Genomic DNA, 140,533 nt, shown 5'->3' with positions numbered 1-140,533 from the left:
CAACCTGCTTCTCTGCCCATCTCACACGCATCCTCTATTCAACACAGCACAGATGACAACATAGCACCAGTAAGCCAGTGGCAGGCGACCCACCTCACTCGCACAAGGAATGCGTCGGAAGGCCTCGACGGCAGCCAGCCGGATTTCTGTGGGGTTGCTCTTAAGCATCGCGCAGGATGTCAAGACAGGAGCAAGAGGGGCTGCAGCTAGTCCTGCGTTTCCAATTGCTTTCAAAACAAGCTCCATCTGGAAATCAAGAGTAAAGCTGAATTAGATGCATTTGAGTGGTACCTTTATCTATCACAAGAATGGGCTTTCCAGAGAGTAGCTCTTTGGCTGGAGATAGGTCTACACAGCATCTTAGAAATAAAACAGTCAGATCAGGGCTGGTTGAACCTAAGAACGTGATCTCTTCTCCACAACCAGATCACTATTCCACAAAAGCTTGAACTGTAGTGATTGTCTTGATTTTAGCAGATTTTGCGGTGATGAATGTAGTTACTCTTCTGCAAATGGAATGTTTCGGTACGAGCCTTTCCATTACCCAGAGATTTTTCCCATAAGGAAATGTAACCAAAGAGGTCAACACCCAAAGAGGTTCCTCACGCTGAACCAGCAGGCAGACTTACCTGTCCAATTCCCCTGGAATCATGCAAGGTACATTTCCTTCCCAGCCGCCCTTCCAGAATCTTCATAATGCCTCTCACGGCCGGTTCCTGGACACAGTCATTCCTCATGGAGCAGAAGTGATTCACCAGGGCTGATATTCCCAAAAATGCACTCTGTCTTTCTCCTGGTAACTTCAGCAGAGTCTGGGGCATGAAGAAAGAAATGCATGGACACATGCAAATCTACGAAGTAGAATGCACGGAGACTGGGTTAGCGGGCACCTCCATCACCTGACTGTGACCTCTCCAAGTTCTGTGATCGCTCCAAGTTCAAGCTTATATTGTTCACCCTAGAAGCCAAAACGATGAAACTGAAGCAGTCCTACTTTGGGCACAGCACGAGAAGGCCAGTCTCAGTGGAGAAACAATCATGTTACGGAAAACTGAAGGCAGATGAAAGGGAAGACCAATTTAGAGATGGATCGACTCCATAAAGGACGGCTCAGCCTTGAGTTGGCAAGAGCTGAGCGGGGCTTTTCATGGAGGGCCTCATCCATACGATTGCCACAAGTTGGAGATGACCTGACCACGTTAAAAGAGATCTAAGCCAGCAGCCACCTCTTGACAGTGAATTTCATAGAGCAGGAGTGTTGGCTAGATTATCCGCATTTATGGATTAAACCTCATATGGCCAATGGCTAATTATTGAAGAGGCATGTCAACTTTTTAGGATGAAGAAAACCAGGAACCCGTAAAATGTTCCATGGTTCGGGGAAGAGAAAGGAGACTTTATTTTGGGGACAACTCCAGTGGCCTGGGAGTTATGGTGTGCATGTGCCCTGGCAGATTCCCAGGTGTGCATGAGAAGCTGACCGTCTTGGTGGAACTGGTAGCTCAGAGTCTGAGGCTGAACCAGATGAGGCTCAGAGCTCAAACGCTGATAGCAGAGTTGTTGTTGCAACGGACAGGCCTGCACCCGCAGGCCCAGGTTCTCAGTACCAGTCTGAGCCCGCTCTGGAAGAAAGTAGCTCAAGGGCACCCACAGGGGCTAGTCTCCCCACCTGTGGGAACAGAGGAGAAGATGGACACAAACATGCAGCGGGAGGAGATTTTGGAACTGGATAGTCTCTTGGAAGAAGAACGCCCGCCTCCTGAGGAATTGGACCCAAGGGCCCATCACGACAGCCTCAGGCTGGCAGAATGCAGCACCCCCTCCCTCCAGAGACGGACCCTGAAGGGTTTATAAGCAAAGCTTTGGGTAAGGGCGTGCAGAGAGGGTTCAGCCTTTCTCCTTGTTTATGCTTAGTCTTCTATGTAGAACAAAGATGCTTACGAGAAGTGCTGGAGAGTCTGTCTTGTTGGGGAGGGAATGCCCAGCTCGCGACAGGTGGGGACCCCCGGCAGAGCCTGGTTTGCTCCACAGAACTGTGGTTTTGCGGCCCAAGATTCTAGCCCGCCACACATGTTGCACCCTGTGTGTACGCAATACGATCTTTCCACCCAAGCCCAATTTCATGCTGGGACGATCAGCTGGTCTGCTTACAGCTAGCGCCTCGATCATGCCTGTGGTGGGTTTGGGCAGGAAGGCGAGTGACCGAAGGAAAGATTCCACTTTGTCCTCTTCTACTTCTTCCGAAACAATGACCTCTTTCATCACAACGACACAGGCTTCGGTGGCGCAGGAGGGGAGAGCATCCGTGAGAGGTTTCCTGAAAGGAGCATGAGGCAGAAAGACCATCCTCTTTGAGCCAGGAGGGTGGCAGGCTGTCAGGAGACAGTCTCCATAAAGCTTGTGTGGCTGGAGAGAAAACAAGCCTCTATGGAACATTTGTCTGGTGCAGATGACCTAAATCCCTGGATCCAGCCTTGTTGCTAATAAAAGCAACCGTTGACCTTTCTCCCCTCTGTGAGTTGTGCAGGCCAAGGACCACTGCCTAATGGAAGCAATTACAGGCAATTCAGTGGCCACTGCAAACGAGGAGTCCCACATCCAGAATCTGTTTGGTTAGCTAACCGCACTGCAAGTGCAGAGTTTCTACGGATGAAAAATCATTCCGATTAGTGCAGGGGCATGGCCAAGGTGGAAAGAAATGCAATGTTTTGGACTCCCTGCTTTTGTTGCAGCCGGTGTTTCTGTCTCCGGCTTCTTCCTGTTTATTCTCTTTCCATGCATTGATTTTTGGATTGTGGATTTCATTAAAACAAAACAAATGTGTAGGAGTCAAAATAAGATAAAACTACAGTTTTCTTATAGGAAATCTGAATAAATCAATTGCAAACGACATGCGTGAAACATGCACCCCTTTATATTCTATATAGAGCAGTATTTATTTCTGTTTGTAAGTCTAGCTATGCAAAGGCCAAATGTTATCATTATATTGCATTTATATCCGAATGTTTTAATCCTTGTGAGGAACCCAAGGAGGGTTAGAAGGCGGGACTTCCTCCCAAGTATGAGTTTTGCCAGAAGGCCTGCAATGCATGGCGGCTTCAAGGGGGTGGAGACAGACCCCTTCCCACCCCTCCTCTCGATCTTCCTCTCCACTGGATTCTGGGCAAGGCAAGGCAGATCGATCTTGCCAAAGGCCTGAAGGGATCACTTGCACAAGACTTCCTGGAATTAAGCTGCAGGGGAGCAGGTTGTCCGCCCAGTGGGCTCTTTTTGACATGTGCAAGAGGGCGGAGAGGACCACGGCGTGGGCCGCCCCTCCTCAGCCACAAAATTCCTCACAACTGCCTTGGAGTGCTCCACGTGTGTGTGCTGCACCAGCCCTCTGGGTTCGCTGCCTTACCAGCCGCCTCGACACGCAGATGAGGCTGTCCTCCATAGGCTCAACAGGGCACCTGCCGAGAGGGACCGGAGCTCGAACACCAGCGCCACGAACAGATCTGCAGACTAGAAGGAACATGGGGAGGTCAAGCCCAGGCGACCCGGTCTGTAATGAAAGCCCAGCAACTCCAGGGACTTGGCTGGTTGTCCTTCAGGGTTTTGAGGATTCTTGGGCAAGGCAACTCCAAGCCCTCTGCCAGCCTGCAAGTGGCTGCCCCGGAGAGGCAGTGGGCCAGGAGAAGTCGAGCAGCTAGTGGCATCTCTCTGGGCCAGGAGAAGTAGCAGCTCCGCCCACTGCCCTGCTGTCCAGGGCACTTCCTGAAAGAAAGGTACAGGGTCCCTAAGCATCTGACCCCCTTGGATGAGCTGGCTTTGTGTCCACAGGGCTGGTTCCCCTGGGCCACCCCTGGAATCTTTCCGCCTGAGGTTTCTTTCTGAATCAAAATCCCCTCTTCTGCCCTGTCCATACACCCCTTTTTATAAATAAGGATGTCCTGCGGAGGAACTCTCCCTTACAGACGCATCCCCACGCTGGGTGCATGAAGACTAACACATGCAAATGTATGCACGTCCTTTCTGAGCAGTGGATCTTTTCGGTCCCTTGCACCGCCCTGTCTCAAAACCTGGGGCTGGCACAGCTTCTGCCTCCCCCTTTTCTTACAAGAACTGTCTGCTCCTCTCCCTCCCTCAGCCCCTTTGCCTCTCTCTCTCTCTCTCTCTCTCTCTTTCTGAAGAAAAACCTTCTTGGCACAGCACTGGCTGCAAATCGCAGCCACATTTTGTTGTTCTTGGAAGCCATTCCTGAGCCCTCCTTTTCCACAAACACTGAACAGTCTGTAAGCAAGCGGGGCATTTTCTGAAGAGGCTGCCTTCAGCAGGAACACGCCTGGCATACACACGGGGTCAAAACAGAATCTGAGAGTTTCTGGCATCAGGAACTCCACACTGCCTTCCCATTCAAATTAGGGCCTCAACATGTTGCTGATCAAGATCAGGCAACTTTTAAAATAAGTTTTAAAATGTATTTACTTATTCTTCTGGCATCTATGCCTCAGTTTTCAAGGATGAAAAGAAAAGCTTGTGAAAACACATCAAGAAAGCGCCTGTGTGGAAACCCATCTGGTGCGCTTTCTCCCACATGCTTCCCATCTCAAGTTCTTCCTGTCCCCAATATGAGGGCATTTTTGAATTTTGGAAGATTGTTTTCAGCAAACAATTGAAACATAGCTCTCTTTTATTCCTAGTGTTATGCGGGCAATCATCCAATCTACCAATGGCCTTTTATGCTCTGAACAATTCTTCTCCCGTACATGGCCTGAACATTTTTGTTAGGTCTGTAGACTAATGTAGTCTAATTTGGGCAATAATTCAGTAGTCGGGGAAGTCGGCTCCTATTGCTTTTTAAAATGGGCATTTTTATTTAAGGTGGTGTTAGCTTTCTGTGGGTTGCAGATCTGAATGTTTTTACCCACCTTGAGCCTGTAAGCATAGGAGCCATTGGCTGGCTTGAGACTTCGTTAAATTAAGAACGCCACCATCCAAACTTGGCCACACAGGGGGATTAATTCTCTGGATCTGTCAGCCCATCAGATAATCCATCCCCAGAAGGGATTCTGCCCACGTCCCGCCCAGCTCCACCCCATCTTTCTTTAGACAGCTCCCCCGCTCCTGCCCTGTCTAACATTTTTGCTCACTTACTGGCCCATTACTTCATCTGCATTTAAATTCAATCTGTCCACACAAAGGCATTTGAGCAGTCTTTAAGCAGCATCCTGGTGAGTGACAAGGTGTTTCCGTCATGCTTTCAATAGGAATCTGGGAGGGCTTCACCCACCCTGTTGATGCTTGTTTTTGTGGCTTGAATGAAGTGCATAATCGGGCACCATTCAAAGGCAAAACAATGCGAAGGAGAGAAATGGAACTATGCATGGCTAGTGAAGAGGCCGTTTCCCAGGCGATGTTGTGGACAGTTCCCATCAGCCTCTTCCTGGACCAGAGGGCGGTTTTGTTGTTTAAGGCTGGGGAGGTGGAGATAGGAAGGAAGGGGTGGGTGGGTGGGTCAGTGCTGAGAATATAACTCGGGTTTAGAAAATGTTGACAGAAAGTATATGGAAAACAGCAGAAAGTCTGTTTGGACCAAAACATGAATATTATGAATAATTAGGGACGGGCAAGTGATGGGCCAAAGGGACAGGATCCTGCGAACGTAGGCACACCTCTTCTCTAGCGTTTCCATTTGCCATCTCTGCTCACTTTGCAATGGGAAGTTTGTGGGAAGTTTGCACAGACTCCTCAGGAGGCTGAAGTGGGGCTGATTCAGTCTGCTGAGGAGAAAGATGCTGCTGATTTGCAAATTGAGAGAGTTGTGCAAGGTGCGCAATCAGGACCAGCACAAGCATGTGTCACATGGAAAAACAAACTTGGCAACCAATAATTTAAATAGAAAAGCAATACAGATCCCACCAATGTTACTAGACGGATTGCATGCCACTTCCCATCAGCCTCATCCAGGTGGGTGAGGATGATGGGAGTTGGAGAACAATATGTCTGGAGGCCTACGCGTTTCCCAGCTCTGATTAAAATGGAAAAAGAATTCATCCTTGTTACATTTATACCTCACCTGGCTTCCTCTTGCAAGGAGCCCAAGGAGGTTTACAAGATTCTCCTCCTCTCCATTTTATCCTCAGAACAACAACCCTGCAAGGTAGGTCAGGCCAAGAGGCAGGGACTGGCTCAAAGTCACTCAAAGAGCTTCATGGCTGAGATGAACCCAGATATTCCGAGTCCCATTCTGAGAATGCCACAGCGGCAATCCGTCTCATCAGAGATGGACTGATGGTGTTTGGTGCTCTTCTCTGTTGCCTGTGCAGGTCTTACCCATGATTAACATAACAACTGGCATTGGAATATCTATCAGCTGTTTCAGGGCATTCATAATAGGCATGGCTCCCCTAGGCTCTAGCTCAATCGAAACGTCTAGCAGCTGTCTCAGAGAATTCCCTCAGAAAATGGAAAAAGCTTACCAAAGCTGTAATGGGCAAAGATTACCTAAAAGGTGTAAATTAAAAGATAAAACTTACTGCTAACCAAATCTGCTTCTGTATATCGCTTGCTCAACTGCTGCTTATGTGATTCTGTAACTCCCCATTGTCGCCATTGTTCTCACTCTTGTCAAAGACTGATTGTATTGTTCCCCATTTTGCCGAAAGCTGATTGTAAAAGTATAAAAATCTCATTCCAACTCTGTTCAGGGCCACATTCCCGTATGAATGTGGCCCCTGCGCAGGTAAGAAACCTCCTCTCCTATTTTACCATCCGGTCTCTGGTCTCATTTGAAAAACCGCGGGGTACAACGTGGACGGGCTGAAGGCCCCATCTGATCTCCTTTCTTACGGCTCCCTGTCTTCAGATGGTTGCACCTGCTAGTTTTGCTTTCTCCCGCATTTGATTAAAAACCCAAGCAAGACCAACTCTGGTCCTTCCCATGCTCTCTTTGAAGAACTTGCATATTTCTGGAAGTTCTTCTAACCCAATAAACGAAACTCCCATCCCTCCCAACTTGAAACCAGACTTACACTGGACAGTATATCAAAGAAAGGACCCTCCCTCGTGAAGCAAAGCACGTGGCCACTCCATGAGCAGCGTGTATCAGGAGTGCTGGAGAGGCATAGGCCGAGTTTATGTTTGTGCTATTTTAGTTCTATCCAGTCATTTTTGCTGCTCTGCAGAACCCACACTGGCTCGTGTGGTCCTCCTCTTTTTTATCCTCACAACAACCCTGTGAGGTAGACTGGGCTGAGAGTCTGTGCCTGGCCCAAAGCCACCCAGTGGGCTTCAGAGCTGAGTGGGAGCTAGAGCCCAGCTCTCCTGCATCCCAGTCCAGCACTCTGACCCCACACCGCAGTGCTCCCCCTTGGGAGTTCTGCTAGAGGACACCAACCTGGTCTGGACTGTACCATTTCTGATGGTCAGGAGGGGAGCTCTCCCTGGTGCAAAACAGTGAATGAACGGTTTTAACAACACCTAAGTGGAAGTACGTCTATAGGAAAAGTTACCTCAGCATCCACAGCCGGTTTCATGCAGAGCTTCTGCAGTGTAGCGGCCACTTCCTCCTCTGTGGACAACACAGTCAGTTTTTCCTTTTCATACAGCAAGCTGCTTTCGTAATTTTCCTTGGGGTCTCCTGGAGAAACCAAACCAGTCCTACATTATAGATCATGGGAAACAGCCAGCAATTTCAGTGGGCCAGAGGTGGCCTTCGGCACAGCACTGTCTCCCAGGGTTGCTGGTTGGATGTGGCCAACAGAGGAAAGCCAGTGTCAAAATGGGAGGACATCAGGATGCATAAATGCGCACGGGTGAATTTGGATACGGAGGGTCACATTTGGATCGAATGATTATTATTTAGATAGAAATGCAGTGTGGAAAGCAGTGACCAGGTGACTCATGGGAATCTACCCCATCTGTTGCCCAGTTATGGGAAACGATCACTGGGTGACATCAGATCAGCTTCTTCAGGTTCTTCATCTCAGAGCTCTCCATCCTTCCTCAAACAGCAGTCTATCCTCTGATAGCTCTGCCACTAAAGGACTGCCCTGTGTAAAGCTGGCCACGGGACCACCCGAGGGTCATGCAGTGGTCTCTCCATGCAGCGTGATGAGAGTTCAGAGGGGTCAACGTGGGCCACAGGACTCTGGGACAACGGGTTGCTGGGCAGCAGGTGTGGGGAAAGATCCTGCGAGTGAAAGATCCTGCGTGTGAGCGAGCACGGCGAGCAGCGACCAAGGCCTGGAATGGTTCTTCCTGGGAATGTTTGTCTGACATGGAGAGAGGACTCTGGGGGCACCTCCAGGAGGAGGAGCTCCAATTGCTCCCTGCAGCAGGACAGTCGATGGGGAATTCTGTCATCCCAGTTGGTGGCAAGTGGTAGACAAGACCTTTTCTCCATGCAACAGCAAGAGAGGAGCTCATATCTCCAGCATAGAAGAGGTTCTCTTCCACACACCGAAAGGCAACTCAAAGGCCCAGAATGGCCCAAGACCATTTGCAACCCGGGCACAGCAGCAGATGCTGCTCCCACCTGTATTCTCCAGACAAAGTCTCCACTGCTCATCAAGTCATGCTTGCACTTGAGGTGGAAAATTCCACACATTCCTCTTCTGGTACAGGAATAAGCAATAGAACGGATGACTGGCTGCTCTTTTCATGCCCCCGGTGCCTGAGGAACCCTCCCCACTGCGCTGAAGGAGAGCGCGGGCCCTGCCAAAGGCGTTCCATGCATCTCTCCCTGCTGGGAGACATCCGCCCACCTCGTTCCCGTGCCAAGATGTCCGCTTCCGTTCGGAACAGCTTCAGTGAAGTCTGCGTCTGGGTCATCACTCCACTGCCTGCCCTTCCAGGAGGTGTGATGAGATGGGAGTCGGTACATTTGGCTTCCAGCAGGATCCCTTCCTCCAGTCTCTGGATGCATTCAAGGCTGGAGGACGGAAGCTGCTCCTGCAGTGAATCACAGAGACAGGGTCTTTTGCAGCAGCCATTTTGCTCGTAGACTTTGGGGGTGGGGGGCGCAGTGCTTGCTGTCACCGTGAGCCTCAAGGGTCGGTGTTGCTGGGTGAGTGCTGAGGCTCACCCCCCGCAGGGGCCCCACTGCCCACCCATGCTGGCTCCGGCTTTTTGAGGCCCCTTGGAGAAGGCACCTCCCATGTTGTCTCCCCAGCCCCAGTTATTGAACGAGCGCCTCCTGAGGCCCACCAGGCCCCACCTTCAGTATCCTATCCTATCGCAGGGCATTCAGCTAGTTGTCTGAGGGCTTTGTTAGCCGCTTAAACAGGCTGATTGATCCATTCATATGGGCTATTGCCATTTTTTTAAATGTGATTTAATTTGCTTTGACATTTCAATGATGTTTTGAACATAGTTTGCATTTTTATATTGCATTTTTCCATGGTTGTAAACCTCCCAGAGAGCTCTGGGCTGCTGGGAGGTACAGAAAAGAAACTAACCCACCCACTGATAGTCCTTCGAGCCACCCTGATCGCCACTGTCCAGGCTCCTCCTCCTCGCCAGGGTTGCCACTGGCTTGCTGGACAGGCAGAGACCCAGGGGTATGGCACCCAGGCATCTCCTCCTAACCTCCATCGTGCTCTGGGCCAGAGCACGAACCAGCGGGAGGAGGAGCTCTTCTCCGGATGTGGGCTGCTGGTGGAGGCCCAGCCATGCCTATCCTTGCTGGCAGCCCTGCCTGGGCCGGCTGTGTGTGGCCACCTGCACTGGCCGTCTGGCTGGACTCGCTGGCCGAGGGCAGAGCAGCCTTTTGCCGAGGGCAGAAGCCAAGTTAACCCACTCTGGGTGTTGGGGCCCATGGCAGGCGCCCTTTGCAGACTCCCCCTTGCGGTGGGGCTGCCTCCGCTGCCAGCTGCTCTTGCCGCTCTCTTCTTACTAACCGTGGTGACCACGTGCTTGTTCGACAGGCAGAGGGCCGGTTCACCCTGTGGCGTGGCTTAGGCAAAAGCTGATGACTGGCCAAGGTCACCCAGGGAGTCAGGATGGGGACCGGAACCCGGATCTCCCAAGTTCACAGCCCAACCTGATCTAGCCATCGCGCCACACTGGCCGGACAGTAGCAACAACCTGTTTACCATGCAGCCGTAGGCCCCCTCCACCAGTAAGTCCCCCCCCCCCGGAAATGGCCATTGGCATCCTTTTAATCTCGCATTTCGCACGGAGGGAGCACGCGGGAGAGAGGAGGAGAGGGACTGGCATACGTACTGCAGCACTTGGCAGGGCTGTGGACCTGAGAGAAGCGGATCCAGAGAAGCGGTGGGAACACAGGTTTAGACGCTTCGTTTTCCAAAGGAGAGCGCCTCTCCGCTGATACTCCGTGGGGCATTTCCCCATGATATCCACCTAGTTGCAGTCACAAGGCAGCACAATGAGGGTTTGGAATACTGAACCAAAAAACAATTGAACACACGAAATGCAAGCCCACAGCCTAGGAGAAATCAAATGTAGCTTTGAGATAACATTGCATACACTGACTCTCTTACCACTACGCTGCACTGCCTAAGCATGAGTCTTCCAATAAGAAGGGGCCCAGTCCAGGCTCCAGGGAACGGACTGCGAACTGTTACAAAACCTACCTGTGTGCTCTGATGAAGGCCACTCACCTCTTCCACACTGCTGTTTACGGCTGCTCCCGGTAACGTCTGGAAAACGCTGAGGATGCCCCGTTTGAGGTTGAGAGCCCAGGTCGGCTCCTGGTCCTGGGGGAAGATCTTCAGAATCTTCCCGTTATGAAAGCAAAACCAGAGTGGATGCCTCTCCAGGATTCCCCTGCGAAGTGGAGGAAAGTGGACCGTTCTTTGATTTTTCTAATTCCCAAGGGAGCGACCTCTCACTCGCTGCGTATGGGGAAGTCGACGCATTACCGCAATGTAAAGAAAGATGCTCTGGAGGGAAAGCCGGCTCCGTGTAGGGTGCCACACTGATTTGAGCGGAGGCACGAGAAAAGCCCTTTCAAAGGCACCTGGAAGGATTTTGTGGCTTCTTGGACTATCGAGCCTAAGCAGTTTGAGAGCGAGTTGCATGTAGGATCATCAGCACCAGTGAGAATCTCCCTAAAGCCTCCTCAAAGTCCATCCCAGAGATGCATCGGGGGGGGGGGGGGACTGCACAGACAGGGCCTACTGGGGGGCATCCCCCCAGTTGTGGCGCCACTTCCCTAGAGAGATCCTGTAGCCTCCACTCCTAAACACCGGCCCTCAAACCTTCCAATTTCAAGCTGCATTATGCTAACATGCGTGCTGGTTCTCTCTGTTATTTTAATGCTCTGTTTGCTTTTAGTTTGGATTGCATTTTATTTGCCATATGATGAATTCTGCAAGATTGTTTGGACATTGTTTTAATTTGAGCTGCCTTGGTGAGGTTTGGCATACAGAGGACAGGAGAAAGTGGAAGGGCAGATCTGGATGACCTTACAGTGGCCCCTCCCCCCATGGTGGTTGCTTACCAGCTTCTTAGGAATTAATGGTGCCGTTAGGTACTATGAGGCTGGGTCAAATACGATCCATTTAGGAAGATGACGCTATGGGAGAAATGGCTGCTAACAGTCACTCCAATGAGGTTGTTGGTTGTTGTGAGCCGAGCTTCCTCCCTGAGCACATTCAAAGCCACAGACCTTTCTTGCGAAACTTAAGTGCTTCCAGATGCGCAAACACCCGGAAGGAATCTCTGCGCATGCACAAAGCGGTTTGTCAGAACCCCATCTTGCATCCACCTCCAGGAACTCTCCTTATGAGCATGCCTGGGCCTCATCCCTTCAGGAAGGGCCTTCTGGAAACGATCACGCCTCCTCGCTGCACTCTGATCCTCCAGTTGGGCCTCCCTCCTCTGCCAACATCATGTCATGGGGTCAAGAGCTGTGCCCATCTTGTCTGTGTCTGAGAAACCCCCCTGCTCCAAGCCCCCTGCCACCAACTGTACGTCTTGGCGATTCCCAGAGGCCACCTGCCCACCGGGGGAGCCTGGCCTTGAGATGAGCAGCTCTGCTTCTTCCATCTCAGTGTCAGGGCATGGTCCTCCTCCTCTTCTCTTCCTCCTGGAGACCAGCCAGCAGCCCTTGGGAATGCACACCCAAAGAAGCCACATTTCTCATTCCCAACACCAGTAACTTTCCAGACTTGGAGGATTATGGGCATCTCCTGTCTGCTCTGCCGGGTAAAGGTAGCCTTCCCGCTCTGCTCACCATGCAGAACACATCGATAGCTGATGTTAGCCATCACAGGGTAGCATCTCAGAGCAAGGAGGGGGGAGGCTCGGGGGCCACTGAGATACCAGTGACTGGACTGGTCAGTTTCAGCTTCTCCCACTTTTTAAAATCTCAGGTTCTCTCCATCCCAGATATGAAGGAATTTCTGACCCTGGCTCAACAACCCAAGCATGGCTGGAGACACAGCGATTCAAAGCTAGGCTTGAAGAGCTAAGCCCTCCAAGCGCTCTGCCTGGATGGACAAATCTATCCATTTCTCTTTCTCCCAGATTCATTTTGTTTTAAATCCTGTTTTTTCTGTTGTGTAGATAAAGGATTTTTCAGATATTGTGAAATTATTTTAAAAGAAGCAAGCAAGAAGCAAGTCAGATCTCAAGAGAATCTTCCACCGTCTTCTTTCTTGCTCCATTTAAAACAAAACAGATCATTGAACTGGGTAAAAAAGTAATGTGAGAAGAGATGCCACTGCCCCATCTATTGTCTTGAGGGGGTCTCAATGAAACACTTCGAAATTCAAGACACTGCATCCAAATCTCTGATACCAACCGTAGGAGAGAAAAACTCCTGTTGCTGCTTATTCTTCCAGACCTTCTGTACTGCTAATGAGCTTTGCTGAAGAGGAGCTGACACAGGCACTGGCTGGGGGCTGGGAATGTGAGCACTGGGGCAGCGCGAGGGGATTTCATCGGGAACAAACAATAGAGACACCATTGAGGAGGTGGAAGAGAGGCTGTTGAGCGACTCTTTGGAGAGAGCAGGTGCTCCTGGAGCTTGGAAGACATTGAAGGAATGGCTGCCTTGAATTGATAGAAAAGGCTGCGTTACTTGAGCTTTTCTTCTCTGGCTTCACAGGCAAGGGGGCAACCCACATGAGATACAGCAGAAAACCCGAAAGAGAAACAGCAGGGGTGGCTTTGAGAACACTTCATGTCAGGGTGATCAGGGCAGCCTTCCCCAACTTGGTGGCCTTCAGATATGTTGGATTACAGCTCCCATCATAGGCAGCCAGCATGGCCAATGCTACTTTGCGAAAACTGGATCTTCCTCCACATTAGGCTCAGCTCAGGCTTTAAGCAAATAAGTTTGACTTGATTTTCACTGGTAAGCTAATTCCAAGAACGGGTACCACTTCACTTGCAAGTTATTTGGCTTCATAAGCAAGGATGTGTTTTGGACTCAAAGGTACATTACCTTAAATGGTTATTTTCCACGTGCGGCCTCTCCCTTGATTCAAAGATTGTCTTGATTTGTACATCCTGCAACTAGGAACAAGGACAACAACAACAACATTGGCCAAAAGGCTTCTTGAAATTATATGGCTCAATACCAAACATAACACAGAGGAAAGTTTAGGGTTTTGGATACAGTCCAGGCAATGTAGACTAGAGACCAGAATTGGTCCATATTCAAACAATCCATTCATCAATCCGCACACCATCCAATATTCAAAACTCTCTGAGTCATTCATAGCATTTCTGTGCTGAAGAGGGATTTTGAACATTCGTAAAGAAAAGATGATTAAGCAAATGAATATGTGAATGAACTATCATTATCAATTAACCATTCCTCCTCTGGATCACAGGAAGATTCAGAGTGGAAAGAAGATTAATCCAGTAATGCATCATTACTATGAGACCTTCCAGGCCTGAGAACATGCCTTTAATCAGACTCCTTGGACTCTGAGGACACTCCTGCAATACAGTCCTCAGTGCTTGACTATTCTTGAACCTCGGCTGTTGGCAGCAGAACAGAAAATGACGCATTAAGAAGGGGACAGATTTTCAGCCTTTCAACTGGCTTCAGGCGGCCTCTACATTGCACTGAGATAACGGCTCTTCCCGAGTTGCAGCCAGGATAGATCTGTTCAGGTCCTCAGAGGGCTTCCTCTCCTACCCTCCATGACTGGCCTTCACTCTGGTTCACCTTTCTAATAAATACAAATGCGACAGGTTCGCTTCCCTGAGAATCTGGAGCTCTGAAAGACAGGATACAAACTCCCTTTCTGTTTGCAGAGAGGTCTTGCAAAGAAAATGTGCAAAATATGAATGGATAAGACACATCCTTTCCCCTACCAACCACCATCACCAGAAACAAAGCAATCTTTGTTGCCTTAGAAAGTATGGCTTACCAGGGACCTTTGCAATCCTCTTTTTAACTGGAAATGAAGTTCCTGAGCATGCTCAGAAATAATATTTCCTGCTAGGAAGTACATCCATTGAGTGCACCTCCTTGGATTTTAGCTGTCTTTCCCTTGGAAGCAGCGGAACAATAATTCCATGTTTCCCGGTAGGCACATAATGAAACTTCTGAGATGCTCATTGCAATGAGACTTGTGATGAACCCTCCCGCCTAAGGCCCCGTCTCCCCAACCTGGCACTTTCCAGATATTCTGGGCTATGATTCCCAGCATTGCTGACCACGGGCCATGCCGGCTGGGGCTCACTGCTAGAGCGAGTGGCCAGCTCTTCTTCCTCCTCAAATGGAAGAACACCTGTCGCGGGGACCAGCCCTATTGCGAGCCAGACCTGCAGGTGACCATCTTCAAACACCTCCCATTCATGCTGGGTTCCTGCCACCAGTGAAGGCATCCAAAGTCACTTCTGCACGCAGCGGCTTTGCGCCTTTACTCACTTTTAAAACCCGGTGGCATTTTGCCAGCACTTCAACAACGACGGTGCTCTCCAGGGAGAGGCTGCTTCGCTTGTAGGCCCTTCCTTGAAGGAAAGTGTCCGTGGAGGTAGAATAGCGATAGCTGAGCCTGGATCCTGATGGGGAAGCCGCCACGCCAGATCCTAGGAAAACACAGGGACATTTTGAGAAGGTGCCCTGGTATCTGGGGACAGTTTTCATACCACTAAGGAGGAGCTCCACCATGGAATATTCATTCATTCATTCATTCATTCATTCAGACAACTTATATGCCGCCCCCTTCGCATAAGCCTCGGGGCAGCTTCCAGTCATAAATAAATTCCATCATACAAATACATAAAATAGTGGAGACATCCTGGCGAAATTTTAAAATCAATAAAATCAATACATAACATTAAGAATTAAAATGACGTTTACATAAAAAGGTCTTGGCCTGGCGCCAAAAAGCAAATAACGACGGCGCCAGGTGGACCTCTCTGGGGAGCGCGTTCCATAAGTTGGGCGCCACCGCAGAGAAAGCCCTCTTTCACGGGGCTAATATCTTTCCCAGAGGGTTCCCGGAGAAGGGCTTCTGCCACCGATCTCAAGGGGTGGGAGGGCAGATATGGACGCAGTATGGAAGCAAAGAGGCCGCAGCTCCGCACACAATTTGTATATGTTGCTGTATGTGTACAGATACACATTTGAAAATCATGGCCATCATTTAAATGGACACGAATCTAGGGAGCTGGAAGAATCCACTGGATTCCTGGGGCTTCTCTCCTTGGACTCTGGCCTGCTTTGCAGAGGCTCCAAGGCTGACATCCTGGCAAGCGTCCAGTGGGTGTGGAAGGCTTGCCAGCAATCGAGCGGCACAAGCTGTGCCGGCAGCTTCCCTCTTCCAGGCTGGGGAGACCTCCTAGCACCCGTGAATGGACGCTGCAGTGGAGAAGCTGCTGCATCAACGGAGGGGGCCAGGTCTTCCTTATAGGAACTTGGCTGGTACATAATGGGGGCTGCACCCACTTTGGAAGTATACTCCCTGCGGTACGTTCCAATGCACAACCATCTTCTTCAGGCCAAGACCAGAGGAAACCAAATTTTCCTGGCCGTGGCCACGTGCAGCTGATCCATTGGCTCCCACCCCAGCCCTAACCTGCCTTCTTCTCCAGAGCAGTTTTTCACCTTGTTAGAACTTGACTGTGTGTGAGTTTTCAAACACTGGTTTGATCAAACTTTAAAAAAAATAATACTTAAAAAAAAGATTATGGAATGCGCTTCCTGGAGAGGTGCGCCTGGTGCCGAGTTTATATTCTTTTCAGCGCCAGGTTAAAACCTTTTTATTTAACCGCTATTTTAAAAACTAAAATTTTGTCGTTAACAGTCGCTCTTTTTGTTTTCGGTTTTTTGCTTTTATATAATCTTTTATTGAATTTGTTATTTATCAAGATTATTTATTTGTTATTTATAAAGATCATTTGGTGGTTTTTGACCAAAAATGGGCTGCATGGATCCAGATTTTGGCATGTGGGTCCATTGAAATCGATGGGGCTTAAGCTAGCAATGGCCAGCATAAACCCCACTGATTTCTATGGCTCGAAGAATAACAGAGGGCACAGCCTAATGCCTTGGACTCTTCCTTCCGTCTGAGGCTCATTTCTCATCTTGAAGAGGCAGCTAGTTTTGTTCTTTCCATGCTTGGCAGTCAGAGTTCCATCTCTATAGCCACAGGAGCTCAGAGAGGGGGCTCTGAATAAACCTACCCCCCCCCCCAACAATGGTCGGCACCCATAGAGTGTGCCTAAATTTGTATCCAAGCCAAATAACCACACACTTTAAGACATTTCAAAACTCCCAAGAACGGTGTTCCAATTTTTGGAAAAGGCTAAAATCCAGAGGATAACAAAGTCAGGAGTTTTACAGTAGATCGGCCTAGGATGAGAGTTTCGTCTCGTAAACTAGGCTGCTGAAAAGATCACTCAATGAAAAGCCAGGGACTCTACTCAAGGTTTGCCTGCCTTTGGTTCCTTTAATTGCAATGGATCTTCTTCAGGTAGGATTCCTAGTGGATACGACTCCAGGTATGGATGTTTGCATGAAAGGACTTGTGTGGCTCTGGAACTGATCTAAACTTTATAGGCAGGGCATATGCTTCAAACATGCCACTGCTTATTCTGAGCATATGTCCACCCCCTGCCCCCCCCCCCACACCTTAAGCCACAATGTCCCGACTTCAGCTCAGAGTTCCACCAGGGCTTGTGAGACACTTAGAAGATTTGGGGCCCAGTCCAACAGGACACAGATCCACTTAAAATTTGTACCTGTCAGTTTATATTTGTATATGCACATGCAGAACTAATTACTGGAGTTTAAATCTTGCAGCAGGCGCATCTAGTTCATTGCTTTCTCACTGAAATAATCACAGACAAGACCCTGTTCCAAGCATCCCAATCAGTGGCAAATGTGTCGCTTCCCAAGCTTACTTAATATGAGGAGGTGGGAGGGGTCCAAAATGAGAAGAGTGAGCCCTTCCATTTCTACCTGCAGTCCTCTATGTAAATTGCTCTCTTTGCAGCAATTAAAGGAATGCCTTTCCATTGGTATTAATGGACACTCAGGTCTCTGGGTGTCTAGGCCCAGCGATACTTCTGGTTCGTTCATTCGTTCTGATTTTTTATCCTTTAAGACTAATGTCTCATCCTTCCAGTATTTACAAGCATATCTGAATCCATCCTAAAACTCATTCAGCAAATTCACTGTATTTCGTCTAAACCTTTTGCAGCCGAGATGAAGAATCCAAGGTTTTTGTCACTGTTTTGTCACAGTTCCAAGAGGTTCGTGTGACTAACCCTGGGGTATGGGCAGACTATTTTGTCATGGCTAGGAAGAACATTTCCTAGTTCTAGCTCTCAAATTTACAAAATTTACAAATATCCAGAGGTATTTGTAAATTTCTAAACTGTATTTAAAATGTGCACAGCTAGCAAATATGCCAGAGACAGAAAAACTACAGGTTTGAAAAGCATGAGTTTCCAATCCCAGCGCTCACCCGCACGGATTTATATGTTTTAGCCCCTAGAGACTATGGGGCTAGTTGTCTAATGGAAATTATTTTGACTGTTAGAAGACCCTGCCTGAAGTCTGCCCTTTCCTGAGCTGACTAATGCATCCACCCGAAGAGACATTGCAGAAATCCCCAAAGATAAGACCCCTCGGGCAGTTTGCACAACGGAGGGTGGGCAACCCAGTGCTGACTCAGCTGGTGCATCTTTCGAGTCGAGCGAGTCGGCTGGCATGAGAGCAGCCACTGCCTGCCTGCCTTATCACTCAGAGAATAAAAAAGGGCACCTTGAAAATAAGTTAAAGATGAACTCTTGAGTAGCCTCAACATAAGCGGATGCCTGGCAAGTGAGGTCATACCATGTGAGACAGACTTGACAGAAAAGGGGTCGGGGGGAGACAGACCCACAGAGACAGAAAAGAAGAAAGAGTCGCACAGTTTCTGAGAGATGCAGCACGATTGTTTGGTCCTACTTACGCTGCGCGATGCTGCCTGCAAGAGCGGAAAAGAAAATGACCCTGCGTAGCAGTTCCATGGCCTTGTGGTGCGAATCAGTTTTCGCAAAAATCACACCCGACGCTCCCCTGCAGGGCCGCTCCGGAGGACGGTGGTGAGAGAGAGCTTGCCTTCACAAAGCAGGTCTTGAGTGTTTCGGCTCTTCTCCCGAAGCTGGAGGAGGGGCTCAGGAGGGTGTGGGTCTGTGGGGCAGGGGCACCCCAGCCACTCAGGGCTCTTTGAGGGCTCTGTTTTGGCACACAACTCCCACAGCACCAAAGTGGGGATAGACAAGAAATTCATTCCAGCTCATTTTTACCAGAAATGACCCGATTTGTCCTCTCCTGATCAAACTGCAACTTAGATTCAATTTGTGGACAAAGACTGTACATTGCTGAGCTTGAAGTGCAATTCATATGACCAAGTCATATTTTTTTGATTGACAGCAGGGGTGCCTTTGAAAAGGACACGCAAATATACTTCCATCAATGGGAGACAAAGGCATATGTTTCAGAGATGAGCACAACTGAGGAGTGCACACAAGGAAATATGCACAGAAAGACACGGATCTTCACAAGAAAGAAAAACAATACAAAGCTTGCAATCCGATATGGACTCAAATGAAAGAGCTAGAAGAGAGAGCGTGGAGAAGTTTGGTGACCTCAGACTTCGCATGTCTGTGCAGTTGCTGCTATGACTTCTGACAGAGGAGTCCGTGGGCAGGCGAAGGCCATCTTAGAGCAGCATCCTGCTGGTTTCGTAAATACCACTAGCACCCTGGCCCCCGATATTTTGGAATGCTGTTCTGAAATGTGAACCCCACATTTCACACTGAATCCTACTCAGTGTAGAATTTAGTGGCCAAGCTGCCCTACATCAGAGGGGAACCTGGTTCAAATCCTCAGCAAAATGCAATATGCTTAACAGACCATTATGGCTTTATTCTGGGGAAAAGTAAGCCTCTCTCTTAAAGAGTTCTCAGTGAGCCCATCAAGACATGCATTTCTGATTTTCTGGTCCGATGCCTTTGCACGAAAAGCGAGGGACAGCAATCTTTTGGACGGTTAGCAACAGGAATCTGCCTTTGGCCACATTAGAGTATTATGGCTGCCTAGTCCAGGGTCGTGCATGGAGCCCGACACACCTGCTGCTGCCTGACCAGAGATTCCAGTGGCTGAGCCTGGGATCCTGGACAGGCCAGGTAGGCGCACCATCGACGCGCTACGGCCCATTTCCGAGAAGGGCGCCACATTCCAGGGACGAAGGAAGTACGTTGGCTTTGTGATGACAGGCGGGCAGGGGAGAGAGAGGCAAACGATAGAAGAAGGAAAGGAAGAGCAATGGAAGGAAAATGTAAAAAAGAGAGCAGGGGGAGAGAGACACACACAAATGAAAAAAGAAAGGCAGGGAGAGAGACTGAAATAGGAAGGAAGGTGGGATGGAGGAAGGAAGGAAGGAAGGAAAAGAAAAGAGGAGGAGAAATCAAAGGTAGATGGGAAGGAAGGAAAACAGAATCGATTAGAAAAGTAACAAAGGCAATATTATCAGTGAACATGAGAAGCACATTGTTTACTGCAGGTGTCCTCAAACTTTTTAAACAAGGGACCAATTCACTATCCCTCAGACTGTTGAGGACTGGACTACAGTTTGAAAAAAAATGAACACATTCCTATGCACACTGCACATTAAAAATAATTAAAATTAAAATACATTTAAAAATTAAAATTAAAATACATTTAAAAATTAATTAAAATTAAAGTAAATTAAAAAATTTAATTTTTAATTTGCTCCGCTCACTCGGGCTGTGGCAGAATCCCAAGATGATGCAGTGCCACCCGCTGAAAGGGGGAGCATGACATGAGGGGGAACCATGAGGGCGCGCTCGCCTCGGCTAAGGCCTTCCCGGCTCCTCGCCACCGCCCCGCTTCCGAGCCAGAGGAAGGTCCCCTGACAGGCGCTCGCCTGGCTTCGGGAGGGGGAGCGGGAGGCCGGGAGGGGGCCACGAGGAGGGAGGTAATGGCTGCTTTCCGAAGCGAGAGGAGGTGAGGGGCAGGGCCTTGGCTGGCCGAGCGGGACACCTCCTGCCTCTCCCCGCCCTGGGGGGAAGAAGCATGGCAGCCGCTTGATGGCAGCAGTGGCTTGCCCAGAGAAGGCTGAGGCGCGGGAGCCATGGCCCTGCTCAGTGAGGTGGCCACGGCTTGGCCTGCAGCCCAGGGACGTGGCTCACATAGTTAAAAATAGATTTAAAAAGTTATATTTTTCTTACCTTCTATCTATTTTTAGGGTCTTCAGTCTCTCTCTCTTTTCCCACCGCCCTCCTCTCTTCTGTATTCAGAGCCAACACATGCATGCACTGGAGGAAGAGCCGGTGCACGTGCAGTTGAAGGGAGCTGTTACAATTTGGCGTGTGCACCGGCTCTCTGCTAGTCTCTGAAAATGAAAGAGTTTCAGAGAACGCCTGTGCCAGCTCAGAGCTTTCGGACTCGTTCAGGGATTGTTTTCTCCGAGTGAGTCCAAAAGCTCTGAGGTGGGCCAGGTAAAGGACCATGGCAGACCATATCTGGCCTGCGGGCCGTAGTTTGAGGACCCATGGTTTACCGACTCGTTGTAAGAACCTGCAGATAGTGAACCGGACACACACGTGTTGTTAAACAGACAATTTAATGCTGTTCTGTTGGAGAATTATTGCCAGGCACAAGAGAAGCGAATGAGGGGGCAGCAAGGTCACGAAGAGATTTACAACAGATCAGGAAATCCCTGTCTTAAAACAGTGGCCCTGTCACAAACCCACTAGGACACCTTAGAGAAGGCATTTGTGGCCTCAGCATCTCTCCCATCTACTACTGGAGATCAAACTGCCCTGCCTTACAGGGTTGTTGTGATTATTACAACAACAGTGTGCATGGAACCTTCCAAAGCACCCCTGCTTTAAGCTGTTATGTGATGTGCAAAGTGCCTGAATGAGGCTTCCTGCCCCAGGGAGAGGTAGATGTTGTCTTTCTCGTTCGAGGAGCACCTCAGCCTGCCCCTTGAGCTCCGTCCTCACACCAACCCAGACTCCTCCGCCATCCTGTAGAAGAGCCCCTTCTGGGCCAGCAATGCTTCCGGGACACCAAACTCTGCCACCCGGCCATCTTCCATCACCAAGATCCTGCAGGTGTTAAGACAAGAAGAACAGGGACGTGAGGACGGGTTGCTGGCCACATCCAGGGCCTGGACAGTAGCTGAAGGTGCTGCTGTGCAATGAAGGAGGTGAACTGGCAGATTTACTGTGAGATGATTTCCCTAAGCGGCAGCAGACTGGTCAGCCTGAACACCAGTTGCGGCCTGCAACCTGCGGATTCTCTGTGCTAAGAATTCAAAGTCAGCAAATCCCACATGCAGAAGCCGAGCTCTGCTTGCAAGGTGGGCAAGCGGGAGGCATGTGCACAAGCCGGCTTCACGGACTAACTTAGACTTCCTGTTGGACATCCCACGTTTGGTTCAGGGCAGACTTCGGATTGAGAGGAAGCCAGCTGGGACCCAGGGGGCTGAGTCAAGCAAATCCAATGGATTTCCACCTTCAGATTGGATTTCTGACATGTCCCCGGGAGTCATTAAAGCCAAAAACTGCTGTTTTCAGTTTGGATGATGGAGAGGCCCTGCTTCACTTCTCTCCCCTGTTGCAGAGTCATGGATTGGCTGTTGCCAGGCAACCCTTGATGGATGAAGGACCTCGGTAGAGCTGGCCTCTCAGCTGAGCTGATGCAACAGCCCTTTTGCTCCTTGGCTGTGGCCCGTTTGGCATTCTTTGTGCTCCCCATTGCTATTTTAAAGATTTCTTTCCATTATGCCATGACTTTCCATGTATCAAAGCCCAAGGTGGATGTCTCTTGCTTTATTAACAGCTCTGGACTTTGATTGCTCTTCTCGCTGTCTATCGATTTGCTTGATCTGAGATTCTGTTACACAGCTTTTATTTGCCTTCCTAACCGCAGCAGAGGATGCTTTCGGGGCCTTTGGCCACAAAAGGTAAATACTTAGCACAATCTAAAGCATAGTTTTCCCCAGCCCAGCACGCTCCACCTGCATCATGCTGGCCAGGGATGATGGATGTTGCTGTTCCAGAGGGTGCCAGCTTGGGGAAAAGGAGCGCAACACACCAACCACCGAGGAAATATCCCGGAATCCTTACTTGTCGCAGTCCATAATGGTGCTTAAACGGTGGGCTAAGGTCAAAACGGTGCAGTTGCCGAACTGAGCCCGGAGGGTGGACTGGATCTGGAGGTCTGTTTCGAGATCCACAGCTGCAGTGGCCTCATCCAGGACGAGGATCCTGGCTTTCCGGAGCAGAGCTCGAGCCAGGCAGAGGAGCTGCCGCTGGCCAACGCTGCGGAGAGGACAACAGACCCATCCATGTCTCACCTGCTCGGACAAGATTTGAGGCAGGGCTTCCTGCTTTTTATTGATTTCATGCATTAGGATAGCAAAGATTTAATAGAATTGCCCAAGACTATTCCCAATATTCCATCAAGCCCAAATCAATGGTCACACATGTTGTGGTGGTGTTTGGGAGCTGCTTCTCTTCGGGTTACAGTTATTCTCAGAATCAATTTTGTACTGGAACACTCTCTGATATTCACTGATATGGTTAGTCCAAAAGAGTACATCCCTCCTCCTTCGAGATGAAAGAACAGCCCGTGCAAAGGGAATCCTGGAACCCTTTGGACAGCTCTAAGACTGATATTCCAAGGCTGGACGGGGACATACTCCGCTTGTGTAAGGTTTTGGGCCTTACCATGCTTTCAGTACTGGGATGGATGCTGCACAGACACCACCTTCAAATGCATCCCTGGACTGCTGGAAAGCTGCATTTGCAAATGCAGACATTTCACGGCTACCCACTGATACGGCCAATCCCCACCTCCCACCCTTTCCTTGTCTTTCATTTTATAATTCGTCGCCGTCTTGGAATTTCATGGCACAAATGAATTCAGAAGCCAACACCCAAATGGCCGCAATAAAACAGCACTGGGCAACAAAAGCAAGCTGGGCACTTGCACGTATGAGAACATTTACAGCGGGATGTCCCAGCCTTTGTGAGCCTGTGGACACATTTGGGGATTTGAGAAATTTCTGTGCAAGCACAGAATGGCTCCAAGGTGCCTCTGGCCAGCCACGCGGAGGCTGCCATGGGGACCTGGCTACTCAAGAGGTGCGCGCGCAGGGGCTGGGAGAGAAAAGTAGTGGGGCAGAGGCAGGGGCTGGGATGGAGGGGGGCTGAGAAACTCCTTCCACCCCCACTGAACTTTCCCCCCTGCTCTCTCCCCCCCCCCCCCCCCCCAGGCCTCCCCCCCCCCCCCCGGCTCTTGCCCTGCTCTGTCTCTCCCCACCCCAAGACTTTCCTTTCTCGCCCTTCCTAGCCCCTGATCTCAGGTCTTTCTTCCCCCATGCAGCCCCTTAGATTGCAGCTTCTCCTCCTTCCTAGCCCCTGCCCTCTCCCCTCGGTCCCTTTGCCTTGCCTTCTCCTCTTGCAGGCTCTGGGGAAGGAAGGACTACCTAGCCGCTGAACAGGTATCCATTTTTATTTTGAATTTTTGTTTCAAGGGAGCGTGGAATGAAGAGCCCCCTGGACATAACTGAAGCTGCTTCCGGGACCCTCCCACGGGCCGAATCCACCAAGATGCAACGAGTGAGTCGGGGGATGTCCATCACTCAAGGAACTCTTCTGCTGCCCTCTTTGGCAGGTGAGCTTTGTCAGGAAGCGTTCAGCTAAGGAGAAGTCCACTAAGCTGTCCCCAGGGGTCTTCAGAAGGCACCCTTTACAGCAACTTTGGTGGGGGGTGCGATGCACTTCCCTTAGAAGCTACAGGGTCTGCACCCCCCCCCCCAACTGCTGTGAATTTCCCACCAGGCTGTGTGCGGAGGCTTCCAGGTGTGCGATCCAGTTTGGAAAAACGGAGCATGCCCCCGGCGCCACGCTTCCTTGCAAACGTCCCACTTCTTTTCTTTGCCCCCGCCCTCATTGCAGTACCGATTTCAGTGGGAGGAAAACAGCCACACAAATCAAGTGCAGGCTCAGGGCCGCATGCCATCCTAATCTGCCTTCGAGGGGGAAAAAGTGACGCAAGTCAACCCAAGCTGAGGGACGCAGACCATGAAGAGCATTCTGGTGCCTGCAGCAGCTCAGGACCAAAGCACCGGGGTCATTTGTATCCTGGGTTTTTTGGGGGAGGTACCTGAAATTCCCGCCTCCCTCACTGCATTCACAGGCCAGCTGATTGGGCAGGTCCTGAACGAAGCTCTTGAGCCGTGTCAGTTCCAAAGCCGTCCAGATGTCGTCGTCCGAGTGCTCGTCCAACGGGTCGAGGTTCATTCTTAGCGACCCCGAAAACAAAACTGGGTCCTGAGCAAACAGGAAAGGGACTCTGCGGTTTGTTTTCTCTGCAGGGCTAACGGCAGTCGGCATGGTGCCATTTCAGATGGCAGAGGGAATCGCCCATTTGAAAGCTCTGCACTGGACTGTTCCCTTTTAAACGTGTTTAGAAGACCAGCTGCCAGGGAGAAGTTGTCTGGCTAGAGACGTGCAGGGATCCTATTTCCCGGGAGCAGACCTAGCGGCACCTCCGGCATCCTGACTAACGGGCAATTCAGAACATCGCCATCGTTCAGATGTCACCTTTCTCCAAACCCTGCGACTTTTGTAGTTTTCAGCTCAAAGCAGAATGTAGTGGAACAGGTTTTATACTATGCTTAAGGGTAAAATGTGTGGTGTTTTTATTTTTATTTTGTGCTAGCACTGGTCATGTGCGGCTCAGTCTTGGCGGTTGCTGGAGTGCTGACAAAGTATGGATTGAATTGCATCTGTTTTGCTCAGCGCTGGGAGCCTCTCTCAGCACCCCCGCCCGGCCAAATTCAGGGAGGCAGCTCTCCTTGGACTGCACATTCCAGGGGTGGGGGCACTGGAGGCAAAGGGGGAAGGGCAAAAGACCTGCATCCTATCCCTTGAAGGGATTATCGTTTGCCTTTAAACCGTAATAGGACAGGGACCCACAGATTTGGGGGAAGTTGCAGGCATAAGGGGTGAGGAACCCAGAAAGCGGGACTGCGACCTCTGGGGGTTAGACCCCCTACCCCTAGCCCTGAGCTCCCCACCCAATTTGGATCCCAGGATATCCTTTTAGGGGACTGGGCACTGAAATACACTTGTCGCTATGCAAGTTGGCACAATTATCTGTCTAAAATCACACATTATGCACCCTAGAATTTCACATTATGTTGGAAACAGGGCAGGGTGTACTTTATAGGTGAACGCAGGCAAAACGGGAGGGTCCATGCGTTGCTTGTTCTGGCCTAGCTTTCCTCTGGGTTTCATGTGCGTGGGACTGGTTTGTATGGAAAAGCATTCCACGTTGAGAGCCCAGAGTAGGGGCTTCGTGGGGCATCAGATGGCTCTTGTTTCAGTATCTGCTTGTTGACAGAACAGGGCTTTAAAAAAAAACAAAACCAGAATGTTCTTCGCCTTATGTTAATAAGAATTAGCACAAATGCCGAGTAGCACAGATATCCCCACTGCTACCACAAAACGAAAAACCACAAAACGAAAGCTTGCAGAGTCCGCATGAGTCAGAAAAGGTATCCTGTTCCAAACTCCGCATTATTATTGCTAATACTTAGATAATATATTAACATATTAATTCATTTCTCCAATTCCAGCAATTGATAAACAAAAAACCCCTAGATGATCTTAGCTATTCCACTCTTACCCAAATTTGTAACTTCTGCATGGGAGGAGTAATTCTGACTTACCTTACAAGGTTGTTGTGCAAATTGCAGAATGCAAAGCTCTTTCAACACTCTAAATGGGTGTGCTGATACTTTTAAAAAGTTGTAGTCTAGCCCTCTTTCACCTGTACTGGCCAGCTTCCTTGAGCTAACCTGAATTTTCAGTCTATGAAAAAATACCCTTTACTTTAACACAAATGTGGGGTCTGGGGACTTTGGGAAAATCCCAAGAGGAAATGGAGCAAATTTGCTCATCTCTAAACATAATTAACATAATGCTCTCTAGTTTGGATGTACAGCTTCTGCAAAGCACTATTTATGTAGCTGAAACAGTACCAGCCATCTAAAATAGGGAGGTATCCACAGGCTTGAGAAAAACCCAAGGATTTGCAGAAATACCCAAAACTTTGGAGCAGGGTGGAAAAGAAAACTGAACTGGAAGAAGAAAAACACACCTGCCTAACTGGGAAAACGAAGAGAAGCACTTCATGCTCCAACGTTTTGTTGCAGATCACATCCGTAGAATGACTGCTAGTAGAAATGTAGTATGTTACCTGTGGAATAATAGTAATCTTCCGTCTCAGATCGTGCAGGCCTATTTGGGCAATGTTGGTCCCGTCGATCAAAATCTCCCCCTCAGCAGCTTCCACTAGCCTGAGAAGTCCTGCAGCGAGAGAAGATTTTCCGGCACCGGTCCTTCCTGCTATGCCGACCTAAGAGAGCCAAGAGCCTTGAGAATGCCAGGTCAGCCCAAGCGTCGGGACGCAGGCCTTGCTTTTGTCAACTCTGCTTAGAAGATGAGAGCTCCTTGAATGTGTACGAGAGAACCTGAAGGTTTCCCTCCGTCACCATTGCCTTCTGGACACATTGGTTAGCTTACAGGGTACCACGAAGCTGCCACTTTCGTTCCAATAGGCCGAGGCTGTCCCCATTGAAAAAAAAATCAGAATGGGGTGCAACATGAACTCCAGGGCTGCTTAAGCACTAAGCCCCTCCTTGCCTCTTTCCAGTAAGAAGAGCATTTTTTGAGCTCAGCAACAAAATGGCATGATGTCTTGTAAAGCTCCCTTCATTTTCATTGGTAAACTCATTGCGACCTCAGCCCTTGCTGTCCTGGTTCACCACTTCCTTCCTCCCCTCCGTTTGGAGAGCAGCGACCCTGGAACCCTGTGCAAGATACTTGGGCTTGAACCAGGGACCTTTGGTTCTGCATGGGCCTGCCCCGAGGGAGGGAGGCAACAGAACGGCATCATCCGGTATCTCTCCGGGAGTGAAACCTCCTCAGCCTCCAAGCGGGCTCTGCCGGCCCAGGCTGATCGTGTGGCCTTCCCCATTTAAAAGTCTCCTGGTTTAGGCTAGGGTCTTGTCGCCAGTTCGGTTCTCCTCCCTCAGCCAAAGGCCTTCATCTGACCAGAACAGGCCAGCCGCTCGCAAATTGCCAAAAAGAATAAATGCATCACAACCAAGATAGCTATTTGCATAAATGCTGCATAGACCAATGAATATGCATGGATGCTGATTTAAAATGATTATAGTTTAAGTAGAAATACAGTACATGGTTCCAAAGAGAGTGACCAGACAGAGGCTTAACCAAACAGCTTTCGTGTGTCTTTAACCTTGAACAGGGCAGTCCTGCAGCAGTCCTTCAAACAGAGGACTGTCCTCTGTAAAAGTGGACACATGGCCTCCTAGGCATGGCATCTGCTGTGCCCCCAGGTTCAAACTCTTGAAGTCTTCAGTTTGGAAGGATCTTAAAGTGCAGTGCTTAAAGTGCTCCACATTTCCTGTTATAACATCCTGAGATCTTGTATAACAGGACGGCACGCAAAAGCTTTTAATAAATAAAATAAAAATAACACGATACAAACACTCTTCGGAAGGCATAAGGTTTTTACTTAAGTGGTGTTTGCAGAATAACTGGCTATGTCGGAGTGTGTCCTAGACAGCAGCTCTGGCGCCATGGAATACTTCAGATTCCCAGCTCTGAGGTTGCAGTCAGAGCTCCAACCTCAGAGCCAGGGACTGAGCTTCGACACCGTTCTCCCTCCGCTGATATGGAAAGGGCTGCACTGACTGCCTCTCCGAGGTTGGGAAATCAGCCTCAGAGAGGGGTCAAGAGGCTGTTTTGGAGGGTGTAGACGGGAGAAGATTGTGGCCACGAGGACATGAGCTATTTTGAGGGTGCTCCAGCCTCCGCTGAAGACAAGCCAGAATGCCGAGCGCAGGGGTCAGGAGAAGTGGCCATGACCTCCAGCGCTTTGCTCACTCTGCCCCAGATAAGGAGGAGCCCAAGTCTGGAGGGTCAGGAGCCTCAAGGGTGCAATTCCTGGGACAGCACGCAAGGCACCGGAAGGAACCAAAATGGTAGGTGTTCCGCCACGAGCTTGTATGGCAAAGGCTCTCCAAATGATGGGTTTGAAAGGAGGTTGCCCTAATCATGGAGACATGATTCCTGGTCATGCTGCCTCTGAATCCCACTTGCTGCAGAACCACCATGGGGAGGATTCATTTGTCTTGGTCAGGGCTTCCCAAGAAGCACCTGGACGCCCACTATTGGGAGCAGGATGCCGGCCTGGGGAAACCTTAGGTCTGGCTCAGCAGAGCAATCCTGCAATTCTGGTCATACCTTACCTTTTCTCGCCCACTGATCCGTATGCTGATCTTCTTCAGAGCGAGCTCCAAGTCCGGCCTGTATCGCATGCTGTACCCTCTGAATTCGACTGCCCCTTCGCGAGGCCAGTTCTCACACACGGTATTATTGTCCAGAGTCCAAGGAGCCTGCAGAGAGATACAACAGCAACTCATGCACCAAGCGGCGATCCCAGAACCAGATCGGTGAGCCAAAACATTACTGAAATGATGAGGCACTCGGGGGAGAAGTCACGAGAGCAAGAGGAGAGAAAGTAGCTAACTGGGGTTGGACGACTGGCAGGAAAGGGAGCCACGGTGGACTCCTTTGCCCACCTCAACGCGAGTTGGTCACACACACCAACTGCGACCAAATCTGCCTGTACAGGGCGCAGCTTCTGGGACCTATCAAAGTCAGGAAAGTACACAAAGGGAGTGGCTTCAAAGCCACCCCAGAAACCATGGCTTGTTCTACGGTTCTGAGGTGGTTCTAAAAACATTTCCCACCACATCGGCTGCGGAGTCCAGATGATGCGGCAAGCTGCGCATCTCAAGGATGATCAGGAAAGCCAGGCAGGCATGGAGGGACCTGACGTGCTGAAGTAGGCGAGCATTGTTTTTCTTGTCTTTGAGTGCCCTCTTGTGGTGAAGGGTGGAAATGCCATAAACTCAAAACGCCAATAGTTGGCTAGCTCATTCACAATATTTGCTTGTTGGGGGTGATGGGAATTGGAGTCCAAAGCACCTGGAAGACACCAGGTGGGGAAGGTTGGTGTGACCTTGACATTGGTCCTTATAACAGCAAATCGCACACTTGGTAGCGATATATGTTCGTTAAGGCCGCACACTCATCTTGTTTTCATGAAAACGCTCAACACGATCGCCGAGAGAGGACTGATGCTTACTTCTTTGACCGTGCTTGAGTAATCTCTGACTCTTTCTACAGATACAATATTGTTATCCATTTCTGCTAAGGCTCGCACCATCCAGTTCAAAACCCCCGTTATCTGGCCAAGAGAGAAAATAAGAGCATTCTGGTCAAAGAAGTAGCTGGTTCTAGCACACGTTACAGCAGCCCCCCACAGGGAATCTGAAAAGGCAGACCCAGAGCTGGTAAGCACATATTGCAGTTACCTGCAGAGCGCACGAAATGGAAAATCCAACCAGCCCTGGACTGAGGTATGGTCTGTTGATCACAGCAAGTACAGCTGCAACCAGGACAACGCTATTGCCCAGGAACTCTATGTTGGTGGCAAGCCACCTGGAATGAAGAGAGAGTGGGTATCATTTACCAAGAGCCCAAGCCTGCATCCTCAGAGAGCACTGACCCCTTGTCCCCACAAAAAGAGGCTCTGGAAGGACCAGTTGAAGGATGCTTATTCCTGGAAAGGCATCGGGAAGCTCCCCCTCCCCAGAAAGACCCCAGGGTTCGGCTCCCCTGCATCCAGCACAGCTTCCTTCTTTTTGGCACCAAAGAGTCCAAAGTGGAGCTTCCTCCTCTTCCAGAGTCCAAAGATGGCAGCTGCCATAGCTATTTCCACATCCCTGCAGCCTGAGGCTGCCAAAACAGGTCCGAGCAATTAAGCGACGAAGCCTTAGCTGGCATTCAAGTGCAGCTTCAAAGCCGGCGCACTCTTACGTAATGTTCCGTCTCGATCAGCTTCATGTTGGAGCATCACGGAGACACCCTGTGTGGCTTCCAGGCCCACCTGGAGCTCTCCATGGTGCTGATCTGCTCCCACCTGGCCTCTGCGTAAAGAACTCTCCAACCCACACTAGTGACCAGCAGCGCAAAATCCACACCACCACCGAGGCCATGCTGGGCCCAGGCACCAACTTTGGCCCAAACTGGTACAGGGGGGTGCTGTAGGGTCACTTTGTACTAAAAAGCTCGCAATGGGGAGGTTATTGACTTGTGTCCGCTAGTCTGCCTGCACCCTTGTGCATTTATTCAGCTGCACTCCGGAAGAACTGCCAGCTTGGGCTGGAGTGCAGGGAAGAGCCCACGATCTCTGCCAAGAAAAACGCTGAAGGATTTACGGAGGCCAGTGAAGTTCCACTGATACCCTTCGTGCAGGCTTCCCAGATACAACCGACAGGTGACAACAGAAACCTGCATGCTGGATGTGATGGAGGTACCAGGGCCCTTTATATTTATGTTCTTAGTTTTGCTCGGACCCTGAAAAGATGCTTTCCCCTAGGAAGGCTTTCTTTCACTGCATGAACTTCATCTCAGGCTCAGTTGTCGCCCCACATGGGTGCCTTGTGCCAGGAGGTCTGACAAGCCAGCCATTTTTGTGGGCCCAGAAATCAGCGCACTGAGCCAAGAGAAAGGCCGTCTTGGCCTGATCTTGACCAACCCCTTCCAAAATTGGTACGAAGGGGTGCCAGTCCCTCAAAAGCAGGCCTCAATATTACACCTGTCAGCCACCAGGGCAGGGAAAGAGGCCCTCTGGTTTTCATCCACCCTGTAGTCATTCTGGAGAACGAAGCGTTGCTGGGCCTTGTATGCACGGATGATGCTGCTCCCGTGAAAGGTCTCCGAAAGGTTGGAAAAGATGGGGGACCGGCTTGCGGTTTCAAGGCGCCGTAGTTGGCAGGAGGTGGTGACGAAGAAGCTCTGAGAACAAGAGGGCAGACACATGTCACTCAAGACTGGCGAGCTGAACCTCCTGCCCACAGACCAACTCTGCCCCGCTTGGATTTCATGAGTGTTGTCTGCGCGCAAGGGAGGACGGCACCTCTGCCGTTGGTGGTGGCCTCATCCAGTGCAGCAGGTTTTGAACTACATCGATGGAACAGGTTCACTGGCATGAAAGGCCACGGATGGCTCTCAGAGCTCAAAATAAAAGCTGCAATGGATGAGTAGCTCCGGTGGCATTGGATGGGTGGATGTACATGATTCCTTCTTTGAAGTTTTATTATTTCATTGCTCATACTTTTCATGGTTGGGGGATGTGTGTCTTTGTGCATCTATTTTCATTCAGATTCTACAAGTTTTTCCTATTGACAGGATGCTTCAGTAATGTAAATTTTGCTATTTTAAACTTCATTTTGAGTTACCCAACCCATGGCTTTATAGCCAATGCTCACACTTGACTCTCGGCCTAGGCTACCTGGCAGGGCTGTTGTGACGATAAGTGCAGTGGAGGAGGAAGAGGATTAGGTAAACTGTCTTGGGTTCCTAGCAGAGAAAAAATGTGGGATATACATGGAACAATAAAAATGCATACTTTTTTGAAAACAACATACTGAGATGGCGCAAATCTCACAGAAAGACACACTCTGCAAAGCTGTATCCAAGAAGGCATGGATCACATCGAAAGGGTTCAAAAAACAAGTCTGCCTTTTCATGCAGACTTTAAATGATTGCGAACTGTTTCAGAAATGGGACAAAATGAACTCCATGTTGGAAAGGCAGGGAAACTGAGATTTGTCCTCCCTACCTGGAACGTGGCGTACAAGACGGTCAGAGGGACAATGGCTACCACAGCGATAGGGGTGGCCACCATGATGGCGATGTAGATCTCCAGCAGTTGAAACAAAAAGCCCAGCAGGGACTTCAGCTTGTCGGGGATGATGGAATCAATGGCGTCCATTTCTTTGGAGAAGCGGTTCAGCAGGTTGCCGCTGGGCGTCTGCTCAAAGAAGGCCATTGGAGATCGGATGACATCCCGGAGCAGCTGCAGGAAGAGCTTGCGCGAGGCCAGCGTCCCGGCCAAGAACACGGCGGCGACTGACCCGAACTTTCCAATAGCTGCAACACCAGGAGAGAGAGAGATTCCCTTTGACCCGGAGGATCCCATTCCTTTCATTCTCCTTGCAGAAACCCCTGTACGACTCACTAAAAGTGCACTGAAAGATGTCATCGAATAGCAAAGAAAATAGATGTGCTAATTTATCTGTACAGGTGCACATTTTGAAATATTATAATTTAAAGGGAAGGGTAAGACCACCCACAAGCTTTTCCTGGGCAGAGCGAGCCTAACTCAAGATGTCAAAACCTGGAAAGAACAAAACCAAACAAAACCAGGGAAAGCAAACAAGCCATTTTCCAAAAGTTTTTCTGAAAAATAACTTTTAAGCTTTTTCAGAAAAAAGATTCCCACTTTTCCCTCTGTTTTTTCCTGGGTCTCCACATCTCTCAACCCAACCTCCGTGGCCCTTGTATGTGCCGATGATTCTAATGCTCTTCTGGTTGGGGTCCCCTCGCTCTTGGCCTAGAAGTGGCAGCAGGTGCAGAATGTCAGGCTGTGGAGAGGGGTGCCTGGGCATGCGCAGATCGCAGCAGTGTTGGGCCAGAATAGAGTCGCCAGGTTGTTCACAGGGACCAGCAGGTATGAACATATAACGCAGGTCCCTTTCCACCTCCACGGGCCACCAGTTGAAGCCTGGGCCCAAATTAAGGTGCTGGTGATGACCTAGAAAGCCCTAAATGGCTCAGGACCTGGTTACCTGAAGAAGCATCTCCTTCCATATGTGCCTGCCCACCCCTTATGGTCTGGGGCAGAGGCCCTCCTCCAGGAGCCCCCCATGAAGGAGATTAGGAGGGCGACTGCCCGGAGAAGGGCCTTCTCTGTGGTGGCACCCCAATTGTGGAATGCGCTCCCCAGAGAGATTTGCCTGGTGCCGTCGCTTTATTCTTTTCAGCACCAGGCTAACCCCTTTTTATTTTCTCAATGTTTTAAGATCTGCTTGTTTTAACTGGGGTTTTATTGTTAGTTGAATTTTCAGGACACTGTGTTTTATTTTACATTCTGTATTGTTAAACCGTCCTGAGACTTCGGTAGTGGGACAGTCTAGAAAAGTTTTACATCAATCAATCAATCAATCAATCAATCAATCAAGCAAGCAAGCAAGCAAGCAAGCAAGCAAGGGCACAGGCTGCTGATTAGCTCCTGAGCGACGCACGGGGTCTTGATCTTAAGCTCCAAGAAACCCTCTACGTAGAGAAGGCAGGAACAGTCCCCCAGACGAAGAGGAGGAGAGAGAGAGAAGCAGGGCGAGGCCGAGGTGGACTGGCAGGTGGGGCAAACCTTGAGCGCATCCCAGGAAAAAGAAGATGCCAACACGGAGCGCCGTGTGGGGCTGCACTCCGTTGTGCAGGGGGTCGTTGGCCCACAGGCTAAGCCAGTAGCCCCGGCAGAACGAGGCCATCTGCTGGCAGGTGAGCAAAAGCAGAGTATAGGCCCAGATGAGGGGCCCAGCCACTCCCAGGTAGCTCCAATAGACCGACATCTTAGCCTAGACGAAGGAAACAGACTTCCCATCAGTACGCAGATGTCTGCGGAAGCCGAGAGGAGCTGCGAGCGGAAGGGGGTCACCTGTCCGATGCTGCTTTATCCGACGTCCACCCCAGCCCCTTCCGAACCCAAACACTGGTGGCCTTTGAAAATCAACAAGTGGAGTTGTTCTGAATGGGGGTTAAGGACAGCTGCTGCCGGCTACCCTGGTGAGCATCCCGTGACATGCATTTACCTTGTTCTCACAACCCAGAACAAACTTATTCAGCCATTTCTCTCTATGGGCAGAGTGTCTCCACAGCTGCAGAACGGCACGGATCAGCTCCAGCCAAGACGGCATACCAGGCCTTCCCCAAATAGGTTTTGGGGTGCATGTGCTTTGCTTAATGCTTTACCAAGGAAAAACAGGGTTTTTTTTGAGAGCCAGTGTGGTGCAGTGGTTAAGAGCACAGGACTGGGACTCAGGCAACCTGGGTTGTGGCTTAGGAGCAGTCACACACCCTCGGCCCAACCTACCTCACAGGGTTGTTGTGTGGTTAAGATTGAGAGCAGCGGGAGAACGAGGTAAGTTGCTCTGAGTGCTTTGTAAGAAAAAAGGGGGGTATAAATCTAACAAATAAATATAAATATGCACTCCCACCGTCCCCAGTCATCAAGGAAATAGGCACCCTGGGGTGAGGCTGAGCGGAGTTGTAATGGATACATCTGAAGGGTGCCAAGTTGGGGAATGCAATGGGCTTGTGATGGCTTGCATGTGACACCATCTTGGCACTGCTTCCGGCCGTTGCCTTATTTGTTCAGGGCTTTGACGTTACCCTGCCAGTGAGTCGTTTCTCTCCACTTGTAATACATTCTCCCAGTTCTGTATCCACGGGCCTGTAGCCAGCATGCCCTGCTGGGGATTTAGATGACCTGTTACGGAAAGAAGATTTGTTATTACGACTACGACTCCATCTCTAATACTCGCCAGTAGCTAAAGGAGTCTGGGCCGTTCACAACAGTACATAAAAACAATACAATAAAAATGCCAGAAAATCTTTAAAAAAGCAGCATAAAATCAAAACAGCTAGAAACATACAGTGAAGAATAGCCCTCTAAAAGAAAAATACTTGGATGGTTAATATCCCAAAGCCCCTAGATAACCTAGTATTTCTGTAGATGTCTCAGCATAAAGAGCTGTCTTAACCTGGTGCTGGAAAAAAAGAAACTTTTCTCCATGCACCTGTGCTGGGTAACTCAATCCCTAGATGGTAGCTTCAATGTCAGCGAGGCTGAATACTTCAAACTAAAGCCAATCCATGCTGGGCTTTAGCCTGAACTATTTAAGGAGCTATCCATGGTGCTTAACCCCAAACTAGTTCCAGAAACGTGAAGAGCATCTTAAAAATTCAGAGTATAACATGCAATAGATACACTGCCCCACTGACATTGGAACCATCAGCCTCCAGCATCTAAAAGGGTATGACAGGAAAGGAAAACAGATGAGGAGGGCAGAGGAAAAAAGCAAGTGCTCTGTTCCATGCAATGTGTGCTCTCAGTATGGATTAGGGCTGGTTACACTCTCTGCATCTCCTCTTGCCCTCCACAGAAAGAACGCAGCTCAGGCCCTGTTTCATGCATGCTATAGAGGAAGCCCTCCTTAGAACCAGCAGAAATGAATTTTCTTCTATTCCTTCTAAATTAAAATATCATAAGTGGGAATGCCTCTTGTTGAGTTTAAGGAGCATGCAGGCACAACCTTACTTTGGAGATCAAACGCAGTTCCTACTACTTACTCTCCAAGTTTTCCCTCGTGGGTCATACATCCTGCAGGGACAACCCCAACAGTTCCTGCACCTGTGGAGTTGAAAAGTTCCAAATCTGATACATGACAAGTGTCATTATCGGAAAGGTAATATGCAACTCTGCTTCAGAGAAGATGCACAAGCTCCAGATGTTTGCATCTCCTCTCCCAAATCACAGAGCTGACTAAACTTCCCGGTATTGACTTTCCCATAGGTCCCATCACCTGAAGTCTGATTCTGCGATTTAAAAAGATCTGTGGGTCTAATTTCATGCAATTCTCAGCATTCAGCAGCTCCCTGGATGCCGCAGGGCACCTCATGCTGCCCTGGCAAGTTTTCGTCTTTACATTTCCCCCTCTCATTCACACATGCTCACACACACAAAGGAGGAATTAAAGTAATGCTGCAGACGCCACCCTCCAGCACCTCTGAACCCGCTCACCACCGACTGCAGCCCCAGAGGACGTTTCCCGAAGGTGGATTTTCCATAGATCCAAGGGAAAAGGTTGCTCACCGATGCTATTCCCATCCCTCCACTAAAGTGTGGAGGAGGGTCGTGACCTGTTCTTCCCTGCAGAGGAGGGCAGGACGTGTTCCAGTGGGACAAAGCCCAAGGAGCCAGGCTTCAGGCTGGACGTCAGGAAGGACTTCCTGATGGTTAGGACCCCTGGGATATGGAGTGGGCTTCAAAGGGAGGTGGTGGAGGCCCCATCAGTGAGGGTGTTCAAGGAAAGATTGGGCAGCCACATGCTGGGGATTGCATGAGCGGAGCCGGCTGGAGCCAGGGGTCAGACTAGATGGCCCGGGAGACCCCTTCTGACTCGCTCTGTTTCTAAACTGAATTCTATGAGTGTTCTGCCTAGTTGTGTACAGCATTGTACCCTTAGATTAATTAATTACATTCAATTGACAAAATCCGAGTATTTAGATAGCGGACTATTTTTTCTCACCTTCCCTACTCTACTTCTGATAGTTCTATACTGCTTAACATACTAAAATCTGCAAACCTGGACAGGGTGTTAAGGTAGTGTAGGGAAAAATGAAGAGTTTGTGTGTGAGGGTGGGTGTGCAAGAGAGGAAACTTGCTTGTTTTCAGGTGATGTGTGTTTGTTTCAGGAACGGTGCTGGGGTATGGAGAGAGCCAGGAATGGATTTGTGCGAGAAGAACCTGCGAGCTGGCTCTGGGAAGGATCAAAGCTTCCTGAGCGGAACATCTGCTCCAAAGCAGACTGCTCCTTCCCTTTTAGCAATAAGCACCCACTAGAACTATTATTTAGCGTTGCTGCAATGAGAGCTGCTAAGCCAGAAATTTTTCCCGCCCTGGCGACAATCCCTGGGATGCAGGGGAGGCCGGGGACTGCAGCCTGCATGCATCTCCCAGCTGCACCCGGAACTTCTAAGGAGTTGTCCAAAGTCCTGACACCAGCCTGGGTTTGGCTGAGCACCATGGACAGGTCTTCCGAAACTCAGGGTGAAATATGGGCTTGGATAAGCAGCCTCACCAAGCTTGCCCAGCTAGATCGAGGCGAAGCCCCGATGGGCACGCTCCATTCTGGGGGGAAATGGTGGCTGATTAGGGCTACTCGGGAGTTTGCACATCGGGACTTTTCTGCAGCCCAGAAGTAGCCTGGGAAATGGCTCCAATGTGGACCGCGGCAGAGGGCTGGTCCGTGCAGCGCCTATTTCACTGGGCACGGGCTGCGTCTCAAGAGAGCTGGACACAGAAAGGCCTAGCTGCACCTGGCAAACCCTGACCTTCTTTTGCTCCTCCGCCGTGAGACATCAGGAAATCTGCAAGGGCCCCCTGGCGCTGCACGAGCTCCTGCCACGAGCCAGCCTCGGAGATCTCCCCATCCCTCATTACAATAATATGGTCCACTCTGGGCAAAATGTGAACTGCACTGGTCACCAGAACACGAGTCTGGAAAGGAAGGAAACAGCCTGTGGTTAACGCAGCAGCTGCAGGATGCCCATCAGAACACCTGCTATAGCAGTGTGAAGCAGTGGTTAGAGTGTCGGGCTGGGATCCGTGTTTCCGTCTCCATTTGGGTGACTTGAGTAGTCACTGAGCCTTGGTCTGAGCTCCCGCACAGGGCTGTGTTGAGGAGAAAGTGAGAGGGGGACACCAGGAAAGCCAACTCGGGTTCCTCCAAGGGGAAAATGGGGTAGAAATGTAAAACGAAACACCAAGGCTGCTGAGACTCTTTAGCACCAAGCCTGCATTCAGATTTGGAAGAGCAGGACAATGTAATGGCCACACCACATGCTCCTCTTTCTGAAATCTAAGCCCGGCCTCCTCCAACCTGCTCTAGTCCCAAACATGGAGGGCAACTGCTTTTAACTGTTGCCGTTAACCGTGCTGCTTAGAGCTAATTTTTTAGCACAGCAGACTCCTTCCAAGTCACCAAAGACAAGGCACCCACTCCAGGACCCATCAGCCCCAGCCAGCCTGGAATGGATGAGGGACAGCAGAGGGCTGCAGGTTGAGCATTTAAGTACCTTGTCCTTCAGTAAGCCTTTGGGTCCTAGAACCTGCTCAAAAATGTGCTGGCCGACCAGGGCATCCACAGCAGAAAGTGGGTCATCGAGAAGGTAAATGGACGCGTTCCTGTAGACAGCCCGAGCCAGGCTGAGCCGCTGCTTCTCTCCTCCAGAAATATTTATGCCCTGTTTTGGCGTAAATTGGGAGGTTCTTCATCTTCCACGCTCTCATTCGCTCTCACACACAATCACAGTCTCACACAGGAGCAGAAACACCTTTCCGTCAAACACTCTTGTAAGTAGGCTTTGCAGTGGTTGCCTGCCCATTGCAAAGAATCAGAGGGTCCAGGAGCCCTCAAGTCACTCAGACATTCCTGGGCACCAGGACAGTCCATCCCCACGGAAGCTGCCAGCCATGGCCTGCCCCAGCTCGGCACCGTCCGGATGTGCTGGGTGCCGAGGATGCTGCCCATTCTGGTCAGAGGGCCTGTGGATTCTTCTGTAACACATCTGGGCAATGATCCACCATCGCTGGCAGAAGCTTCCAGCAAGAGACCTTCCCCACCCCACCCAGAGACAGCCGAACCTGAACTGGGGCCCCTGCTTTCCTCAAGGTGAAGGATGCAGAGCCGAGGGATGGGCTGGAACATTCCTTCTGCTCAGACACTTTCTAGCCACAAATTTGGGAGCTCCTGGATGGAGCTCAGCTCAGAGCATCGGTTCCCCTCGCTCAGTCATCTGCTGTTGTTGCTTGTAGCTACAATTTACATGCCTTACAATGATTTCTTATCTTATCATTCGCCTATTTATCGGAGCAGATCGCATCCCTTTATATAAAAAAAGGTAACCCAGAGCAGCTCACGGAATAATAAGAAAAAAGAATTGTATTTGGGACCATTTAGAGTGGGTGTCCCCAAAACCTGTGGCCCACCCAAAATTCCCCTACCCACAAAATATCTCGGCCAGACAGAAATGACCCAAGCACCTTCTCTCCTATTTTGGTCTGACTTCCATCAGGAAAGCCGTCCAGGTCTGGCTGCAACGCACAGGCGGTAACGACCCGGTCGTACCACCTGAGATCCAGCTTGTCTCCAAACGTGATGTTCTCTTCCACGGAGGCGTTCTGTGTCCAGGATTCCTGGGGAACAAAGGCTACCGTGCCCTGGAAAACGGAAAGCAGGGAGGATCTGCCGACTGAACGCAAGCGATGCTCGTGTGCTGAAGGGATATGGATTCTGACAGGACGCTTCCCTTGCTTTTTCATTAAAGGACACATTAAGACGAATGAAAACGAATAAGCTAAATTTGTCCTTTCCAACCTGGAGCCTTCAGGAAGGTTTGGACTACAGCTACCATCTTCCCCAAGGAGAGACTGGAATTGCAGTCCCGCCCATGGCCCAACAGCCATTTTCTTCGATGGGCGGTATGCAGCACGGCACCCTTGGATGATGCCCAAGGCCACCCCTCATCTGGCACTGGTTCAATGGGGGTTCAGGTGAAGACAACGATAGGAACTAATTTATTACTTGTTCTATTAATGTACCTTTTATCTTATTGCATTTTATTAAAAACCAGCCAGAGAGCAGGTTACAATAAACACACAAATTAATTTCAAGTGAACTGAATCTAAGCAAAAAGCTTGTCAAACACTAAGGCGCCCGGTTAAAACCATTTAATTTTTATTTTTTAAAATTAGTATTTTTACCGTTTTACAGTTGCTTTTGTTATATTTGGTTCTGAATGGATTTATTTGTTCAAGCTTTGTTAATTTTATTGTATCGTTCCGTTCTATCGATTGTTTCATGGCTTTGCTTTTCATCATGTAAGACGTCCTGAGACGCGATTGGGAAGGACGGCATAAAAATGTTTTAAATAAATAAATAAGGGTTTACCTTCATCACAACAGACCCTTCGGATCTTTGCAGCTCACCAAGTAATGCCGAGAAGAGAGAGGATTTCCCGGCACCCACCTGGCCGACCACGGCACACAGGCAGCCCCGGGGGATGGCGAGGTTTATCCTGCGAAGATGGCAACGAATACATCAGTGGCCTTCTGGAGCATGTGGCCTGCAGACAGACTGTGGATTGGGTCATTGCAATCACAGGGGAATGGGGGGCTGGGGGGCTCCTAGGCACCCCATAACCAATCTCCAACATGGGACCAATCAGAATTTCCACTGGTTGGGTTTTGACTAGGATGGACCCAAGTCTGCAGTGACCAGACTGATCCCAAATGAGGATGCAATCAGTGACCGGAGTCCGTGGATCCCCGAGCTTGCAGTTGTGATCAATAGCTTCCATTTGTCTGAAGCCCATGCATGAAAAAACCTGTACCTCTGAAAATGTACAGAATTCCACTGTCCCCAGCGCAAAAATAATGCAGAGATTTCAAAGATGTGAACAGTTGGATTCTCAGTGGTGCTGGCCTCTGGCCTGCCTATGACCCTCGCTCAAGAGCTCTGGCCCTTTTGCTTTTGACACCTATTATTTATTTGGAAATTGATTTTCTTAGATATTTTACCCCACTCTGTTGCCAAACTAGGTATTCAGGCTGGCCTACAAAAACTCAGCAGTAAGACAGACCCTCCCTTCCATCTTACCATGTAGAAGACACAGCACTAAAGGAAAGGGGATTGGAAGGGAGAAGGAAGAAGTAAGTTCGGTTGCTTGCTGCTGTTTCACTGCATATTAGAAGTACAAGAAAACTCCAGGCAACCTTTATCAGCATCATTCCCAACCTAGACAATTGGGAGAATGATTATGTCTTAAAACAAATGACAGAAGACCCAAACTATCCTCAAGCAGTTACCTTTTCAGGCACGGGGGGCTCTCTTTGGACCAGCTGAAAGTTCCATTTCTAACAAGAATGCAATCCTGTGCTAAGAGACAAAAGGCATATAAAGAAGTGAGGATTGTTGGATGCAGTTTGGCATAATTGTTGGCTTCCCACACCATCCAAACCAACAACCAGCAAGCTTGTTCTAAAAATAACACCTTAGACTGCCTTAGAAAGAATGGAGGGGGTTGGAGTTAAACTAAAAAGAATTATGGCCCTTCCACACCATTTTGGTAAAAAGCCAAACAGCTGGATTTTCTTTTATTTACTTAAGATACTCCAGTCCCACCTTTCTCCAAGAGGCTTACAGCAGCTGTCTTGTCTCAACCCCTCTGTAAAACAGGCCAGGTGTATTAATTATTATTTATTTGGAACACTTATATGCCGCCCCATTCGCAAAAGCCTCAGGGCAGCTTCCAATACAAATAAATAGGTATACAAATACATAAAAATCTGGAGACATCCCGGCATAAATATAAAATCAATAAATAAATTCAACAATTAAAATAACGTTTAAATAAAAAGGACTTGGCCTGGCGCCGAAAAACAAATAACGACGGTGCCAGGCGGACCTCTCTGGGGAGTGTATTCCATAAGAGGGGTAACTTGGAACGTTTTTCTCCAGGTGGACTCCAGTTGTGTCCGAGCTCCACATAGAGGATCATGGCCCTTTGAGGACCTCGATGCAAATGTAGTAGCTTTATTCATTTATTTCGTTTTATACCGCTTAAACGCTGAGGCTCACTCGGTGGTTTTGAGGAGGAAAATAGAAGCATCCCAGACACAAGAGGAAACTGCTCCCAAGTTGATACTTACTGCTGCCCAACGAACCCATGTCCGGTTCGGTTAGGTCCAACTCTTCGAGACAGAGAAAGGCAGCCAAACGCTTTATAGAAACTTTTGCCTGGAAAAACGCGAAGGCAGGCAACTGAGCTCCACTGAGGGACGGGGCAGAAGAAATCCGCAGCAACCCAGTCTGCTTCCTGCACCTTTGGATGGGGCCCCTCCAGCATCCGGCAGCTGCTGCATCGAGAACTAAATGGTCTGCGCGCATCTGCTGGGAATGCCATGCTGGGCTGAACGTTCATTGCTTCTATTTTCATTTTGCATTCCTATCTGACTGTGACTGGTCTGTCCCTGCTGCCCCTTTTTGTAATGAAGTGTTGGGGCTGATTATAGAAACATAGAAACATAGAAAACAGAGCGAGTCAGAAGGGGTCTCCCGGGCCATCTAGTCTGACCTCCGGCACCAGCCGGCTCTGCTCATGACATGCCCACCATGTGCACGTCCAGCCTATCCTTGAACACCCGCACCGATGGGGCCTCAACCACCTCCCGTGGAAGCCCATTCCACACCCTTGGGGTCCTGACTGACAGGAGGTGCTTCCTGGCATCCAAATGGAACCTGGGTTCCCTGAGCTTTGCTCCGTTGGAGCGCGTCCTGCCTTCCTCTGCAGGGGAGAACAGGTCTCTACCCATCTCCATGTGACATCCCCTCACATACCTGTATGTCGCCAACATATCCTGAGTCTCCTCTTCTCCAGGCTGAAGAGACCCAGTTCCCTCAGTCTCGCCTCATACGGCATCCCCTGCAAACCGGCCACCAACCTTGTGGCCCTACGCTGCACTGACTCCAACCTGGCTATATCCTTTCTGTAATGAGGGGCCCAAAACTGAACACAATACTCCAATTGCGGGCACACCAGAGTTGTGTAGAGTGGTAGTAATACCTCTCTCGATCTAGAAGCCACACTTCTGGCTATGCAACCAAGGCTGGCGTTCGCCCTCTTGACCACCGCATCACACTGCTGACTCATGTTTAGCCTGCATTCAACCAGCACCCCGAGGTCCCTTTCACAAGGGCTGCTCTCCAGCCATTTGTCCCCTAACCTGTACTTGTGACACCCATCCTATGCCCCAAGTGCAAGACCTTGCACTTATCCACACTGGACGCCATCCTGTTGTCTCCTGCCCACTTCCATAGTCTGTCCAGATCCTTTTGGATCTGGAGTACCTGCTCCTCAGTTGTGGCCACTGCTCCAGTTTTAGTGTCGTCTGCGAATTTGATCAGCAGACTGTTCACCCCTTCTTCCATGTCGTTAATGAAAAGATTAAACAGGATCGGCCCCAGGACAGAGCCCTGCGGGACCCCGCTTGTCACTGGCCGCCAAGTTGTGATTTTATTTTTAAATATAAACATTCATATATCCAGTCAGTCCTAGAGGAGATCAACCCTGACTGCTCTTTAGAAGGCCAGATCCTGAAGATGAAACTCAAATACTTTGGCCACCTAATGAGAAGGAAGGACTCCCTGGAGAAGAGCCTAATGCGGGGAACAATTGACAGCAAAAAAAGAAGGGGACGGCAGAGGATGAGGTGGCTGGATGGAGTCACAGAAGCAGTCGGCATGAGCTTAGGTGGACTCTGGGGATGGTGGAGGACAGGAAGGCCTGGAGGAGTGTTGTCCATGGGGTCGGACGCGACTTTACGACTAGCATCGCATAGCATAGCATAGCAAAGCATATTAATGAAGGCAGAACCAGGTTCCCCCGGGGTTAATCAGCCAGGGTGGTGTGCCACAGTGAATGGGTCAGACTAAAGCAAGCAATGAGTGGAAAACTCCTTTGCTCTTTTTCTGAAACCCCTTCCCTCTCTCTTTTTCTCCCTCTGACACTTACCCTCTTTCTCACTCCCTGATACCCCCTTCTCTCTCTCTCAATTCTCTTTCTGATAACCCTGTTTCTCATTCTGATATCCCCTTCTCTCTTTATGACCCCCTTTCTCTTTCTCTCTTTCTCACTCAGTCTGCCGCCCCCTCTCTCTCGCTCTCCCCTCTCTCCACCCAGCAAGCTGCCAGGAAGAGGAACATGGACTTTTGCCAGAGACTTGAACCTCAAAATATCTTAAGTCCACTAAATAAAATACAAGCGGGCTTGCGTCGTTGCTCGGCTTCGCCCACTGCTGATGCCCAGAACCGCCTCGCTCCACCTCCTCCTGTCTTTGTGCTCCCCAGGCAAATGACGGGAGGCACGAGACGAGGGGAGCAGCCGCTGCAGCCCCAGAGCAGTGCAGTGCAGCAAACCGGGCAGGCCATGCTGGGAAGAGGCCACAGAGGGGCTCAGCGCCCCTCCTTCCCAAGCCAGGCCCAGGAGGGTTCATAAGCAAAGCTTTGGGCAAAGGGGGGCAGAGAGGGGTCAACATCTCACTTTGTGTATGCGCAGAGTCTTGTGTATGCTTAGAGATTTCTTTGTAGGATAAAGACACTTACAAAAGTGCCAGAGAGTCTATCTTGCTGGGGAGGGAAAAGCCAGCTCATGGCACCAGTTTGGAAAGGCATCCTGCTTGAGCCTCCTGCATGCCTGGGAGCTGACCCTCCTGCGTAAAGATGGGCTGGGCTATGAAGACTCAGCACGACGTACGGCAGGCGCAAGAGGCAGCAGGTCCCTGGGCAGCAGCTGTTGGGCGCAACCGGCATGCCCCGTCGCCGTGGTGCCATGCAGCCGAGCCAAAGCCAAGCTGCCCCTCACCTGCACGACCGCGTTGATGGAAAAGGGGAGGAAGGAATGAGCCGTGTTGAGAATGTGGACCAGAGCCAGGGAGACGAAGGCCTTCTGCGCAGTCAAGACATTCCGCGCATCTGCCAACGTGTAGACTGCGAACACGATGAAGGAGATCTGGCGAGAAGAAAGCGGGGAAACGATGGAGAGGGCAGGCACTACGGGGGGCTCTTGGGGAGGCCGGAGGAAAGCACTCACCAGAAATGTTGACGACTGGAAAGACGCAAGGGAGGCAGAGAAGAGAAACTGGGACGTCCGGAGGGCTCGGAGTTCTTGGCTTCGGGCAGCCAGCACTTTGCCCATAAAGTTCTCCTCCCATCCGTAGAGTTTGAGCATCTTGATGTTGCCAAGAATGGTGCTGGTGAGTTTTGCACGGCTATCTTTATGCTTCATTTGAGCTTCCTGAAAGGCAGGGCCCCAATTCACATCACTGCTGTTACGAGCAGGAAAAATCTCTTGCCCGAACAAAGCAACTCGGAAGCAGCCATTGGCTGGGCCAGTGCCCGGGGTGGGCACGGTGGCCGTGGGCTGAGGGACCTCCTGAGAAGGCCGTCATTGGTGCGCACATGACAACATGCTAGGCAGCGGCGAGAACATCACGGCTGGAGTGCCACCACTGAAAAGGCCCCGCCATGAGTGGTAGCCCCGTTCTGCATCCCGTGCTTTGTACTTTGATAGAATCCCATGCTTCGCATGTGGAAGGGCCCAGATTCGATCCTCATGCTCTGCAATTGCGAAAGCGCTGGGGAAGGAGTGCAGTCCAGCAGCAGGGGCAAACCATTCCCCCCACCCCCAACCCCGGTGCCTCCCCAGTGTTTTGGTTTACAGCTGTTGTAACCCCCCTCATAATCGAACACGCAGCCAGGGCATGGCTCGTCACGGGTAGAAAGCATGGTCAGGGTGTCCTGTTCGCGTGAGAACAGGGATGTGCACGCTACGCAAGGCTGACAACAAAGCAGGCTACGCTCCGGCATACCGCAGACGTTACGCCCTTGTACCCTCGCTTGCTTGCTTTAGCACGATAAATGTGCAAATGGGGCTTGGTGGCTCTCCCCTATTGTTCGCTGTTATTCAAGCATAGTTGGAAAAGGGTATAAAAACTGCTGCCCTCCTTCTGCTCGAGACCGCACTCCAATGAGTGTCTGGTCCCTGCAGGTAATAAACCTCTTCTCTCGAAAATTCCAACTGGTCTCTGGTCTCATCTGTAAAACCATGGGACTCAACAACAACTTCCAACGTATCTGGTTGTCCCTGCTGGCTGAGGATAGTCCCAAGCATCCAGAGGAGTTAGAAGAAGGCTCATGCAGACCCTCAGAAGCTGAATCAGGGATGCATCTCATGGAGCACCTCTAGATGGCCACACGTACTACATCCATAGTGTGGCCTAGTGGTTAGAGTGTTGGACTGAGATTCTAGAGATCTCAGTCTCTTTGCCATGAAGCTTACAGGGTCACTTTGGACCAGTTGCAGGCTCTCAGGCTAGCCCACTCCCACGGGGCAGTTGGTACAATAAAATGGAGAGAAAGAGGTGAGGATGAGATCTGTCTCCTTGGACTCCTTGCAGGGAAAAAGGCCGGGCATATATATCAAAAGTATCCCCTTGGTTGCGATTCATACCTGGAACTGGCCTCTCTTCTTGGCGATTGCAAAGTTCAGCGGCAAGAGAAATACAAACACTAGAACAGCAGATAAAGCGGACGGTCCCAGCAGCTGCTCAGACATAAAAATGGAAAGCAATACATGAGTGAAAGTGACGTGGTAAGAACATTTTCAGGCGTGCACCTGTTCACCATGGACCCGACCGTCAGAAAGTGAGATCAAAGTCGAAACAGTAATGGTCAAAGTTAATACAGCTGCATTTAAAGGACCCTGTTCTCCCGCTTCGCTATTTTGCTAAATGGGCTTTTTCACCCTTCCAGCAACATCATTTCTGAGAGGGAGGGAAGGTTAAATTGCACCCTGGCCTCTCAGGCCTCCCCCGCCTCCTGAAATACCCCTCTGCCCCCTCTTCTCCAAGTTCGCTTTTCCAGCCTCGGAGAGCCACCTGCAATTGAGGAGTGGAGCTCCGATTCCCAGCTCTGGGGTCTGAGCACTAACGCTGAGCTCAGACTGAGCACATGAAACAACCCAGGCTCCCACAATGCCCTCTTGCCTGGCTGTGTCTCCTCCCGGAGTCTCCTAGTTGGCAGTTGAGAAGGGCTTTCTCTGCAGTGGCACCCTGTCTTTGGGATTTGCTTCCTAGAGAGACCTGCCAGGCGTCTTCACGTTCCCCTTTTCATTGCCAATTGCAAACTTTTCTGTTCTGCAGTTGTTTTGGTGACTAGCTGGGCTTTAATAGGTCTATTGACTTTTGAGAATTTTAGCTGCCAGACTATATTTACAGAAAACTATAAATGTGCTCCCCAGAGAGGTCCGCCTGGCGCCATCATTATATGCTTTTTGGCGCCAGGTTAAGACCTTTTTATTTAATCAATATTTTAATACGTATATTTTAATATTGAATTTTACTGCTGTATTTTTATGAACTTGAGGCCAGAGTGGGTTGTCAATTTATTTATGCTGTAAGCCACCCAGAGATGCAAGTAATTGGATGGCATACAAATTTAATTAAAATTAAAATTAAAATTTAAAAACTTAATATTGCTTTTATTATTAATTAAATCTTGATCTGACTGTTTATGATTTTCTTTGATAGTTCCTATTTCCATCTTTTATTGTCTTACTAACTGAATGTTATCTTTTAATTGGTGTTTTATCACTTACTGTAAGCTGCCCAGAGAGCCTTTCTGGCTATAGGTGCAGCAAATAAATGTAAATAATGAACATATTACACTTCTAGTATATTTACCTCAGGGAAGCTCAGTCCATTCACTATGGTGTAAAAGGACAGCAGTTGCTGAGAGGGGATCCCAGGGCCCATAGGGTAGTTCAGATACCCGAAGACATTCCTGTGACTTTGGAGGGAAATCGACCTCGGCTCCCTTCCTCCAGCACATCCCCCCCCTTCCCCCCCTGCAGGCACTGGGGAAAGAACCCGCAAGCTTCTGCTTTCCAAGGTCACAACACTGAACTTGGGGGACCACACAGAACTCAAAACTGGTGTGTCCGGCTGGGTGGGGAAGTGGGGGGGGGGGTTTCAACATGATTCTGTTTATTTTGTTTTTTCTGTTTATATTGTTTTATGACTGCTTTAAATTTGGTGCTTCTATAGATTTACTACTCTATTTAATATTTTTAGCTTGTGTCGATTTCTATTACTGTTTTAATTACTTAGATTTCTAAATCTTGATTCCCAGTAATGGGAATAACTGCACCATCGCAGACTTCCAGGGCCTCTCCCTTCCCACCTCCACCGACATGGGAGCTAGATGGGTTCACAGGCTACCCAGATGGGTTTAGGACTGGATATTGTATTTGGGGTTTTAATGTTTGTAAACCACTCAGAGAGCCCTCTGGGCTATTGGGGTGGTATATGAATGCAATAAATTAAAAATAAAAAAAATAAAGCTTCTCTATTCTCCTCGCCCTGCTACCTGCCCTGGACTTTTGGAAGCCTCCGGTCCAACAAGCAGAAATCCCCCAGGACTGCATCCTACATCCTAAATCGTGTTAATATCTGCTGGTATCCATCCTTGAAAGCCTTCTCAGCATTCTAGCTGTCAACACGCAAAGGGAATTGGGTGGACGGGAGGAACAGGTTTCTTGGAATTAAACACACCGAAGGACCTGCTTTTAACACCTGGCCCCTTTGAAGAGGAGCCTACCTGCTTCTCATTTACCTGCCAAAGGAAGATGAAGCAGATGAGGATACGGATGGGGGCGAGCCAAGTCCCGTTAAAATAGATAATGAGATCCATCAGCTTTTGCACGTCGACGGACACCAAGTTGATAATTTCACCCACTGTTGTTGCTTTCTTGCCCGCAGCTGACAGTACCAAGACCTACAGGAGATACAATTGGACCAAGCAGTTCCTGCATTTTCTGTGCCTAGAAAAAGAGTCATCAGAACTTGGGCCGGCCTGAACAGAGGGAGAGTCTGAATACATAAGGCTTCCAATGGCTTTGCTTAGAACAGGTAGACTGCCTGCAGCCTTCTCGTACCTGCTTATGGTAGCAGATACGAGAGAGAGAGAGAGAGAGAGAGAGAGAGAGAGAGAGAGAGAGAGAGAGATCAGCCAACTGCACGGTGTACCTTTCGATAAACAAGGCCCATGATGGCCGTCCTCAGTCTCATTCCCAAGACGACACACGTATACATGTACTGCTGTTCGAACAGGGTCTGCAGGCAGGCCAAGCAGAACATCACGGTGGCGCAGAGGTAGCCTTGCCATGGGGGAGCGGCAGGATCAGTGATGAAGTCCAGGAAGAGGCTACAAAAGGAGGGGGGAGAGCGGGTCGCAATCCGGAGCGAAGCAGCTGGCTCGGCCATCCCCTGCCACAGGTGGAAGGCAGAGGGCGCCGCACCTTTAGGGGGATGGGCTCGTGTGCCACTCTGGGTGACTCCGTTTTCCAGCCCCAAGGCTGGTTCGTTCTGAACAGTGGGACTTGTTAAAAAATAAAATGCAAAAATAAAACGTGCATGAAATTTCTCTAGCATTTTGTGCTCCTTTCTCCTAATACATGCATTTTTGTATGCACTTTTTTAAATATACATGCCTGGGGAAGCAGTTTTATGTCTATCACTTATTTTTATTTATTTGGATTACTTTTATCTCCCACTTTTCTCCCTTTTATAAGGAGCTCAGGCTGGCTGCCTTGGTCCTCCTCCTCCTCATTCTCACACCAACCCTGTGAGGGAGGTTGGGCTGTGACTGGCCCGAAGTCACACAGGGAACATCGTGGCCTGTGTGGGAACTAGAACTCAGACAGACCATGTCCCAGACTCTAACCATTACACCGTTACTCCATTTCAATGTTATTTTTTTTAGGATATGCTTGGCTTCGGCTCAACATCTGGAGATGCTCCCTAACGGCAACAGCTCTTTGTCAGTAGAATCGCCCCCTTTGAGGACTGGTGGACTCCCTTTCACCGGGTGTGTTGAAGCAGCGAAGGCGGCAACCTCTGGGGATGTGACCCCTGAAGGTTCCCCCACGGAAGGCCCTGCAGCGATGAGTGGCGTGCGCCAGATCACTGCCAGCCGCATGAGCTCTGCATGGTGCTGAACAGCACCCCCGACGAGGCCTCCCACCAAGGCCCCGCAGGGGTGACTTCTACAAAACTGGAAATGGGCGCTGCAGAGGCTGCGGACCCCCGACACCCTGTTTCCAGGTCTTTGTGGGATCCCAAGCACACACAGCAAGCGGAGCGTTGGTAGGTTTCCTCTGAGGCTAGCCATTTTCAGATGTCCACATACCTCAGTGTCTTGGGGATCAGAAACAAGAAGACATCACAGGTGACTAAACTGAGTGTCCCCAGAAGAAAGTACGTCCCAAAGACACTCCAGAAGGCTTTCAGCAGCGGCTTGGTGCTGCCCTTCTCCGGCTGGAGCAGGACGGTGGTCTCATCTGCCTCTTCCTCACTGGCTCGCTCCCTCTGTAGTTTCCTTGATTCCACCATTCTGAGCAGTGAAAATACGAACAGACTGCTTTGTTTTTTCCTTGATTTGATGGTACTTTCAGATTTGCCCTTCCCTCCCTTCTCCCAAGGAGCTTCACAAAAAAAAAGGTGGAAAGAATTAGGCTGCAAAATACAAAAGCAGCAGCAGCAGCAGCTAAAAGCCACGGAATAGTCCAAGGAACATAAAAGGGTCAGCGGAAGGACTGCTGCCTTGCTCTGCCCAGCCGGCTGCCCAACACGGCCACGCCTGCCCTGCCCTGCCCACCCCGTGGGGACCGGGCCTCCTTGCACAGATCTCGCCCTCTCCGACGGAAGCAGCTTCCCGGGAAAGCCTCCGTTAACCGCAGAATGGGAGAGGGACAATCCTCTGTGCAGACACACCTGGGTGTGGGAAGGGGCTCTTTTTCAGGCACTGCGCCAAATGCACAGCCATTGGGGTCATGGCTGCACAGCTGCGTTGACGTTCTGGATGTGGGTGAGCAGCATGGCCCTGCTTCCTGAATGCGTGAGGAAACGCTTCCGGAATGGGCTTGAGCATCCACTAGGCTACAAACCAGCGCATGGACGAGCGTCTTTTAGGATGCATCCAGGTGGAGTGCTGTCCAGAGGCACAGTGTAATTATTCTGCCTTCCTTCTTAACAGACTGTTTCACACACCAGAGAATTCTGTCATGTCAGAAAGCGCATCCCAGAACTCTGCTTCAGAAGATGGGAAGATGACCCAGTGCATCCTATTGATTTCCTCCCCCCGCCCCCCCCCCCGCCCGTTGCTTTCATTTTTTGTGTGCCATTGCTACTGCAGCAAAGAACCACCTTGCTGGATCAGACCCACAGTTCAAGCTCAGTGTCCTCTTTGCAACCAAGGGCCCACAAAAGACATCTGCAAACAATAAGGACTAGCAGCTTGCTGACTTCCATACAGTTGCTCTCATGTGCAAATACACCCACTGTGCCGTTCTTTCACGATTCTTTCTCCAGGCTTCCTCAATCTTGGTAATGATCTCGTTGGAGGAGTTCTCTTTTGCTAGGGACCACAGGTCTTCTGTCTGCAGAGGTTTCCAATAGCCTTTCCAGACCAGCCTGCGAAATAGAGGGCATCAACTGAGAGGAGAGGTGAGTTAACTAGATTTTAAAACCAAAGCTAAATAAGTTGGTATAATCACACAAGAAAGCGCCCTCAGCCAAAATCAACACCCCAAAAGCTTAAGGTAGCTACGCGAAGTGGCCCCGACTGACTGCGGAATTTAGCCCCATTTAATTCCTTCTTGGAATAATGTCATGCAAAGCCCCCTCCAATTCCTTCTTGGCATACTGTCCTGCATCAGCCACATTTTCTGGTAGCTATATTTAAAAGAAGTCCCTAAACAAATCTGAATTGATCAAGCCAACTGAAATTTATGGGCTCCGTAAGAACAAGATGCAAGACTATTTCTCTTCTTACCCAACAAACCACCAGAATGTGATTTTGGAAACAAAAGAGGCCCTGGATTCAGGACACGGGTTCTGCAAGTTTAAAGAATAGGACAGCTCTCAGGTTCACCTATATTAGGGAAATGTATGCACATAAGACTTCATTGGTAGATTATCGACATGCAGTTGATCAGCAAGGAATTCTGATTCTGAATTGTTGCACAAAAGCAACAAAAAGGCTCCCCATTCATCTTTATCTCTCCCCCCAGGGAAAGACAGCAAGTTTTTTCCCCTCAAAACAACAAGGACTAGAAACTTGAAAAAGAGAAATGGAAGTTAGACTCATGAAGAGAATGGTACACTCCCTCAGTGAAAAACAGAAGACCAAATGCTTACAGGGTCATTGAGCACTTTGGAGAAGAAGGGAGGTTGGTCTACAAAGCAGCACAGTACCAGTTCCAGCAAGACCAAAGCGAAATAAACATATGTGATAATATGTTGGGAAGGATCTTCTCTGAAGCCCTGCAAAGAATTGCAGATTATTAGAGATCTCTCCAGAAAAATATTCCCTTCAGATTAGAAACTGGTGTTGCAGATCCAATCTGAAACGAATTGATCACAAAGTCTCTTTAGGGCCAGTTTGGAGAGACATGTTTACATTATTGAACATTTAAGAAAATGCAGAAGTTAGTAATTTTAACATTTGAAAAATCTAAGTGGAGTGAAATGCAGGGTTAGAAATGTTACAAATACAACCACATATAATGGCTATTTAGCATCAGTTGAATGACTTAAAAATGCATTAATCTGTCCTTGGAGACTACTTTTCCAGAATTTATGACCATATCTATATCCTGCCTCTTGCTTCCCTTCAAGGAACTCGAGGCAGCTTACACAGTCCCCCGTCTCCTCTTAGTATTATCTGTACAACAACCCTGTGAGGTAGGTTAGGGTATGAGTCAGTGACTGGCCCAAAGTTACCCAGTGAGCTTTGTGGCTGAATGAGGACTAGAAACTGGTTCTCCCAGATCTCAGTCCAACACTGGACTGGCTCTCCCGAGAACCGAGTTCCCTGGCAAGAACGCATGACAGCTGAACCAGCTGATGTGGATAGCAAAGGGTTATCCAAATCTGCCTCTATCCTTCTGTTTGCTGACCTGCTACCTACAACTAAGGATGTGTGGTGTAGTGGTTAAAAGCATGGGACTGGGACTCAGGCGATCTGGGTTCGAGTCCTCGCTCAGCCATGGAGCCAACTGGGTGACTCTGGGCCAGTCACAGACTCTCAGCCCAACCTACCTCACAGGGTTGTTGTTGTGGGGATAAGATGCAGGAGGAGAATGATGTAAGCTGCCTTGAGTCCTTTGTAGGAAAAAGGCAGGATATAAATTGAATGAATAAATAAAATAAATTTTCATTTCATGGAGTGCCAGGGATCGTTCCTTCTGGCATCTTTTACTAGATTTTCTTTCTAGGGAAGCAAAGGACTTTTGGTCCATTTTGCAGTTGTGCATTCCTGCTACCATGCGTTAGTACAAGTGCAAATTCACACACAATTTGCCCCTCTTGTCCCTGCCAAAGAAAACAGTCTGCAGAATCCGCACAACTCAGACAAAGCTGACCCACTGCAAAATCGGCAGGTTGGGTTCACACAAAATCAAACACATGCTGTATTATTCTAATAGCCCGATTTAGGACGTAATTAATCCCATGGACTTACACCTTTCAGGGCATGTTGGATTTTAGAGCTAAAGGAGACCATAGCAGAGAAGAAAGTGAGTAACCAAAACACCAGCAAAATGCCAGAAGACCGGATGCCCTTCCGTCGTTCCACCTGGATTAGAAACACCACCAGGATCTAAGAAAAAGAGAGGGCAAAGAGAACAATGCTCATCCCATAATATAAGTCTAAAACCAGTTGGCACAATATAGGTTCATATCTGTAAAATGAGGCCACTCTCAGACAGAGGGAAAAAGGATCATAATCAAGTTATGAAGATGGGGGACCTGTGTTGCATTCCCATTGCAGCAACAAAACTGCACACAGAGAGGCAGGCCCTCAGACAGCTGCTGGGAGGGGGGTCTTGGCACAGACCACCCCTCCCATGCCTCCAAAAAGAAAAACTAGCAGCCTGCGGAGTCACGCACAGCTGTGCTGCAGTGTAACAGCCGTGGGCATCTGTGAAGGGAAAGAAGGGGAGCGAACCAGACCCCGCCAAGTGGCAACTGGTCTCTTCTATCCCCTCCTGTCCTCCCCACCCCTCAAGTCCCCCGAGGGGTCCTTATTCCCTCCAGGACACTCTTAGTACTCAGAAATGAGCTCCCTCCATTTCCAGTCTCCCAAGCCTGAATTATTCCACACAGAAGGTTCTGAACTCAGTATGAAGGTTTCTTTGAAAGCTCTAGAGACAGAAATGAAGTTCATTTCTACAAGGGAAAGGGAAGGGGAAGTATACAAAGATCAGAGAACCTGTCGGAGCAATGTGGGTGTCTTGATGTGCCATCAAGTTGTCTCCAGACTGCACTGACCCCATGAATGAATGCAGTCCAAAATCCCCTCCTCTTGGAACAAAGCTCCAGGCAGTAACCCCAAAGCCCTGCCTGACTCTGTCCCAGGCATGAACTAAGGATGCATACGGCAAAGCATGGGGCCCATTCCAGATCCAGCGGCCCAGAGGCAAGTTGACCCAGGCAGAGGAAAGTGAAGAAGGCCGCCATACGCCCTTGCTTGGTCCCAGTGGAGCCTGATTCTCCAAGGCTGTCGAGGTGGCGCAGCCACGCCATGCCTGGCTGCTGTCCATGGTGCTGAATGGTCAGGACCACGGAGAGCGCCTCAAAGGCCTCTTGGCTGGGGTGTTACTCAGGCTCCTGGGAATTCAGGGTACGTTCAGTGGCAGGCCAACTCACACAGAATTCCCAAACTTTGCAGGGAAGGGCAGGGTTCCTACAGGGACACCAGTGGGATCATTCAGCCCAACTAACTGCGTCTTAGTCCGGCTTTGATCATGCTATCGCTCAAGATCAAGATAACAGCTGTTCCGGTAGTCAGGTAGTTTCTCCATAGCCACTCCATTTTGACTCAGTGAAACAGCAAGAAAGAAAATTAGGTTCTTCATCAAAAACACAGAGCAACAATTCTGCATTTGATCAATATTCCAATTCCTCTTCCTTTGTTCCTGTCCTCCTTTGGGACCAAGTGATCTGTAATGCAGGACATCTGTAATTAAAATACCCAGATTTTGAAAAATGGAATTAGCTGCCCCATGTGTGTCAGTTAATGATGGGGAGCTGTTGCTGCAGCGGTGCGAAGGTGGGCACATACCCATCCCTCCCAAGTCTTTTTCCTTATCCAAATTCTGCCCCCTCCAAAGCCGGGAAAACTTGCACGGTTTCTCCTGCAGAAAGCACACTAGCTTCAATGCTGGGAGAAATCTTGGTCAGGGAGTTGGGACAGGGAAACAAAGGTTAACCCCCAAACTTCCCCAAATCCCCAAAGCAGCCACTGCTAATGAGTAGGAAAAACAAGAAATCAAACCTTGAAAAATGCTGGCAACAGATTGCTGCTTAGAGACTTCCAATGAGCATGCCACCCCTCCAAGTACTTGACTTCTTTATTGAACTGCTCTCAGTGCCAGGAAATTACTCTTAATGTTCAGCTGAAATCTCTTCCTCTATCTCTTACACCCATTAGATATGGTCTAACACTCCGGAGCGGGAAGGAATAACTCGTCCTCCTCTTCCATGTGTCAACCCATCAGGTGTTATCTCACAGGCACACCTGGCTGCCCAGGCCTTCTCTCCTCTATACTAAAAATTCCCCATTCTTTCATATGCTCGCTGCATCTAAAGAGGGCCCAGAAGCAAAAAATCAGGGCATAACCTGAAAGAGGTGGACAAAAGAATCAGAATTACCATTGTAATGACCAGCACGGCAGCAGTTAGGATGTGCCCCGGCGTCCGTGGAATCCCTCGGCTTACTTCCCAAAGGAGGTAGCATGTCTTTATGAAGCACAGCAGTATCAAGGTAAAGGCAAGAACCTGGGGAAAAGATGAATGTCATGGTCAGAGGAGCATGTCAACAGAAAGACTGGAAAAACGCCAAAGAAGGCATGGGCTCTTTGGGTTGGTTTTTGGAGCATGCTGCAGAGAAAACGGGGGGTCATTCTTCACTTTGGTTGTATTCAGGCAGCTGGGCTCCAGCCTCACCATTTTTGCTTTGAAGACAGCTGACATCCTGATGTATCCTCTGGAGCTTTTCCGCAGGTACAGGTAATACCAAGGAAGAGAGGCCCAAAGGTAAATGCAAGGAATCCAAATCAACACGGTGTTCTGGAAACATGGTGTAAAACTTGGGGTGTCGGCATACCATGTCTGGTTCCAGTTCTGCAATGACAAGAACTCAGGTCGTTATGATGGAAGAACCTGTATAGCGATGGGAGATATTTAAGCCATCTGCTTTTAACCATTTTATTACATATTGGATTAGTGTTATTTTATTGATAAAACATAAATCCTATTCATTTAAATGGTTCTACTCTGAAACTCTAAATAGGATTAATGCTGCATACAGCCTATGAAGTGAAAGATCTTATACAACTACTCCGAGAAAATGTTGGAATTTCTTGTATGGGTATTTGTACATATTTTGAATATCTTTCAGGGTAAAACTTAAGCACCACGTTTTTCTTTGCCAATTGCATTTATATCCCACCTTTTTATTTTGCACGGAACTTAAGCTAGATTACATAGTTCTGCTTGCAGCAACAACCTGTTGAAGTAGGAGAGGCTGAAAGCCCATGAATGGCCCAAAGTCACCCAGCTGAGTATGGACAAGAACCCACATCTCCAGAGCGCCACCACTGCAACCCCTCTAGCTGCAGTCGCTATTTGCAAACATGACGCCCCATACAATCCTGATGTAGAAGCATTTCGTTACAGCCAAGAGCAGATCCAAAGTTATTTATTTTTAAAGTCCAAAGTTTCTTGGCTCCCTCATACTCATAGGTCAACAGTGGAAGGTTTAGGAGGGCAGTTCTCCAGAGCAAAGGAACTAGGGGGTTGGCATTCAGGGGTTTTGTTTAGTTTTGAAGAGGAAGACCAAAAAATGCTGTGCCTGTATTTGGCTGGGTTTGCTCGGGTGTGGATTATTTAGCCGTGCAAGAACAGTGACTACAAGAGGAACATGCTCCCACACAGGGGAAAAAGCCCTACAACTCCCAGCATCCCCAGCCAGCTCCTTTTTCCTGTCTAAACATTGCACTTACGCACGTGTGAGCAGTTCAAAAGATACTAGTAGCTGCAGGGACTTTGTACGACTTTTTTCGTCTCCAAATGCACAGGAGGAAGGCGGCGCCAGCTACGGAAAAGACCCTGGCTTGCGGCACAGAAATGCACGAGCGACTTTGAAGCACCCCTGCTAAGGAAACCCGATCTGCAAAAAGGGATCTGGGCGCAGGGCAAGAGGGTGGCTTTTGATTTCCGGCGGCGGGGGGGGGGGGGGTAACTCAGCCTAAAAGACTCAAGGCGCGGGCAGCAGGGGGGCAGCCCACGTGGGGCGAAGGCCAGCTGGTCCGGGGCTCGGAAGCGAGCGCGCTCGCCCAGGCCTGCCTTCAGCCCGTGCCCACTGGCGGCTGGGGGCGCACGGCCTGCCAGAAATTCGGGGCGCCACGTGAAGGGTTCGGGGGCCCAGCCCGGGGGGCCCGCGCTAGCGCCGCCTGCAGGGGCGCGCCGCACGCGCACGAAGCCTCCTGCGGCGGAGCGGGCACTCCTCTCCTCCCCTGCCCTCCCGAGCACAGGCGAGCGCCCTTCGCCACGACCGGGGGCCGCGGGTCCGCCGCCCGGCTCGCAGCCGCCGCCTCCTCGCGAGGAAGGCGCCCGGCGGCCACTCACCCACAGCGCCGCGGACGGGCCGCGGCGGGAGCCGCACAGCCAGCTCGCCCCGCTCATGGCCGGCTCCTCGCCTCCGGGGCTGCGGTCCCGCGCCGCCGCGCGCCCCGCTCGGGCCGTCGCTTGCGCGGGGCGGGGACTGGCACTGGCCCCTGCGCCGCCCGCCCTCCCTCCCTCCAAGCGCCGAGCAGCGCCGAGAACAGGACCAAGCTTGATTTTGCAGATACAGGATTTTAAAAGGGGGGGGGGAGTTTCTGTGTGAGCTACTGAAGAAAGGGGCACTTGCTCTGAGGACGGAGGGCTGCTTGAGATGTTTTGCTTTTTGCTTTGCTGCCCGGAGGAAAGGGTGCCCCGGGCTCCACCCCAAGACAAGGTCCAAAGTAGCCCAAGAGAGCCAAGTCGACTTTTGCCCCGGAGGCAAAAAAATAAAAACTAAAAAACCGCAAGGGCAGCTCCTCCCACCTGCGGCAAATGTTGTGTGCGATGCGCTCATTTGACAAAATGAAAGGAGGACACAGTCAGGGTGCATTTCTGGGGCCGCTGGGAGTAAGACCACTGGATTCAGTGGGATTTACTTTTGAGTAGACATGGCTAGGATTGCACTGCAAAGGCCTGTGAACTAGTTGCTGCCCTTTCGAGGCGCCCCAGATCAGCTGGGTCTGCCTGGTGGGGCCAGATCCAAGTCCAGAACGGCCCGCTACAATTCCTCCCAACACACACATTAATCACGGCTTACGGCTGGCTGGCTTTCGGGCAATGGCATGCAAAGTTTAGACAACATTCCTTAGACATTTTGCACTAAAAAAAGAACAGCTATTGGTGAGAAAGTGTAATGGCACACTTGCTCTCTCTCCCTAAACACATACTGAGCCAGCCAGCTCTGACACCAGTGATTTGGAGATCCACAAATCCCACAATTAATTCCCAGCACCTGTCAACTGCTCTCATAATCATTGCTTCAATAAGCCCTCCGCAGGCTGTTCTCCCTAATTGTAGTGCCTTCTGATGCAACTACAGCCTCAATATGGGGATGATGGGAACAGTAGTTCAACGCACCCAGAGGGTACCAGGCAAGGAAAAGCTGTCTTCGGATAGGCATGGAGAGAAGAGCACCAGATGATTTGGGCTTTAACTCCCAGCATTTCTGGTCTTCTGCTATACTGGCAAAGGCTTCTGGGAGTTGAAGTCCTAAACCAGTGGCATTCAAATCTTCTTTCCAAACCCCGCCGAACTCGAATAACGGGCTGGCTATACGTCAAACAAACAACTGTCACTGACATCCACAGTCACTTCACAAAAGTGTTAGATATATTCCAATAGACCACGTTTTCCTTAAATTACAAGTTCTACAAGTTTATACTTTCCATGGTAAACAGGAAACGTGCATGAAGCAGCAATCATGAACTTCGGCAAGCTGCAGGGATAGGATTCGTAAGGTTATTGTGATTATAAAGTCCAATGGGCCTCAGGTTCGTTATCAAATGACTGAACAAGCTGTGCTAGTTAATGATTCTCCAGGCTGAGCAGCACCTGGAAAGGTAGGGAAGGAGCAACGCAGCTGTTGCGGGTTTATCAATTTAAGTGCTCCGTCTTGGAAAAGTCACCACCATCTCTGGCCCCTTTTGAAACACCAAAGGACAGGAAATACACCACCAGAAAGAAGAAGAAAAAAGAACAGTGCTTAAGGGTAACAGTTTAAGATTGGCTTGAGACCTTGAATGGGCCATATGCAAGAATATAAACATCGAGGAATCAAAGACATCAGGAAAGCATGACACATCTAGAAATTGAGTAGCAGATTAAAAACCCATCAGAAATTACAGAATTTAACATGTTTCGGTGTTTGCTTTTTGCAGTCAGAGGTAGAAAATTCCTTTGAGTGGTGAGAGAGCTGGCCCAGTAAGAATTTGGATATTCAAACTAGTTCCATAGTATCATCTCCCTGCCTGTGCTCTCCATTTGAGAGCAATTTGGGGGCTGGTCTCCTTTTCCCATGGAAGGAACCTGAACAGAAAAAACTCTGCAGATTGGAAGGGGGTGAAGGGGAACAGGCAGAGCGCTCTATACTCCAAAATATGAAACTTATGACTTTAAATTTACATGCCCTCTAGGGATGCCACTCGTGGATAAGGTCAAGTTATTTAAATAAATAATTTTCATTAGGGCATGAATTAATGCACAGATAACAACTTAGAAATAATATCCATTCAAAAGAAACAGTGCATCTTACCAAGGATGGAGGACACTAACCAAATGCCCACATTTCTTCCTTCATCCGTCTGCTGTTCAGATCTCCAATATTTGTTTTTAAATCAGTCCTGGACTGGTCAGCCTTTCCAATAGAAGACAATCCTCCATAAGCGAAGATATATGGCCACCCTAAATCTTTAGCCAGTTTGCTCAGCAGTTAAGTCCTGCAATATTCAGTTCAGCCCAATTAAGGATACAGAAGACTAGTGGAGCTTTGTAGCTTGGGCTAAGGCAAGCAAGTTTTGCTTCCCGGACTGAAGTTTTGAGGTGAAGTCCTATTCCAGAGGATTGGACATGCAAGTGGACTGATAGCTAAATCTGGTATCTGCAACGGGACCAGCAACATACACAGAACAGAGCATACACAATCAGCTCTTTGGTCTTTCACACCGTGTAGTTCATCTCCACACCCAGACTGCTGCTTCACTCAGCCGAGTCGAAACAGCCAGCCCGCTTTTAAGCACCATCCCAATTGGGTTCCTCAGGAGTAAGCAGTGGATGCAAATATAAATGGGGTACAGGTGCTCATGACTTTCTCAGTAGCCACATGCTCAAGGAGGGGCCAAAACTGCAGCGAGCTGTGTGGATTCCTACCAAAACCCCCCTCAGCTGCAAGATTTTTAGTCTTTCCCAGGAACAGGCCTTTTGCGAAGCTACAGGAACCTTTTGCCACAGCCTTCAGAATGGCACGTTCCCTCCGAACTTAGTTGAAATCCTCACAGCTGCTAGGACAAGGTGATGAATTTTCCACCAGCGATACATCCTTCAGTGCTGTGGTGTAATTTGGGGGTGGCGATGAGTTCCGTTAAGACCCATGAGCACGACAAATTGCTTTCTGTAGCTGCAGCCATCAAAAAATGGTTTGCGAAGATGGATCCGCACAGCTGCCTGCACTTTCAGATTCTTGACAGAGTGGCTAGGCAGGCTGGCAAGGAGAGTGTCTGCGAAATTCACTATCACGCAAACCCAAAATTCAGTATTACCCAACTGGGGCTGCTCTTCTTAAATCGAGACCGGAGACAAAAGCCAGCATGCTTATGCGTCCCTTCCCTTGCATGCGTCCCTTCCCTGCATGCAGGAAGCCAGCACTCCAGGGAGCAAGGGAGAGCGAAGAACGCACGCGCAAAGCGAGCGGCTGATTCGCCCCGCGTTCTCACGTGCAGGCGACCCCGCTCGAGGGCCAGCGCGACCCGCGGGGAGCCAGGGGCCTCCGCGCCAGCAGGGGGCAGCCGCCCGCCCGCGCGCGCCTCGCCCTCGGGGACGGCTGCGGCGCTCGCGCTCGCGCATGCGCCGCCCGCCTGCCTGACTCAGCGCTGGCCTTCCCTTTCCGCGGCGGCTCCGCGTGGGGCGGCCAGGGGGGAGCCGCGATGCCGCGGGGGTGGGCGCCGCTGGCGCTCTGCTGCTGGGGGGCGCTGTGGGCCGCGGCGCGCGGCTCCGAGGACATCGTGGTGGGCTGCGGGGGCTTCGTCAAGTCCGACGTGGAGATCAACTACTCGCTGATCGAGGTGAGCGCCGCGCCCTGCTAGGTAGGCACCCGCGGGGCGGGATCGCCCGCTGCCGCGCGGTGCCCGTCTGGCGTGGTGCGCGCAGGCTGGCGATCGGCGACAGCAGGACGCGCCCGTGGACTCGATAGCCAGGCAGCGCTTCATCTCTGAATTGGGTCGCTGGGAGGGCATGCAAAGAGACACGTGGGAGTGGAGTCAGGCACAGAGGACGTGTGACCCCGGCTCTCGGGCTGAACACCCTTTCCTGGGCTGGGCATGTGGTCAGAAGCATCCTGGTGCGCAGTCCCTGGGCCGGTATGTTGCGCCTGACTCTGGTTGCTAGGTTTCAGGAAAAAAAGAACCGAAGTCATAAGTTAGAGCAGCCTTCCCCAAACTGGTGTCCTCCAGAAGTTTTCAGTGGCATTCCTGAGCACTGGTCATACAGGCTGGTGCTGATGGGAACTGGAGTCCAAGAACCCTTGGTTGGTGCCAGGTTGGGGAGTGCTTATGGGACCTGCTGTGCTTGCACAGGGAAATCCTGGAGTCTTATCAGCTGGAGGACGTGGACTCTTGGAGCTGAGGAGGGTGGGGGTTGATTTAAAGAAGAGACTGCCTCAGTGCCTGCTTAGCCCAGGAGCTGGTTCTTGGGAACAAGGCTGGACTGCGCTCTCACTCTGACACACATTCTTTCAGAACTTCCTGTTTTCTCCCCAAGTGTCTTGCCTAACTGAGGAGTGAACAGTTAAATGGTTAGCAGCTGGATCCTCTGGCCAATCTGTTGCAAATCTCTGTCTTTCGCCTGCTCCCAGGCAAGAGTGGTGAGATAAAGCAGGTTCATCCAGTTCTTTTCACATGTTTGCTTCTTTCAAGCTGGCACTCTTGTTACATTGCCAGCCCTCAGTTGCATGTTCAGTTCCCCGGGGCTCCTCCTTCCACTGCCCAAATGGCGCTTCTTCCTTCTCCTCTCCCGCCCCACCAAGAGGGTGGAAGCAACATAGGGGACTGCTAAGGTTTGCTGATGTGCCCCCCCCCCCATTTTAAGGGGAATGCAAAAACACCCGCTGAGAATTGAGCTTGCTAAGTGTCTGTGGAATGCTTGGTGTCTTTTGGAATCGGAGGCAGCGCCACCCAAGAAAATGAAGGAAAAGAAAAATGGCATGGAGTCTCCAAGAAGTCATGGCTGGCCGGCACTTGCGCTATGCAGGAGCTCCTGCTTTTTTGCTCGCTTAAAAATAAGCCAGAGAGAAAAATACACCATCGATCAATTGCCAGTTCGCACCTAGGAAGCCAAATTGCCCCTGCCCTTGCTTCAAGCCAGCAGCGGGTTTTAACATCTGGATGGCAGCCTGTTGCCCTCCAGATGCTTCAGGCTAGAATCCCCATCGGCCCCAGCCAGCTGGAGCAGTGGTCAGGGATGCTGGGTATGGTGCAGACCATTTGGAGAGTGAGGTGTGTGCTTCTGGACTGGTTAGATTGCTCCACTCCTGGCACTTCTGGGTTTTTTTAATGCCATCCCACTCTACCGTTATCCCCTTCAGATGTTTTGGGCTGCAGTTTCTGGATTCCTGATGGCTGGCCATGCTGCCCGGGCCTGATGTGAGTTGCAGGCCAAAACCGCTGGAGGGCACTGGCTCAGGAGGACCGCTGGTGGCCTGTTTGACTTCGTGTTGTCCAACTGTATAGCAGAATGATCATGTCCCCGTTTTCCTTCCCGATAGATCAAGCTGTACACGAAGCACGGGACCCTGAAGTACCAGACGGACTGTGCGCCAAATAACGGTTACTTCATGATCCCTCTGTATGATAAGGTAAGCAGCCGCTCGGTATCTGTAATGAGAGAAGGCATACAGCCTCTCCTGCTCTGCTCCTATTACGTTTCCTTCTGCTATCAGGAACAAGCTCTGGTGAGACCAGAGCTCAGAACGCACCACGTAACCAGCAGGGAAAACAGCATGCCCGGATCGCGCCTTGTCCTTGTAAGGAAGCCCACGGATGCCTTTCCTGGCCTGCCTGCTCGGTGGAGCAAGCATTTGTGGGCGAAAAGAAAGAGCCAACAGAGAGGAAAACTTTTAGAAGGGCGGCCATGTTGGCTTGCAGTGTTAAACCCACCCCAGTAATGCAGCCTGGAGGGAATGATGGGCCTTGCAGTCCAACATATCTGGAAGGCACCTGCTTGGGGGAGACTGCACTAGATAGACCTTGAGCACCTGAGCACCTGAGCATCCCCCATGGACTAGAGAAAGCTGATGCCTCCAGATGTTTGGACCTGGGCCGCCCATCATTTCTGACCATTTGCCACACCGGCTGAGGCTGACAGCAGTGAGAGCACGAACCATCCGGAGCACACCAAGGATGGAAAAGGCTGGGCCAGCGGCTGGGGCATTGGGTGGCACTCATGGAAGGTCCCAGGTCATTCCTCTCCATCTCCGGGTCAGCCTGGGAAAATTCTCCTGCCCGAAATGCTGGGCAGCTGCGACCAGTAGACAAGGATTGGGCTAGAGGGGTGGGTGGCTGGAGAAGGAGGACTCTGTGTTTCCGTAACTGAATTAAAAATAAATAAAGCCCTCCTGACCGAAGCTGCCTTAGCAGGTTAACAAGTCCTTTCTAGGCCCAAACTGGTAGGAAGTTGCAACATTGACACATGGAGACAGAGTGAGTCAGAAGGGGCCTCCTGGGCCAACTAGGCTGACCGCTGGCTCCACTCATGACATGCCTACCCTGTGCATGTCCTGCCTGTCCTCAGTGGAAGTTGAGGCACAGGCCTTCACGCTCGTTCCCAGTTCCTTTCCCTGGGCAGCTAATCTTGAATACCGCCTTCCCAACTTGGTGCCCTCAGCTGTGTTGGGATGCAGCTCCCAGTGCCCAACCAACATGGTGTCCTCCGCAACCACCAGAGAAACGTGAACAGGTGGTGGAGGATGGATGGAGTAGTCTGTACCTGTCCTTCCCAGCCAGCTTTTTCAATCTCCTGCACAGAATTCCATGTGGCCTGTGGTGACCAGGTGGGCGCAAACACAGGGCTTGGCATGTTCACATATACGATTGGATTCTGAGCTGGACGGTTGGGCTGCTGAGCGTGCTGCGGCCTGCCTTGAGATGTTCTTCAGCATCTCTCGGGGGGTCCTTTCCCAGCCGCCTGCCTCTTAGAGCTCCAATCCAACAGGAGTGGCTGCACGCTGAACCTGGGAGCATAGTTGTCTCTGTGCCCATGCCTAGGCTTTTGCATGCCCATTCATTTCGACTTGCATCCTATAACATCTGTGCCTTAAAAAAAGGATGCGAATTTATTAATTAAATTTATATTCCACTCTCCGTAACAGATTGCAAAGCTGCAAGTGACTTTCCCCCCAAGTTGGCTTTCATGCTCATTGCAAAAAATGCCTGTGCTTTCTCTTTTAGGGGGATTTTGTCCTCAAAATCGAACCTCCGCAAGGGTGGACGTTTGGTACGTACCTGTCTGTGTACAAATGGTTCCAGCTGCTTTTAGATCAGAAGGACTTGCTTTTCATCATAGCCGAGGCTTCTCCCCCAAGCGAAGGTGCTGGTTTGGGTGCCATGCTAAATCAGGCCAGGACAACCTGTTGCCTACTGGATGTTTTGGACTGCAGCTCTCATAACCCCCAGTCAGCAGGCCCAGTGGTCGGAGCTGGTCAAAGCGACAGTCCAGAATTCCTGGAGAGCACCAGTTCCCTGCCTCTACTGGCTAAGCCATTGGTAGGAGCAAGAAAGGCTGCCTGTTGTACTGACTTAGAATGCAGCTTTGCTTACGTGGGCACTGTCTGCCCCGGGTGGTTGTGGGTGTCCCTCTCGTCACCTTGCCAGGCTCCCCGCCCTCCCCACCCCAAACAATTCTGCTGCTTCAGCTTTTCAACGCGACCTGCTTTGCTTTCTGAGACAAGGAGTATTTTAGGACTAGCCACACCTGCCAAGGGAAGCCCCTTTAGAAGACCTTTTTATTTAAACGTCATTTTAATTGTTAAAAATATTTGCTTATTTATCTGGCCAGGGCGACTTCTTTTACATTGTTATTTATTTTATATTGTTAATTTTATATTGTTATTTTTGTATTTTATTGTATTTTATTGTGTTGTAAGCCGCCCCGAGGCTTCGGCAAGGGGCGGCATAGAAATGTTTTAATAAATAAATAAATAAACGTGGACGCACGTCCCCCCCCCCACCTGAAAGCGGCCGCAGGAGTGCCCACGATGCGCTCGCCAAACACTGCATGTGCTTGCTGATCCACGGAGTCGGGGAGCTCAGAGCTGCTGTGGCTGCTGTGGGTCTCCAGGGCACGCAGCTGGTGCCTCCTTGAATCCAGGGACTGACCCTGCGGGCCGTGTCCGTGGCATATGGGCCTCCGCTGTATATCTGCTGCATACGGAGAGCTGGATGTTTTTATGCCAATGTAATAAATAAATTCTTAGAATAAAATAGGCTCTTCACGGACCTGCCACCCTTCCCTAATGGTAAGAAGGTCCTAGCTTGTCCCTTTCCTTCTTCCTTCATGTAGCATTCCTGAAAGGAGGAGCTGCGGTTGCAGCTGAGCTTGGCCTCCAGGTCCAGGCCATCACTGGCGAATCGTAACTCTTAATGCAGCATAAAAAACTGTGGGTGGCAAGCAGCGTCTGAGAGGCCATCTGGCACCCTCCAGATGTTTTGGGCCGCAGCTTCCCAAATCTTCGGCCAGCATGGCCAATAGCCAGGGACTGTTCTCTGAGACTGGCCCTGGAGAAGTGCTCACCCAAACAGTCCCTTTAAAAAATGTGGTTCTTGAAAGCTCAAAAGGGGAAAGTTGGCTAGAACTCTGAGTTCTGCAGTCTGGGTGCCACCACTGAAAAGGCCCTTTCTTGGTGATTTAGCACTGATTGAACTGAGTAGGTTTAAGGACTGAGTAAGGCCTCCTTTGAAGACCAAAGCATGGATACATTTTCGTACATACATAAAATCAAAGAGTTTGTTTCCCCCCGACACAACCTTCTGTCCCCGTTTTATACATGTGCAAAATCTGTGCCCATTGATTGGATTGTATCAGATGCTTTGAATCCAGTGCTAGTGTAACCTGGGTCCCATTCTTTTCAGTAGGTCTACTCTGAGTTGAACTAATATTGTCAACAATAGATCAGCAGAGTAAAGATTTAGTGGAGTAACTAAGGCTGCAATCTCAATGCAAGTACTTGAGAGGTACTCCCAGGTATTTGAGCAAACGTACGTGGATGATATTGTAAACCAGGTGGCAGCTTCTGTTTTCTCATTGCCCAAGGCCTCAATCCTCTTCGCTTTAACCTTAGTTCAGTGTGACTTACTTCCAAGGAGAGACGTACAGGATTGGCCTCTTAAGTGACCCAGTACAGAAATGGTTCTGCAAGAAATGAAATGGGATTCTCTGGTGAAATTTGGCCAGGGGCTTTGCAAGTGTTGCCCATCTTCCTGAGCAAGAAAATGCATTTCTTTCCCTCCGTTGTTCCCAACATTTACCCTCTCATTTTCCTTCCTAGAGCCAACAAGTGTGGATCTCCACGTGGACGGTATTAACGACATTTGCACGAAAGGAGGCGACATCAACTTTGTTTTTACCGGCTTTTCTGTCAGTGGGAAGGTGAGGGGCTTGGCTCACTTCTGGAGGGTCACAGACATGTGGGGATTTGTCTGCAGGGACTCCAGCCCTAGGCCCCAACCTTCCCTGTGGGGCATGCTTCCACATCTGAAATGTGGGAGGCTTTGGGGCGGACTCCCAAGATCTTGCAGTTGCTTCCCTGTAGTGATGGAGTTAACTGCTCCGCCTTGTAGCTTGAACAGTCGCCGCCGTTTCAGCCAGCGCCCGTTTCTGTTGCAAAATCAAGTTCCCTTTCTGTCTTCAGCGTAGTGAAGTCATTCCAAGAAACAGGATCAGACTGGATACAGAGGATTGCTGCAAGGGCTTCATTTCCTTCTTCCTTTCTTAATATAAAAAAGGGGTGAGGGGTTTTGGTTTTTATTTCCCCCCCCCGGGTGGGGAGAGGTCTCCCTGTCTTCTATTTTCCCCCAGAATAAGCTTCTCAGAGACGTACATCTTCAGGTTCTTAGGTGGGATGACAAAGGGAGGAAGAGGAGGGTGTTAAAATAACCTAACCTGGATTTATCCTTGACATGTGTCAACCTGGCGGCTCTCCTGCTCCCAGAGAGGCTTAAACTGTGAATTCCCTCTTTGAATATCTTACGTGGTTCTCCTTTGTCTGTGAGCTGCCTCGGCAGGACTTGAGCCCTGACCAGCGGTACAGAAATGCTTCTAATAAATGAATGGACAAGGCGATGGATTGCCAGGGGTGTTGTTTTTCCCCTGCAAGCTGAGATGTCGTGATATGATCTTCATGCAGGTTCTCAGCAAAGGCCAGACCCTGGGCCCGGCTGGAGTACTCGTGGCCCTGCGGAGTCCTGGGTCAGAGGTGAACATACAGACCGCATCCACCCAGCCTGGAGGAAAGTGAGTTGCAACTGTGTCCCTGTGGACTACAAACTTGAGCGTTGCTTTTAAATCTTCCATGGGTGTCCTTGCTTAAATACCCATGGGTAACTTTTGCCTCTTGTTGATTTTTCTGTTGTTCGACGCAGACTTCTCCAAAATAGTGCTGGCTGGGAATGATGGAAGTTGTAGTTTGACTCATGGCAGGGGCACCAGGTTGGGAGAAGTCTGATTAGGAGAGCTGGTAGAAATCTCTAAGGCTCCTCTGGTTTCTGAAACGTTCCCTTTTCCACAGGTATGCCTTTTCTAAAGTGCTCCCTGGAGAATACGAGATCTTTGCTTCTCATCCCACCTGGGTGCTAAAACAAGTAAGTGCTGCTATAATTTTTTAGTGTTAGGAAGACAGCTTGCTTCTCTCCTCCCACCCAGTAGATGCACACCTATATAACGAAAGCGTCCCAAATCTTTTCAAAGAACAGAAGAGAGGATGGTTTAATCGCTAGCACAGTTTTATATGTGCAATTACGAGATGATAACCAAAATATAGTTAACTGTTACTATGAAGGAATGAAAGGACCATTAAAAATGTGATAGATTATAATTCTGAACAAAGTTAAATGAGCTGCCTACACATTCACAAATCTGTGTTCACTGCCCGGTCCTCCTCTCTGCTGTGCTTGGGTTGTGAGGCTAAGGGGCTGTGTCCATTCTGAGGGTGTCAGAAGGACTCTGTGTATGAGTTGACATATTTGTATGGAGCAGGAGTGCAGAACCTCAGGCCCAGGGCCAAAATGGGCCCTCCGAGGACCGCAGTCGGTCCCTCTGGTATTCCACAGAAGGCCACACCTCTTTCCCCGGTCCCATCCTTTTTCCTTCCAATCACCAGCCATTTTGAAGTTTCACGACGGCTGTGCAGTCTCCCCAGCACAGTCGAAAACCTGCTTGGTCTTCAGGGAGGCTTAGCTACCTGCAAGAAGAACCGTAAGCTTCAGTGGTTGGTAATCGTAGCAGTTTGGTTCTCTGCACTGCTGACCTGTGACCCACAATATCCTCTCTGGGTTGGAGTTCGGTCCCTGATTAAAAGATTCTACAGGGCACAGAGTTTCTGCCAGGGAGGGAGCTGGTGTATATACGGCCTTTGTCAGAATGCACTGGGGGACTTGCCTGCACGGACCGCGGACCCCTTTTATGTGTCCTCCTGACATGCAAGAGGGAGTCATCTGGAACCCGCATATCCCTTCGATCTCTGCCATCTTCTGTCTGCCAGGTCAGCACGACGGTTCGAGTGACCAACTCCAACGCTCTCGCCTCCAGCCCTCTGGTGGTGGCCGGGTACAACGTCTCTGGATCTGTCCGAAGCGACGGGGAGCCCATGAAAGGCGTCCTGTTCCTCCTTTTTTCCTCTTCGGTGAACAAAGAGGTCAGCGGTTGGTTACACAAAAGTGCCTTTTGACATTTGCAGAAAAGTGAGAATGTCCCCATGCCTGTTTTCTCTTGGGCATGAACACAACTGACAGAAATTGGGGGGCACAAAGGTTTGGCCTGAGGAAACAGGAGAACGGACTGCATCGTTTCAAAGTACTGATGGTGGAAGTCAGAGTTCTGGATGCTCATCTCTCTCTCTCTCTCTGCCCCTGCATGTATCAAGTTAGCACCCCAGAATGAGAGAGAGACAGTTTGGAATGGAGAGGGAGTGACATGCTCGGCAGCATTCAAAAATGGCACCCCATCCTGTTCGGCAGTTTGCTTATTTATTTAACTTATACACATATTTATAGACTGCCTATAACTGATAAGGCCTTTCTAGGTAGCTGACAATATATTAAGCATATCGAAACATAATAAAGCACCTTAGAAACCTATTAAAACACCTATAATAACAGTATAAAAAAAGGGCCACAGCTTTCAGGGGCTGTTAACAATTTTTCTGAAATGGTATGTCTTTACCTCGCACCGGAAAGAAAGTAAAGATGGTGCCAGGCAAATTTCCCTAGGGAGGGAGTTCCGGAGATGGGGAGCAGCAGCAGAAAAGGCCCTTTGCCTGGTTGCTCCCCCCTCCCCCCGATCTCCTGAGGGGTGGCTCTTGTAGGAGGGTCTGGGTAGGAGGGGGTGGGTAGGCATATATGGGTGCACAGCCCTTTAGATAGCTGGGCCCCAAGCCGCTGAGGGCTTCATATGTGAATACCAGCCCCTTGAAGTGGGCCCGGGCCACGGCCAGTAACCAGTGATGTTCTTCCAGCACTGGTGTTCTGTGGGCCACTCTGGCAGGACCAGTTACCAGCCGAGCAGCCCGATTCTGCACGAGTTGCAATCGTCGGACCGTCTTCAAGGGCAGCCCCATATAGGGTGCATTGCAGTAATCTATTCTGAAGCTACCAGAGCACGGTGACTTTGAAGGGGTACCGTCTTTTCTGCCTCCTCCTGTGCTCCATGCAGGAGACGAAAAGGGGCTGCAGGGGCGAATGTCAGACCAAAGCAAGGGGGAAACGACTGCTCACGTTGGTGTTGGAATCGGGTGTCGGGGCCGATGCTGCGGTGGAACCTCTGTTCTCGCTTCGGGGCAGTTTGCTTTTTGCACGAGCTCCACACCGTGGTAGCGACTCAGCAAACCTCTTACCTTGCACGTCGCGTGACACAAGTGAGATCTGCAACGAAACGTTGCGGCGTGGAAGGTCCTTGGAGCACTTTGCCGTCTCCTCTGATTTTGGACCGCTCCAGTTCTAGCCACGCCTGCGGCTGGAGCACAGAAGCCCCCCGTTCCCCTAACCGGTTTCGACTTGGGTGATGCGGACCTTGATTGGAAAAACGGCTTTCCTCTCGGACTCGAGGAGGGAAGCTCCCCGCTTCCTTTCCTTCGCGTGCACGCGAGCTGCTTCCTCCGTGTGGATGAATGGAGCAGCTCTGGGGTCGCCGGGCCCGAGGGGATCCCTGTCCGTAACGAGGATTGTCCGTTGCTCTTTGAACAGGACGTCATGGGTTGCAACGCATCTCCAGTGGACGGCTTTGCAGCAAAGGACAACTCGCTCACCTACCTCTGCAGCGTGATTTCCAAGGAGGACGGCTCGTTCACGTTTCTGTCCTTACCCAGCGGGAAGTACACTGTGGTGAGTCAAGGCGGAGAAGCCCTTTGCTCTGGGAAAAGAGGGTCTCCTCCCAGCGGAAGCCACAAGAGGGGCCATCTTCAGGGTCCCATGGTGGATTCTCCCTGGGGATGAGGGAGAGGGTCTTGCATCCAAGACCAAGCTGCTCCTCCAGTTTGCGAGCTCTCATGCTCCGCTCCCCCGTTGCTGCCCCTGTGTCCAACGTGGCATCTCCAGTGGAGATCCACCCCTGCAGAGGTGCCTCGCCTGCTGCAGGACTTTGTCTGCAGGGTTGGATCCTGCATAGGAGCCTCGTGGATGGGGGCCCCCAGCTGCATTGCAGAGGGGATGGTTAAACCCACAGTGCCTGCTGGAGTACAGCCTAATGCAGAGTATCCTCTGATATATTTGGGCGTGGGATCTGTTAACTGTGCAGCCTGGCCCATGGTGGGGCAGTTCAGGCCCCAGTATTGTCTTCTTCTTTGGAGGAATGTATTTGGGGTTCTGTGGTCTCCTTTCAGGTCCCCTTTTACAGGGGAGAGCGAATTACATTTGATGTCGCTCCGTCTCGCTTGGATTTTATCGTGGAGCATGACAGCTTGAAGATTGAGGTGAGTTCTGATCTACCTTCAGAAGTATTTGTGTGTGTTGGGTAAACTTGGGAGGCATTAGCGTCAGAGGGCCTGGTCTCTGCTGCTGGGGCTCAGAGCTGTGAGGCTGGTGGGTACTGGCAGCAGGGCCTTCTCGGCGGTGTCTCCCTACATTTGGAGCTTCCTTCTCCTTTAAAAAGAAACAACCCAACTCCCAGCCATTTAGCTCAGTATTCACTTGGTGCTTGAAAATAATTTTTTTCTGCTAGTGCTAGAAAGAACGTATTTGGTTGTATATTTTTATTCTCAATACTATTTATCTACTGCTTCTCATTTGGAATTGAGCCCGAAGCAGTGTACAGAAGAATAAAAACAAAAGAGGTGCAAACTACGGCACACAATCATATCGTGAGGCTGGTGGAAAGAGAGCTCAGGGCTGAGCGAAAGCCAGAACAATGAGTGCATTTTCAATAAATGGGTAACCCGTGCTAGTGTTCCGAGGGGAGATCGTTCCAGAGGGTGGGGCCACCGCAGAGAAGGCCTGTCCGAGTGCTCTGCCCAGCTGCACCGACAGTAGGAGCGGTAACCTCACAGAGACTCATGACCTGGTAATGGAAACTTTTTATTTTCCCATTATTCTAAATAGTGTTTTAAGTTTAATGGTGTTTTAAGTTTGCATGTTACTCGTTGTAATTTTTGATGCTCTGTCTCATTTCTTTCATTGCATCACCACCCTGAGACATTGTGAAGGGCGGGATATAAAAGCTTTAAATAAGTAAATAAATCAAAAGCTACTTTGTGGGCTTCAAATCTTCTAAATAAATACTCAGTTCATGTCTTTTGAAAAGGGAAAGGTGGTTTTCCTTTTGGCTTAGTCCTTTGGTTTTCTTTCATGTTGGCATACTTCAAGAAACTGATTGCAGAAAAGGAGAAAGGAAAAGCAAACAGATTCTGCAGTGCCCCAGATTCTAATTCTGCTCTCTCACCTCATTCTAGCCGGTCTTCCATGTCATGGGCTTCTCGGTCACTGGCCGGGTTCTGAGCAGTCCTGAAGGTGAGGGTGTTGCAGACGCCACCGTCCTGCTGAATAACCAAATTAAAGGTATGCGGTGCTTGCTTTAGCCCGGATGGTGTTGGAGTGTGAGTTTAAAAAGGAGAATGTGATCTGTCTTATTGGCTAAACTAGATCCTTGCCCCTGCTTTATGCTGCAGTTACCACAAAATCCGATGGCTCCTTCCGCCTGGAAAATATAACCACTGGCACCTACACCATTCACGCCCAGAAGGAGCATCTCTTCTTTGAGACCATCACGGTGAAGATCGCCCCAAACACACCCCAGCTGGCCGACCTCATCGCAGTGGAGTGAGTGTCCCATGGGAAGTGGGGGCAGGGGGCACTGCCAGAATGCACCAAGAGCCGGCGGTAACAGGCAGGGCGCCTGGAGCGGAGCTGTGTGGTCTTTGGGTTGGAAGCCAACTTACACCAGCGCAGGCAGAGGGTTGATCTAACCTAGAACTGCCTGGCAGACCGTTGCCTTCAGCTGCAACTTGGCGCTTGTCAGTGAGGATGCCAGAGGCTGAATCTGGGCCTGCAACGCACAGCATAAGGACTTTATGCTATCTTATTTGTTTTATTTTATTTATTTTATTAAAGCATTTTTATGCCGCCCCATTCGCCGAAGCCTCGGGGCGGCTTACAACATTAAGTTAAAAAAATACAAACATTAAATTATAACATTAAATTCAAATGTTTGTAAAATACAAACATTAAGTTAAAATGCAAAAAATAACAATATAAAATAAGTCGCCCTGGCCAGATAAAAAAAGCTGTTTCTTCCGCATTTTGGAATGTTTTGCATTTCTAGTATTTTAGCGTTTTGCCTCCAGCCATAGCTCCCACTGGAATGTTGAGCTTGTCCTCTGGGCCAGAAGATACTCGGCATCCTTGAAACAAATAGGAATGAGTGCATTAAGGAGCACGCAGAAAGAAATTTCCCGTGCAGGTGTTTTTGTCCCGATACATGGAGGAGCATTTGGTCATGTGAACCCCTGGTTGTGGTCCAGTGTGGTGAAACCCAGCCATAAGCTCTGGGGATAGAAGATGCAGCCCCCTAAGTACAGAGGTGGGAAGGGACAGGCAGACCTGTCTGCTCCCATCTTCTCAAGTACAAGTCCTACTTGTTCATCCGTCTGAATAACAGTCTGCACACGGTTATTTCTAAATGAGTACATAAACAAAAAACCACATGGCGGCATGTATGCATTTCCATGCATTTGAACAGTTGTACAGATGAAACTCAGAAACTCAAATACTTTGGCCACCTAATGAGAAGGAACAACTCACTGGGGAAGACCCTGATGCTGGGAACGATCGACGGCAAAAGGAGGGGAGGGCAGAGGTTGATTCCAATATGCCAGGCCACCCACTATAAAGACTCCACCAGCAGACCTTAACAGGAATTTCCTCAACTCTCTGTGACTCACAGCACTGAGCACTTTAAAGACTGGCACTAACACTTTTGAGAAGGAACAGCTCCCTGGAGAAGACCCTGATGCTGAGAATGATTGATGGCAAAAGGAGAAGGGGAGGGCAGAGGTGGCTAGATGGAGTCACTGGGGCAGTCGGTGTGGGCTTGGGTGGACCCCGAGGGATGGCAGAAGACAGGGGAGCCTGGAGGAATGTTGTCCATGGGGTCGTGATGGGTCGGGCATGACTTTGCGACTTAACAAACGACAGATGTATCACTTTTCAGTTGGGAAGTTGCGCTCCAGGTTGTGTATTCTTTTAGAAAGTGCAAATTAAGTTGGTTTGTATTGAAATGTGGATCGGATGAATTTCACAATGACTTGTGGTTGCATGTGCTTCTCCGCGTGAATGCTCCACCCTTCAATATTTTTTTTAATAGGTTCAGCGTCTGTGGCCAGATCGCAATAACTCGCTTCCCCGACTCTGTGAAGCAGTTCGGCAAGTATAAAGTGACCATGTGGCCGCAGGACAAGGACAGGGCGCAGCTGCTTACGACTGAGACTGATGCTCGCGGGACCTTCTGCTTCAGGGCGAAATCTGGTGCTTACGTCGTTCAGGTACAGAGAACTTGGAGGCCCATATCCTGCTCGTTGATTTACAGAGCTTGTTTCTCATGAGTTTTGTGCTCGTATGGAACAGCTGGAAAGCACTGGCCTGCTCCAGTGGATAAGCGCACACATAAACAGTGGGAATCCCATTGGCTTGCTCACCAAGAAAGTGCGTATTAGGTTAAACATTGTACAGAAATTATGGGAAGAGGCGTGCCGTAAAATGTGTATGAAGATTGCTGCAAACTTCAAACATTTCAAAGTTCAGGATGAATTGAATGTAAGAGTGTGAGAGAAACTTGAGGCAGATGGGTTTGCCCTTTCTGCAAAGGAGGGCACAGTTTTCATCTGGGGAGATCCTGAACCACCAAAGAAAATGTGAGCAAAATTGAATGTACGGTATTGCAATTTTTCTTTGATGCACCTTGTGTTATGTTTCCAGCTGCTCTCCTGCTGGTGGTTGGTGAACGGGGACACCATGGTCAGCCCTCTCCGTGGCATCCGTTTTGTCTAGAGCTAGTTCTTGATGCCATTCTGCTTGTTGGTAGGGAATCGTTCCAGAGGTAGAAGCCAGAGCAGGGCTTGCTTTGAAGCCCAAAACGTTTCCTGTGACTGTAGCTTCCAAGCCGGTGCTGGATGTGATCTTCTCCCAATTCCTGGCCTCAGTTTCGGGGAAAATTACTTGCCTGGGTGAGTTGTCCTGTTGGTTGGGTTCTGTTGGATGTACCTGTGACTAATTTGAAAAAATAAGTCCCAGGACCTTGCAGAGCAGCATCTTCTAGTGCTCCGCTGAAGATTTTGATGTATGGGTAACTGCACACAGAGACCGGTAAGCCTTTGAGTGACTGGCTCTAAGCTCTGAGGAGCTCAGAGGGTCAAAAGCAGTGCTCTGAACTGGATCCAGAAGTGGACTGGGAACCAGGCCAGCTGGCATAGCATTCCTTATATTATCCTGTTCCGAGCAATGGGCCCAGGCAAGCCTTGAGCAGGGGCATTCTGCATGCATTGAAACCCAGGAGCGGTTTTCGGAGGAGGCCCCACATCAAGCATGTCCCAGCTGAGACGCCGCTGTTTTGCGTAGGACCACGGCCAGGTGTGACTGTGGCCGGAATAAGGAGTGTCCAGTCCAGGCACAGCTGGAAATTGGAGCAGGTACTGTTGGCACTGTCACAAAATGGCTGCCACAGCGGGGCTTGCCCATTCGTAACAAGGCTGCCGTAGTGGGTACAGCAGGTCACAGAATGACTGTTTCCCTGGGAAGCGAAGCCAAGTAACTTGCCTTAGAGCCTGAGAACGAGGCAAAGGTGGGATCTGACCGCGAAGCTGGTCTTCTGAGGCCCAGTGAAAATGGTGCTTAAGGGCAGCCTGCCAGCATCCTATTTTTTAAGCGCAATCTGTTTAAAACACCTGAAGGAATAAGAATCGGGAGGCGCCTGATGGGCTGCAAGGCTGTATGTTGGCTCCAGTTGGAGCATCGGGTGGGAGACCCCCAGCCTCCAGGCTGTCCCATGGGAGTGCCACCAGCAAGGTATGTGGACAGGTATGCTGCTCACGGAGCTGCAGGTGGCTCCGTTTTTCTTGGGTGCCTCCTCAGGGTGGCAGGATTGCATGGCACTTGGGCCGTGGTGTGGACGTGTCCCGAAGCCAGACCGAGCGAGCCCTGTGTTGCCACTCCGAAGCAAGGAATAGTACAAAACAAGGCTAGCGGAACTCGAACCCAGCTGCTTTATGGCTTCTGGATGTGCATTCATGCAAGTGTGTTTTTCCTTAGGAGGCTGGAGTGAGCGGGGGGCTGAACGTGCACAGGCCAAAACCGGCCCTCTGGTCTTCCCTGGATGGGGCTCCCTTTTTCCTTGCCCTGTGATCGGTGATTTCCCGGGATTCGCAAGTCTTTTTTCCTAAAAGGGGGAATCGTATTTCTTTAAGCTAAACCACAAAGATAGTTTGGTGTGATCCGCAGAGCCTTAGCCTGGCCTGCCAGTGGAGAGCGGTCTCTGAACTGCTCTGGAATGAGTCTCCCTTGGGCCCAAAGAGGTTTGATATGCCAGGGTTTGGAGGATCTCTGACCCCAAATACCTCACGGAGGTTGCCACGTCCAGCTTTTCAGCCTTGTGTCCCCCCCACCCCCCCTTTCCCCGCTTTGTGTGTCTTCCCCAGATGCGTGTGGCGAACTGACAGTGACTCTTCAGTCCTTGAACCGGCAGGGAGAAAAGCGCAGTCTCCAACTTGCGTCGAAGTCGAACTCTCTGACTTTCATGTTTGAGAACGTGTTGCCGGGCAAATACAAAAGTGAGGATAAAGCGGAGCTTTTTGGTTTTTTGTTTTGGCACGGCCAGCTCTTTGAAGCCCCGAATGTCTAATTTTACTTCTTAGTAAAATGTGACCTTTGGTTGGTTGGTTGATGGATTAGTGTTATCGTCATCATTATTAAGTTCATTTCTGTGTCACTTAATAGTTGAAGCTTTCTGGGCAGCTCACAACCATTTAAAAACACTTTTAGTCAGCTGATACAAGCACTTGTGCGAAGATACTATGCAGATAGGTAAGCACCATTTCAAAAAGAGGCAATTTCTTCCCCATCTTGGAGCTGTCCAGGTATCTCAGCCTGTAATTTATTATGTTCTATTGTATTTCAATGTATTTTATTGTGTTGTAAGCCGCCCCGAGGCTTCGGCAAGGGGTGGCATAGAAATGTTATAATAATAATAATAATAACAACAACAACAACAACAACTTCCATCTACCCCAGGCTGAGGCTTATGCTGGATGGGGATGGTGGGAGTTCTCAGCCAGCACACAAGTTTCGGTCAAGCTCTTCTGAGTCCTTGATGTGCTGATTTGCCCCGAGCCGCCAGTTCTTTTGCACTGACCCGCCGTGTGTTGGTTGTTTTAGTGAGCATTATCCGTGAAGACTGGTGCTGGAAGAATAAATCCATGGAGCTTGAGGTTTCCGAAGAAGATGTATCTGGGATAGAGTTCCGTCAGACGGGATACATGCTGCGCTGCTCCCTTTCCCATGCCATTACCCTGGTAGGAACTGGCACCTGGCACAGGTGTCGCCTCCTTGCTTCAGTTCCAATGGCATCCTAGTTAACAGAATTATAAAAGTGGAAGGGATGCGTGAGGTGTTGAAGCTGAGATGCTGGAGGTGCTAAGCTAAGGCCCTTTGTAGGGAGGCTTCCCCTGGGGAGGTGGGGGGGCGGGTGGGATGCTGGCACAAAGAACGGCCCTCTTGCCGCTTGCACACCACCGTTGGAATAGGTTTTCCAGAGAGGTGCGCTTGGCGCTGACTCAGCAATTCGGTACCAGCTAAAGGGCCACCTTCTCTCCGGCTATTTTAACCATGGGTTTTAACAGCGACCTGGCTTTAAAAGTGACCCCAAGTTGCTTTTAGTTGATTTTAGGTTAAATTGTTTTGTTGAATGTTTTATATTCTGTTTTGATCAATTATCTTCCTATTTGGATTGCACTGTTAATATGTTTTGAATAAGTTGATTTAATGCGATTGATTTTAAAATGTTATGTTTTATATTGTGAGCCACGTAGAGAGCCCGGATTTGGGCTACTGTGATGGCTTATAAATTAATTAAATGAATAAATAAGGCCTGTGTGGCAGTGGCCAGGTCAGACATCTCTAGGAGCAGGGGTAGCTGGCACTCCAGCCTCACCTGGGCAGACGCCCTCCTGGCCACCACCAGATTGGGGATCCAGGACTACTAATGCTTACCCCCCTCCCCATGAGCTTGAGTCTTCAGGGGCAGGTGACCCCCCCCCCCCGACAGATTGTGGGACAGGTTGGATCCCTGTTCCCCATGTACCTTGATCCAAGCATTTGAGCGGGTCTGGGCCCTCGAGGCGGCGGTAAATGGTAGACCATTGACTTACATTTCCCCACACCAGTGCTGTGTGTTGATGCCTTTTTCTTCTGTGTTTTTACACCCCCAGGAGTTCTACCAGGATGGAAACGGGCCTGAGAATGTGGGAATTTATAACCTATCCAAAGGAGTGAACAGATTTTGTCTGTCAAAGCCTGGTGAGCTGCCATCCTCATCCTTCGTAATAGCTTTTCTGTACACCAACAGCAGAAGCTTTCTGGGCAACTCACAACAGGATATCAAAGCAATCAAGTACATGCACATACAGAATTGTGGGTTGTTTAGGGGTTGTTTTGCCAGGCTTCTGTGGTGGTAGGCAAGAGAAGCATCTCCTTTTTTAAGTCTGTCCTGCAGTGCCATGCAGGCCATTGAAATACCCACAGGGAGTGGGGAAGAAGCAACCCGAAGTCTGAGAAAACAAACTGGTTGGTTCTATTATTTGCCAGACAAATGCTCCGTAAGGCAAGAAGCCATGTTATAGGCAAGCAAGGCGTTTTGCTACCCCTCATTTAAGGAAGCTGAAGTGTTTTTTTGTCCGGGACCCAAGTTGACAAACCCTGGTTTGTGATCAGCTGGGCCATCGGGATAGGAAAACATGGTTTGCAGCTTTCAACCTATGCCTTGTGCTGACTTGCCTTGCTTTGATGTCTGGGTAGATCAAATATTTTCAGTCGTGCTCCACCTTCAGAAATCCCTGTGTTAGATAGAAAAGGGCACTGCCGAGTGTGGTTTGCCTTTACGTTTCAAAGCACAAACCATGGTTTGTTTCTAAGCTAGGCTTAGAGCAAACCATGGTTTGGGGTCATTGAGACTGAGCTGGAGGATTGGCAAGTTGGGGTCAGGCCAGGGCGCTTAACCAGGCAAAAATAATTCAGGCAAGGTAGTTTGGAGAGTGGCAGGAAGGTTTGCCGGCTGTTGGTGTCTGTGCATGCATTGCTGAAGTGTCCTAAACCCCATAGTACGAGAGCTGAGCTGCAGCACTGTTTTGGCTTTGCCCTTCCAGGTGTGTATGAGGTAACTCCCCGTTCCTGCCATCGCTTCGAACATGAATACTACACCTACGACACGTAAGTGTGCAGAGTGGCTGATCACACACGAAACCTTCCTGGCAACACCTGGAGTTTGTGGTGGCTTTGGGGCATTACAGAAGTGGCGCAGGAGGGGCCTTCCAGTGGTCCCTCCCAGGGGACGGCTGCCATTTTTACAGGCCAAGAATGCCCCTCGGCATTGGTCCTCACCGCCTGGTTGCCTTCAGATACGAGGGGAAATTCAAATTTGGCGGAAAGTTTCCCCTTCCTTTCTTCCTTTTTTGACCAGCAGGGGGAGTCCATTGCAGCAACTTTCATAAAAGTTTTTCAAGCCTTTATCGAAAAAGCTTGCTCATGGGCTGACTTGGGCCTTTGTGGAAAAGCAAACCAAAAATGTTCCGTTTATAGCCTTGACAAATAGTCCCTGTCATATTTTCACATCTGACTGGTTGATTTCTCTGTGGTAATGGACTGTAGAAGATCTAACAAGGCATACATGTAAGACATTGAAACAATAGGCCCCTGAGGAGATTTTTTAATTGATTAATTAATTATTTTTGATTTTTATTTTATTTATTTATTTTTCGAGTTATATCCTGCCTTTTTCTACAAAGGGCTCAAGGCAGCTTCCATCTCCTCCATCTTAGCCCCACAACAACAACCCTGTGAGAGTCTGGCCCAAAGTCACCCAGTTGGCTCCGTGGCCAAGTGGGGACCAGAACCCAGGTCGCCTGTGTCCCAGTCCTGCGCTCTTAACCACTACGCCACACTGTCTCCAATTTTAACTAATATTCGAAGGCCTCTGCCACCATGAGCTGGTGGTGATCCACACCGAGTGCCCACCTTTTCTCTCCGCGAATCACTCCACCGTTGGCCTGTTTAGGCTCCGTGCAGGCATCAAGTCAAACCACGCAGGGCTCCTGGAGCAGGCACTGAATGTCTGGAAAGGGAGCAGGGCGTAGTTCGTGTCCACTGCTCCCCTTCGAGGCACTGCAGGACCACAGAGATGGAGGGTGAAGGATTAAAACAGACGAGATGCTTCCAACCCTGGTTTGCCTGTTCTGTGTCAGACCGTGGCTTGGGTTGTAAAACGTGGCTAGGATAAGCTGTGTGTGCACATGCGCAGGTTGCCTTTTTCACAGGCATGGAATTGCGCAAAAGCCTTGCTTTTTTAGGTTTTCCACCTGTTTTTTAAACTGGTCTCTGGGATTTATAAATGTACACCAGGACGTGCTGGGAGTTCCCAGACCACTGCTTCCGAATCCATAAATCCATCTGAATTGCACCCCGGAGCTTAATTGGAATGTAATGAAAAGGCGAAGATGGCTAATTGGGAGCTGTTTTAAGTGCTCCATTTTGGCTTTCGTTTCCAGGTCAGCTCCGAGTATCCTGACATTGACTGCGATTCGGCACCACGTCCTTGGAACAATTACGGCAGATAAATTGATGGATGTAATGGTTACCATCAAGTAAGAATGAACCGAATTCTTTCAGTGGCGTTTCTCTTGAAAAGGGGCTAGCGAAGAGCGAAGTGTCCTGAAGCTTTTGTGTCTGGCCATGCGCTGGTTCCCCTGTGCCGCTGATCTTGGGATCCTCCTGAAAAATAGACCCTGCAGCCCCAGTGCCTGTTCTCCTTGCAGATGTGGGCAAGATCCAGCTGTGACATTCCATGAGTGCAAATGGTGGTGTGCTAGTGGAAATCTGGTTCCAAATCATATACAAGAGGAGACTCCAACTACTGCTCAATTTGCTCCGGTGCAGCCACACGAGCGGTTGCTTCTGCAGCCCATTGCACAACTGCTTGTGCCACCGCTTGTGCAACAGCTTGCACTTGTGCCATGGACGTGCGCTTGCACCGTGGAAGATTTGGTGGGGCTCTGCTAGCGGGACTTGACTTGGTGCAACGCTCGGGCTGGATACTGCCCTGAGAGGGCATAGACTGGAATGCTTCCATGCCGTTCTATGTTTTCTTGGTGGCTGGTTCTGCATGGATGAGACACGGCCCCGCTCGGTTTGTTTCCTCAGATCTTCGATCGACAGCGAGCCGGACTTGGTGCTTGGCCCACTGAAATCGCAGCAGGAGCTGCGTCGGGAGCAGCAGCTGGCTGAAATCGAGGCCCGCAGGCAGGAGAGGGAGAAGAAGGGGCCCGAGGAGGAAGGCTCCAAGCCGCCAGTGCAGGAGATGGTCGAGGAACTGCAGGGGCCGTTCCACTACGATTTTTCCTACTGGGCCAGGTGAGTTGGCCTTTCTATGCGTTTCCTTGCCTTTCACGGAGGTTTTCAGGAAAACCTTCTGTCTGGGCTCTCGTCAAGCTTTAGCATGATTCTGTCTTAGAACAGCAGCTTAAAGTTAAAGCTTCTGATCTTTTAATTTATTTTTAATGTGAGTATGCTTTCAGATCCTTACAAGGCTGCTGGCTTTTGATTTGCTTTCTCCTCTACTTTGGTTTTGTTTTAACAATTTTTAATTTTTTAATGTGGTTTGTTAGGAGCCAGAGTATTTTATGGCTTTGCGTTTTGGCTTGTGAACCATTCAGAGAGCTTTGATTATGGGACAGTGTCCAAATGGAATGAAGGAATGGCTTTTTTAAAAACATCAAACTGAGATTCCCCGATCCCAAATCAAGGTTGTCACTTGTGAGGCCTTCAAGGAGAGGATGTAGAAGTTGACCCAGAGAGCAGCTAATTCAGTAACAGTGGACGGTGCCCTGCCTCACATCAGCTGATTGTGCCATTCCTTTTAAATCAGAGTGGGATGTTTAATTTTAATTTGATTAATTTAATTTAAACACTTATATGCTGTCCTTTGCAGCAGCCTCAGGATGGCTTACAAAAATAAAAATTCCAAATAAATAACAATATAATATTATTAATAGCATAAAAACATTCCACAATAAAACAATTAACCTCAATATATCCTCTTAAAGTAAAGAAAGAAAAAATAAAAAGACATGACTGTATGCAATTAATGATATTATTAAAATGATATTAGTTATTAAAATGATGGTTAAATAGAAAGGTCTTTGCCTGGCGCTGGAAGGAGTAGAGGGTCGGTGCCAGGTGGACCTCTCTGAGGAGCATGTTCCACAGTCCAGGTGCCACCGCAGAGAAGGCCCTCCTCTGAGTGGAGACTCTCCGCACCTCCCTCGAAGAGGGTTCCTGGAGCAAGGAGCTGAACCGCTTTCAGCCGGAGGGCCAGCTTCCTTCCCGGAGAAGCTCCTGGTGCTTCCTTTCAGTCATGGGTGGGGCCAATACAAAGCAGGGATGGGGCCAAACAGCCTCAGGAGAGACATTTTCACCTTTTAGAATGGGGGAAAGCCTGCAAAAGCCAGAAGCCCCTCTGGTGGGGAAAGGGCTGGCCGTTTGGAGAGCCTGAAGGCATGGACTGGGACCCTGGCTCCTGAGGTGCTGCACCCTGAGCTGGAAGCCTCAGGCTGGGAAAGGTTGGGCTCCAGCCTCTGTCTTGGTTTTTATTCCAGGTCTGGGGAGAAAATCACAGTAACGCCGTCCTCCAAGGAGCTCCTGTTTTACCCGCCCTCCATAGAAACGGTTGTCAGTGGAGGTACGTTTTCTCCATTGGGCTGCAGAGAGGGAAGTTCCTGATGATCCTGGAAACGAAAAGCTCCCAGCCTCTGTCCGTGCCGTTCCCTTTTTCTTCCTGCCTCGGTGGTCCTCGAGTTGGTTTTTCTGGTTTTGCCGGTCCCCAGCTGTGGAAAGGTTGAAAACCACCCTTCTGAATTAGTCTGCGGAAAGATGGATAGACAGACAGACAGACAGGGGGTGCACCAGTGGTGAGCTGGCCCAGGCAATGCTGCGGCTTGCGGGCCGCACATAGATAGGGAGAAACATGGAGAGCACACAAAAGCCGTTGTCCCAGAATGTGGAGGACATGCAGAAACAGTTGCAGCGGCACGTACAAAGGGGATTTGTGGGGAATCAGAATTAGAACTCGCCACCTACTGGAGGAAGGGCCCTGGGTGGTGGCGGTCGCAGCCACGATGGCGTCTGTGAATGGATGCTTTCCCCAGCATGCGTTTCTGTGCGAAAGGACTGGGAGCCGAGTTCTGATATCCAAAGCGGAATGCTATTCCTGAGTGGCCCCTCCAAGCCCCCCCCCCCCCCCCCTGAAACCATTTGGTGGGCCTGGAGCAGTGATGGCAACCCTTGCAGAGGCCGAGTGCCCAAGCTGCAACCCAAACCCACCTATTGATCGCAAAGTGCCAACACTGTGGTAAAACCTGGAAACTGAGGTTTTAGTGTAGAAAAAACAACTCACAGCCAGTGCAAGCAAGCATGTTTATCTCCTTGGCAGCGCGCTGACCAGCCGTGCGAAAGTTCGGATGAGTTGTGACTAATGAGTTGTGGCTCGTGACATCATTGCCTGGCACCGCTAAGCAGTGCACTTTCTGCGCATGCTCGTGGCCCCTGCGTGCACTGTTATCTGATGCTCGGCTGCTGGGGCGACTTGGCTCACGTGCCGACAGAGGGGGCTCTGCGTGCCCACTGTGGCACATCTGCCATAGGTTCGCCCCCACTGGTCTAGAGGGTACAGTACAGAAGAGAAAGAAAGTAGAACCGGAGGGCCTGGATCCTGCCCACCCCGCTATAGGCCCACAGAGCTTCCATCACTTTTGAACCCCCGTTAGAACCCGCTCTCTTTTTTTCTCCCCCTGCTTCGTCTCCAATCAAGAGAGCTGTCCTGGGAAGCTGATAGAAATACATGGAAAAGCAGGCTTGTTTCTGGAAGGGACAATTCATCCCGAACTGGAGGGGGTTGAGATCATAATTGGCGAGAAAGGGACCCCATCTCCGCTCATCACTGTTTTCACAGACGACAGAGGTTCCTACAGGTAAGGTGTCGTGGTCCGTTCCCGTGGACTGGGTCGGAAGGGACCAGAGCGGTTGTGATGGCACGTACCAGGGGGATGGTGGGTCCCTGGGATTTGCCCCTGAATGAGGCACTGGGGGATGGATGGGGGACCAGCGATGATACCTGAGCAGGCCGAGATGCAGATGGGTGCTGGGGCGGCCGTCCGTGACCCTCGGGTTTTATGAGGCATCGGGTGCTGTTGTAGGAATGGCGGTGTGTTCCCCCGTAGCAAATTTTCAGCTGGGCTCGGTGCTTGAATGTTAACGCCGTGCGGTTATTCGCTGGTGAGGCCTGTAGGAGGATGCCTCTGAGCTGGCAGTGAATGCTGTTTCTCGTGTTTTTCCGGAAGTGTGGGGCCACTGCACAGCGACCTTGAGTACACCGTGACTGCCCAAAAGGAAGGCTTTGTTTTGAGTGCCGTGGAAGGGACGATCGGGGACTTCAAAGCTTTTGCTCTTGCTGGAGTCACTTTCGAGGTAACTTTTCCCCTCGCTCTCCTTCGTGCTTTTCCTCTGGAGCGTTCAGGGCGAACGTTAATACGAGAGAGACAGTGAACGGCGGAGATTTCGGTCAAGAAGCTCAAAGGACAGACACTGCCATTAATTACTTTCAAGGAAGGGCATGGGTTTTCCTGCTGCCTCCCAAAACATGAATCCGTCTCTGGCCTTGGTGGATCTTTACTTGTCTGAAGACAACACAGGCGCACTCCCTGTGTGGCGTTGCCACTTGCTGTACGCCTCGCACAAGCAAGTCAGGAAGTCCATGTTAATGAAGTGGCTGAAACTGGGTGTCTTGGTGCCAGACCATCCAAGCTATGATCCCCAGGGAAGTAGGGCTGCTGTCCGGCTCTGCGAAAGGGGACCTTGGACCCCGTATTTATTTATTTAATTTCTAACCTGCCCCAATAGCCACATGGCTCCCTGGACGGGTTACAAGAGTGAAACCATACCGAATGGTATAAAACAGTACAATAAAAACATCTCAAAGATTAACATGACAATAAAACAACGATAGACGCGTACCCATCAGAATTCCAGATTGCATAAAATGCTGATCCTCTTCTATTCAAGTAGCATTAAAACCAGTTTAACAATTAATATACTGGTGGAATAAAACATGGAAACATAGAGACAGAGCGAGTCAGAACGGGTCTCCCGGGCCATCTAGTCTGACCCCCAGCTCCAGTGGACCACTCATGGCATGCCTTTGACATGACATGACATGACATGACATGTCTTCCGTGCCAAAAAGAATGCAAAGATGGCGCCCGGTGAGCCTCTCTTGGGAGCTCATTCCATAGTCGGGGCACCATTTCCTAACAGGCCCTCCTTCTTGTAGCCACCATCCTTATCTCCTAACGAGGGGGCTCCCTCAGAAGGACCCCAGAAGCAGGTGTAAGGGGCCGGGTAGGTTGATAGGGAAGAGGCGCTCCGTTAGCAAAGTGCCTGGAGACCACTTAGCCAGCACTCCTCTTGGTCCCTGAAGGAGCTGGCAACCACTGGAAACGGCTTTAGACCGTCAGGAAAGCCAGAAGCAGTGGCGGAGCAGTTGGAGTTCCCCGGATGGTTCTCTGGACCAGGTGCAAATCCCTGGCAGTTGCCCAGGCTGGTGGTGGAGCAGCGTCTCTTCCGGTGGGGCAGGAATGCTGGCCAGGGTGCTGAACCGGAGCCGAGCTGCCCCGGCCGCTGCATGTGGCGCTGCCCAGGGCCCTGACGTTCTCACTTAGATGAGCACTGATTGGCCATGGTAGTTTGTGCCTCTGTCCCAAGCTGTGAGCAGACTCCCCGATGGAGCACAATGTTTTTATTTTCGTTTTAAATCCAAACTAGCACGTAATTTGGCCATTGGAACTTTAGCAGGCAGCATGAAGTTCTTCTCCATTGTAGGAATCTGGTTTTTGCTCTCCTGCATGGGCAAGTCAGTCCATAGGATCGTAGAATCAGAAAGTGCCTTGGAGGGCTGTCCTTTAGTTCATTCCCCTGCCCAAGGCAGGACAATCAGAGCCGGGGCTTCCAGCATGAGGTCAATCTCCACCTCTGCCTGAAGTCCTCCAGTGAAGGAAGAGCCCACCAGGATTGCAATCCTGGTTGCCAGAGGAAAACAAAAATTAATTTGAGCAGAAGTTGCGCAGTTGCTGCCCAGAGCCCTCTGAACTATTTGCTGGTTACTGCAGTTGTTGCCAGAAATGTAGAACTGGGTAGAACCTTGGTTTGAGATGCTGCATTACATGGAACCGATGTTGCTTTCTTGGTTGGCTTGATTAAAGTGCCTGGCACACGGGATGGTGATACATTGCTCTTCATTTTAAACAGATTAAATCTGAAGATGGCCACCCCCTTGCGGGGGTCCTCCTCTCCCTGAGTGGAGGGGTGTTCCGCTCCAACCTCCTGACTCAAGACAACGGCATGCTGACGTTCTCCAACCTGGTATGGTGTTGAGATCGGTGCCTGCCCTTGGGGGCAGGTCTGGGGGCGGGAGGGGGAATTACTGGGGAGCAGCGGTTCGTCAGAACTGACTGGGGTGGGCAGAAGGTCGATGGGGGTCTAGTGGGAGACCCCTGCATGATTTGAAATGCTATCTCTCCCGTTTGTTTAGAAAACAGTGACAAAATGATTCTCCTGCCCCAGTTTCTGCAGCTAAAAAATAAATTTCCAGTGGGGTTGTCATGTTAAGAGAGTTTTGGCAAAAACATGGATGAGTTTTGTGGCACCTAAAAGACTTAGCAGATCCATTATGCCATAAGTGTTAGTTCACTTCATTAGATGCGTGAAATGTTTCTCCGCAAGGGTCACGCACACCAGAATGTACAGAAGCAAGTGAGAGGGAGAGGCAAGCCTTTCTCTTGGCCCTGCTGAAGCACTCGCTAATTTTTAATCCCTTCTCTTCCTTTTTCCTTTTTGTGTTGTGCCTTTTTAGATTGTAAGTCTCTGGGTAGGGATTTTCTTGTTTTACTGATTGCATGTAAGCTGCTCCTGGGAGTATTTTTGGCAGGGAAGTGGAATCACTAAGGCTCTGAAGAAAGAGTAGATGGATACATACAGAATCCCGAGGTCCGTGTGTTTCCCTGGCTGGGCCCAGTGTATACTTGTAAACATCACTGGGTAACTGTTTTGTGAAAGATCCGTGTTGAAGTAATTGTTGCCGTCTGTACTTCCTGCTTTTCAGTTCCTCCGTCCTGAGTGTTTAGCCCCTTCCATCTCCCCAACCGTGTCTGTATCTGCACGGAACTCATGAATGCATTTCGTGGATCTGATGAAATAGACTGTAGGCCATGAAAGTTGGTGCCGTGATAAACCTGCTCGTCTTTAAGGTGCCGCAGGTTTTGGCTGGAGTGAAGAATGCTTGGCACAATCAGGAGTGGCTTTTCATGTCATAGGAGTGGGAAGCTTGTTGAGCTTAGGTGCTCACGACAGATGCCCAGGCTCAGAATCTGCTTAATTCTGGGAGTGTGAGTGTGTGCATTCTTACACAGTTGGTGAGTGGATTTGGCCGTTCTAGTAAAAAGCTGAAGCTCAAATACTTTGGCCACCTAATGAAAAGGAAGGACTCACTGGAGGAAGATGGGAATGATTGAAGGCAAAAGGAGAAGGGGACGGCAGAGGATGAGGTGGCTGGATGGAGTCACGGAAGTGTGAGCTTAGGGGGATGGTGGAGAACAGGAGGGCCTGGAGGAGTGTTGTCCATGGGGTCATGAAGGGTTGGGCACGACTTTGCAGTTGAACCGGAGCAGGGGAAAAAGCAAACAAACTGGCATTCCATGAGTCCAAAATGTACTCACCCTGCAGCAAAGACCACACTAGGTGCATTAGAACCATGGTTTGCCTACCATATAAAGCAACTTCAGAGGTCAAATCTAACTCTGCAGCACATGCAGTGCATTTCTATCCCACCTTTCTTCCACTGTGGAACGGAGGGTGGCCGAGTGTGGTTCCAGGGGGGTTGCCCCTCCAAGCGTTAACCAGAGCCAGACCTGCCTAGCTGCAGTGAGCCAGCTGCCTCACTTGCCTTCAGACCGTACCTGGGAGACCGCAGCTTAGCTGGCAGACTGCCCAGCCCTCTCCGGTGGAGTGAGTGAAAGGTCTGTCTCAGACCCTAGAGAAAGGCTGCCACCTGATTAGGCAAAATCTAGCAAGGCGGGTGCCTCTGTTGGTCGGGTTGCAGCCCCGGCCAGCACAGCTGGTTGTAGGGAAGAGGGGAGTTCTCATCCGAAGCATCCGAATTGCCTGCCCCAGGTCATGGTGGATGGCAGGGGAGCTGGCACTGCGTATCCTTCTGGAAAGGGGCCTCTGGGAGTCCATAAGGAACCTTCCTACTTGTGCAACCCTGGCAGAAAGTGTTGGGGGAAGCATTTCCTCTTCGCAGAATGCAGGAAAGAGTTGGGCAAGAGATGGGGAGCTGCCAGATCCTTCAGGTTGGGGAAAGGGATTCCGATGAGGAGAAGGGCCGTAGCCATCTGGGCCCAGTCCCTGGAAGAGCTGAACGTCCCCCAGGGCCGAATGTCTGCAGCCCCTGACACGACGCCTGCGGTGACGATTTCGTTTTGGGCTGGTAGACTGTCTAGCCCAGGACGGCGGGCTTTCAAAGGCAGCGGTGCTCCAGGCTTGGGGTCTTTCCCAGTTCCTCTTGGCTGGGGCTGCTAATATGGATTTGATGGGGCAGGACGGGAAAGTGCCCTTCTGTGTGCAGAACTCGGGGCCCATGGCTCGGCCGTGGCCCTTCCAACTCCTGAGCAAGCACGGTAGACATGAGCAAGCAGAGTTCAAGTAATGCAGCCGCTTGTCTGATGCTCCTTCACAGAGCCCAGGGCAGTATTACTTCAAGCCCATGATGAAGGAGTTTCGCTTCAAACCCTCGTCCCAAATGATCGAAGTGCAGGAAGGACAGAATCTGAAAATCACCATTGCTGGTTACAGGACAGCTTACAGGTCAGTCAGTGTGTGATTGCCCCTCTAAAGAAAGATCGCAGGCACCCGAAAATGTACGCTTTTGTTGAAAACATCGTCATCTGGCTCCTTGGAGGTGAAGTCTCTGGGAGCAGCTTGCGTGCTTAAAAACGGATCTGTTGGAAATCTAAAAAGGGCTCTGCACAAAGGGAAGAAGGGATGGGGAGGGTAGAGGAAAATAAAGCCAGTGACTGTTCGTCAAGGTTGGTGGAATGGCTCTGCATCTCATCCTCATCCCCCTCTGCCCCCTGCTGGAATGAGCTGAAGGGCATTCAGTGAGTGCTTTCTCGCTCCTTTTCTCCAGCTGTTATGGAACCGTTTCTTCTTTGAACGGCGAACCCGAGCAAGGCGTTTCGGTGGAAGCTGTGGGACAAGGAGAATGCAGCATTTATGGCGAAGACACCGTCACCGACGAAGAGGGCAAGTTCAGGCTGCGTGGGCTGCTGGTGAGGACCCGAAGGCGAGTGGTGGGCTTTGTGTGGGAGTGCCTGCCTGGAACGGGGAAATCATGATGCGGAGGTGGGGTGAGCGGGAGACTCTGGGCCGCTTTCAGCCCAAGGAACATGTCCCGTTTTGGAGAAACCCCTGGGGCCCACCTCCGGGAGCGGAGATGCTGGAGTCGGAGGCTTCCAGGCCAAAGATGGCAGTGCCGTTTCACTTCAAGCTCTGGCTGCAAGTTGCTACGGGCGGCGTTTCCACCTGTTCGAAATGGGCCGTGGGGACGCCTGCAAGGTGCACCCGGCTCATGGCCAGCCCTGGAAGCCGTGCTTCTCGGCCTTTATTCAGCAAGTGCCCGTGGGCAGCCGGCTGGTGGGGCAGAGCGTGCCTCGTAGGCCCAGGTCTCCAGTGAGGGGAGGCAGGTTCCAGCCCCGATGAGCCGGGCCCGTGCATTGCCTCTGCCCTGGCAAGGGAGGACTGGAGCCTTCATTCAGACAGGCGACCCTTCCTCACTCTCCTACCTGAGAGGTGCTGGGGGAGTGAACCCCTGGGAAGTGTGGGGGGACTCTGCTTTGTGGGTGAGCGCTCATGTGACGTGCAGAATGGATTGCTGAAGGAGCCTTGTTGCTCCTAGAATCATCAAATAGGAGAGTTGGAAGGGGCCGTGAAGGCCATCGGGTCCAACCCCTGCTGTGGTGGGACGCCACGTCACACCATCCCACTCAGAGGGCTGCCCGGTTTCTTTTTGGATGTCTCTAGTGTGGGAGAGCCCCTGGCCTCTCTAGGCAACTAGTTCCACTGTTGATCGCCAATAAGCATTTCAAACCAAGTTATCTTTAATGTGCATTGTGTAAATTAACTCCCCGTTTTCCTTTTTTTTTAAGCCTTCCTGTGTGTATCACGTCCAGCTGAAACCTGAAGGCAATGCTCATATCGAGAGAGCCCTTCCTCAGCATTCGGCAATCAAGGTAGACCTTTATCTGAATTAAATGCCTGATTTACTAGGTTGTGAATGCTGCTAAAGAGGATGCCCTGACTTGGAGAACACCCCAGAGGGAAAATCAATTAGCTTAGGATTTTGTTCAAGGCAATATTGTTGCACTTTTGCAAATAAAAGCTATCAGAGGGTTTAAATAACGAGTTAAGTGAGTTCCCAAGCCTTGTTTTAAATGCAGCTATTACTAGTCCTTGCCCAGGGTAATTAAGTAATGATGATTAATGTTATTAATCGCTGATTAATGCTCAGAACTTGTATGTATCAACAAAATAATGTGGGAGGCGGCCAGTTGTTGGAGGAACTGCCTGCTGAAAGGAGTCGGGCTTTTCCTTACAAAATGCTGTATGTAAAAGTGATGTTGAGGCTCTTTTGGACTGAGGACGCTGGCTGCAATCCAGAGAGCTATTTTAGGGGCACTCGAGCATTTCTGTGCTTGACAGAATTTTGGTCTCTGCGTGTGGGTGTCCTCTCAAGTCTCTCTCAGCTGCCTTCCTGCTGGATAACAAGTGTTTGTTTTTAAAACACATTTTATTTTTATTTATTTAAAACATTTCTATGCTGCCCCATTCGCAAAGAGCCTCGGGGCGGCTTACAAAACAGACACAATACACACTATTAACCTTAAGAATTTGGAGACATCTTGGCACAATATAAAACCCAATAAATAGTCAAATTAACAATTAAAATAACTTTTAAATAAAAAGGTCTTGGCCTGGCGCCGAAAAACAAATAACGAGGGCACCAGGCGGACCTCTCTGGGGAGCGCATTCCATAGGTTGGGGGCCACCGCAGAGAAGGCCCTCCTCCGGGTGCTCTGCCTCCTAATATCCTTCACAGAGGGTTCCTGGAAGAGGGCCTCTGCCGCCGATCTCAGGGGGCGGGAGGGCAGATATGGACGCAAGCGCTCCTTTGGATAGCCAAGTCCCAAGCCGCTGAGGGCTTTGTAGGTGATGTGGAAAGCGCTTTGCTGTGCACCTGGTAGGGAAAACGACAAAGGGAATCCCATGTTTTATGTCCGTGCTACCACCATGTTTATGGGCTTGGCATGAGATGGTCAGGAAGAGGCTAAGAAATGCCCTGGCAGGACCCATCCAAGGTCTGTCAATTGAGCCGTGGCTGATGGGATGCCTCACCTGCATTTCAGAGGAATAGTGAGCATCTCAGAAGATGGGTGTAGCTGTTCAAATGTTCTTAAAGGAATGGAGAACTGAACCGCAACCAACAAGTGGGGCGGTCTGCCTTTCGAACGGGCCCCTTCGTTTGTTCTGCTCTGGTCAGACCCCATCCAGAGTGCGGCGTCCTGGCTGGAGCGCTGGCCTCTGAGGAGGATTTCGGTGCATTGGAAGCGGCTGAGCGGAGGGCCTGCCGTGGCTCGGAGGAGCGGGAAGATCGGTGCTGGGACGGAAGGGGGAAGGCCGGCGGGCCGCCCGACGTGGTGGAGCGGCTGGAGTGTGGACCGGGATGTGGGAGATGCCGTTCTAGTCCTCCCTCAGCCCTGCAGCTCAGTGGGGAACGCGGGATGAGCCACTCCCAGCCTGGCCTCCTCCTCAGGGTGGTTGTGAGGATGAAACGGAACAGAGGCAGTGCAAGGGAGCTGCCTTGGCATCCCTGCAGGTGGGGAATAAAGCGAATGCACTTGGCCTGGGGAAAAGCGTGTGCGTGGGAGTTGTGGGAGCTGCTGTGTCCCCTCTTGTGCTCTGCGTCCCCCTTTAGGCCTTCCTCTCCTCCTGTGCCCGCTCCTGAGCCCTTTAGCCTCTCCAGCTGCAGACGGTGACCCACCCTCTGAACAAGTCGGCTGCCCCTCTCCACCCCGTTTGCGTCTGTGCGGGCCTCCTGACCAGCAATGATCTGTGGCCCTTTCCCTCCTCTTTATGGCCCGACAACCTTGCATTAAGCCCAGTGGAGCATGGAACTTCTCCGGGGCAGCGTTGTGTGCTTGCGCTTGCTCATCTCCTCAGCCTGATCAAGCATTTCCGGCCTGTGAAACGCGTCGGAAGTTGGAACAGGCCGTTCCCTTCTGCAGAAGCTGCCCTTTGCCCCTCGGCTTTCTGCATCTTGGGCCAGCACACTCCATAAACAGGGGTTTATGGCCACAGTCTCATAAATGCTGGAAGAGGCTTTAGTCCACTGCAGAGAAAGGAGAGCCAGGCCTGCAGTGCCCTCCATGAATCTTGAATTACAAGCCCCATAATCCCCACTCAGCATAGTCAGTGGTAAGGGCATTTGTAGTCCAGGGCATGCGGGGGGTGGGGGTGTCTCCCGCCTGCCCACTGCACACAATAGATTGTCTTTGCTTCCCAATTGGTTCTTATTTCCCCCCCTCCTTTTTAATGTTTTTTAAACACAGAAAAAAACCATAAATACAAACATCACAATATCAATAATATAACACACAAAAGCCCAACTAATGAATAAAAAAGGAAATACTACAGTGCCCCCACCACCCAGGAGACCAATAATGCCTCCATTTTAGTTCCTATATTATGACAATTAATAATATATAATATCCTTATAAACGGCGACAGGGACGCATTTTATATGCTGTGCAGCCGGGGCAAATGGGCTGCCGGCTAATTCTTCGCCTCCCCATTTCCTTCCCCCAGGAATTGCAAGTGAGCCCAGGCCCTGCTTCCCCAGCCTTTTGCCTTCCAGATGTTTTCTGCTTCCAGTCTTTGACCCTGGCCCATTCCAGCCGGGGATGACAGAGCTTGGAGTCCCGGGGGGAGGGGGGCAGGTAGGCAGACATTCTTCCCTCTCACGGTTCACATGCCCCGACCTGGAATGAATGGGGGTCTGCATTCCAGCAGGAGGCGGGGCAGCACGGAGAGCGAAGGAGGGCACCCCCCCACCCGGCGCTTGTGACGCGGCGTGGCCCTCCGCGCTGACTGCCGAGGGAGCCGGCCTGAATAGCATCCTCCGCCTGCCCAGCGCTGAGGCCCTGCGTTTTTCCATCTTGCAGGTTAGCAGCAGTGACATTGAAGGGGTGAATATCATCGCATTCCGACAAATTAACCAGTTTGACCTAAGCGGCAACGTGTTCACTTCCTCGGAGTATATCCCCACCCTGTGGGTAAGTGTGCGCAATTTCAGTCCTCCCCAGGTCTCCTCCACTGTGTGTGTGTGTGTGTGTGTGTGTGTGTAGGGATTTCATTGGAGGAACTGAGTTCATTGAGTGGTTGAGTGCCTGTAGTGCTGGTACAGCGGATGGTTGCTCAGCTTGAGTCCCGTGACTGAGATGGGCGTTGCATGACCTTCACGATGTTCCTAGATCACAACTCCCATCAGCCCCTAGTTGCCTAACAGGCTCCGGAGGGCTGCAGGCGGGCCCCTAGTGTTGCAGCAGGCTCAGGCAGCGCTTGGCTCTGGGATCCGTGTTTGCCCTCCAGCACCTGCTGCAGTGGCATGCGAGGGCAGAGGAAAGACAGCTCTGAACGGAAGATTTCCTTGTGCGTTCCAGAGGACGCTGAGCTTACTGTCCTTTGACCCCAAAGTCCACTTTCTTTCATCGTGGAGCATTCTGATTCTTCTGTGGAAGTCACGTCCTGGAACACTTTGTCCCATAGAAAGGTTGGAGGCAGGAGTTCTTGTGGACCCATATCAGATCACCAGAAGATCTCCCAGGAGATGCAGATACCCCATCTGGCCACCCTGCCTTGTAGAATGGACTTGCAGGCCATTGGCATCTGTAGCCCTGCGTCCAGTTCTGGGCACCAAGATTTAAGAAAGTTGCGGAAAAATGGGAAAGTGCCCAGAGGAGGGCAAGAAAAAGTGATCCAGGGGTTGGAACACACTGCCCTTGAGGAGAGGCTGAGAGAACTGGGCATGTTCAGCCTTGAGAAGAGAAGACTGAGGGGGGATGTGATATATCTTTATAAGTGCCTCAAAGGCTGTCACAAAGAGGAAGGCCAAGATCTCTCCTTGCTGATAGCAGGGTGTAGGACATGGAATAATCAGTTCAAGTTGCGGCAACCAAGATTCAGGCTCGATATTAGGAAAAGTTTCCTCACTGTCAGAACAATATGACAGTGGAACCAGCTGGCTAGAGAGGTGCTGGGCTCTCCCACAGTAGAGACATTCAAGGTGAAACTGGACAGCCCTCTGAGTGGGATGGTGTAAATTGGTGTCCCGCAACAGCAGGGGTTTGGACTAGATGGTCTCTATGGTCCCTTCCAACTCCACTGTTCTGTGATCCTATGCGCCATCCAGAAGGAATGTGTGCCGAGCCTGCTGCTCCGAAACCCTTGCTGGAAACTGGAAGACGTTGGCTTAGGTTGCTTGGGTGTTGTCTGTAAGCAAAGTTGCAAATGATTGCCTGAGATCTTGACTTTTGCATGGAAGGCGAGCTCTGTAGCAAAGGGGAGGAATTTATCCCTGTGGCTGCAACCTCCAGCCCCTGGAGTTAATTAAGCTTTGAAGAGATGTGCCAGGATATAAGAATTTAGCCCTGGGGAGGAAGAGAAGCTGGGGTGCTTGAGCTGCCTCCTGTCTTCTGTAGTTGTCGCTAGATTCCCCGTTGTATGACCCACCTCAAAAAGGGGCCAGGCTTGTGGGAGACCCAGAACGGGGCCTTTCCTGTGGTGTCACCCTCCATCTCCAGGGGAAATCTCCAGATGTATCATTGCATTAGTGCAAATGGTCAGTGGAAACCAAATTGTGCAAGAGAAGGCTCCAGCTAAATCATTCCTTTTCCTATTATTTCATTTCTATGTTCTCCTTGTGCCAACAAAGTAAAGATTTGCCAACACACGAGACAGCGCATTTTGCTTGTCCAGCCAGTTGTGTAAAGGCTTGTGTATTACATCTTGGCAACCCATTGTGCAGCTCCTGGTGTGGAACGTATGTGCCAACTGTGGTGCATTGAGTATGCACAGCCGAAGATAACAGTTCGTTGCGTTTCATGCTGCTCTGGTTTTCATTTTAACGTTATAGAACAGAAAGTTTCTGCTTTGCTCCTCTAAATTTGTGGCATTTTGAGTGTGACTGTTTTTAACCTGATTTCTTTATCATCTCAAGCACCAGAAAGGTGACTTATGAATGTGTGAAGCAAATAAAAGGCTCAGAGGACGCAAGGCACAAGGGGTGGATGGATTTTGGGAGGGTGTACGCAAGGGGAGAGCCAGGCGTGGCCTGGGAGGTGGAAGCCGTCCACACCCGTGTCTGAAGCTTTGCCGTAGCTCCTGCAAAATGAACGACAAGAACACCACAATTTGCAACATGGCCTTTCCCTTCCTGGCTTCATTCCCCTTTCCTCTGGGAAAGACTAGACTGAGGAGGGAGCAGGAGATTACAGCTCTGTTCTGCCTCTGTTAACCATACTGGGGGTCTGGTTTGTTTCTGTGCTTTTTCCCCTCGCAGGCGAAGCTTTACAAAAGCGAAAACCTTGACAACCCGGTTCACACCGTCTCCTTAGGCCAGTCTTCCTTCTTCCATTTCCCTCCACTGCCCCGGGACGGAGAGGTACGCGCTGCTTCCCCGCGTGTGCGTCTGGCTGGCTGGCTCTGGCAGTTTTGGAAACACAAAAGGGGCTTTGGGACATAACCTCAGTCATCCCCTCGCTCTCTCCCACACCCCTGGCTCGTCCCCTCCTCCTCGGAACAATCCACAGGAGCAGAGGGCCACGGAGGGTGGGGGGGGGATGCCCATCTGCCTCCCTTCGGGGCACCGCTCGCATGCCAGGACAGGCTGCAAGAGCAGACCGGGAGCGCCAGCGCCAGGAAGGCCCTCTCAGGTGCCTGGAGATACTGCCCAACCCTGCAAGGAAACTCCTGGAGTTCAGTTGTTCTTAATCGCGATAGAAGACTGATGCTGGGAAGGCCGGACTGGGCCCAGTAGCAGCGTGTGGGCAATGGTATGACCAGCTGGAACAGGACCTGAAGTCTTTGCTGGCCACTGATCACCACCAGCCCGCATGGAATTGGGACGGTCGATTTCCCGCCCTCTCTCCGTACAGCAGCAGATTGACAGACTAGGATGCGCTGTTACAGTGCAAGATGCACAGTGAGCGGTGCAGCTTTTGCGCCTTCCCTGCTGGGTTGAGGCTGAGCAAGGCAAGCCCGCCTTCTCCTCTGCCTTCTGTGGCAGCTGCAAAAGAGGCCAGCCTGCCTGTTTTTATTCCCACCCCCCTTCAGCTTTTTACTAGCCAAAGGAGGATTGGCTTTTCCCTTGTTTTCAAGTCTGGCCATGGAAGAAGAATGGAAGGACCTGTCCCCGTTGCAGTAGCCCTCTGGCCACTGGCCTGAAAGTTCCTCCTTGCCAGCTGGGCCGGTTACGATGTGCGAGCGCGTCCTGCCAGGGCTCGTGTGGCAGTGCAAGGAGGCCTGGTGCCGGCGTGGGCAGGCTGCGTTGGCCTTCTGTAGCCAAAGACTGGCTGAGCCACGCAGTCCGGGAGGGAGCAGCCTTGGTTGAGTCTCCGTTCGTAGCAGCTTCTTGCATCCCACCAGCTTCTTGTCCTTTTCCCGGCAGAATTACGTGGTACTTTTGGACTCCACTCTCTCCAAATCCCAGTATGACTACACTCCGCCTCAAGTTTCGTTCTCCACCGTCGGGTACCAGAAACACATTGTGTTGTTTTTCCAGCCTACGGTGAGCCCACCCTCTGGGAACGGCCAGGAAATCCACCTGGGGACTCTTGCTTCTGAGTCTGTTTTCCTCGCTTGCTCGACTGAGCCTCATTCTCCGTTTTGGAAGACCCCACTGCTTGGGCACCTCTCTGGGAATGCTTTTACTGCTGTGCCTTCAGTGGCCACTTGCAGCGCCTGGAGCGTTTCCCCCTCTTGTGCTCCATGCGCTTTCTCACATACATGGCGAGAGTAAGAGCCAGTGTGGTGCAGTGGTGAAGAGCGTGGGACTGGGACTCAGAGGATCTGGGTTCGAGTCCCTGCTCAGCCATGGAGCCAACTGGGTGACTCTGGGCCAGTCACAGACTCTCAGCTCAACCTGCCTCACAGGGTTGTTGTTGTGGGGATAAGATGGAGGAGGAGATGTAAGCTGCCTTGAGCTCTTTGTAGGAAAAAGGCAGGATATAAATCGTAAACTAAGAGGGGCTGCGCCACCTTTCGCTTCAAGGTGGACCGGAAGCGGCACGTGTGGAGGCGGCTGGTACGGCCCCCCGCTCACTGGCCATGCGAGGGCCTGTGGTGGGGAGGGGGCCCCCATCTCTCACTCACTGGGCACAGCACACGGGCTGCCCATGCAGGGCGGCTCCCGAAAACGAGACCGAGAAGCAGACTGAGATGAGGTGGCTGGGTTCCAGCGCTGCCCCACCGCAGGCCGCGGTGCTCTGCCGCCGTGGCCGCTCGTGGTGTCACGGTTGTAGGAACACCCCCGGCCTTCTTCCTGCCCCAGTGCCCTCATTGCCCCGTTGCCCTCCCAGCTGTGGGGCCAGGCTGCTGCCGCCCGTTCCCAGTGGGGGAAATACCTGGATTTAAAATGGTGCGCCACTGTGGTCGTCTGTAGGGGTGCAGGATCCCCCCCCCCACCAGCTGCATCACGGCCTCCATCAGCTGCTTCCACTGCTGGCTGGGGGAAGCAGATCAAGGGCTTAAGGGGGCGGAGGAGGAAGTGAGCAAACGGCTCTGTTTCCCTGCTTTTCTTTCCCAGAGCTTTTACCGAGGCTGCCAGGCACGTCAGAGCCAGCAGCCCAGACAAGCTGTGCAGAATATTTTTAGGGAAAGGGGGAAATGGAAGCCATCCCCCCCCCCCGCTGCGTTTACTGTGGCTGCTTGATAAACGAGCAAAGCAAGTCGCCGGGATGGAGGGGGGAGAAGTGGCAGAGAAAGCAGCTGGGGGGAGGCAGGCCGTGGGCGTTTGTCCAGGACCACTCCGCCGCCTCCCCCACCAGGACCACCGGCAGCATCCTGCCCCCACATCCCCGCTCCTTGTCTTCCCTGAGCAGGCCTTGACCGGGGCTCTGCAATCGCGCAGAGGCCTTGCCCGGGTACCGGTGGGGCAGCAGGGCTAAGCGGTGTCTTCTCCTGGCTGTTTTGCAGAGAAAAATGACTGAACAGGATATCGCTCAGGGATCTTACATCGCCTTGCCGTTGACGCTGCTGCTTCTCCTGGCCGGCTACAATCACGATAAAGTAATGCCATCTTCGTTTTCCCGCATTCATGCAACAGTCGGGTGCTGCTTTGCTGAAGTGCGGTCGGGCATTCCAGTGCGGCCACAGGGAGAGCAGATAAAGTGCAGCTAAAGGGGACCTGGAGCGCATTCAGTGCATTCTCCGATTGAATGGTGGTGAGAATGCCGGGAGTGGATGCAGCCAGGCCTGGGTTCTGGTCCCCACTTGGCCATGGAGCCAACTGGGTGGCTTGGGGCCAATCACAGACTCTCCACCCAGCCTACCTTACAGGGGTGTTGTTGTGGGGATAAGGCTGAGAACAGGAGGAGGAGAATGTCGCAAGCTGCTTTGAGTTCTTTGTAAGAAAAAGGCGGGATAGGAATCTAACGGACAAGTAAAAATAGCTAGTTCCAGGGTCTGGCTTGGTGTTGTCAGACGATGGGGACAGGGTGAGAGAGGGTGTGAGCGGAGGAGAGGAGCGGTCCCCAGAATGTAGTGCCGGGCAGCTGACCTTCGCCCCAGCCCACCCCTTTGCTGCTGCGAGGGGTGTCCTCCTGCCCCACTGACATCCGTGCGACTTTCTGCTCCCCCAGCTGATCCCCTTGCTGCTGCAGCTGACCAGCCGCCTCCAGGGGGTGCGTGCGCTCGGGCACGCGGGCTCCGACGGGGGCAGCCCCGAGGACGTGAAGAGGCAAGCCAAAAAACAGAAGACGAGGCGGACGTGAGGCCCGGAGAGGGCCGCCGGCAGTGCCGAGTCGTGGCCTTTTTGACCTGCAGAGCAGCCGGGCAGAACTGACTCCCGGAACTGCGCCAAGGCACCTGTCCGTCTTGGAGCCCCTACGCGGGAGCAGCTCCCCCCGGGCATGAATTTGCTGTGGGGTCGCAGGAGTGCCACTGCCATTTTATGGGACTGACCCAACTGGGCCTCGCCCTGAACAGCTTCCGTTCGGTGAGCCTTTTTGTCGGAGGACCGTCTTACACTGTTGCTCCTTTCGGTTTTGCAAGAGCACGGATCAATAAAGTTTGATTTTTCCTCCCAGCCTGTGTAATTGTGTTTTCATTTTTTAGCTGTGAACTTTGCTGCTCTTTGTGTCATTCTGCTTAATGGGCTTTCCGTTCCACAAAAGCCCCTTATGAAGGAATACCAGGTGCCAGGAGGAAAAAATATATATTTTAGCCTTCTCCCTAAGATGTTACTCCATTGGAAGCAGGAATTGTTTTGTGAACCCCCCTTTTATATATAATGGAGCATTCCATTGTGTGGACCTCTGGGCCACAATCAGGAGTGGTACAGTCTGGTCCAGGCTTATCACTGAAATGGCAAAACTTAATCAAACTGTGTGTTGTGTTTTTGGTCGTTTGTTTGTAAAGTTTGCACCTGTACGTGAAGATCTACTCTTGTTGAGCTGGTGACATAGACGTCTTGTCACGTCTGATAAGCACATTTGTTTGTTGGCCGTGTAAGACATGGTATCGTTGGTTATTAATTTTGTTGTTTTTTAAGACCTTTATTGTGCAAATGATGGCAGATCGGAATACCATCGTTACTTAGCAACCTGAACCGTGCTGCACAGAACAATGTAGGACTTAATTTTTTAAACATACCACTTGATCTGTCATCCATCTAATAAGGAGGACAGTGCCATGCATCAAGCGTGAATTTGCCCCCGGAACGGGCTTGGAAGCGTTCCATTTTAATGGTCCTTTTCAGTCTTAAACGAGCGTGTCCTGAAACTGCCTGAACCGCATGTGCCGAAGACGCAGTCCTCAGTTTGCGCTCACACAAGCGAGGGGGGAGGGGGTGTCGGGTACTGGTGCAGCCTCTGGGAGCGGCTGGGCCTGGACGCCGTCCTGGGGGTGCGGGGGAGGCATGGAACCCCACTCTGCAGGGGGCATTTGGGGCAGCAGACCCTCACCGGGGACGCCTGGCGTGTGCGCCCCGAGTCCAGTTGCACGGATTCCGTTCCTGGTTCGAACGGACCCTGGAAAGCCAACGTGGATTGGCTAGCGGGCTTTGCCGCTGGTGCAGGCGCATGGGGATGCAATGAGCGGAAGGAGACCCCTGTTCTGCCACTGGGAGCAGGGCGGGCTCCGGACCTTTGCAAGTCGAGGACATGACCTGGAATGTTAGAAGCAAGCTGCTCTGAGCGGCCCAGAGGTTCTGGTGCTGTGAAAGTGTTCCCAGAAATCTGAGCTCCTTGGGATCCGTCAGGTGCCTGTGCCGTCACCCGGCACAGCTTTACGTGTCGAGCCCCCTTTGCTGCGTGGAAAGGCCCAGGCCTGCCGCCCGATGGGTGACCAGGACAGGCCCAGGCATCCACCCTGGCAGGCCCCTTCCGACTTGCACTGCATGGCACGCCGGGCTTCCGGCTGGGTGGGGGGAGTGGAGTCCAGCTCTTCCTCACGGAGGTGGTAGCGCTCGCCCCGGGCTTCCTGGCCTGGGTCTCTTGCAAGCCCCCCATGTCATGCCCAGGATGGCGCAGCGGTCCCGCTTCAGGGGAAGTGGAGGATGGTGCGGGCGGAGTGAGCGCATGCTAGTCTGTGGGATGGAAGGCAGCACGGAGTCTGCATGAAACTTGGCAGCTGGGCAGAGGTGGACGGAAGCGTGTGGGCCGCCTACGCGTTATTCCCCCGTTCCTGCGTGTCCTGTTAGCAGGGTTAGTTAAGGTTCCGTCTGAAGCCACTGTTCCTACCAGCAGAAGGCCTTCCGCCAATGCTTGCGACGTGCTGCTTCCTTGCAGCCCAAGTGGACTTGTGTGTATTAAAAGGATCGGGGAGGGAGAAGAAGCCATTCATGGAGCATCCTCTGCTGGCATTAAATCTGCAATGCATTTTGCATTCTTCGGGAAGCCCTCCCGAGCTTCGGGAAGCCCTCCTTCGGGAAGCCCTCCTGACATTCAGCTGCACGGGAGCTAGACGTTCAGGAAAGCAAAATGGACCTTCTGCTTTGGCCTCCCCCGTCCTGCCGCAGCTCAAACATTTACCTGTCCTGAGGCTTCAGTCCTATGCCCACTGACCTGGGGATTCAGTGGGTCTTACTCTGAGGAGACGTGGTTGGGCAAATGCTTGCCATGAAGTGGCGTAATATGACCAGTGGAGGGACCAGCTGCAGGGGGTGCAGAGCGGGTTTTTCCAGCAGCTCACGCGTGGTGGCACCGTATATGTAAACCTTGCCATCTTTCTGTTAGGTTTCATATCCCATCTTTTTTCCTCCTGCAAAGACCCCAAGACAACTTGCATGCCCCCCCCATTGCATGCTCACAACAACCTTGAGAGGTAGGTCAAGCTGAGTGTCAGACACTGGCCTAAAGCTTCATGACTGGATGGGAACTAGGACCTGGATCCCCCAAGCCCCGGTCCAACCCTGCAGTCACCACCCCGTGGCTTCTTCGTACAGACACATCTGTGTGCATCTGTCTATTGGCAGCCCACTCTGAGCGACATGTAAGCTTGGCTGAACGGATCTTATTTCTGGCTGGTGCCGCTTCTGCATTTGTCCTCTCCTTCCCACTCTTCTGTTCCAGTTCCGCGTTCATCTGTAATTTGGGGGGGGGGGGGGGGGATCAACCCTCCATCACATCTAAATGCTTTTAAATTCAAAGTGACACATCACTTCATGAGCCACTTTTCCCAAGGTGGATGAAGAATAATTGAGCTCCCAGTAATAACAATATTTTAATTCCCAATAAGAATGACATATTCCCAAATAATAATGGATAGGCAAGAAGGTTGTGCTTCTAAGGGGGCTACATGGAGGTCCTTTCCTGCCCAGAAGCCTGAGGGCAGGAGGGCGACTCATGAGAAGAAGGTGTGGGCAGGCAAGCTCCATTCACGCTTTCCGTTTTGCATTGCACCCAAGGAAATGGCAGCGTTTTTCAAGGCAATGGTAGCATGCAGCTTTGCAGTTACATCTGGCAACTGTCTTAAAATGGGCATGGAAGCTCAGCCCACCTTCCTCCCCAGCCTTCCCCTTTGGGATCTGCTCTGTTCCCTTCCCATTATCCCTCGAGCACCACTGGGTGGTTTCATGCAATCCCTCCATCCCAAAATGTTGGAATACTTCACCTAAAGTGTAGTTATCGGCAGTGAGAGGGTCAAGCAATACTTGGAAGCTTTCCCGTGAGATTATATTTAAATCCTCGTGCAATGTCCTGAGCCAGCTTCCGCAGTTCTTCTTTCTATGCTATCCTCAGAACAACAACCCTGTGAGGCAGAGAGTCAGGGACTGGTCTGGAGTGACCCTCATGGCTGAGCAGGGACGTGAATTTGGGTCTCTTGAGTCTCCGTCCAGCGCTGTCGCCTCCACACCGTAGCAGCTCGCAAAACAAGCTAGTGCTTGGCCCCCCGCTTTGCCTTCTGCTCCAGTGCATTTGGAACGCGGCCCCCCAGAGAGCCTTCAGAACCGGATCCAGTCCTTGGGATGCAAGAGGTTCCTGAGATGCAGGCCTGTGAGGCAGGCAGCAGGCATCTGTGGCTGGAGCTCCGCGGCTGGGGATGGTGGAAGGCTTGGCGCTGAGGCCGCAGGGGCACAGGCAGGAGCAAGCGAGGTCAGAAGCCGGCGAGGCAGGGCAGCTCAGAAGTGGCAGCAGGGCAGGGCAGGGCAGGGCCAGTCCAGAAGCCAGGTAGACACAAGGGCAGGAGGAGTCAAGGCAAAACTAGAGGCAAGACCAGAAACTTACCCCAGCCAAGCTGGGGTACCCAACTTACCCCAAGAGGCAGGACCGGAAATGTACCCCAGCCAGCCCAAAGCAGCCCTGCATCGCTGGGGTCAGACGTGGACGTGGAAGCCTCTTCCAGAGCCTTCCAGAGCTCCAGCTGCACCTCCTGATCACATAGGCTCCCATCCCTGCAAGCAGTAAGGGTGCTTCTGCTCGGGAAGGCGTGCCCTTTGGGGGTGTGCCATGCTGCCCTTTTTGACCACATCACCAGGGGGCGCTGTGTTGCTGCCTCAGATCCTAACAGGTCTGCACCCAGAAGCAGCTTCCAGGAAACATTCCCGGTCCTGTCCAGAGAGAGGCTGGGATCCAATCCTGGCCCTTTCGCGAGCAGCTGCTGCATCTGTCCCTCATGAAAAAAGATCCTGCACGCATCCGTATGAAGATGGGATGTTAATTCCCCCTTGGAAGAGCTTTCTGTGTGGAATTTTGCAGATGGCAAAGCAGCCTTGAGTAGAAAGCCGAATTGACCTGGCAAATCTGAGAAACGTGGCTAAGGTCCTGCAAGGCTTAGATGCTGGCAGCAAGGGATTTCCTAGCAGTTGCTGAACAGCTTGGCTCCATCCCTTCTGCCACTTCAGGAAGGCAGAGCCCAGGAGCATCTCCCAGATGGAACTGGACTCGGGGCTGGAAAGGTTTCAGCACCCCTGTTTCAGAGGATGGCACCAGAGTGGCCTGGGCGTGTTTGAGAAGGGGGGCATAGCTAAGGGCTATATTCCCACACACATTTACCTATATCAGCCTGGCTAGCTCAGTTGGTAGAGCAGGATACGCTTAAGCTCAGGGTTGTGGGTTCGAACCCCACATCAGGCGGCAGGTTCATTCTATGTTCCTATATGGAATGGGCTTCCCCAAGAGGTGGTTGAGGCCCCATCGGTGCGGGTGGTCAAGGATAGGCTGGGCCTGCACATGGTGGGCATGTCATGAGAAGAGCTGGCTGGAGCCAGGGGTCAGACTAGATGGCCCGGGAGACCCCTTCTGGCTCGCTCTGTGTCTGTGTTTCTCAACACAGGGGGACTCACTTCTGAGTAAACGCATCCCAGGTTGTACAATCCCTACTGAAATCAAGTCCCATCGATTTCGATCGGTCTGCTTTCTGTAAGACCATGTGTGAATCCAGCCAAATTTACTCAGCTATGGAAACCTTCATTGTGATGTCAGTAATAACAAACTGGAAAGGAAACACACAATAATGGACATGATCCAAATATGTGATACCTCAAGGAAGGGAAAGGCTAATGAGACACTGGAACAAGGAAATGTGATCCCGGTTTACTTTTCTTTCTGGAGAAATATAATAAAACTTCACATGCATTGCATTACAGCAAGAAGTCCATTATCAGTGCGTAGCAAATTAAAATTAGACTCCTTCACTGGCTTGGAATGGGAGCAAGATGTGCTTTCAATCAATTCACATGTCTTTTCTCCTGGGAAGGAAACCAACTCTTCTCTGTTCTGGAGGGGGATCGAGTTGACAACCGTGGAAAGTGGCAGACTTTGCTCTTTGCGATGCAGACGGAGGACTTCGGTGGCAGTGACAGCTATTTAGGGAGTACTTGCTTTTCTGGCCACAACCGGGGTGTGCATCTGTAGATGCTCCTCCGGCGCATGAAAGGGATAGCAGATGGATGGCCGATGATGGGATATCTGTGACACGGAGCAAGGCCTGGACCAGCGAGTCGGAGCATGGAAGCAGTTGCAGCTGCTTGCACTTCCTGGAATTGGTGACACGCAAACATTTTAGTGCTTAAACTAACACCATCCGTTTCATTATCATGAGAGCCATGATATTTCTATCCAGTCTTTTTTTCCTGCGAGGAAGCCAAGGCGACCGGCCTTTTGTCCTTGTGACAAGCCTGCGAGGCAGTTTAGCCAGCAATTTGGAGGCTGGCCCCTAATCTCTCCCTGAACTGCAAGGCCAAGAAGGGGGATAGAACTCAGGCCTTCCAAGAGCCCGATCTGCACTCTTAATTTTTTGTTTATTTTGTTCTCACGCTCGCCTCTCATGCTGCTCCTGATCCCACTTGTTCCTTCCTGCAAATCAGCTGTTTCTCACGAGGCCATGCAGGCTGGGGGTCCTTTTTGCATGAATGGCATTAGGGTTAAACATAGGCTGGCTATGCTCCGACCTAAAGAGGAAAGTCCTTGAGCTGACTTGAGTTGCCCCGCAGAGACATGCTCACAATGTGAGCTGATAAGCCAGAATGGAGGAGTCTGAATTGGGAGAATCCATCCAATTTTCATTTTCCCATTGGATTCCTTTTTTTAAAATAAGTTTTATTTGAGAAATTATACTCCTACAAAAAGAAAACTACAAACAACATCCATCATCAAAGAACATCGAGCCCGCTGGGTCAGCCCCCACACCCTTCTTTTTCCATCTATGATAACTTAAAAACATATTTAAATCTATGTGAAGTCCCGTTTCTCTAGCCAATAATAAAAAGATTCCCAAGTTTGATAGAAGTCAGTATCTTCCTTCTCCTTCAATGATAAATTCAGTCTATCCATTTCTGCACAGTCCAGGATCTTTAAATCAATTCATTGGTGGGTTCCTCGGGTTCCTCATGCTTTCTGATTTCAGATTTCCCACATCAGTTCCAGTTCTGTTAATGTGTGTTCATTTTATTAAATGGTATGTTCCACCCAACATCCAACAGCATACCTAAGCTCCTACCAATTATTTCCTGACCTTCTGATTCCCCACTGCAAGCGGTGGGTCGCATTGTGCAAATAGGACGTACTACTCCCACAAGGGATATTTAGTACTTCCCAAAAGAAGAATTAAGAAGCCCCAGGTGAACAGAAATGCTTCTTTCTGGAAGGAAGCAGGTTGCCAGAAACCCTGACCAGTCTTTCCATTCCTTTTCAGCCAATTTTCCATTATTAGCACCAAACTTGCCTTCCACCAGCTGGTACCTTCCAGGTATTTTTGACTTCAGTTCCCATCAACTCCAGCAAGCCTGGCCCGTTGGCCAGAGTGCCGAGAGTTGTAGTCCAAAACATCTGGAAGGCATCAGGTTTGGGAAACCTGGCCTAAACTATTTTTCCATTTTTTGGTCTTGTAATTTCAGTCCATGCTGTTATAATTAAATTATTAACCAACACGCTAGCACCATTTAGATTTCTCTGGGCTCATGCCCACAGGACAAAAAGCGTGTCTAAATTTGCATATGCTTATTTATATACACACTAAAAAGGATCTTGTCTCCCAAGATCACTCTCAAGACGGATGAATGGGCCGGAATGTTTAAGCAAGATTTCAGGGTGGTGGGACAGAAAGTTTTGGGGTGCATCACTCGTGGGTTACCCAATGAGATGGCCTCTGCAGGGCACCACGTTTGGTTCAGTCAGATATGAGTTAGAGTCCATCAACATTTGGAGGGGCTACAGGGTTCCATACCTGCTTTCAAACATTTTCTACAGTATAAGAGTCTGGAGATGTTAACTAAAATTAACACAGTGAGTGACACAATTTTTTTTTTAAATCCTCTGTTTTCTTAAAAAAACAAGGTTGGATACAAGCAACCTGCAAGTTCCACTAGTTTTTCTGATCCCCACAAGGTATTTTTATTTAAACTTTTTTATTTAAACGTCATTTTAATTGTTAATATTGATTGATTTTACATCTTTGGCCAGGACATCTCCAAGTATATTGCTTTTATATTGTTATTATATTATTTATTGTTGTGAGCCGCCCTGAGGCTTTGGCGAATGGGGCGGCATAGAAGCTTTCTAAATAAAATAATAAAATAATATTTTCACTTTTGCAAATGATTGCTTTTTTGGAGACATTAAATCTCACAAACAGTGGAAAGGGACAAATTTTCCCTCCACAGGTGGGAAAATGAGATTCTCCCAGGCCTTGTTACATCCCACTTCTGATGAAATATATCGCTTGGATTTCTCCAGCAAAGCATACGGAATGTTCCGTTGTTGTCTGAATTGCCTGCTTCACCCCATGATTGAGTCCAGAGGGAGAAATTTTGTATCCATAATGCAACAGGTAGCCAACTTATTAAAACGCTTTCCGATATGGTGCCAATTATTTTATCACCCGTAGATACTAGAGGCTGTTAAATTGATAAGCCTGTTGGAAACAGGCTGCTGCTGTTTGAACTCTCTTTTAAATTTTGCAGGGGTTCCATTGACTGAGCAACGAAAGCATGTACGGCAAGACAAGGACTTTTAAAACCAAAGATACCCAATAGCAGCAGTGAACTGGCAGGATTCACTCCTGTTCTTCAGCTGCAAGATAAGAGTTTCTGCAGAGACCCAAACATATGTTCAAACTCAATATGGGTCTGTGTTTGAGATGTAACAAACAGGGATGAGAAAGCCAGAGAGATTTTCTCTGAACTTGACAGCGCAGTTCAGTTGCTTTCACTCCCCTTCCATTTGTGACTGGCTTTTCTACTCATTTCAAAGGGAAACGTGTGCATTGTTTTCCCCATTTTTCAAAACCATGCACTGCCCTCATTGACTAAAGCACAAACATGCACATTTCCCACTACACCTCTTTCAAAACACACAATTTTCCAGTGTGATTGTATATGTAGGAATTCACCCCCCACCCCAAGCTCTCTATTCACATTTGCATTCATCCGAGATTGTGAGCAGGGCCCATTCGAATGATTTGTGAACAGAAATGAAAGTCTCATCCATCCCAACAGAGGCCTTGTTTTCAGATTTCCGTTGTGTTTGGTCCCCAAGCAAAACTGTGATATCCATCAGCCTGATTGCATTCCAGAAGTAAAACGAGAGAGACAGAGTGAAATGAGTGCTCCCATTGCTGCGAAGGCAAATGTTGCGGTGCAGAAATTGATGTGGAATTTAGCCCGTCCAGAAGGTACGGTCTCCGATGACCCATGTACTTCCCTCGAAACAAACGCGTGTGGTGTTTTGCCCCTGGTGAAGATCAAGACTTTATTTTTGGTGGCTGCATTTAAGGGCCCTGTAAGGATGATGGAGATACGTTGTTTAGGCCTGAGCGGCTGAACAGACAACTGGTGCGCAGAGGCATATGGGCTTTATTAAATCCATTCCTGTCAGGTGTTTTTGTTCCACCATCCGCTCATGGATGGAATTGGATTTTTCAAGACTAGCATCTCATCCTACTTGTGATAATTCTCATCAGCGCACCGTGTGCATAATCCAGTGCACTTTAGCTGGGGTGGATTGGCACAAATCCCACCCACCCCAAAAGTGAGAAGCCGGTTCAGGGAATTGGTGTGACTCAGAAAACAAAAGCCGGTTTGATGTGCGGTCCTCAGGATGCATAGAAAACCCTTGCGGATTCCTCCAGAAGCAATAGCTGCAGGTTACGCATCCCTGGATGAAAAGCTGAACAGTACGGACTGAGACGCATGAGGCAGAATGGCCGTGAAGAGCAGGAGATTGGCCCTGGAAGCTGGTGGCCCAGAATGCACGGGAAATGTATCCGTTCTGGACTGGAGACTGAACTTTTAAGGAGCTGTCCACGGAGCTGTGAACCAATTTTGGAAACGGAGCTAGGACTCATCCCCACGCACAGCTCCTTTAAGACTCAGACTAAAACACAGGGTGGATACCACATCCCATGGAGGTTGCAGTTAGCAGCCTCCACTGGGGACCAGCAGCCTTTCTGTGCAGAGCAACAGTCGCAGGGTGCAGATTTGCATCCACAGAGGACCTTGCCAGCACTGGGCAGAATTTGATTCAGGTAAAGAAACTGAAAAGATGCACATATTGTCTTGCCCAGGGGTGTTCGATCTCCTTCAGCCCAAGAGAAAAAATCTATCTCAGAGAAGCTCCCACAAGCCTTATTCCAGCTGTGGGCAGGCCAAAAGACTCCAGCATAGCTGAGTTCAAAGCTCTTATTGCTGTAACTGAGCTGTACAAGAGGTATTCAACCTTTTAGAATGGGATAACAATCGGGGGAAAGCCAAGAAACCACCCGATGATGGGTGGCTGGGGAAGGGAAAAGGGTGTAGCTATCCAAGGGAGCCATTTGGCATACCTATCTGCACCCCAGTCCAGGCACAGAGATGCAGGATTCTGCAGCTACCTTGTCCTAAATGGCAGCTGGGAGGGGGAACGGGAGAGAAAGCTTGCTCGGCAGAAAGGCAAACGGAAGAGGTAGCGCTCTCCTGCTGTCCCTGTCTGTGATCCAGCCCGCAGTGCCAGCTCTGGCTTTTGGTGGCCCTCCATGGTCCTCCACCTTCTTCAGCAAAGGCACTTCCCGGGTCACCAGCAGTTCCTGCCCTTTGTCCCAGTCCTCAGCACGGATGCCACTTGCTTGCTGGAAGGCAGAAACCCGGCAGCAAGCAGGCTGTGGAATCTCCTGCACCTTCTTCTCACCACCACTGTCGTGGTCTGGCCAAAGGAAGACACGGGAGCAAACGGGCTGCAAGGGCGAGGTGGAAGAGCAACTCCAGAGAGGTCTTTTAGAGAGGCCTTTCGGGGCAACAGGGCCTTGGCAGGTGTCAGACCATTCCTACCTGTTGGAGGTGGGAAGGACGGTTGCTCTTGGTGCTCATTCTCAAGTCTTGCTGATTGGAATTCGGAGGAGGAGCCGGAGGTGACCTTGGAATGAGGCCAGTTCCAGATGTGGAGATGAGAGAAGTGGAGTCACCTGTCTCAAGGCTGGACTCCCCAGGTGCTTCCGTGGCCTCTGAGCATAAGCCAGTGGGAGTGGGCTTGGAACAGGGGAGTTTCTCGGAGACAGACGAGGCAGGTAGGGCTCTCGATCCTGTGACTTGACATCAGTAGACGAGGGCACTCCAAGTAGAAGATTGGAATTGGTGTGCAGAACCTCTTTTCCAGAAGGGGCATCCAGAAAGGATGAGCCCCAGCAATACTCCTAAGGCGAGTTCCTAGAAGTAAACAACAGATTGGCTGCGATGAACCGCTCTGCATGCTCAGCAATTCCTTCTGGGTGTCTGTGTTTCTGGAAAATGCTTTGGTCAATAGAGAATGTTTTGCAAGAAGGGTGTGTGAAGGAAGGAAGTCTAGCAAGTCAACATGGCCATTGACACCAGCATCTGCGCATCTGTAAGAGTGGCCACAAAAGAAATGGAAAGCATGTGGAGAAAATTATGTAAAATGCCCTTTTTCTAGGGCAGTGAGAACAATGAATCACTGCAGTGTTTATACTGGGCTTGGCACTCGCCTGCTTGTTGCATCCTAATGTTGTGTACACTGCTCTGCAAAACAATCCTTGTTGGATGAAAAGTGGATCATAAATATTAGAAGCAAAATCAACACATAAAAGGAAGGAACCTGCCCAGAATATTTGCCAGAAAATGCCTTCCGAGAAAGCATGGCTCAGCTTTTTCTGAAGCAGTCTGAGAAGCAGCATTTCGGTTTGGTGCTCCGTGGGTTTGAGCAGCTGCCTGGACCGAAGCATCTGAATATGAACTTCAGTGAATATTCTTTCAGCCCTGTTAGATTTAAGTTGATGTGTTAACTGTCTCCTATCAAAAATACTTTGCCAAATCAGGGCATTAATCTCTCTCTCTCTCTCTCCTGTTTGCAGTTTAATCTGTCTGCAGATTAATCTTCCTGCTCTGACATCACTTTCCTGCTGTCTTGGTTTAATGAAAATAAATGAATTCATATAGCCTTTTCAGTTCACATCCTCTTGTGGAGCAGGCAGCATTAATCTTATCTGCTCTCAATACAGAGGCTTGTTACAAACAAATAAAGCAGATTGGGATGGGGGGCATGGGAAGTCTTGGGGAGGAAAAATGCCAGCAAAAGAACTTCTTTTGTATGTGTCAAAAGAACAAGGATGCAAGACTGGCTTCAGTCATGGGAGTGCATTAGGAAAAAGGCACTCCCTTGGGACCTCTCCCCTGCTCTTCCTTCCTTCCTTCCTCTTTTATCCCAGCTTTTTTTCCTTTCAAGGACCTCAGGTGACCTAGAGCATTCTTCTCCTCTCAATTTTATCCTCAAAACTATGACCCTGTAAGGTAGGCTGGGCTGAGTGTCTGTGGCTGGTCCAAAGTCACCCAGTGAACTCCCAGATCTCACGAGCCCCAGTCCCTCACTTTAACCACTACACCACAGTGTCTCTTTATAGAAATGCATAAATCTTACATGTATACCTCATATTTCTTCCTTTTGCAAGGAACGGGATATGACTTAGAAACATAGAAACAGAGCGAGTCAGAAGGGGCCTCCTGGGCCATCAAGTCTGACCCCCAGCTCCAGCCAGCTGCACCCATGACATGCCTACCATGTGCATGAATGGAGGCTTACATCGTCTTACACCCCATTTTATCCTCACAACAACAGCCCTGTAAGGTGGGTGGGGCTGAGAGCGAGTGACAGGCCCTGAGTCACCCAGTGAGGTTCCTGGCTGAGTGGAGACTAGAACCCGGATCTCCTGGCGTCCTGGCCCAGTACTTTCAGGCTGCAGTCACACATAATGAAAACCCATGGCGGAAATGGCTTGTTGTGACATGTGAATGCCAGAAGAATGGTGGTTTGCATCACATTTGATTTCTGTGACTCTCCGTGCAGAAGCAACAGGCTGTCCTGGAGTCTCCGCATTGCAGCACGGGTCCTTGTTCTGCGTGGAACTGCCTCAGAGGGGGCGTGCGAGGGTGGAAGACGGCGGGGGGCAGCTCGCTACTCTCATGAGCGGACAGGCTCCGCAGAGCAGTGGGGACTAGTGGTTGGCTGAGCACACGCCCAAGGGAGCACGTGGGCCTGCAGGGGAGAGGCCGGTCGCGCAGGCAGGGGTGTGCTAGGACGGGTTCCCAGCCACGGGGCTGCTGGGACGCGTGCTGCCCTTTGGAGTGACGATGGATGCATGTTGGGAGTCCTCACGAGTAGCTGCCTCGTGAACCTGTGAGGCTGGCTTGGCCCCGTGGCGGGATGCGACACTAGGTGGCCCACCGCACCGCGTTCCTTTCCCACCGTCCTCTGGAGCGGCAGCAGAGCATTGTGGGAAACAAAAAGGCCATCTTGTCGTCTGCTGGGGCCAAGTATCTTTTGCAAAGGGAAGGGAAGAGGCAAGTAGCATCACAAGGCTGCCATTGATCTGGATTTTTAGTGGAGCTGCATTCGAATGGGACATGGAATCACTGGACGTCGCGGGCGCAGGACTAGCTAAAAGCGGCACAGCTCGTGGTTTGATGGCGTGATGCTTGGCCTGCAGGGCTCAGTCCCAAGGAGATAATGCTGTGGAAAGACGCCTTTTTAAAATGTCAGGAGTTTGCAAGTTGCAGCAGCCGGGGCAAGAGATAACGGAGTGCTTGGTGGCTTCTGGCTCTGTTCTGAATTGCTGCCTTTTATTGACAGATTATCTAGCTCTGAATTTTCTTTAAGAAAAGACGGAAGGAAGGAAGGAAGGAAGGAAGGAAGGAAGGAAGGAAGGAAGGAAGGAAGGAAGGAAGGAAGGAGAGAGAGAGGCATCTTAAGGATGCAGGATGTGCCATTAAAAGGCAGACAGATCAGGTTAGTTTATTTCTGCCTGACATCTGGAAGCATTAAATGTTAGCACCACTTTATGGGCGCCCCTTTGCTATATCAGTTGATAACGTGGTTGTTTTGGAACGTGGAAGAGGAACAGTCGAACACCATACGCTCCTCTCAGACTGGGGCGTGCACAGACTCCACCTTGGTCTCTAACTGAGTTGGATGGATGACGCCATTTGCACCCACGGTGCTTTTTAAAACATCGGGCCTGTTGGGGAATCTGCAGGTTGGATGAACAAAACTGTTTGTTGAGATCCTTTGTGGATTTCCCTGATATCCCAAGTCCCACCAAGCTTGCCTTGTAGCAGTGGATCGTAGAACATTGAATAATAGAGTTGGAAGGGGCCATGAAGGCCATCAAGTCCAATCCCCTGCTGTTGCAGGACACCAGTAAGGCTGTCCAGTTTCTTCTAGTGTGGGAGATCCCACCACCTCTCTAGGCAGCTGGTTCCACTGCCGTATTGTTCTGAAAGAAGGTCTGAAGATGGAGGCTACTTGATCTACATGATTTGCCCATGACGGAGAGCCTTGCATGGGCAAGAGTCTCAATTGCCGTAGGAACTGGGTTTCTTCAGCTGCAGAAGAGCCTTTAGGGATGTGGGAACAGATTCCAAGTCAGAGGAGAGGCTGGACTCCATAGCAAGATGCCAAGGCCAATGGCTCAGGGCTGCAATGGACAGTCAGTTGGTCGCAGGGACCATGAGTGGGCCTGCTGGTGGAGAGAGGTGGAGAGCAGGGACAATCTCTCCAACCTCAGGGCTCATGTCTGCCATGAAGGACCAGGCACTCCAAGCCGTTGGCACTGAGGCAGGATGAACAGGGTAATCTGAGTTTGGAGGGAGGAGAGAATCAGCTTCTTGCCAATGCATCGTGTTTCCTTAATGGTTAACATTCTAATGATGCTTATTTCTTTTGTGATTGACTCCTGCAGTCCACTTCGTTTGTACTTTTAATCCGGTCTGACTGGCTTGTATTAACATAATAAAGTGCTGTGAGTTACAGAAAACCATTATCCAGGACTGCTTGGAAGGAGGCAGAGAATTGCCATCTTGACAATTATGTATGCATTAATTAAAATTATTTTTGTACTGCTTTTCAACATATGATACCCATGCAGAGTGTTATGGAAAGTGCAATTTCTTTATTTTGTTTAGTAAATTCTATCAATGTGCTATTAATGTGTTATGCAGTGCAAGCAATGAAACAACACTGAACACAGCAATACACTTGAACTACTTTAAGCCCAAAGGTAGATTCAGTTCCCAAGAAGGTCTCACCGACCACTCCAATGGTGAGTGGAACTGGGGGTGTCAGAGAAATCCACAATGGATTCAAAAGAGTTTGAATTCCTAAGAATCAAACTCACACATTCTGTGGCAGACCAGTTTCCCCAGGTTGCTCAAACTCTGTGGACTAGTATTTTAGCTTTCTGTAATTTCTACACCAATGTAGTTACAGCAAATTTGTTTTAAAAACCCATTGGCCTTACATGTGCATTTCCCCCACTGGCTAAATTGTGAAAATATGAAATTTGGTGGGACCTGTTTATAGCTGGGGAAGGTGGTTCACTGATCCTGCCAAAGGATGGATGTTGGAACAAAATTTCTGGCAACAAATTTCTGACAAAAAAATTCCTTAAAAATGAAGATAGAACAGTTTTTACAATGTCTATACATCCCTAAATAAGGCAAAAAGAGGGAGGAAGGTCAAAAGATTTTAGCTTAAAGTTTCCCTGAAACCTTGGAAAGATTTTAGTCTCTAAGAATGGGGAGGAAATTGCCAAAGTGAAGAAATGACTGAACAATTGATGGTTGGAGGAAATTGGGAATTGTCTGGATAGATGGGGAAGGGGATATGGCCAGCTGGCCAATCCTTGGTAAGAGCTGATTCTAGAGATGCGAGGCCACCACCAAAAAGCCCCCGTGTCTTGTTCTCAGCAGGCTGCCCCCCTTTGCTGATGACCTCGATGCAGTTTGTTACCAGAGAAGGTGGCCCTTCAAGCAATCTTTTGGGTCTGGATAATTTTCATGACGTTAGCCAGTGTGGTGTAGTGGTTAAGAGCATGGGACTGGGGCTCAGACAATCTGGGTTCGAGTCCCCGCTCAGCCATGGAGCCAACTGGGTGACTTTGGGCCAGTCACAGTCTCTCAGCCCAACCTACCTCACAGGGTTGTTGTTGTGGGGATAAGATGGAGGAGGAGAATGATGTAAGCTGCCTTGAGCCCTTTGTAGGAAAAAGGCAGGATATAAATCCAAAAATAAATAAATAAAATAAAAAGTTGGCACTTTTATGGTTTGGTTGAAGGGGGAATGAAGATGCAGTGATAAAGGCAGTGTTTCCCTTCAAGGCTTTGGATGAAGACCAGCCCAAGGCAAGATAACATCCCTTTGGATCCTTCCCCTGCCCCATTCCCATATGGAATTTTCCTTCCCAATGGCACGAGCGCCTCCCTCCCACTGCAGTGTGCAGAAGGATGGAAGGAACACCTTGCCAACTTGCATTATCTTGGGATGGAGCTTGATCACGGTGTGCTGACCTTCTAGCAGGGACGGCAGAAATGCAAAGGGTGAAGAGCAGCAGTTTATATGTGCAAGGACAACGCACAATATGCAAATCATATTGGAGATACAGTGTGCTTCCGCCGTGCGACGACAGTGCTTTTCTGGCACCTCCAGTGTGATCACAAGACACCACGTGTCATGTATCACGTGCTGAAGGATGCATCCCAACAAGGCCTGGCTTAAGCAACCACAGGGCAGAGGAGGAATTAATTTTGCCACGGGGGCGATTCTGCCTTCAGTTCATAGGCGGCAGGAGAGAAGAAAATGCGCACAGCATCTCAGCAGCTGTGTTGGCAGATTGGGCACCCGACCAGTGTACCAGTGCGTTGTGGTGCTGACAACCGGAAGTGATCAAGGGGCCCCCTCTCTCCCCCTTTGCTCCTGCCTTTGGCCTGTGGCACTCCGCAGTGATAAGGAAAGGTGGCATAGGAATTGCTTGCAACCGGTGCTCGGATACTGAGCCTGGGGAAGGGGAAAGGGGGCACCGCTGAGCTGGGAGGTGGCTGGAGGCGACAGGATGCGCAGCTGCAGTGGAGGCAGTGCAGCAATCTTGGCCGTCCCGGAGTCCCAGCTTGCCCACCTGGGCTTTCTCGTGTGGCTTCCCTCTTTCCCTGGCCACAAATCATTTGGTAGTTTCTCAGCTGTGCTACGGTTTTGTTTCCTCCATTCTGCAAGATGGAGGCACTTTTCCTAAGGCTTAGATAGTGTCAGTAGGAGATTCAAGCTAAGCTAAAGCATGCTCATATTTTAAGCTTGTCTTATGGACTTACCACCCCGCTCCCATGTAATGTGGTCCCAGAGAACTTATCAGAAATGAAATCCACACATCTAGAAAAATACATGGATGTGTGAACTCAGTTTTTCTTTGGACTCTCCATTTCTCCATGGTTCACTGTGAACTTCTCAGCCCAAAGTATGTGCACAAAACTGCCCCATTAGGAGAAATTCATTGGGAAAATGAAGATACATTTTCATGGTTTAGTTATTAAAATAACAGGCTGGTTCAGCAATTGAATGCAATGAACATGCAAAATATATTTCACTTTGCATATTGAAATATCAGTGACCTGGTGGGAGTTTGAAAATTAGGATTTGGGACTATGGTAAGTTCTTCAAGATAATACTCTTTGGAAATGATCTAACTGTGTTAAATCTTTTTTTCCAGCTTGACGTTGACCTAAAGCTAGCAGGCTCGAGACAGAGGTTGCTGCTTTTCTCAACTCTGGGCCTACCTTTGCTTAGCCCCACTGAAGCCCTGTTTCTCGTCCAGCTTCAGGCAGGACTCCTTAACTTCTCCCCCAACTCATTTCCTCCTGGCCCAGGGCGCTTTCCCCTTCATGTGTGGCCTCTCACAGTGTATCTGACCCCTCATCTTTCTTTCAGGCCCTCACCGGTCCTGGAGCTGAAGTGTTCTTTCTTTCTGGGTAATGACATGTGGGGATTTGTGCCTCCAAATGGTGTGGTCTATGTCTTGTTTTGCTCGCTCTGCTCCAGCACATCCCTGGTCTGAACATACTCCATGCCCCTTAATATTCAGGAGAGTTTACTTTGGAAAACTTCCTAATTGGCAGTATTTGCATTGACTTGTTTATCTTTAAAATGCAGAATTTGCAATGAACTTCTAATTTCTATCTTTTCTTTATCAGTTATTTGCAAAATGGGCAATTTAGCAGGATGGATACTTGCTTCACATTTTAAAGACAAACAAAACAAACCAGCAACAAAAAGCAGCATCACATTCTGGTAATCTTGCAGTCCTGATTTCCCTCGCCACCCTCCTATTGACAAATCTTTATTGCACTGGATAACTCTGGTTCTTGTAGCAGGGGAAAGAAGTTAATAGAAGAAGAACACATGCTCGCCTTGAGTGGGTCATTAGCATATCTCAACTGGAATGCGCCGTTTGGATGATGCACACGTGGTATTGTACTCTGGTTATTGCTGCTCGCTTGAATTGCTCTGTAATGAAAACAAAGTAACCTGCAAGAGGATTAATCAATTATGGGTTAGGGATATACAGGCGGGCACAAGGCAGTGTTTGTTTTGAGTTCCTCTTGACGCGCTGAACCCAATTGAATTTGTGCCGTGAAATGATGTAGTGGAACCAGGGATGTAGTGGAACCAGAACTCACAGGGCTGACGTGCTGGGAAGAGTTGATTAGCATCATCTGCCACTTGCATTAGTTGGGAGCTCATGGGAAAAAGGGGCTCTCCCAGCAGCTATAGGCTGTTGCGAGCAACCCCTGTTGAAATTCAAGGGATAGCCTCCTGTGCAAAGCCACTGCTAATGGGAATTCTGCGGCCCTGGGAAACTTGACCTCCAGTGCAATGGCAAAAGCGGGGAGCGCGCTGTGACAGCAAGCATGACGGGCATGGTCCTGGAGAGGATTTGTGCCAGGATAAAGTCATAGCCTGATGAATTTTGGAATGGCTTGTGTTGGATGAATAATGGCAGAAGAGGAAAATGTTTTCAAAAGAGGGGCAAAAGGTATGTGCAAGAGACACACAGATGGCTCAACCCAGCTGCTCGCAGTCCTGAGTCTCCTTGGGAGCGTGGCCATGGGAACTGTCGTTGTCAAGACATGGATCTTTCTCTGTGTTTCGGCAGCCGGTAAAGTTGAGTTTCACGAGGCCGGACCTGCACGTTCCCGCGAGGGCCTCTCTGTGGGTGCCCTTGAGGGATTCAGCTGTACGGCGGGACTCTGCCTGACTGGGTCGAACACGTTCCGCTGTGTGTTTGCAGGAACTTCTGCCCTCCACTCAAAAAGGCTTAGTTAGTTGGTGACTGGCTAATAAAACTTTCTTTAGCATTGCTACTGATTTTGGAGGGTGCTGCTTATTGGAGCTGCTTATTGTCTCCATCTATTGTTTTGACTTCTCTTCCTCTTCTTTATAAAATTTGTATGCTGTCCAATTACTTGCATCTCTGGACAGCTTACAACATAGGTAATTTGACAACCCACTCTGGCTGCAAGTTAATAAAATGCAACAAAAAATCAATATTAAAACATATTAAAATATTGATTAAATGAAAAGGTCTTAACCTGGCACAGAAAAACATATAACGGCGGCGCCAGGTGGACCTCTCTGGGGAGCGCATTCCATAGATGGGGCACCACCACAGAGAAGGCCCTCCTCCGGGTACTCTCCCTCCTAATCTCCTTCAAGGAGGGCTCCCGGAGGAGGGCCTCTGCTGCCGATCTCAGGGGGTGGGAGGGCAAATAGGAAGGAAGGCGTTCCTTTCAGTCTCCTGGTCCCAAGCCATTTAGGCTTTTCTGCCTCTCTGTTTAGTTCTGTCCTGTTGCTTTGTTAGGTCTGGGTAGTTTAGCCATTGTTGTTATTTGGTCTTTTAAGTTCTGTCTTCCCCACTATTTGGCTTTCCTTTCCCTTTTGTATACATAAACTTGATTTTGTTGATCTGTGCCATCGAGTCATCTGATGAACCCAGTTCTCCAAGAAGATCCAGAAGAGGCATCCTTGAATGCTAAAGATAGAAGCAGAGCCCTGTCAGGCTATAAATTTAAAAAATAAATAAACACTGGATCTCCTTGGAGAACTGGACCCTGTGGAGTTGGAATCCACAAATGCTCTTCCATGCCATAATTCCTGCCCTTCCATCTGAACCATTAACCCTTGGAGTTCCATTTTCCAAAGACAATTGGTTTGGGCTCCCTGAAGATGATGGTCCAGGGTCCTGAACCACGACAGACTTAGTCTCTTGGTGCTTCTCCCAGTAACTACAAGGAGCAAACGATGAGGTGGAGTCCAGGACAGGCATCAGAGACGAGCCCTGGCAGGGTTGGGGGCTCTGGCAGTGGCCCAAGGATACCAGATACAGATGCCAGCCTTGGTTGGCAGAAGATTTCGCTAGCTCAGCAAGGTGGGCCCTTCTGGAATGTCGCAAGGGGAGTAGAAAGGGGTTGAGTTTTTTTATTCCAAGCTCAAGCAGAAGGCCAGTGTCCTTCTATCGCTGGGTAGTATTAACGAGGCTGTGATTCCGAACAGGTGTAACAAATGAGTAACCGTAAAAACAAATCACAGCGAGTGAGTTCATATATTGCCCCTGCAAAGCTGGCTTTGGGGTACGATAGAATGCATGAGAAATATCAATAAAATGCATTAATGGAACTTGACAGCAGGGAGTCGTCGAAATGAAATTAGCCTAACCAGCTCTGAATGAGCAATAAATAATCGACATTTCTCTGCCCCAGAGGCTCGCTCTCCTTAAGGCAAAATTCTCTGTAGCCTCGTGCACTGCCTCTTCCTTTAGCATGGTTTGGACATACTGCAGCAAAAATACTGTCCCGCAGGGTCAAGGGATGGGAAGGCATGGCAGGGTACGCACCGTGGCATTCATCCCTTGCCCAGTCCCTCCTGTGTGTTATAGGAACCTTCCAGGAACTGTTCGTGGTGCTGAACTCCATCCTCCAAGATAGGCTCACTGCCATGGAGCACCATTGCAAGTTCAAATAAAGCTGAAGAGGAGGAGGAAGGACCATTCTCCCATGAGATATGGCTAATGAGGTCGTTCGCCAGTGGCCAGTGATGCTTCACTGAGGCATCCTGAACACTATCAAAGGCATCAGGTAACAGGTGTTTAAAGCATTGCTAGAAGGCAGCAAGTCCTCGGTCTGGGACAGAAATAGAGGGGGGAAAGAGCTCAAGGAGGTTGCAGAAATCTCATTTTTGGGGCTGATTGAAGAAAGGAGCCATGCAACATTCCGGCCGGCTCACAGAGAGCAGTTTAGCACCAGTCTATCATTTTATAATCTCAAGGACCTGTTGCTGAGACGATGCAGCAGCTGTAGCAGAGCCGCTCAGTCTGAAACAACAGCTTGATGGAACTCCAAGAGTGCTTCCAGGTGCGACTGTAAACCAGGTGAACAGGCCCCCTTCCCAGGCTCCAGAGTTAAATAAAATAAATAAATAAAAGCTATTTCAAAACCCATTTCATAATGTCTTAAATGGAGCAGTTATCCATCAAAACACAATGCACAGAATGCAGAAGTAGCTGAGAACAGTTCTCTTTAAAACCAGCAATGATGGCATCGCGTGCTTGTCCTGGAGGAGGGCATTCCAGAACTGAAGGGGCTTCCATGGAAAAGGCTGTGGAGAGCATCATATACTGGGCCTGTGCAACCTTTCTGCTACCTGTGCATCTTTCAGGATTTCCATTTCTCCTTTGTGAAAAAGGAGAAGTAATTGGCTCTTTGCTTGGTTCTCTTACCAAGTTTAGAAATGTTGTGTTAAAACAAATCTCTGATTTCTGGAAACTCACCATTTATCGGTCCATCCACCCATGTCTCATCTCTCACCATCTATGAATGGTCTCTGAGGTGTAGCAGAAAATTGATTCTACACTCTGAACAGGTTGTTAATTAACAGTTAATTCCCCAAAGCCTGAATTCTGCTGACCCTTGGTTAAGAGCTGTATTGATCTAGATTAGTTGTGGGCAACTTAATGTTCTCCTAATAGTTTGGCCTACAACTCCCACCATTATTCCTAGGGATAATGGGAAAAGTGTTCCTTTGGATGTTTCAGTCTATCCTACCGCAGATCAAAGGTACAGAAAATCAGGGCCACGTGCCCAAGTGTGGGTCAAGTTGGGTCTCTCTTTGGCTCTTTGGAGTTCTCTGGACGGCCACCCCCTTTCAACAACTGCTGATCAATTGATCATTCCTGGCTTTTGTGTAGTTCTGTCCTCTATTTTAAGTTGCTGCGTTGTCTCTTCTAAGACGTAGCTTCTGGTGGAAAACCTTTAAGCTACAATATGCCTGCATTTTTGGTCTCAACTCTTTGGCCTTCATCTCCACCTACCACTGACAGCATCTCCAGAGTTTGAATTTGTCTGAAAAAGGTTTGACATCTTACATTTCCTTTGAGCTGGGATGTTCATCTCTCCCCCCGACTCACCCCACTGCGCACTGCGTAAAATGCCGTTACCTGAGTTATCCAAGAAAAGGGTTTTTGTCATCCTTAAAAACAGAAGCTGTGAATGCAGAAAGAGAGAGTGAAAACAAAGCAATTAATAACACCAAGAATAGATATTGTTCCTGTGATGTGGGAGTGTGAATGGAACACGCAGGTTCTGGGTATATTTTCTTTTGAAATAGATTTGAATAACATCATAGGCAAGTTTTGGTGGAAATCAACAGATTTCTAAAAGTGGAGATTTTTTTTGGAAAAAAAGTTTTATTTATAGAGCGTTAATAAGGGAGTGGAGTGGGCTGTATATGAAATATCAGCTCTGAAAGGAATGCAGCAAATGCTTACCAGAGAGCTGCACTAAGCAAACGCCCTTTGCTTGTGATCCGATTCAATGGTCCAGCCACTTGAAGCAATGTGTTTGAAAACAGCACCGCATTTCAATATAAACGAACCACCTGAGGCTCCAATCTGGCCTGCCTGCCTGCTTTCCTCCCACCCTCCCACACTCCCGCCCACCCTCCCTCCCTGGATGACTGAAAACAGTGGATTAAATAAATAAATATCATTTATCGGATGCAGTGTATTATGTGTAGTTTGCTGTATATGGTTGCTTTGTCTTTGTCTTGTCTTTGTCTTGTTTTGGTAAGCTGTTCAGAGACTTTTAGCATTGGGGCAGCATATAAAAACTTTCAGTAAATAAATAACAATAAATTAAATTAGAGAAGATGCTTTGCTGGCAGGCCTCAGGTGTGGGAGTGTGCAAGCCTCAGACTGGATTGCACACTTGCTTGTCACTGAGTCTGGAGAAGCCGTGCCCGTGCTTGGAAGGCCAGGCAAGAAAGGACCACTGGATGCCCACTGCACACTTTGAGTGAAGCTCCCCTATGGTGACCGTGAGCCTGGCAGAATTCCCATGATCGTGAGATGACTGCGGACGTTTCTCTGCCTTGCCGCCTCATCTAATTTGAGGGTGGGCACTCAGCACCATTTCATGTTTTCCAGCTCTGATTTCTTTTAAAGCACAATCGGCCTTTGAAATTCACTTGAATCTAGAGATGTGTGAGACCTTTTGCTTCAGTTCATTTTTGCTCAAGACGTCTCCGGTCTGTACCTTTCAGACCAGACATGGACTTGGATGCATGGGATTGTGCCTTGCACTGAAACATGTCCAAGACTGGACTTTTATGGCTAGTGGGAGGTGATCTCAGAACATTCTTTTTGCCCCCTCCACTTTGATTTTAAACCCCTTAATGCTCCAACACAATTGTAAGAAGGTTAGAGGCGAGGAGGTTATGGGCTAAAGACTATTCCCTGAAGAGCTGGGAGCCATTTATTTGGGAATTCCCAACAGTGTTGCTTCCACTGGGGACATAACTCCAGTCCTCTCTCTGCTCCATTGACTTCCCATTGAAGTCCGGGCCCAATTTAAGGTGCTGGTTATTACTTATAAAACCCTAAATGGCTTGGGACCAGGATACCTAAAGGAACGTCCTTTTCCCTATTTGCCCTCCCATCCCCTGAGATCGGCAGCAGATGCCCTCCTCCAGGAACCCTCCATGAAAGACATCAGGAGGCAGAATACCCGGAGGAGGGCCTTCTCTGCAGTGGCACCCAAGCTATGGAATGCGCTCCCCAGAGAGGTCTGCCTGGCGCCGTCATTATATGCTTTTCGGTGCCAGGTCAAGCCTTTTTTTTTATTTAACTGATATTTTAATGTTAATTGATTTTAATTGTATATCTATTTATTTAACTTATTTTAACTCTTCTGTTTTATGTATTCAGCCGTGGTATAGTTAATTTATTCTGTTTAGGATTTAGATTATATTATATTGTGACCCATCCAGAGATGACAGTGATGGCCAGCCTATAAATGTCCTAAATAAATAAGACAGACAGACAGACAGATGACAGACACAGACAGACAGACAGACAGACATGCTCCTTTGGTCTGGGAGCAAAAGCATCCCCTTTCTGACTAAACTGCTGGGCTTTGAGGAGGACGTTGCGTCTGGTTCCGACAAAGGGGGCACGATCCAACCCAGCACGGCTTTCCGTTTGTTCCTAGTGCTCTTGGCTCTGGCCTTGCTGTGTTGCTCGAGGGAGGCCCACGTACATCGGGGCCCGTGCAGGTGGCAAATGGCAAATGCCCTTGGACGGGCCGCCTCTTGGCCTCGGACCTGCCGATCCCCAGGCGAAGGGCTGCTGTGGGTTCTTTGAGGGGGCGGGAAAGAGCCCGTTTCCTCGGTGCCTGTGCGGCCACCCATGTGCACACGCCCGGGAGCGGAGGCCCGAACGAACTGGTGAGCCACTGGGACTGCCTTCATCATCTTTATGTCGGCAGAGTTCATCCTTCCTCCATTTTTATTTACGGCTTTCCCAATTACCTAGACAAGATGAATTTGCGTCTCCTATTGGGTGTGACAGATTGGCATTAAGCTGTCTGTAATTCATGAGTAATGCGGAGTGAAATTTATGTGGAGGATGAAGCCTATAAACCCTCTATCTTGAGAAACCTTTCAGCAATAAAAAATGGAATCCCTTTGCTGTACTTTATTAATGCAATATAGCAAAGTGAGGCTCCCTCATCCCCTTTGCCAGCATCCATTACCGAAGAATTAATGCCCGACACTGGATTATTTGGAAAAAGGGGGCTGCAAGAGGACAGAGGAGAATTTACTCTGCCTGCGTGCTGCGGTCCCCCTCTTCGCTCTGGTCTCTCTCTCGATGCTCTCCAAGGCTACCCAAACATTTACAGGCCTGGCGTTTGAAAGATTTCAGTCTTTAAAGAAAATTTATAGTGAGGGAATGGTGCCTAAATGCTGGAAAGGAAAGATGAAATGCTCTATATATGTCAAAGGGTTATAACAAGAACTCTGCTCCCAAGTGATTTCTCTCGCCCCCCCCCCCCCATGGACGTTTTTTGTGGCTGTGTCTCAGGGTGGACCAAAAAGGCGATTTTCTGTTGTTGCTTTCACAGGGCAGACTTTCTCCTGACAAAACGCACTGTCTCTTATTAAATAACGCCATGCTTTGGTATGCTTGCTCTAGCAATATATATATATATTTCAGTGCCTTTCTTCCTATCCTATCCAGATTCAGAGAACTCTCCAGCACTCCTGTTTTGGGTAAGACATTTCCTGAGCAGGTATCGTCAATTTCTGTTGTCATTTTTCAACATGACACTAGCAAGCGATCCAGTTCATTCCCAGCTGATGCCGTCGGACTGCCAGGTGCTCTCCAAAAGCAACGCACAAGGCCTTTTCGCCTTTGTGGAGGCCCTTGGATGAGACGAGGAAAGAACAAGAACTTGGTAAGAATCTGAAGAAGGAAAATGGACAGCAATCAGAGGCACAACTGAACTGTTACGTTGTTGGAGAAACTGGAGAAGTGCAGGAAATTGGCTTCAGTTTGCAAATCAGTGGTACATGCCCACTTGCAGCCTCAGAGAGGAAGTTTGAAAAAGACATGCACTTCTATGAATTCAAGATCATGCTTGAAAAAACGTATTTTTCCTTGAATGCGCAGTTGAAGATGCACACTTTAAAATGCATTTAATGCTTTAAGTCGATGGCTAGAAGTATGCACTTTTGGGAAACTGGCTTAGAAAATTTGTATTGGAATGAAAAGGAAAACAGATCACAAACAAAAAGGGAGGTAAGCTAAACTAAACTTCAAATTGTTGGGAGAATCTCAAGGAACAGAAGCATCTTTGGTTCTGCCATGTCTGGAAGAGACCTGCTTTCTGCACTGAAGATGCAGGATTGTATTTGAAGAGGAGACCCTAGCATGAATTTTATTTTATGCCTAGCCAATTATTAGAGGAACAAACCTTTGATACTGGACCTTGATTGAGATTCATAAATATATATTGAAAGTGACTTTATACCAGGTTAGATTACTGACAAGGATTTATTCCTACCAGCACCTGGTACCTTTTTCTTTTTATTTATTTATTTAGTGGACTTATATGCCGCCCCATTCGCCTATGCCTTGGGGCTGCTTACATATAAATAAATATTAATACAATAAAATGCAGTTGGAGACATCCTGGCCAAAGTTGTTAAAATCAATAAATAAAATCAACAATTAAAATGCCATTTAAATAAAAAGGTCTTGGCCTGGTGCCAAAAAGCAAATAACGATGGGGCCAGGAGGACCTCTCTGGGGAGCGCATTCCACAGATGGGGTGCCACCACAGAGAAGGCCCTCCTCTGGGTACTCACCCTCCTAATGTCCTTCATGGAGGGCTCCCAAGGGCCTCTGCCACCGATCTCAAGGGGCAGGAGGGCATATATGGACGTAAGCACTCCTTCAGGTAACCAGGACCCAAGCCGTTAAGGGCTTTATAGGTCATCACCAACACCTTGACTTGGGCCTGGACTTCAATGGAGAGCCAGTGAAGCTGACAGAGGACTGGAGTTATGTGAACATAACACCCCGTCCCCGTCAGCAACCTGGCAGCTCTGTTTTGCACCAATTGAAGTATCCGGACCATCTTCAAGGGCAGCCCCATGTAGAGCGCGTAACAGAAGTCTAGTCAGGAAGTTACCAATGTGTGAGTCACTGTCGCCAGGCAGTCGTTCTCCTGGTAGGGACACAGCTGATGAATCAGCCGAAGCTGATTTACTGGGAGATGTCAAAGATCAGGAAGAATATACGTAGTCAGGTTGGAGTCAGTGCAGCGTAGGGCCACAAGGTTGGTGGCCAGTTTGCAGGGAAAGCCATACAAGGCGAGACTGAGGGAACTGGGTCTCTTCAGCCTGGAGATGAGGAGGCTCAGAGGGGATCTGTTGGCGACCTGCAGGTATGTGAGGGGATGTCACATGGAGATGGGTAGAGACCTGTTCTCCCCTGCAGAGGAAGGCAGGACGCCCTCCAGCGGAGCAAAGCTCGGGAACCCAGGTTCCATTTGGATGCCAGGAAGTGCTTCCTGCCAGTCAGGACCCCGAGGGTGTGGAATGGGCTTCCATGGGAGGTGGCTGAGGCACATGGTGGGCATATCATGAGTGGAGCCAGCTGGAGCCGGGGGTCAGACTAGATGGCCCGGGAGACCCCTTCTGACTCGCTCTGTTTCTATGTTTCTATGTTAAACCTGGGACTTTGTGATGGCAAAGGAGGAACTACCTCTTCTGACCGTCTGTTGTTACTTGGTCCTTTGTACTTGTGGCTGCTGAAGCACACAGCTGGTCATTTTTAGGATGAACCTAGCTGGTTAGAAACTCCTGAATATATAATGAGTCTGGGCTTTGAACCAACTTATATTAATATTGTTGTCATTCCACTTGTTGACAAATTAATTGCTGTTTTCCGTACCTGCATGGGCTGCATTGCTATACAGTAAACTCTGCCCTTTTTATATATTCGACATTAATGTATTCTTTGAAGGAGTGTTCCCATGCATGGCAGACAGGCAAAAAGGCCTACAGCAGACTACATATCCCAGCTAGGCGGCCAGGGCATGCTGGGCATTGTAAGCCTCTCCACACCCCTGGTCTAAACATGAAAAGGATTGTATCCTGACGGTACTTTTAAACCTCCCAATAAACAAATTTTGGTGGTATGCAATACATTAATAATATTAAAACAAACATACAAGCCTTGCAGAATGAATCCAGGACTAAGGAAGAAAACATTACAGTGTCTTAAAGCCAAATTAAGGCCAGCAGCAGGCTAGAGTCGCATCAAAAACTGTTCTCAAAAGGCTTGAGAGAGCGTGGAAACGGCCTCCGTTGGCACCACCAAGCGCATAATGCAGGCCAGGATGGGCAACACAGAGGAAATGGACTTGCTTGCCCTGTGGGGACTAGTGGCAGTCAGCACTTTTGGCTCTTACAGACCCAGGAGCAAGAAAGAGGACATGACGGGGAAGAGCTCCCTCCTGGAGACTCTGCGTCAGAGGAAACCTCGTCCAGGGAGCCATCATATGCTACCCTGAAAGCTTCCAGGCCAGAGAAGGTGGCTTTACTGGACTCGTTAGACTCAAGAGCACTTTTCCCCAGTGTAGCCCACTGCATCCCAATACTGCAACATGCATCAGCTGCGTAACAAAACGGGCCTTTTAAGAGACACACAGAACCTCAGAGGAGCTGGGAGTAGCAGCCAGTCCAGATCAGGCAGCCTTCACCAAGTTTTCAAAGGCCTCTGCACACTTGTGGCTAAGAAAGCAGCTCTTTCCAGCCACTGTCGGCCTGTCCAGGGTCCTGACAGTGAGCCTGTATAATGGAGAAAAGTTTATGGAAACGCATACAGCTTTCCATGCAGTCATTAAAAATGAGACCAAAGGGCAAACTAAGGTGGAATTGGGACAAAAAAGCAGAGTTTAGGAAAATAAGCAGCTGTGCAAAACCTGAAACATGCAGGTTTGCCAGGCCCTAATTACATTTCTAGATGGGGGCCCGATCCATATGCCATCCACACGTACGTGGGGAAGGAGATGCTAAACTGCTATGCAAGCCTTGCCGGAGATGCGGAGTGCCACTGCGGTGTTGCTACATCTGCGTGCTTGTCCACTGTGCTTTTGCTCAAGATTCACCCAGTTTTAACCTTTCCGACCAAAGACAGATGCCACCAGTGGTCAAAGTCTTCATGCAGCCAACCCAGCAATGTGAGAGCCAGTGTGGCGCAGTGGTGAAGAGCACGGGACTGGGACTCAGGCGATCTGGGTTCTAGTCCCTGCTCAGCCATGGAGCCAACTGCGTGCCTTTGTGCCAGTCACAGCCTACCTCACAGGGTTGTTGTTGTTGTTGTGGGGGTAAGATTGCGAGCAGCAGTAGGAGAATGGTGGAAGCTGCTCTGGGTGCTTTCCAAAATCTAAGGTGGGATACAAATTGAATACATCAATAGATAAATACACCCCACCGCTGCAGTAAGGTGAATGAGTAACCATGCAGAATGAAACCGGCTCCAGGCTGCATGCCCTCCCCCTGTCAATTTGTGGTAAGCATCTGCAGGAATAACACATGATTACAGCTCAGTTTATTGCCCCCTGGGCTGCATGTGGAAACGGTACCCCATGCCACAAAATTCCACCTCCTCCTCCTCTGGTGCTACGAGAAAGCCAGGCCATAAGTTCTAGCATGATGAGCCTTCCTCAAGTCAGACCATGTGGAAATTTATGGCAAGCAATGCATAATCAATGGAACATTTTCTGCATGCGTCAACCTGTCATGTTTCATTTCGGCTGGCAGCCCTTGATGGGGATGGGCAGAAGTTAACTTTGCTCTGTCTTCCTGTAGAGCAGAAATGGGGGAAGGCAATGCTTTACCGTCTCAGGCCTGAGATGTGATATGGGATTGCAAACCCTTGCAAGGACGGCCTCTCCTCTGGAGTTAAAGGTTTTCTGCTGCTAATCGCAGTGATGGATACCTGCACCCTTGAATGGATGCTCCAATGCAGTGGGCATTTAAAAAATCGTATTTTCTTCTTCATCTAATGCATTCCAGAACAGCAAATATAAGGCACATACAAAGTATACAGCCTCCCATGGCTTGGGACTGCCAAACGTATCAGAATGCCTCTCCCAAGTGCAATCCAGCTGGATGCTACACTCCGTCTCTATAGCCTTCCTCTGAGCGCCAAGCCCGGGTGAGGCTCAGAGGGTAGCGACAAGAGGGAGGGCTTCCTCTGCGGTGGCCCCACATCTAAGGAACAACCTCCCTGCTGAGGCCCACCTAGTGCCGAACTTGCCCATTTTTGGTGCCAGGTCAAGACAGCCCTTTATGCGGAGGCCTCTAGCATTTACTTGGTTACTCAGACTGCTAAGGAAGTTCTTCTCCTTTGCAGGGTTATCTCTTACTCTAAGTTGTTTAGCAGTGTGACACTGATTTTAAATTCGTTTTGCTTCGATACTTACCTTGCATTTTATCATTTGCTGATGTACTTTTGCCAACCGCTCAGAGTGCTTTGGTCAAGATGGCAGCCTTTGGAAGAAGAGGCATGGGTTTGCTGGGGATGGGCCGGTGAAGGAGAGAGGAGAGGCCATGCAACGCAGAGCGGGCAAGTGAGAGAAGGCCAGGGGCCCTTCCAAGGGTGCTCACAGTGTGGGAGAATCAAAGGGCCCCTGTTGGTCCTCCCACCCTTTGGGCGAGACCCCACCAGGCCCTAAGAAGGAGGGCGGTGCTGCAGTTCTGCTCTTAGAATTGATCTCAAGCAACCAGAAAACATGCCAAGCAGGTATCAGTGCTAAAAAGAGGCAGCAGGTAAAATAAGCAGCTGATGGAGGCCTTTCTGAGATGAAAATGCCTGGAATATAACTGAAATAATGCCTTAGGCTGGTACCGGAAGAAAAAGTCATGGGACAATGCCAGGCGAAGAAAGCATTCCCTGAGCAGGGAGCTACCACTGACAAGACCCTGCCCTTGGTTGTAATCAGTGTGCATCGATAAAGAAGGCCCTCCTGCAAGGGGAGAAGGTGTCCTGGGGAGACTAGGGCTGAGGGCGCTATGGAAGGCTCCCTCTAGTTGCCGAGGTGGAGTTTCCCAGTGCCCAAGTTGCATTCCTGTCCTGCTTGTGGGTTTCCCCTGGGAACCCGGTTGTGTGAACAGAATGCTGGACTGGGAGGCCCTGGACTGCTCCAGGAGGGCTCTTCCAAGGTTCTTCTGAGCTGAAGATTTCAAAGTGTGTTTTGTGTTTTTGTAAGTCACTCAGAGACTTTAGTGTTGGACGTCATATGAAACCTTTAAATAAAAATTAAAAAATAAAGCACAGCTGGTGCAGGGACACCCCCGGGATAGGAAGGCCTGAAAGGCATGGGCTGGACATGATGGGGCCTGTAGTCTGCGTGTTTCCCACTTCTGATCTATTCAGTTCATCTCTGGATCTTTAAAACCCTAGTTGTGCATCATTGGTGTTTTAAAATAAACTTTAAAACAGCAAATCCCCCACCTTCCCGTTAAAAAAGGAAAGGAATAGAAGCAGTGGCAAGCTAATTGGAGACTAAACAGGAGGAAGCTGCACAAGCACAGGCATATTTATTTATTTTTTCAAACAAATGCAGCGTTTTGAAGGTTTTGTTGCTTTCGGAACAGAAGTATGGGGTACCATGGGGTACCGCAGGGTTCCATTTTGTCCCCTTTACTGTTCAATATCTACATGAAACCGCTGGGAGAGGTCATCAGGAGGTGTGGGCTGCGGACCCATCAGTATGCTGATGATACCCAGCTCTACCTCTCGTTTTCCACCAATCCAGGTGAGGCAGTGGCTGTACTGAACCGGTGCCTGGCCGAGGTAATGGGCTGGATGAGGGCCAATAAACTGAAGCTCAATCCAGACAAGACGGAGGTCCTGTTGGTTGGCGGTTCGGGCTTCGGAGAAGGTGACCTGAACCTTGTCCTGAATGGGGTTGCACTCCCTCCTAGGGACAAGGTCCGCAGCTTGGGAGTGCTCCTCGACCCGGAGCTTTCACTTGAAGCTCAGGTGACAACAGCGGCGAGGAGCGCTTTCCTCCAGCTTCGGCTGATTCATCAGCTGCGCCCCTACCTGGAGTACGACTGCCTTGCAACAGTGACTCATGCGCTGGTGACTTCCCGTCTTGACTTCTGTAACGCGCTCTACGTGGGGCTACCCTTGAAGACGGTCCGGATACTTCAATTGGTTCAGAATAGAGCTGCCAGGCTGCTGACGGGGACTGGACGTTATGTTCACATGACACCAGTTCTCCGTCAGCTTCACTGGCTCCCCATTGAAGTCCGGGCCCAATTCAAGGTGTTGGTAATGACCTATAAAGCACTAAACGGCTTGGGTCCTGGTTACCTGAAGGAGCGCTTACATCCATATTTGCCCAGTCGCCCCCTGAGATCGGCGGGAGAGGCCCTTCTCCGGGAGCCCTCCGTGAGAGAAATTAGGAGGGTGGCTACTCGGAGAAGGGCTTTCTCAGCGGTGGCGCCTAAGTTATGGAATGCGCTCCCCAGAGAGGTCCGCCTGGCGCCGTCGTTATTTGTTTTTCGGCGCCAGGCTAAGACCTTTTTATTTAAGCAACATTTTAAATGCTAAATACAATTGAATTTTATCTGGCCAGGGCGGCTTATTTTATAATGTGAGTTTTAATTAAGATTATTTTATATGGATTTTAACTTGTTTTATCTATGTTGTAAGCCGCCCCGAGGCTTCGGCGAATGGGGCGGCATAAAAATGTTTTAATAAATAAATAAAAATAAAAAGTACCTCTTGATAAATCAGCAGGGGACTGGGGCTGCACTTCTAAAAAGAAACGAACCGCACGTCTGGTGAATCACCACGGAGCTTCTGTTTTATTTAGAGCCTGGCAATGGTTTGATCAGTTTGTCAAAAGCTTGAGCACAGATAGGAGCTTGCACTGGATGCACAAAAGAAAAGGCAAAAGGAAATGCAGAACGTGGGGAAAGCCAGTCTGCCAGGCAACTTGTGGGTGAGAATCACAAAAATCCAAATCACTGGCATTCATTGCAGATTTCTCCCAAAACCCGAACTGCACCTATAGAAGGTCAGGAGGGCAATTAGTAACTCATTGATATTTTCTAGCCAGAGATAAAGGGGTCTTAGTTTTTGTAGATTGTCCTGGCACCTGTGTAACTTGCAAGGAGCTGATGCCCAGTATATATTGCTGCAAAGACTTTCCAAGGCTTTGCTGAAACTGATGGAGCTGCATCTAATTCACACACGGCGATGTATCCATGGATATGTCAAAACCTGGTGAACGTACATTGCTGGACTAATCCTTCCTTCCTGTGTATCCATTAAAAGATGCGGAGTACTTCCCAGGTTGTTGACTGTGGTTTTCTTTGCTTGATTTTCTGACTTAGATGCTAATGCTTGCTGAAGAGTCAGAGATTAAATGGGATGCTCTGCCATAATCCAGCAGGATACGGATGGCGAAGATGCAATTGTTTCTACAGGAACCTGTCCAAATGGTCCCCCAAGGAAAACAGAGGAGCATTTTAATCTTGTCAGGTGCTCTTTGTTTGCAAGATCGCTCCATTATCTCAGGTGCGCAACTGGTTCCCAGCTGTGTTTTTCTCAGACGTAAACTCCAGGCGGTTAAGTGGCGCTCCCTCCCAAATAGGTTTAGAAAGGGTTGCAGTTGTAGCATTGCAGTGTGTGTGTGTGTACTTTCAGGTTGGGTAGCTGTTGGGCTGTTACCTTAAAACTCCTCCTTCATGAGAAGTGTATGTGTGTGTGTGTGTGTGTGTGTGTGTATACACACTAACACAAACAAAAAGCCACTTCAAGAAAGTGGTCCTGAATTTTCATATTAGGTAAGTCTTGAGAAGGACTTGAATTGTTTTCAGCTTGTGCTGGAATGAAGATTGTGGAAAGAGAAAGAGAATGGGGAAAAGTGAAGGTGACACAAAGGGATTGCTGAAGAACAGGGAGGCAGAAAGGGGATAGCAGAAAGAGAGAGAGCTGGTCCAAAAAGGAGGGAGGGAGGGAGGAGGTGCCTGCTTCTAGGTTTAAAAGTAAAATACTACCACCTACAAAAATGGAGCAATTTCTGTTTCATGTTAATGGTCCACCCCTAACTGCATAGGTCCCATTGATTTTGATCAGATTTATGCCAAGTGCAATATAATTAGCACTGCAGCCTTAGTTAAAAAGCAATTTAAGATGCGATTCAGTTCTTAATTTAGTTGCTGGGATTTAGTAATACTCTCTGGGTGGTGCTAAAAATGTACATTTGGTGGCACTGCATTAATACATTATTCATCGGACGCCTAAAATAAATGTTTATCCATGCAATCCCATTGACTCCGCAAGCAGACATCTGTCTGGTGTGACGCTGAAAGGCTATTGTGAAGTCTTGTCTGGGTGCGATGCTGCCCGAGGATGCAGGGGATGTAGCAAGACCCGAGGCGGTGCCCCGGCTGAGGGAGCCATGCCTGGGGTGGTCTTCCATGATGTTAGTGCCCGTTCCCTTGGTGGCCAAGAGACTGGGCTGAGGCTGGGAACCTGGCCTTTAATGTTCCCCTTTGCTCAAGGCCGCATCTCTGTGCACGAGAAGGAAGCCCAGTGAGTGCAAAAGAAGCAGCACTGGTGGAGACGTCCTGTGGGTGAAGCTCAGAGCAGCTACAGAGCTTTTGCTGCTTTACGGGGGAAAGAAGACGGCTCCCCTCCCATTCCATACACAGCGCAGACTGGACCGGCATTCACCCGTCTTCAAGACTGGCACAGCTGCTAGTGTCCTCTCTCATGCCTGAAGGCCGCAGGGTCATTTAGGGCACCAGACAGGGCCACGTGGCCCATGGGATCTTCTGCTAGAAGCAGCTGCCTCGCCCTGCTGGACGGTCCAGCCAGTCCTGGGCGAAAAGCTTTAAAGGGGCGATGCTCTGGCCTGGAGCCCACAGTGCTGTTTCTTCTGAGCCAGCTCATGCCTTGTGTGTTTCTCGGGGGAACGTGGCATGAGGGTCCCGTGAAAATGTCATTCCCATGCACAGATCCTGCAAATAGGATCCATTCACAACTCCAACAGCAAATGCGAGCAGGAGTGTCATTCCGTGGCATTCTCCTTTCCGCCATTTCATGAGCTTGTGTCCAACAACCGGCACCTTCACAAGCTTCAGAAAGGGAAGGAAAGAGCATCTCTCTCTTCCTAAACCATATGCTCATGTTTTGCCGATGAAGGGCAAGTGCATATTTATTTATTTATTTATTTATTTATTTATTAAAACATTTCTATGAGGCCCCTTGCCGAAGCCTCGGGGAGGCTCACAACACAAAATAAAATACAAAAATAACAATATAAAATTAACAATATAAAATAAATAACAATATAAAAGAAGGCAAGGTACTTGGGAAAGTGTATGCCTTGTGTCTGCAAAAATCTGCTTGCATTTGGGAGTGAGAACAAGGTGAGAGAGACATTGAGTAGACCACGCAGAACCTCACTGAAGTTCACCCACGTTCTCACCTCTGCCTGGCACAGGGGGAAACCATTCATTCCCGCGAGTGTTCGAACCAGGGCCATCCCTGTCGAAGGACTCTCAGCTGGTAGAGTCTGAGGGACTCCCCGTCAGGAGCAGAGCTTGGAAGTGGCACCTCGACAGGTGTTGCTGCTGGTTGTCTTGCTCCCGTCTGGTCCCTTCACCGCCCTTTCAAAATGCCACCTGCTGTTCAGGGTCGTGGCAACGCGTACATCCAGATCAACATGATAGAGAATTGGTGCTTTTGGATTCTAGCTCCCATCATCTCCAAACAGCCATCAAGGATGATAGGCACTGTGCTCCAACAGCACCAGGAGGGTGACATCTTCTGCATCCCACTGCACAAATCGCAACCACAACTGTGCTGCTTGTGTAGAGCACGGTGGCAACCGTGTGTCTCTTCAGGTGTCGCTGGATTCAACAAATCTAGTCCTGTGTTCTGATCACACAGTGGCTAACCAGCTGGCCAAAGGAAACTTGCAAGCAGGGCACCCTCCCACCCATGTTCCCCAGCAACTGCTGGACATAGGCAGACTGCCTCCGATACCGGAGTAAAGCATAGAAGCACCAGGACTAGCAGCCACTGGAAGCTTAATCCTACTGAGTTGGTCCCATCCCTTTAAAGTCTTCCGGTGTGCTGGCCGTTGACCATGGTGGTGGAGCTGGTGGGAACTGGCCTGCCGGAGCTCCAGGGAGTCCACTGGCTCCCCGCCTCCTCCTCGCCATCAGCTCCATTCCAAATCCAATGGGATTTCCCTCTGTGGTCGTGGCTCCTGACCTCCACAGCCATAGGCAGAGCTCCCTTTCCTAGGTGATACCTGGCAGGCGACTCATCCCTGAATCAGGCCCAGAAGGAATATTCTCCTCTGCAAAGCTTGCTTTGCAAAAGACAGACAGAATCAGACCCAAGGCCGCTCTAGTCCACCCCTCGTTTCCATGGGGACCAACTGGATGTTCTCGGGAAGCCCCAAAACAGGAGAGCCATGCAACCTGGCCCTGCCCTGCACACGCTTCGAAATACACACACAGGCAGCACATACGCAGGCGCTGCCTCTGTTCTTAGCTTGTAAGCATCCTCAGCACAGATCCCCTCCCACATTCCGCAAAGTAGGAAATCTCGGAGAATAGACCAATAAATTATTAACAGTGCTCTTTATTTTTTTTACTGTCCATTGGAGGGGGAGATGTAGACCAAACTCTACTGGCAATTTAACGAAACATTGCACAAGGGAAATATTAAAAGTTGAGGTTGGCTGATTATGTAGAGAAGTGAAACCATCCAATATCGAGAATAAGAGCATTTCTATTTGTCTTATAAGTGGAGGAGCTCTAACGAAGATGAATTCCTCCACCAAGTTTGTTGCTCTCCAGAAATCTTTACCCATTAATCCTGGTGTGGCTTCCCAAATGCCATGAGGGCTTAGCCTGAATTGGATCAATTTACTGCTATTGTCTCTGCAAAATAAAAAATTAAAAGAATATACTCTATTCAGTATGCAGATTTACTTATGGTCTTGGCTGGCTGCCCTAGCAAAATAACATTTACATTAATTTATGATCCAAGCTGGTAGTGTAAAAGATGACACAACTCTCCTCTCATGAATAGTATCAGGCTGGGAGATTTGGGCCTCGCTGAAACATGCCAAAAACATGCAATGAGACAAGAGAAAAGAACTTGGGAGGAAGGTCAGTTGGCAGTGGAAGCTGCTGGGTTTGGATTTCCCTCTGAACTGCCAAGGATCTGGCTGTGATGATTAACCTTACCACCCAACAGGCTGTGTACCATGGACAGCTCTTTGAAAGTTCAGAGTAAAAGCCAGAGTGGTTAAGTAGCCCTGGCTGTCAACTGGTATCAATTGGTACCAATCCGCTGTCAGATCCACAAGGGTTTCTGACTTGCAGTTGTTTAAAAATGGGAACAACAAAAATACACTCAGACTTAAGTTGTTGGAGTCTTTGCCTTGGATCCAATTTTAGTCACAGAATGGACCCACCAAAGTCCATGGGACTTGAATTATTCATACCTGGATCATCCACATCAAGAGCTGGGGAGAAATATATTCTGTCTGCATCTTAATGTGAACTCACTTGATTTTGCACTTCCAATCTAATTTATGAACCAAAACACAGGTATCCTTCAAAGTTTGCATTTTTCCATTTTTTTCAATGGAGATTGCCGGTCCAGAAATTTGTACCAAAATGCATATACTAGGAAAACTAAGATTACCCTCAATTATATTAGGATAAATCTTTGCAAAGCTATGCATATTAGGAAAAATGCAAAGAGAAAACTACATGCAATAGCAGATGCAGGCATAAAAATGCTTCTTAACTTTAATGCACAAATTAAAAAATCTCCACGTTCAGGATGAAGCAAGCTTAAGCCTGGAAAAATGAGAAGCAGAGAAACCTAAGAATGACCAAGCCTGGATCTAGCATCCTGACCTGTAGTAACCGGCATGTGGAGAGTGTCAGAAGTACCACAGGACCTTCAGGATTCCTTTCCTCTTCACAGCCTGCATGGGGACGATTGTACTGGTCAGTCTTCAAGGTTGGGCAAACAGGCATTTTGGAGGGCAGAAGTGGGTGGGGTCTGGAGAAGCCAGGACACGAGTTGTCTCAGACTGCTTCCGTATAGCCTGAAGTGCCTGTTCCTCCCTAATTTTGCAAGCTAAGCAGGGTCAGGCCTGGTGGAAAACTGGATGGGCAACCTGAGGCCTGAATTGAGCAGGCAGTTGGACCCAATGGCTTGCTAGGCCCCTTCCAACTGTATGATTCTATGATTCTGTATCCTGAGGACTGCTTAATTCTTCCCCTCCTCTCTTGAAACACTGTCACTTAGAAGGGCAGCAAAGCTCACTCAGCAGAAATGGTGTGCAGGAAGATAGGAATGCCGAGTTCACTCTGGCCATTCCTCCTGCCCTGTACAAGATCAGCATTAGCCTCTGAGCTGGGGGGCTTCCGATCGTCGCAACAGGATTCCAAGCTTAGCCCCTCTTTTGCACTCGGCCCCACTGGATGGCCTTTGTATTGCCCTATTTTCTCAGAGCTCAGGCATGTGGAACCTCTTTCAGCCCAGTCATATTTCAAAGAAACCCTCAAGGGATGCATTGCAGGGGTGGATGGATGTGAAAAGTCTCACCAATCGCATCTTTTCATTCCAAGCTTTTGCTGCTAGTAAATGATCCTTAGGAGAGAGGCAGTTCAGCCGTTCAGAAGGCAGGGAAAGGATAAACCCCACATGAATACCAAACGATGTGAGGTTGGAGGAAAGGGTTTGGGCCCATATTGGGACTGCAGGCAGGCTAGATTTGGCCCATGTGCCTGAGGTTCAACCCCTCTGATCTGTTATGTACCCATTCTGCAAGCTGTCTGGCTTGCTGAGTTGACCTTTGGTAGGCGGCCAAGCATCACCAATGTCAGTAGCTGCCCTGGCATTTGGTCTGAACTTGGAAGAAGCCATCCAGGGTGATGAATAGGGTCAGGAAAAATGCAGACTTGGCCCATCTTTGACAGTGAGCTGAGCCAAGAGGAAGTCTGCAGACACTCACAGGAAGAAGGCTCGGGAAAAAAGGCAGCTGCGCATGACACAGAAGGGAGAAGCTCTCTGCACGGCAGTCGTTCAGGCTTGATCCGATTCCTGGAGAGGGCCCCACAAAGACTGGGTGTGCTTGCCAGGAACGGATCCAGAGCCACAGCAAAGTGGGGTGGAGTCTGGGGATCCAAGGCCAGCAAATCCAATGGATTCCCGCCCCCAAAATGGATCCTTCGCACAGCCCTAGTGTTGAGCTCTTTCCCAGTGGGGTTCAGCAACCTGGATAGCCCTGGAAAAGGTTCAGAGTTCAAGCTGGAACGGATATACCACCCAAGGGCTCCTGAATGCCCAGGCTGGTCATTGCTGCCTTCTGAGCAAAAAGGAGCACAAAAGAGGCATGTTCGGGCTGGAACTTTGCCCTGGAACACTATTCATTTGTACGGCGATTGCCTCGGAAGATAGAACCTTTTGGGCATTCTGCATACAAATGCACCCGAGAACAATAGTATGTGTAGGAAACACTTGCCTTATGGATGAGATTATCTGGTAATTAAAAAGTCAACCAATTTGAGTTAAGGGTGTGGATTAATTAGATAGAACGCCAGGAAACCCAATTTACCCAGTAATTTATTTTTAATCCAAGCTGAGCAGATATTATCAGTGTTTCTCTAAAGCTCGTACCAACTAAGTCACATTTAATTATCCTCCAGTGTAATGACCCAAATCTCTCTGGTTTCTTGTTGTAATTTATTTTATTTATAAACAGATTAATGTCTTTACATTTAGGAGTTAGAGAATTAGTGACATTTCAAATAGTACTTTTGCAGTATTAGTATTTCTGAAAGAGCAAAGACCCCCCTGACACACACATAGTTAGAAGATGGATATTTAGAGTCCTTTACAGCTCTGTTCTGTTTACATTTACTCAGAAGGAATGCGTCTTACCCTCATGTAATTGCCCAAAGGACCACAGCCTCAGCACACACAAGACACAGGCTGTGAGGTGGCCCCGGGAGGTCCCCATTTTGCACGCATGGAATATGGACAGAGAGGCCAAGTCCTACCAACGACCTCATCCTCTGTGGTTCCTTACACTACGAAGGGAGAACCCGTTTCCGCCTGAGGGGGAAGTCCCACTGGTGAGAGGCTCCCGGGCTGGATGAGGCCAAAAGCACAAGGAGTTCAGATGACTGGGAAAGGACCCAGTGACTGGCGGTTGGTGGAAAAAGGGGTGGAGCCGTCTGGGGAGCTGCTGGCAGGTCTGAAGCACCCCTGCCTTTCTCAGAGGAAACAGGACAACTTTGGACTGGAAGACTAAGCCAGGGGTGCTCATTTTATTTATTTATTTTTTGATTTATATCCTGCCTTTTTCCTACAAAGGGCTCAAGGCAGCTTACATCAATCTCTTCCTCTGTCTTATCCCCACCACAACAACCCTGTGAGGTAGGTTGGGCTGAGAGTCTGTGACTGGCCCAAAGTGACCCAGTTGGCTCCATGGCTGAGCGGGTACTAGAACCCGGATCGCCTGAGTCCCAGTCCCATGCTCTTAACCACTGCACCACACTGGCTTATGTCCCACCACATATGGGACATAAGACTGGATGATTTATTTATACATGTATTTATATGTGTCTTGCAGTGCTCCTTCCCCTTGCCCTGGCTGCTCTAAAACGGTGCCTGTAGAAACCTGTCCTTGACTCACCAAGCTCCTTTCTTCATCTGATTTTAATTTTATTTCCTAAAATAGGCTATCAATTTTAGCTGTGTGCTGTCCTGCAGTTCAGAAGAGTGTCTGGGGGTTCTGTTTGGGGCTCACATCCCCTCTCTGCCTTGCACCTCGATTCTTGGGAAGGGTCCTTTTCTTATAGGCTTCCCTTCTGGAAAGTAGATGCTTTGCGACCGGCCAGGCCCAGCTTTTTCTGCAGCTCAGTTCCGTGAAAAGTTGTTAGCCTGTTGCTTCCGCTGGTGATCACTGCAGATTTTGCAGGTTAACAAAGCTGTGGGTCAACCATTTTCTCTGAGGAATATCTGAAAAATTCCTGGCTGTGAGGAAGAAATTGATTAATTGATTGACTGAATTTATATCCTACTTCTTTTCCTTTCAAGGAACTCAAGGTGGCTTAACTCCCCTCCTTTCAATCTTATCCTAACAAAAGCAACCCAGTTGGCTCCATGGCTGAATGGGGACTAGAACCAGATTGCCTGTGACCCCGTCCTGCATTTGCAACCACAACACCGCAATAGATCTGAGCTACCAAAATGCAAAATTGTGTCTCAGAAGTACTCCATGTTCTCCACCAGTGGACCATACAATCTAAGGATGGGAGAAAATTTTGGTTTGCATTTCAACAGGAATTAACCCAGTTATTCACATCTGAACTACCAAAGAAACCAAAACCCAGGAATCCTTGAAATTCAATCTTCTCCAAATGTTGCAATGGAGTTCTTCAACTACAAAATACACACACACACACACACACACACACGTGTGTGTGTGTGTGTGTGTGTGTGTGTGTGTGTGTTAGGGAATGGTGGGTTGCATGCTTCAAAGTGCAATATATCTGGAAAAATGCATGCCCAAATATACAATATTAGGCAAAACTGCATCAAAATGCATTTATAGGAGACATGTACAGAAAATGGTTGTGCATTTTTATGGAATTTTTTGCAAAACAAACTAAAAAGCAAACAAACCTCAAAGTTTGGATTGAACTGAATTCAACATTGGAAAAATGGAATTGAGAGAGAAAGAGAATGGTGGGTTTTCTAT

At 49.8% G+C, this 140,533-nt stretch overlaps 3 protein-coding genes across 5 annotated transcripts in view; 1 reads left to right on the top strand and 2 right to left on the bottom strand.

The window, feature by feature from the left end:
- Positions 1 to 18,429, bottom strand: part of LOC123025172 — a 91,899-nt gene extending 73,470 nt beyond the window's left edge. The window contains exons 1-10 of the mRNA XM_044433686.1: positions 18,372 to 18,429; positions 14,837 to 14,997; positions 13,397 to 13,467; positions 10,605 to 10,770; positions 10,207 to 10,344; positions 8,748 to 8,934; positions 7,494 to 7,621; positions 3,401 to 3,504; positions 2,152 to 2,317; positions 630 to 812 (exon numbers count right to left, since the gene is read on the bottom strand). Coding sequence (XP_044289621.1) covers positions 630 to 812; positions 2,152 to 2,317; positions 3,401 to 3,504; positions 7,494 to 7,621; positions 8,748 to 8,934; positions 10,207 to 10,344; positions 10,605 to 10,770; positions 13,397 to 13,467; positions 14,837 to 14,997; positions 18,372 to 18,429 — 1,362 coding nt within the window. The remainder of the gene's footprint in view (positions 1 to 629; positions 813 to 2,151; positions 2,318 to 3,400; positions 3,505 to 7,493; positions 7,622 to 8,747; positions 8,935 to 10,206; positions 10,345 to 10,604; positions 10,771 to 13,396; positions 13,468 to 14,836; positions 14,998 to 18,371) is intronic.
- Positions 18,430 to 21,031: 2,602 nt separating this feature from the next.
- Positions 21,032 to 57,604, bottom strand: LOC123025211 (ATP-binding cassette sub-family C member 6-like). 2 transcript variants are annotated; one of them, XM_044433750.1, is made up of 31 exons: positions 57,539 to 57,604; positions 55,856 to 56,032; positions 55,562 to 55,687; positions 53,370 to 53,507; positions 52,046 to 52,171; positions 51,681 to 51,742; positions 51,188 to 51,319; positions 50,037 to 50,240; positions 48,875 to 49,052; positions 48,462 to 48,623; positions 46,300 to 46,392; positions 44,881 to 45,084; positions 44,653 to 44,799; positions 41,942 to 42,029; positions 41,099 to 41,168; positions 40,182 to 40,308; positions 39,275 to 39,451; positions 38,308 to 38,475; positions 37,549 to 37,729; positions 35,800 to 35,860; positions 34,840 to 34,936; positions 33,818 to 34,025; positions 32,228 to 32,538; positions 31,202 to 31,401; positions 29,916 to 30,042; positions 29,687 to 29,788; positions 28,785 to 28,931; positions 26,708 to 26,866; positions 24,608 to 24,774; positions 22,564 to 22,758; positions 21,032 to 21,540 (listed from the first exon to the last, which is right to left on the bottom strand). In XM_044433750.1, the coding sequence occupies exons 1-31, from the start codon at positions 57,593 to 57,595 to the stop codon at positions 21,432 to 21,434; spliced, it is 4,500 nt and encodes a 1,499-aa protein (XP_044289685.1). In that variant the 5' UTR covers positions 57,596 to 57,604; the 3' UTR covers positions 21,032 to 21,431. The 2 variants fall into 2 exon arrangements, with proteins under 2 accessions (XP_044289685.1, XP_044289684.1); XM_044433749.1 differs by having other exon boundaries at positions 37,564 to 37,729; positions 44,653 to 45,084.
- A 3,511-nt stretch (positions 57,605 to 61,115) lies between these two features.
- Positions 61,116 to 99,703, top strand: LOC123025027 (nodal modulator 1-like). 2 transcript variants are annotated; one of them, XM_044433438.1, is made up of 31 exons: positions 61,116 to 61,290; positions 62,988 to 63,077; positions 64,669 to 64,714; positions 66,765 to 66,865; positions 67,623 to 67,729; positions 68,004 to 68,076; positions 68,976 to 69,128; positions 70,675 to 70,812; positions 71,310 to 71,399; positions 72,375 to 72,480; positions 72,591 to 72,741; positions 74,285 to 74,462; positions 75,002 to 75,143; positions 76,611 to 76,742; positions 77,347 to 77,483; positions 78,399 to 78,486; positions 79,332 to 79,395; positions 80,730 to 80,825; positions 81,382 to 81,591; positions 82,836 to 82,918; positions 84,047 to 84,206; positions 84,576 to 84,702; positions 86,539 to 86,652; positions 89,024 to 89,151; positions 89,474 to 89,615; positions 90,492 to 90,575; positions 93,564 to 93,674; positions 95,960 to 96,061; positions 97,067 to 97,186; positions 98,593 to 98,685; positions 99,258 to 99,703. In XM_044433438.1, the coding sequence occupies exons 1-31, from the start codon at positions 61,153 to 61,155 to the stop codon at positions 99,387 to 99,389; spliced, it is 3,636 nt and encodes a 1,211-aa protein (XP_044289373.1). In that variant the 5' UTR covers positions 61,116 to 61,152; the 3' UTR covers positions 99,390 to 99,703. The 2 variants fall into 2 exon arrangements, with proteins under 2 accessions (XP_044289373.1, XP_044289374.1); XM_044433439.1 differs by lacking the exon at positions 61,116 to 61,290 and adding an exon at positions 61,517 to 61,584.
- Positions 99,704 to 140,533: the final 40,830 nt, after the last annotated feature.

This window comes from Varanus komodoensis, unplaced genomic scaffold, assembly GCF_004798865.1.
Source record: "Varanus komodoensis strain SLA01 unplaced genomic scaffold, ASM479886v1 scaffold26, whole genome shotgun sequence".
NCBI lineage: Eukaryota > Metazoa > Chordata > Lepidosauria > Squamata > Varanidae > Varanus > Varanus komodoensis.
The sequence above is the reverse complement of the archived record's forward strand: the minus strand, read 5'-3'. Positions and strand labels throughout refer to the sequence as shown.

What these genes read in the sequence shown, in the direction of transcription:
- LOC123025027 (XM_044433438.1), top strand. Translation starts at nt 61,153, where the DNA reads ATGCCGCGGGGGTGGGCGCCGCTGGCGCTCTGCTGCTGGGGGGCGCTG. An exon ending in GCTGAATAACCAAATTAAAG is followed by an intron (nt 72,481 to 72,590) that starts GTATGCGGTGCT and finishes TTTATGCTGCAG; the next exon opens with TTACCACAAAATCCGATGGC. An exon ending in CACTGCCCCGGGACGGAGAG is followed by an intron (nt 96,062 to 97,066) that starts GTACGCGCTGCT and finishes TTTTCCCGGCAG; the next exon opens with AATTACGTGGTACTTTTGGA.
- LOC123025211 (XM_044433749.1), bottom strand. Translation starts at nt 57,595, where the DNA reads ATGAGCGGGGCGAGCTGGCTGTGCGGCTCCCGCCGCGGCCCGTCCGCG. An exon ending in CCATTTCGTGCGCTCTGCAG is followed by an intron (nt 29,789 to 29,915) that starts GTAACTGCAATA and finishes TCTCTTGGCCAG; the next exon opens with ATAACGGGGGTTTTGAACTG. An exon ending in GAGGGAGGCGGGAATTTCAG is followed by an intron (nt 22,759 to 24,607) that starts GTACCTCCCCCA and finishes TCCTCTCCGCAG; the next exon opens with CGTTGGCCAGCGGCAGCTCC.